Raw genomic sequence first — 121,896 nt, forward strand, 5'->3', positions numbered from 1 at the left:
ATGAGCAGCCAGTTAAAGCAGCTTTTGGCTTTCCTTTACCTTTTGTGTGAAGATATTTAAGAGCTTGCATGTCATTTAATATCTGGAACATTTCGAGAGAATAGTCAGTGTACATTCAGCAGGTGCATAAAGTGGGTAGTTTATGTGAGGTTTGTTGTTATTTTTCAAATTAGAGCTGAGTTTTTCATCACATTGTTCTTTTTTTTATATATTGAACTTTACAATATATAAACCTGTTTTCTTGGCAGCAAGAAGACTGTGAAAAGGCTTACTTCAAAATGGACAACGTGCTGATTGATGACCGACGGATCCATGTGGACTTCAGCCAGTCGGTTGCAAAGATCAAATGGAAAGGGAAAGGTAGCCATGCTGGTCCTGAGGCTGGACTTTTAATAACAATAGTAATAATAACGCATTTTTTCCACATAGTGCTTTTTTTAAGTACTCAAAGACGCTTCACAAGAGTGCAGCAAGACAAAATCAAACAATGTAACGTACTAAACGTACTAAAAGGTTAGATAATATTTTCCACTTAGTTTGTGGGAGTGACAGTAGTGTTGCTCTGTTTTCATTTTTTTGTTTCTTTCACTTTAAAGGGACAGTTCAGTGTTTTTGAAATGAATTTCTCTGAAGTTTACAAGCAGTTGGTATCGTATCTGCAGTAGATTGCTCTGCATTTCTTATAAATCTAGACTAGCTGGTCCCAGAGGCTAAAGCTAACAGCTAGTCAGAAAAGAAGCCAGTGTCAAAGCAAACCTCTGCTGACCTAAAACCACACCAATTTACAGGGTAACTGATCCCAGTGAAAACATTACCCCACCACTGACAAGCTTAGAAAGGTTAGCTTGTAAATCTTAGTAAACTTCCAATGAGACGAGACTAACTTAGAAGTAATTTGTAACAAGATATAGTAGCTTATTAGTTAGCTTGATTTGACAAAACAACAAGCTAACTACAATTTGTTAGATTGTTGTTAACTAACAAGATAACAGTTAACAAACAACTTGTTGTTAGCTAACAGACTAACAGCTTCTTGCATAGTAGCAGCTTGTTTTAAGTCAATAATTTATATATATATATATATATATATATATATATATATGCAAAATTTTGACAAAAATTTTGAAATTTGTGCAGAAACATAAAGATGGAACCCTACTTACCCTTTAAGGAACATGACTAAATTGTGTGAATGCTATTTAAAGAACATCCAATCCAAACCATCATCAGGGTCACATGGTCTGCTTACGCTCACACAGGTCCATGATTGTTTACACAGGAAGTGGAGGTAGGAGGCGTGCACCTCCATAGATCTTCCTGTGTGAAGCACATGCTGAAGATCCGACATGTGAATGTGAAGCATTTCCAGTTAAGAAGGAAACAAAAAGTTAAGAAAAATAAGAATAGGGGGGAAAAAAATTCATGAAATGCATACTGACTGTAAATGCTCAGGTACTCTGTTGTCAGTGTGACAGAGTGTTCATTAGTGGTGCACAGGACACTCCTATGTCTGTGTCCTAGAGATGTAATCACAGGCTTCCCTGTTGATAAACAGCCAATAAACAATAAGGATAAATTCTGCATTCATAAATAGTGTTTCCATAAGCTGTGTGGCACCTTGGAGGCTTTTTATTTTAGTAGAAGTCTCCTCTAGGTCAGACTAGCCATTACTAGTCTGGATTTATGCTAACATAAAGATCAACTCAGATCAGATTTTAGCTGTTTCTAAACCTTTAACAGAACCTCACATCTAAAAGTCTGACTGCTCCTTTAAGTGAACAGCTCTGTGTGTGTCCTAGGTGGGAAATACACTAAAGATGACTTCAAGGCCTACGAGAAGGACTTGGAGAGCCGTTCTAAGCTGGCTCTGAAGGATCAAGTGAAGCAAAAACAAGAGTATCCTTCTGTATTCACATGCCTGGGAATGTTTTATTTCCTGTTGATATTCTTCTGATTCGTGTCCGTCTCCACTGCCTTTCTTTTTCTGAGATTTCCGTAACCTTCCTAACAGCTCCAAGTATGACCTGCTAATCGAGGATGAGGAGGCGGCGATGAGCCACCGGCACCCTGAAAAGAAACACAAGAAGCACCATCATCATTCAGATGATGAGGACAGCAGGAAATCCAAAAAGCACAAGGTCAGTTCTTTAACCTGGAAGCTGTGAGCTCACAGGTCGTATTGTATCCTGTGAGTCTGGAAGTGTTGCTGCCAGGCAGGTGCCCAGATTGGTGGTGATTCTGTTTATTCCTGAACATCCAGACATCATCAGTTAGACTAAATAATCTATTTCAACTTCGTAATGACCCAATCAGTCTCCACCTCACTGGACTTGACGTTGTTTACTCAGATGCAGCGGCGAGGACTCATTGTAGGTTTTTTACTCCATCCCTACAACATCTTCATCATTCTCTCTTCTGTTTTCCTTCAGCCTTTAGTGTGGGTGAGCCTAATCAGTGCCTCTGATACTGATCATGTTATTTTCACAAACAGTTCTGAAATACAGAAAATGCTGACTGGAAATAACTTTTCCTCTAGCTTTGTTTGGCGCCCGCTCTAGTGGAGCACCCACATAGATCAGACCTGTTCTTTTCACCACTGTTCAAATGATCAGCTGGGTGAATGACAGCTATATGGACTTAGAATTCAATATTATTTTGTGGTACTACTGTGATGAGGATAAAAATGTAAAAAAAAAAAAAAGATAACTCCTTTTTTTCCCCTGTAACAGTACAGTGTTCAAAACGCCACAAACAAATACTGCTGTTGGAAAACATTCCCATCTGAAATGGGCGTCATCAGGACACCTGACTTACAGCTGTGTGATTTACGTCACTAAGCTGCACACAGTAACTGCATTTAATCATATTTTCAAATTTATTGATAACATGCAGTTTTGTTTTTTATTCAACCTCATTAGTTGAAATTTACTGAGACAATGAATCAAAATGTTTATCTTCAGAACCCTAAAGCCTCATGTTGGTGGCCAGTCCGTCACAGATCATTTTAAGACCTGATAAGAAGCAGATATTGTTTATTATGAGCTGGTATGTGTAGTTTGAGGTGAAGGATGTATTTTTTTATTATTTAGCAGGGTTACATAGCGATGTTATGATCCCAGGATTTTATTGTTACACTGATTTTATTATCATGTAGATAAATGACCGTATTGTTTGTTTTAGCTGCTTTCGGGCCCCAAGGGACCCAGCGGTGCAGTCAGCAGAATGAGATGCCACATGTTAGTTTTATTTTTCAGCAGTCCAGATAGTTTTACATGGAGCGACTGAGAATCACCAGCGTGTAGACTGTTCCTCCAGTCTGAACAAGCAGTTCTGGAGTTATTGTTGACCTTTGACATTGAGAACTTGAGAACTTCCTGGTCAGCACCATGTTGTGGTAAATGGCCACACAGACTGTTCTACAGTCTGGTAGGAAGAGGTGTTGCAGAAAATGTTTGTGTCATATCGCGGTGATCTGCAGGAATGCAGAAGGTGTCTGACAGGATCGCTGATGGGTTTTTGGAATGAAGGCTGACGGACGAAGAAGCCGACCTCAGGCTCGTTACCTGTCAGGAAAGCCACCTCACCTTTGCCAGGAAAAATATCAGCAGGCAGATAATGCTAAAGTTCTCCTGTGGAATACTTCCTTGTTCCTTTAATAACTTTCTTATCACTGTTCACTTTGTTTCATTCCTCTTCCAAGAAGCTTGAGCGCTCTCTCTATTTCTCTCTCTCTCTTTCCTGTCAGCTCATCTTCTGGCTTTAAAACTAGAGATGCACCAATCTGATACTAATATCTGTTGAATTGAACTAAAACTCTAGTTTTGGTGTCTGACAATGTTCCAGATCCATAATCTGTTCAGTCTAATTCTATATTTTAATTGTTTTACATTGTATTTAGAATTCTTATTCCACTTTCTGAACCATTTCAGTATCGGCCGATACTAAACCTCAGATATCGGTATCAGAAGTGAAAAAAGTGGACCAGTTCATCTCTAACTGGGCAGAAAAGTCTTTCCTAGAAGTTCAAACTTGATCAAAGGAGTAAATGTCCTCCTTGTTCCTTCTAACTGGACATTTTGATGTCCAGTTCTCACCGTCTTCACTCTGCTCTCGTTTCCAGGACAACGAGGAGAGCAGACGCGATCGAAAGTCTGGCCGCCAGCGCTCGGGCTCACGCTCACGCTCCAGAGACAGAGACAGAGAGCACAAACACAGCAAGTCCCGGCTCAAACACGGGAAGGAGAGCCGGGACAAAGGTCACAGAGAGTGCAGCCGCAGCCGCAGCCGCAGCCGCAGCCGCTCGCCCAGGAAGTCCAAGGATAAAGACAGGAGCAGGTTCAGATGAGGGAACTGGCTGGTATTATTTTAACTCTGACCTTTGTTTAAAAATCACCCAACTAAAAGTGAAAATGACATCAGTTGTACAATTTCTAGATAAATAAACCTAACTAAACCAAAAGAAGTGCTTAGAAAGACTCACTATGACGTGGAAATTGTCTTATCAGTTCTACTTTTTTTGTTGTTATTTTGTAACCATGACGGACTTCCTCATCGCCGTGTTGTTTACTTCTTCTGCATCTTCCTCTTGTGACCGACGCATTTAGAACAAAGGCTGCACAAGGTCCCACCTGCCGCTGACTGCTGGGGGGACGGGTTGCCTTTTAGAAATGTCTGTATGGAAAGTTGGTGGGCGGGTTCCCTCTGCCCCCACGCTGCTGAGGGAAACCACTGGTGTCTCCCTCCACCCACCTGTCAGAGCTCATGCCTCTGTCTGCAGGGTCACGCTGAATCTCAGCTGCACTTCTTTATCTGGAAGTTTGACAAACTTCCAGTTACAAAGATTGAACTTTAGCAAATGAATCTGAAATCAGCTGAAAATTTACATTTTTAATTTGATGCCAAGGATAATAAAATATTTTTCTAACCAGCACACTTTCCACTTGTCCTTTTTAGTTCATAATCTTTCTAACTATTGATTGAGGTGATTAGCCACTGATTTGTTGGCATTTTGTTGTGTAATTGTAAATAAGCTCAATTTCTCCCTTTTTTGACTGTAGTGCTGTGAAAACTCTTTCACACTTTAATCTTTCAGATGATCTAACAAAGGTTAACTTTAGTCTGGGAAAATACAAATAATTTTACTTATTGAAGATACAAAGTTATTCAAACCAAATCGGCCATTGTTGAAAACAATAAATCATGACTAAGCAGTGATTCACCATATTGTTTGGTGAACTCGTCACCCTCACCAGGTGTTTTCCTCCAGGCTTTTATTATACCACTGATAAAAGAACAATGTGGATAAATCACTGCTGCAGAGTTTCAGGCCAACCTTCAGCTTCTTAAAGATGTCCAACTGCTTCAATGTCCGGTTTTAGTCTGGGTTCCATGGTTACCACGTACTGAGACTACCCACGTCAAAGTGTTCAGTGACATCCACATAAGCTGTGGAAGAACCACAGTGTTGGTTCTGTTGGACTTTGGTCCTTTCAGTAAAATGTCAACAGTACTGAATGCTGTGCTGAAGAGTTGGTCGGACTCTCCGGTCCAATACTCAGCTGGTTATAATCTGTTATAAAGAACAGGATGACTGTCTAGCAGACAGAGGTCACATGTGGGGTTCCCCAAGGTTCAATCCTGGGGCCCCTCCTAATTAATATCTACAGGCTTCCACTGGCTCAGATTATAACAAGAAATAAGATTAGTTACCATAACTACACATGTGATACACAGCTCTAAATTATGATGTCACCTGGTGACTGAACCCATCCAATCACTGAACAGATGCTCTAACACTGATTTTATACAACTCTTACATGCATGTCTTGTAAAATAAACATGTTTCACCACATCTTACTGCTGCTAATGCAAGGAGCGGCCATATTGAAATGCAAAGTCAGTTTTACAAGTCCTAACTGAAGGTAGTCGGAGTTGCTCCCCATTTCAAAGTGGGAAATCGGACTTTGGACGGCGTCCCAGTTAATTTTTCTGGCTGGGAAGTCAGAATTTCCCAGTTCCAAGAAAACTGGAAAGTAGGATTACTCTCAGATCTGAACCTCTACAGACTGAGAACCTGAACAGGTGGAGAAACAGAAGCCAACAAACTGATCAAGGTAAGAATGGCTCTTCATCATCAGTCAGGGTTTAATCAGCAACTGGAATCCAGCTTGAGTCTTTAACTTTGTACACGTTGACTGTTTACATAAATATGATTGGCTAATAAAAACCTTTCAAATATATGAAATCTTTGCATCCTAAAATGTAGAAGACTCCACATATCTGTTTACTTCCTTATATTTCATCCTTGAACATAAAAGCTGTAAGAAAACAATTTAACCAGCAGAATTTGGGTCTTTATCCTTAAACTACCTCTTTTATCTGCCAGTTGCCAGAGTTGAACTTGCTTCTCCTGTTTGGTTTGCATCTTTCTCAGAAGTCACCACACAGTGTTTTCAGTTTCCCCAAAATAAGATCTAGTCCTGTAGGCGGAGAGGAGTAGTGGAAACAGATCTGCAGGGGAGAACCAAAATAAGCTGCACTGAGGGTTAACCCAGAAAAGCAAAAGGTTCTGGTACCGAGCAGAGTGGAAAAAAAGGGTTGCACTGCTTTACACCCCCGGGTGGAACCACTGCCAGAGTCATCCCCAGCTGCCTACTGTGCCTGTAGCCTGCAGGCTGTCTGCACGGTTTATTTTTATGTCTGAAACTTCTGCGAAGATCCAAATACACACACACACACACAGAGATTGAGCCTAATGGTACTCATGTAAAACAAGCAGGATCCGAATCTGAATATTCAGGACTGAACAAACCCTCAGTCACATTCATATGTAAAGATTTGTCCTGACATCTTTCATCTTACTGCTGTATTTTTATGAGGAGGAATGGAAACAAAACGTTCCTGTTTCTGAGTGATAAACTGTCTCACACCTCAGTTAATCCAGATTCCTCATATAAGATTACATATGTTTAAGTTATTTATTAACCCACTGGAGAGAGATAAGATGAACTTTTCTTCTCTTCCTCTGAAAAGGATTTGGTTCTGTTGTGGAAAAACTTTATTTAAAACATCTCTGAAACTCCCAGATACATTTTTTAGCTTTGTTTTTGCCACTTGAAGATAGATAACAGACAAAATTAAATATTATTTTGTATGAATGCAGATCAATTTCAGACTTTCCACAGATTGTCAGTTTGATTTAGATGTAGACTTTGACTAGGTCACTCTAACACATCAATATGCTTTATTCTAAATCATTTTATTGTCTGCTCTTTTTTGCATGCAGATTAAAAGCTTAGTTTCACTTGAGACTAAAACAGAATATCTTGTTTTTTTCATCACTTTAAAGGGACACTATCATGTAGAATAAACTTTTTCTAAACTTTACATTATGTTATATTTCCTCATCAAGATCATACCTGGAGTGTTGCTTTGATTCTTTCGCGCATGTTTGAGGAATCCCTTGATCTCCATGGCAACAATTCAATTGTGCAAAAGCCTGGGTGGATCTAGCTCCGCCTTCGAGACGCAGCTCCTCCTCAGAGCTGCTGTTTACGTTTCCACCTCACAGAGAAACCCTCCCTGTCAGCTCTCCTACCCAGCTCCTTCAGACTAGCCAGCTACAATTAGCAAACACCCGGTGGGCTCATAATAGGAGCTACTTCTCAGTGCAACGCTGATATAAACATTGTTAAAGGGTTAATAGAGAATCCATGTTGTGATCACTTTCTAAAGGCAGAGTTTTGGAAGCTCAGGAGTTTTTAAAGAGACAGAGGCCCAATTTTAAGCTGTTAAATTACAAGGTCAATATTCTTTTAAGTTGTAGTTCATAAATATAGCATTTTCACAACAACTGAATATAACATAGTTACTTGATTGTATAAAATAAATTACGTGCCTGGAAAATACATAATTCTGCCCCTTTAAGCATCAAATCTTCTTGCTCTCTTTCAGCCATCTGCTCACTGCTCTTCTCCCTTTCAGATCCAACGGCTCCTTATGGACAAGAACCACAAGATGCATCCAACCATCCGAATCAAGAACCAAAATTCCCTGGCTACTAAAAAACACAATATGGTAGCAGCAGCTAACAGTTAGCAGTTAAAGTTAGAGCTTGACAATGTGATGATGCCAATCATTACATTTAGGCTAAGTCCAAAATAGCCTAAATGTAATGATTTAGGCTATTTAAATCATTACAAACTATTAAAAAAAAGAAAACTATTAAAAAACACCTTTGAGTATTTTTATCTGCCTGAATGAATGAGAACAGAGGTTTCTAACAACAGCATTGTGATGACTCAAGGTGAATTGCAAAACTTGAAGGCCAAGTTTAAAGATGTATCCCAATTCCTAAGTATGTACAATGAGGTAATAAAGGTATAATGATACAATGAATTCACTGGAACCAGTTTGTGTGCTCTTGTGCCTAGAAGATCATTTTCTAATATTCTTTTGTATAGTTTGCTTATTATCAAAAGCTTCTCTTGTGAGACGCTCCAGCCACACTGAAGACCTGAGAGTCGATCAGCAGCAGCAGCAACACATTGAGCTGTGCATGTCCTCCTGCTCCACAGCAGTGTGTGTTTCCTGTGAAATAAAAGCAGGTTTTGCCTGGAAACACACCCAGGCCAAGGTGCTGCAGGCCTGAACAAAACAAGGTGGAAATCTGTGACTAAACATGTGGGGAAATCACCTGCATTACACACTCTGTACACACAGACAATCCCTCACAACTTCAAGCCCCCCCCACTCACCACAGATGTAATGTAAAACCTCTAGAAGCAGAATTGCTGAAATATTCTGATGGAGATGAGTTTGGATATTTATTTAAATGTGCAGTATGCTATTGTGTAGTATGTTTAATATCATCTGCAACCAGTTTGAAACCTAACTGAGGTTAATCTGAGCAGGACAGAACTCAGCTCTGTTACTGCTTCAACAGATACTGCAGTGCTTAAAGTGATGTAAGACACCAGAAAATGTATTTATTTACCCCATAAAACCTTTTACAGATGCACATTACAGTGTATTTTAATGGGATTCTTTGTGATATTATAATACAGAATTCTATCTGCCTCCCTGGACCGATGAAGTTTTGTAAAAGGGACAGTATTATGTTTTCTAGGCACATAGTTAAATTTTATAGCACAATCAAGTAAAAATGTGAAGTCAATATGTTACCTTCTGTTGTTCTAAAAATGCTATAAAATGCTGTACATATCAAACATAACTCAAAGAAATTTGACTTTGCAATTTGTCTCCTTGAAATTGGGCTACTGTCTCTTTAAAAACTCCTGCTCTTTTGAACACTCCGCTCATCATCACAACATCACAACACATCATCACAACAATACTCCTCCATAATGCTGTTTACAACCATTCTTAGGAGCGTTGAACTGAGACGTAGTTCATAGACAGACTGGCTATTTTTGTCATATTGCTAAAATTAGATGACTCATGTCCCCACAAGATTCTGTTTGCTTTTATTTTTAGTAGACTTGATTATTGCAACGCCATTTTTACTAGATTATCTAAAAAATCTATAAGACAACTCCAGCTTCTCCAGAGTGCTGCTGCAAGAGTCCTTTCTAAAACAGAGAGCGATCAGCATCAGTCCAGTTCTGAGATCCCTGCACTGGTTCAAAGAACAGAATTTAAAATCTTCTTAATGCAAAGCACTACTTTAACAAAAACCAAGGCTACATTTGTGATCTTCTTCAACCACTCAGACCTTTAAGATCATCAGAATCAAACCTAATTATTCTGGTGAATCAGCTTTCAGTTTTTATGCTTCAACACTCTGGAATAATCTTCTCACTACTTCCTTGAGTTTACGTAAAACAAGAATAAAAACCTTTTTATTTGTAGTTGCCTATTCTTAAAATTTTTAATTCTATTCACTTATTATATTTACATTTTTTAAATATTTAATGTGTTTATTTTTAATCTGCTGGATGGTTTTCTTTTATCTTCCTGTTACATGTTGTCTGCAACTCTTTTGTACAAGCTCTTTGAATTGTCTGAAAGACGCTACATAAATAAACTTGCCTTGCCTAATGATTTACCAGGTGTTAGCTAAATGTTGCTGCCACTAGTCTGGAGGAGCTGAGTGGGGGAATAGGTTGCTCTGTGAGGCAGCATACGGGAGGCGCTTTGTGGCAGTAAATATTTATTCATCCTGAATGGTTTCCACAAGAAACTCAAAGGTTTTTCCAACATTCATGAAGTTCAATGGACGATCTGTAAAAAGCACAGAGACAGTTTCTCCCCCAGGCTCTGTCTGATGAACACAACAAACTCCTCATAGCCACAATAGTCAAGGAAATAATTTAAACATATTGGCATTTCCACAACCTGCCGTTACTTTTTATTTTCTCTACATTACACATACATGTTCATTAGTCTGATTCACTGAATTAGAGGAGAAGTCCAGGTGAGTCTCATTTGTCAGGTTTAAAAGCACCTTTTGAAGACCTTTGAAACTACTTTCAAAGGTCTTCAAAAGGTGCTTTTAAAGGAATTAAACAATTCTCTGTCATTAGCCAGTTCATTTGAATTTCACAGTGGTCCAGTAGATCATGCAGCGTGGGACTGATTTGTTCTTTACTCTTGAGGATCATTAGTGTTGTAGTGAGGTCCTGCTCATTTGTCTTGTTGCACTGTTTTCCTTTCATCCCTGTTCATTGCAGATGTGTTGGCCTGCAGCCACACAAAGACACGTGTTGCTTCACTAACACCCAGCAAGACAAGTAACCCTGAACTCCCTCCACAGGTCTGGAGGATTTTCCGGACCAGGTCCCTCAGGAATATCTCAGAGTCATCAGTAAAGCTCAGTAACGTTACAGGTCAAAGAATATAACCTTTGAAGTAGAGGAGGAAACTACTTTCAGCTGATAGAATTTGGGATCTTGTCACAATAGGTGAAGGTTTGGATGTAGACAGATGAGTGAACTGAGTTTTTTTGGCTCAGGTTTCTTTACCTCAGAGACTAGAGAGATGCTGTCATCACAGTAGACCAGGTGCAGAAGGCTGCTGTCAACGGCTTCTGTCCGCTAAAGGTCACGTCTCTAAGGATGCAGTCAAACCAGCCGGTTAGTCCGACTCTAGTTCGCTTGAATAGACAGTCTGGTTTGTTTGGTGAGGTGTGAATGTGTAATCGGACCAAACAAGCAAACGCTGGTCCACCTTCAAACCTCGGTCTGTGTTCAGCTAAGAGAAACTCTGGCGCAGTTCAAATGCATACATGGACGCCAAAGAGACTGAAGACCACTCCAAAAGCAGGAAGTGGACTATAAAGCATTGCATTCTGGGTAGATACAACCAAAACAAACACCTGTGTCTAGGAATGGTGGGAGAATTGGCTCATTCAGACTAAAGTTTATTATTATTTTTATTATTACTATTATTTATTATCATTCAGACCAACGTAAAATCCTACAACTGCAAAATCTCATGCGACTGTTTTCGTTTACATTTTGTGAAGAAGAAAATTGATGTCTTCTTCTGAGGTTTCCATGTCGTTTCCTGCAGTAGGTCTTGGTGCAGCACCACCACACATTTTTCAATTAGTTTGACAATTCAGTTGTGTGACACAGTTCAGTGTGAAATCGAACTGCAGCAGCTGAAAATGTAACAAATATTGCAATTTTGTTCCCCAGTCCAACCGGATCTGCCAGACTACCAGGTGTGAAAACGCCCTAAAGGGCCAAAACAACCAGATCATCTATGCAAAATAGAGACCCTGATGTTCCCGACCCAGACAGCCTCGTCTGCACAACCACACTGTTTGTTACTGACACACCTGAAGTCCAGTGATCACTCCCTGACTAAACTTTAGTGCCAATATTACCACTAAAGTTCTTCAACAGAACTAAATTAAGGACTATGACCTCTATTTTTATCCTCCTAAAATGCTGTTTGGCCTTCTGTCATTTTCCCGTTTCTTGTCAGCCAGCCAAATGCCTGCTGTTGCAAGCAGAGCAGTGAAGCATCCACTCTGACATTCAAGAACAACTTCAGGTTTTATCAGGTCAACCAGACAGAAAGTAGATCAGTTCAAGTGATTCAAAGCTCCATGACGCAGCATAATAAGAACCCTTAAAAGTAAAGTCATCATATAAGAAGACTAGAATGTCAACACAGTCAGTTTTACTTCAGCGCTGTGCTGTTTTTCCTGTGTGTGCCATGATGCACACACACATTAATCTTTCTCATCGAAAATTCCCATAACTTCCTGGTTTGAGCAGTTTGCCATAAAAACAAACATTGACAAGGATGATTAAAAACATCCCAGTCAAGAGGTTCACTCCGGCTGTCCTCTACATCAGACAGCCTCCATCTTCAGCTCTTTCACCATCATAAAGACTAAGCATGAATTTATCTAGCAAAAGAAAATGAGCGTCCTATTGGTTGATTTTCTCCATCCAACACAGGCCTGCCTTATTAGTCAGTTCCCAACTTTCCCAACTTACACAACTTTCTGCTTGGGAGCATCAACATGCTGTGTCACACTGAGAAAGCACGGCTGGTCGGGTTTCTTAGTATCAGATTCATTGCAATGTTGTCATTCTGGCATTAGAATGCTAGCAGATTCTCTAACTATGTAACGTACACATGCTAAGCTGTGAGTAGGTGTGCAGGTCAGAAATAGCTTTGTGTGTCACACTGATACTGAGGAACAACAATAGCGCACGTTGAGCTTTTTGAAAGCTGTAGTTCCTGGAAGTAGAAGCAGTTCAGGTAAACCATCCCATCCCATTCCAACACGTCTGTGCTGAATTCCCAGTAATCTAAAAAAAATCTCACTGATTTAAACAAACACCTTTAGTTGAATTAAAAGCTGTGACTTTAAAGTGTTAAATGAAAGTCAACTCTTATCTCTTTCCTGGAATTGGTCAGCTTGCTTGAAATGCGTTGTCAGTCTATAATTAGCCCTGAGCCTGCTCAGGCAAACAGTCTGGCTGGCTCTATTAAAGTCTGACTATAGTTAGAGAGTACCTGGAAAAAACCTGATGAAAAAACCTTGTTGAAAAAAAAATACTAATTAAAAATATGATATGCTACTTTGTACAGAATTAATCTCTTGTGCTTTTGCAACGTGTCTGATAATGAAACTGATTCCTATGGGAAGCTGCAGTCAGGGTCAGGTTCATGGTATTCATAACACAACCAGCAACTTATCTCCAAAAATCCGACATAGAGCTGCTGTTCTTTTGAGGCCTATGACTGGAAGTTTTCTTTTCCTCTTCCTGATCGGCAAAAAAGTTTTCAGTTTTTTTTAACAAGGAAATTGACCAAACAATGAAGCCGTTGGGAACAGCACCGATGAAGTAGGAGAAAAACAAGGAGAGTGAAGCGTATATAATTCACATTTAGTGTCACAAAATTATACTAAAGAAATTAGCAGCATTAAAATGAGCAAACATTTATAGCTTTTCTTTCCACACACGCAAATTCATCCATAAAACAGCACAATCTGCTCCAGTTTGTTCTCTGTGCTTCACAGCAAACTGGAGCTTCAATTCTGTGCTTGGGATCATCTGACAAACAAAAGAGCAATACTTTTATGGGGACTTTTTGTGGAGGTTTCTTCTATGATCATCTATTCAGGTTGTAGTTTTTGGTTTTCTTCCTTGTCTTAGCAGGACAGCCTAGCCTCCTTCTCCAGCCCACTGGTTAGACAAGCTTCCTCTCAACAATGCTTGGAACCCATTTTACTCTGAACTGGCTGAATGCATTAAAACCAGTAAGTACATCTGTTGCCTTCCTCCTTAGTGAAGGGTTGACCTTTTTTTTTTTTTTTTTTTTTTTTACAGAATGAATAGCTTCAGTTACTGATATTATTTTAAACATGATACTTTCAATAATAATGTAATAACACATAATTAACAGCAAAGGTGGATTTTAATTAGTGTACCTCCTAGCAATTAAACTAGCATGTAGAAATATAATTCCAAAAAGCAGTGATGCTGGTTTTCTATCGTGTTAAAACAATTGTATGTACTGTATCTAAAGCAAAACAAACAAACAAACAAACAAACAAAAAATACAGTTTAAACTGGACATGGCCACAAACAGGGCTGAGGGATAACTTTTGCAAATCCTTTTCAGAAATCCTTTTTAAATCGTAAATGTCAGGCTGATGAGGAAGCAATGAAGGCTATGAATGTACCATAAAAAAAACATTCAAAACTAATGACAGGGTATGACTTGTCATTTTTATATTACATCTCACTACATAACAAGACATTTTAACCCTCCAAAAATCTACATTTGTTTTTGTTTGTCTTTGGAACCCCAGCCTGTGTGATCCTCTTTAGAAACCAACACAAAAAAATAGATGTTATGACTGTACTGTAGTGTGTTATAGCTGAATACTATTCAGATTTAACAACATAAAAAATAATTGTTAACCAGAAGAAAGGCAGAACTACTTTACTAACCGAGAAAGACGCTAGCTTTTAGCTTTGTTAGCTTCCTACTGAGCTAAGCTAGCCGGCTGCTTCAGATAAGAAACGATTTCTTAATATTCTCTGTGTTGAAACCATTGTGGGAATATTTTTTCTGTTGGCATTGTTGCCTTCATCCTGGAACTTTACTTACCAATTCTTGATTGGTTATTTTGCAGTAGCCTGTAACAGAGATGATAAAATATGAATGGAATAGATTATAAATGAGTAATTTCTATAAGCTGTATAAATATAGTGTTGCTGCTTCAGTGCTGAGTTCTTGAAGAAATGGTTGACATTTTTCCTTTTCTCACCAAAACTCTGATCAATGTGACTTATTGTCTAAATATAGTTATCTAAGGAAGGGTTCACAGTCTGCACTGTGCACAGCAAATGTGACCTGAGTTGACATGGCTTCTGATAAAGACCCTTATATAAGGCCGGCCCTGAGTAAATAATAAATTCATTTGACTTTTTAGCATTTCTATGGTAAGTTTTCACAACTCAACAGATTTCTGAATGAATTTAAATGGACTTAATTCTATTTATTTACATAGCACTGACTAGGCACTTCAAAATATAAACAGTTCTGATTAATATCCAGACTATACAATCTACTTCAATCCACTTACACAGGCAGTTTCCAATCCAACTGGACCATTTCAATGATCAATGAAACACAACTCCTCCATCCTGAGCCCAGCAAGGCTCAGGATGGAGGAGACAACAGAAACACTTGTCAACAAACACTTTGTGTTAACGAAGAATTAGAAGCAGCAGTCGCTCCATTAGTGGCTTCATTTAGGAGAAAACCAGCAGATAAACTCTGAGCTAATGTTACAATCTCTGAAAATCAGAGTGCATATTCTCTGGTTAGTGACAGCAACAGCTGCTTCAGTGACTTTGTCCAGGAAACTGACAATTTAAAAACAGGAAAACTAGGTCAAGTGTATCATCTGTGGAGAACGTGAAGTTATTGGAACTGATAGCGCGGCGATGGTCACATCCAGGCAGATGACACAGCGAAACACGGCAGACCAAAATAAATATTGACTCAGTTTTTCTCTCTGTCCTACAGTAAAATTACCTGCAACTTAATGAACCCCTGGCTTCATCATCATCTTCATCATCATCATCCCATCTCTGTTTTCAGAGTCACATTATACTACTGACTGTTGGGGCATCCTGGTCCGATGGGGTTAGTACATTTCATCAACCACATTGGAACATCAATAGGTGAGTTTGACATATTTTCCACTTTTCAACCGCATTTTCAGATTAGTCAGACAGAATGTAATGCTATCTTTTCCACGGCTATTCAAATAAAAAAGGTCCAAATATCTCAGAGGCACCAAATCTTCAAGTCAGTGGTTGATCAGTGCAGTGATTCTAGGTCACAGCTTCAGTTGTCTAACATGTGTATGCATGTCCAATGCTATAAAGCAAGATCTCCTTTGTACTAATTACTTTAATTTTCACTTTTTTGGTCCCATAAATGTATCAAATTAACAAAAGACCTGAGTAAATACAAAAATCTGTTTCAGAAAGCAGAATTTAATTTAATCAATTACAAGTCGTTCAGATCCTGCAGCATCAAAGCAGCCCCAGATCATCATGCTGCCACCGCCATGTTTACCTGCTGGTGTTATGTTCTCTTTCTGAAACACTGCATTCGCTCTCTTGTCTCATCAGTCAGAATATTTTCCCAGAAGTCTTCATCAAGACCTTTGAGTTCTGTTTGAGGTCATCTTAGCCTGTCTGCTCCATTTTGTTTAATCATGAACTTTGACCTTACCTGAGGCCTGCAGTGCTTTGGATTGTATTCGTTGTTCTTTGTGACTTCCTGGATGGGTTCTCATTAAGCTCTTGGAGTAACTTGGTTAGGCCTGGGAAGTTTCTCCACTGTTCCATGTTTTCTCCATTTATGGATATCTGCTCTCTCTGAGTCTCTCTGAAGTACCAAAGCTTCGAAATTTGTTTCCACCTTTAATTCCTCCAGACTGAGGCATGATGTGTGGCTTCGGAGATGTTCCACCTATTTAATTTTGTCTAACAGGTTCTGTTTCGCTGATGTTTTGACTGCAGGTCTGGTGTGGAGGGTGAAATGTGTCTAAGAAGAGGTCATTCATGATGTACAGGGGATGTACTTACTTTTCTCATTGGGCCTGGCTTGGTTTGGGCAGATTTTTATGTCATTGTTTGAAAACCGCTTTTTGTTTTGAATCTGATTATCTCTGTGGGACGGTAAAATCAATCGGATGATCTGAAACATTCAACTGTGGCAAAAAAATAGTATGATAAAAAAATAAAATGGTAAAGAGGAGCCATTGGCACTTCATAAATTTGCTTTGTTCATGAATTTCTCTGTTAGCTCTCATGAATTTTGTTGTGATCGGGACAAATTTGAATGAATTAATTAATTTGAATTGAACTGATTGTCACACTTTGGCTGCCAAATCAGTTACAGAGAGCTGAAGATACCATGTTGTTTCTCTCTAAGCCATTCACAGATATGAAGGTAAAAATATTTTTAAAAAAACTGAAATAAGACACCAAGATGGTTTTTTTTAATCTCCTGCCAAGGAATAACTCTGGCACGCTTCCAGGAGCTGCACACATTTATCCAGCATTTATTACACCACACAAGGAAGTGTTCGTTCACATAAAATCCCTTAGGCTTGTCAGGAACTGATCCCAGATCAGGAAGTACAGGTAATTTTTTTCTCTTCCTCCTGTGAGTAATAAGGGCAGCTTCACACACACCGGCAGTGTTTGTCAGAACGGCTGGCAGGCAGGAGCAGCTCACACACACACACAGCAGCCGGGACACAGGAGGGATCCACCTGGAGTGTGTAAGTCCACTAACAGACCCGGTTCAGCTGGGTGACAGCGTTGCTCTGCTGGAGACGTTTCTCTGCTTTTTCTGTGAAGAATCTCGACTGGTTAGAGCATGTCATGTCACGTCTCAGACGAACACAGGGAGGGAGGTAGGTGTTAGGGGTCAGACTGTGGTCTGAGCTGAAAGCTGCCTCATAAAGGGCACACACACTGTTGGACGAGTGAGACAAACAGGAGTTAAACAGACAGAGTGTGATGCGAAGGCAAAGGATGTGGTTAGGTGCACTTTGTAGCAACATTGTGCAAGCACAGAGAAGGAAACGGCAGATAAAAACAGAGAACTGGTCTTTTGAAACAGCCGTCTGTAGCGTCTGACTGGAGCTTTTTCCTCATTCTTTAGACGTCAGGCTACCTTGTTTATCGACGAGGCTGGACAATGATTGAAAGCTCTAAAGAATGACTGTCATCTGTTGTTCTCTGGCTGTTTCTCTTAAAGGCACACCCTGCAGGTCCGACTTCAGCTGTGACATACGGGTTTGTGTTTTCAGGTGAGGCCGTGTCTTCTCAGGGTCAGGAAAGCTGAAGGCTGCGGGTTGAGTCACCCAGCAGTGTGGTGCCGCTCTGGGTGGGAGCCTTAGGGAGTTCCCGGGGTGTGATGAAAACACTGGGGGCTTGAAAGCCTCGACGTCCATTCACGCTGTTTCCATTCATTCATGTTTTTGGTGGCTGTTTTCAGTGAGTCAGGAGGTAAAATTAGACCAGAGATCACAGTGGACCCCTTTGCTTCCTCTCTCCGGCCGCGAGGGGCTTTCTTCACTCAGCATGACGTCAGCCGGTTTTGGCGCTTGCGTTCAGAGTCATGAGGCTGCGGCAACCAGAGCAGATTCTATCGCCGCGCATGCAACCACAATCTGATTGTCTGAAAACCCCGTAGAAACCACAGATGTGCTTCCTGTGTTTTCAGTGACAGAGCTCCTCTGTCTGCACCCACAATCTTTGACACCTGTCAACTGTTCCAAAACACAGGCTGTTACCTTGGAGACCGGCGTCAGCCAGAATAAGGAGGCGAGACGAGGGATTCCCAAAGACAGACAGACCTGAGAAAGACAGCAGCTAGGAGCGATGGACCGCCAGCAGCAGCACGCCAAAGTGGAACGCTTTCTCAAGTTGGGATACGCTCACACCGACATTCTCAGGGTGCTGGAGAGCCTGCACCATGACGCCCAGACCAACGACATCCTGGAGGAGCTCATCAAGACCTGCCACACTCGCAGCACCAGCGTACCCAACAGTCCCAAGCTGGTGCCCAGAGGCTGCAGCCCCAGCCCCAGCCCCAACAAGGCCAGGACCGGCCCTGACAGAGAGTCGAACACAGGCTTCAGACCCGTGGTTATAGACGGCAGCAACGTGGCCATGAGGTGAGTCAGCAGCACTTATCTGTCACTAGAAACACTTATCTTAAGTTTCACTGAGTGTGGAGGAAGACACAGCAGCAGTTGGACTATTAAACTCACTTTGCTGAGAAAGTTTAACTTTATAGCTCAAAAACTATTTGTTTACTCTGCAACATTGATATAGAGAAGTTCTCCGTGAAACTAAAGAGGTTCTAGGTATTTACTGTAGAAAATGCAGATGCTTTATTGCCCATCTACTGCTGTATTACCTAATCTACATGGTTGCGTCACATTGATGATGATCATGAAGGACTGATTAAATGTAGGATCTCTAAGATAAATCATGTTGACCAGACTGTGCAGTAAATGTGCTCTGAACATTAAAGTGATTCTAACAGAACAGGAAGCAGGATCATTCCCAAAACTCACTTATTTTCACATAAATAGTTCCATCTTATTCTCAAGCCAAGCAAAGGATTTTTTGGTATTTTCAGCGCCAGAAAGCATGTTTTTCTTCCTTTACTTCCTGGAAAAATTCACATATACAGAGCAGCAGTTTGTGTCTATTAGTTTCAGTAGACATTATCCGACATTATCACTCAGAAACATTAGCTTGAAACTATATTTTGGTGAATTTTCTTTTTGTCACCTTTAACTTTGCTTGGTGTGGTTTTAGTTCAGGCTTGTGATCAGAGAACACTTCCTCTTTGCAGATGATGTGTCACTCTGGGTTGTGCTTGAGAAGCAGTTAATGCTCTGTAAATAGAAATATGTGGATGAACACTACAAATTACTCAGCTTTAAATTTAATCTTTAAATCTGATCAGCTCCTGTTCTAATAAATGATTCTAGACTCAAAACAGATTCTGTGAAATCGCACACACATACGCACACAAAAACAATTATTGTTTTTTGACACTACAAGCATTTTAGCATGAAAGATGCAATTTTCTGTTAATCCTTCTGTTTCCCAGAAATACTGCCAAAATGTATTCTGGTCTCCTCCTAATTGTGTGAACAAAGTGTTGTACATGAGGCCAAGAAGGAGGGAGTCGCCCATTCGTGCTGGAACAAACATTACAGAATGTGTAACACAATGAGAATTGCTTAGTGACCTGATTGCATGGCTGGTATATTGTTACGATCTACATTAATGGATCAAGAAGTTCTAAATTAAAACAGACGGCTAAGTGAGAAGATGGCGGAAACGTTATGAATTTAAATTAGAAGATAAAGGAGGGATGTTTTTACAACACATGTTCCTGTAAGGACATGGAGTGAGTCCAAAGAGGAAGAAAACCAAACTATTTACTCTGACGTTTTTCCCAGGTAAAGCAGAGAGAGGTTTATGCCACCTCACGGATGTTAGATACTCGTTCAGTTATTCCAAATAGCTGAGTCGTTACCTGACGAATGGCAGGAAGAATTCCTTTAAATTGGGTAACTTATCAGAAACTAAAAAAGGTTTTTGGCTCAAACTTAAAAGAAAGGTCACATCTTCCAGTACCCGTGATGCAACATGGTTCAAATCGCAGTTGAGTCTTACTTGGTAAACGCCAACTTGTTTTCAGTCTCAGTCCCACCCTCAGTAGTAACTTACATCTGACTTTCTAACACTTTTGTCATATCCACCCACAAAGCTGCAGAAGCAATCAGCACAACTCACTTGTACCTCACAGACACATCTGTAATTAAAACGATGTGAATGTTTGTAGGTAAAGGCTTCCCCACTGGAAAAGAATGCTTTGAGCTAATGCTCATAAAACATACATTTTATTGTTTACTCTTTTGAAAAACAATATACATACAGGAAAATGTAGATTTCAATAAGATGCTTTACAACTGTTCACTGCTGAATCGGACTTGTCATTAAAATAACAGTATGAGAATTGAAAATTAAAAGGCAAACCTGAGCTAACTGTAATGAAGCTAGCACCTCACACTGTTGCACTAAAAGCTTTCTAAAAGTTTTAAGCTAACTTGAAAGCTTTTAAGTTCCATATTTAGAACTGCCCTAATAATCGTAGCTAATCAAATTACTGTAGCTTTCCTGCTGGGAACCAATGAGGAAAAGATGCGAACAATAGCATGTTTGTCAATGAAGCATTTAAAACAAGAATTTCCCAAAGCTCTGAGAATGCCACGCTAGAACTAAATTTATAAATAGTACAGGAAGTAATTTGAAACAAAAACCAAAAACACAGGAGGTGGAACAAGTTACGTTTTAGCTAGCATCTTTGCTAGGTTAAGTTCATTCTTTCTAAAGAATGAGCCTTTTTTCTTCCTAAAAAAAAGGCTCCAAACACTCACAAACACACACGTGTGTGCGTGTGTTTGTGAGTGTCTCCTTCGCTATACTTGAAATTCCAAGTATAACGAAGGAGAAAGTTAGTTTAGCCACAGTAACTTAGCTAAAGGATGTCATAAATGTGACATTGGCTACCAAAATCCAGTTCTTTATAAAGACAAAAGTTACTGAATTTGGATCGATACTGTTTGAATCATGACTGGACCTCTATCATACATTCATCTGACACAAACCTGTTGGAATCAAAGGAGGGAAGAGCAATGAGACATTGTAATAGCCACAGGAAGCAGAAGTAAGAAACTATTGGGATTTTTAATAAAGTGCTAGAAGCCATAATGGTTTAAAGAAACAGACTATCAGGTAACCCATCTGGGTGAGCCACAAGTAGCTCGTGTCAGTCATTATCTTTTTACCTGTTGTATGGAAAGCAGTTCACCACTTCCTGCTTATGGAAAAAAAGGGAAACTCCCACACGCACACACATGTGAACAGATACCCACGAACATGTTTGCAGAGACAATGTCTCCTGTAAGCAAAATGATCTTGTTTACCTGCTCAGTAGTCGGCGCTTGGTAACACTTCTGCAACTGAGGTTCAAGAGTCAAGATGTTAAATTGCTAAAAACTGAACGACTCCCCCTGTGTTGTTGCAAACCTGTGCAAAGATTTTAGGAGTTTCACTAGGACTAAATAAAGTGCATATGTGTTACTGTTCTGGGTAAATATTATCAGGTAACAATAATATATACAACTACAACATTAATCAATATGAATAATTTATTTCCCCTTTAAAAATACCCTTCAGAATTTGTTTTCTCAAATGTCAAGAACTTCAAATCAATAAATCTAAGACAAGACAAATTCCATCCATTTATCATGAGTTTGTATCCGACATGATTGTTACGAAATGTCTTATTCACAGTTACACCAGTATAGGGAAGTAAATGTCTTTTAAAAAAACAGGCATGTTGTCAGTTATAAAAGGCACCACCATTGGATCAGCCAACAGTTTTAGTTCTCATAGGTCAGCAGCACCCAGTTAAAGACAGAACATATGAAAAGTTTCAGTTCTGCATCTGGTGACCCAGCTATGAGCGTGGACAGAACTCTGAAGCACATGTCTTACAACACCATCAGTTTCCTGAAAGTGGGAGAGGAGGTGTGTGTGTGTGTGTGTGTGTGTGCGTGTGTTTGTGAGTGTGACTAACGTACAAGGAAATGCAAAAGCAGAAGTAGATTTTTTTTTTGTTGACACTGACTTTTGTCTCCGTAGCCATGGTGACAAGAAGGTGTTTTCATGCCAAGGCCTCCAGCTGGCGGTGAACTGGTTTTGGGACAAAGGGCTGCGTCACATCACTGTGTTTGTGCCCCTGTGGAGGAAGGAGCAGGCACGGCCTGAGGCGCCCATCACAGGTAAGATCACCTGAATGGAAATACCACTGTTCATTCTAGAAATCCCTGCAAGGTGACTGGAGGGTTTAGTATTGTGGCTCTGCTGCGCAGGATGAAACACTTTGATTTGTGTGAACTCAGCAGGCTTAGGGCTGCAGATGGGCCTCATAGAACACATCTGCAGTGAAGGTCTTCATAAGAACCAGTGGGTTGCATTAGTGGCCCTTGCTGACATCCCCTGGCTTTCTGAATCAAGCTGAGTGACCAATGCTTGACTACAGAGTGACCTTTTAGTTTGCACGCAGACCTCAGAGCTCAGTCAGGCAGGGTTGTGTTCCTTTTCGACTGATGCATGGATCTCAGAGATTTTGTTGTTTCCTTTCTGAAAAGACAAATTACACTTAGAACCAATCTCTGATGTTACAGTCAAAAGAGAGACTTCTACCTACCTAGAGTAGAACAATTCAAGAACCTTGGTGACTTGATTTATGAGTGGGGGCACAATAAACCTTCCAGTCATCTTCAGATAAGTGGAAGACAATGAATGGATGAAAGTATGGATGGACTTCTACAAATACTTCTGATAAGACTTAATGATCTAATGAGAAAAATGTACTTTTTAACTCCTAGTCCTTTCTGCCTGTAAACATCCACATTGTCTATACCCATTGGTTCTCACGGGGCCACAGGGGTCCATCTTTAGCAGCCATTGGGCAAGAGGTGGGGTACACACTGGACAGGTCACCAGTCCATCATAGGGAAACACAGGACACACACAATCACATCTAAGGTCAATTTAGAGAAAGCAGTTAACCTGACAGTCATGTCTTTGGACATGACTTTGAAAGAAGTTGCAAACTCATTACCCGTCTAGAGTGGCACTTACCATCCTGATGGGGATTAATTCATGTATGCAGATGTCTGAACCTCTAGATGAGAACCAAGCTAAAGGTCTCAAGATATCAACCTGAAACTCTGACGCACATGACTCGAAACTCAAAACTTGTGAAATTAGAAAAACAACTTGTTTTGTACAGTTTTCTTTTTTTGGTATTATTGTTCGACACAAGTGGAAACCAATGCACTTTCATGGTGAACTGCCACATCAAAGCAAATGATGAAGCTTACTGGAAAGGAGGCAAACCAAGGTGATTCATTTGCATAGTACAACAGTCGAAGTCTTTTTGCTCATTTAGCATGTTGAGGCAGCAGCAACTTTAGCAAGAAATTGAAGTTAGACAAATCAAGGAAGTAAGTTGTACAATCTTTGGAACTGTCAAGACATGCAATATGCCACTGAGGCAAATAACTGATTAGTGCAGGTAAATTCCCATCCTGACATCCTTTCTGTTGCATTCATCCCGTTTGGCAGCTCTCAGCGACTTCCACTGAACGTTAGTGACCGAAGTGAAGCAGGATCCAAACTCCATGCAGAACGAGGAAGTGGGTGCACTTAAATGATATCCAGTATGTTGATTGTGTTGGATCAGCCCTACAAACCTTAACTTGTTCCAGGAAAGTGCTCATCAGGAGCTTATAAAGAAGTAGTGCAGGAGGTAACTCTACACCTTTGATATTTCCTGCTCTTACTGTCGCTGTCTAAACAAGTAGTGAAGGCCTGTGTGAACAGCGAGGTTTAGGTCTCCTGCTTTAGAGAGTCTAATGTACAGCAGGTGCTTAAACATGTTAACAATAGCTCGGATCTAGCAACCAAATATGATAGCTGCAACATGAAGAAACAGCAATATTACCAAATATTGTGTGAAGGCCAAAATACCAAACTTTAACCATTTACACAGGCAGCTCCAGAAATAGCTTGTTGCTAATGTTTTCAAGGTAGCCTCTGCTTCATGCCAGAACAAATCCTGTAGAAACCTCCCAGTGATCTTGTCGATATGTGGGAAATGCTGATGTTTATCTTCCTGTATGGATACGCGATAAGCCTGTCTTCACTCCACTCCACTACAATTGTGGTTCTGTACCATTAGGATTTTTAAAATCTACTTTTGAAAAAGTTGGAATAACTGACTTCGAGGGACCATTTGTAATTGTCAAGATCACAAAGGCAAGGAAAATCTTTCAAATACATCTCAGCTGCTTTATGAGATGACATAAAACATCTTTCAAACACTACGAAGGGTCTAAGCCTAAAACATCTGGAGCAGAAAGAACAGCCAGAGCGCTCATCCAAACCTGGTCTGATCATCAACCAGGTTATGGTTACAGTAGCTGCTTTGCCACTTAAATATGAAGACAACATATAAGAGGTTCTTTACCAAAGAGAAGATTTGTAAACAGCTCTATCATTGTACTAAATTGCATTGTCTTGTGTCCCATAGATCAACATATTCTCCATGAACTGGAGAGGAGAAAGATCCTGGTGTACACACCGTCCCGCTGCGTCAACGGCAAGAGGGTGGTGTGTTATGATGACCGCTACATCATCAAGCTGGCAGTTGAATATGATGGAATCATCGTGTCCAACGACAACTACCGTGACCTGCAGACAGAGAATCCCCAGTGGAAAAAATTTATTGAGGAGAGGCTCCTAATGTACACATTTGCCAATGACAAGTAAGGCTTCCTCAGTTTCCCCAACTGTCTGCCTTGGGTCTGGGTTCTTCTTCCCCAACAGCCACTAATCTAATTTATCCGTGTGCTGCTGTGCAGGTTCATGCCTCCAGATGATCCCCTGGGTAGAAACGGTCCCACCATTGATGACTTTCTCAGGAAGAAGCCATGGACACAGGACAACAAGCAGCAGCACTGTCCATACGGTGAGTTCGCATCACTTTATTAATAATCACTCGTTCTGCCCCATGGCACAGGAGCAAAGTAGAAACCAATACTGTAACAAGCAGCAAAAATAAATGATACGTGTGATCAACATCTTAGAAGTTAATCATTCATGTAGAAAGATGTTAGTTTCATCAATGTTAGATGGAACATTTCTGATGAGCAAAAATGTTCACTCTCCACGGATGCATGCAGACAAAACGCCTCCACGTATTTCCACTCAGACTTCATCATTAACTTTTCGCAGCAAAAGGGACAAAAACCAAACATTCAGCTAAAGCAGCAACTTTCATTTAGCTTCAGGTTAAATTGTATCACAGGTTAGACCTGCAGAGATTGACAACCGCCTGAAAGCTAGTAGCAAACTGCATTCCGGAGATAGATTATCATCTGTTAACATGCAGAAGGAGTTTATCCTACCTAGACATAAGTACTACCAAGTGGGCAAATAAAAGCTCATACTTTTTTTTCTGCCTAACAGATCATACTGTCAAATTAAGGTTGTGGAGATGTGCTCCTCTAAACTAAAAATAGAAAATATTGAGGCTAAACCTGGAGGGTCTTCATAGTAAATAGAAAACATTTTCTAGCTTTTTACCAAACGCCTCATTTAAGAAACATATTTTTAAGTACACCATCTGGACAATTTGAAACAGAGCTGTTAGAAAACATGAGCCTTTTTGATTTGTGCAATGAACATAAAAACAAAACAGAAAAGAAAAGAAAAATGTACTTTGTAATCTAACAGAAATTACCTCGTTATTTAAAAGTTGAAATTTTTATACAACAATTAACAGAAAGGTCTATAGACCCTTCAGAGGTTGGAATTCCAAGTGGGACAAATAGGGGTTAATGAACCTTGAACTCAAAATCCAATATGGCTGTTGTACACAGAAAACAGTCAAAAACTGTTAATTTGCACTGTTGATGGTCAGGAATTCATTTATTTTTTCATACAGTCCTTCAGTGAACATGGTGCTGTTGTGCTTGAAAATCTAAAATGCATTGTTAGCTTGTAACGCTAATAATAGAGTTGTTTTCCTGTTCAATGACGTTCGAACTTGTAACTGGAAAACAACTAACTTTGGCTTGAAGTGTCTGAAAATTCAAGTTTTGAATTCTGAGTAATAGAACCCTGGAACTGAAGGATGAGGACGAGTTTGAGATTTTTTTTGTTTATCAGAGACAGTAACGACGGTGGCACGCTGTGTATTTTCTCTGTGGAACTCAAAATGAATAGATTTCCCTGTTTGTTTGGTTTTTTCAGGAAAGAAATGTACTTATGGGATAAAGTGCAAGTTCTACCATCCAGAGAGGGCGAATCAGTCACAGCTGGCTGTAGCAGATGAACTGAGGGCTCTGGCACATCAACCTGAACACAGATACACTCCACCCACCCCTCCCTACGGAAGCAGAGACGACCTGACTCACAGCGACCCCTCCATCTGTTACAGGGAGAGCAACAACCTGAGAAGCCAGCTAAACAAGAGTCCTCTTTTTTACCAGTACTCAAGCTCCGATGCAGACGAGGCCTTCAGCTCCATGGGTAGCTCCATGTCCAGGCTCAGCATCCAGGACATGCCGTTCAGCCAGGAGCCCCCTCTGACCAGCTACAGCAGCGGCAGAGGCAGCTACCAAATGTCCGGCTCGTACGCCGGGAACAGCCTGAGGCTTTCACCCAATGGACACAGTTACTACCCTCCCCAAAATGGCTCTTTGCCCTGTGAGAGTCACATGTACAGCCAGTGTAGGTGCGGCCACCAGAACCCGGCCAACCATCATCACCACCACCACCAGCAGCAGCACCACCAGCAGCGCCAGCCGGTGTGGAGCTCCTGCCCCACTGTGCCTGCACACAGCGGGGAGCAGACTTCTCATTTCTCAGACATGCAGTACCAGCATAGCCACAGCCTGCCCCGGGACCCCTGGGGGCAGCAGCCCAGCGCCTCCATCAACCAGAGCAGAAGCGTGTCCAGTGAGCAGAGGAACGACCTGCGGAGCCAGCTGAGCACGCTCTTCCCTCAGAGCATGGTGGAGCAGGTCCTGAACGCCAACCCCCACGTCTCAGACATGCTGGAACTGATCGGACTCATCCAGAACTACAGGACCAGCAACATGTCCTTCTAGACTGCCAAACCTCTATTGGTGCTTTCAAACTGAGCCCACACTGGAGTTCTCATCCCGGAAATAGTGAAACCAAAGTGAACATTTCCTTAAGAGAAATTTTATTTGTTATGAAATGTGTCAAACGCATTATATTAAGCATTAAGAAGGAAGTTGGTCTGATAAAACTACAATGTCGGCTATTCCTTTATCCTATTACAGAAGTGCAATGCACTTAGCTCCATTCCAGCTACTTATTGTAGCGTTGACAAATGTTCATTAAAGCAACATGTGTTGTTTTTTCATGTTGCCTCAAAATGAGGAACACTATAGACTGTACTTTTGTGAAGACTGTCCCGATATTAACTGTGAAACATTGTGGTTTTGTTGCACATTTTGAATAAACTTTGTAAAGAAGTCGGGGTTTGGTTTTTGTGTTGAGTATGCCAATTAGTTTATGACGAAGAGTGGCGCCTCCTGGTGGCCGCAGCGGCATAGCCCTTTAAAAGGGGCAGTAGAAAGTAAAGTCGACTTAATTAAGCTTTACATCATGTCGAAACGTCATTCTCTCATAAAATAAATACCCGGGGGTTGCTTTGATTCTTTCATACATGTTCGAGATATCTCCATGGCAATCATTGAGCCATGCAAAACGCCTGGGTGGATCCAGCACCATCTCGCAGTTTCCAAACGTCTGCCTCACAGAGCAGCACCCCCCTCAGCTCCTTCAGACTAACCAGCAGCAATTAGCAAACACCTGGTTTAATTGTATGTCTGCTGAGCTCATTATAGGAGCTACTTCTCAGATCAACGCTGGTTAAAACATTGCTGTAGGGTAAATAGAGGAGTGTTGTGATGACTTCTTGAAGCCGGAGTTTCAGAAAGAGCAGGAGTTTTTAAAGAGACAGCTATATTTGATATATACAGTATTTTTTAAATAACTGAAATTAACAGTTCTTCGTGCGTTAAAATGGCACTGTGTGGCTGGCAAACACATAATACTGTCCCTTTAAAAGATTAAGTGTTCCAATAAACCCATAAGACAACATTGCATGATAACTTGAAAGCCTAACAAAGCTGTTCAGTGGTTATTGTGACTTCAGGTTTCTCATTGAACTTACTCAACATGTGGTAAAGTGCCCATCAGCATGTACAGGAGTCAGTGAAGACTTTCCCACTGAGCCACAGTTGCACAACAGGAAATCTTGATGTGATACAGAATGTTTCATTAATTCACTCCAGAGAATTTAATATAGATACGCTATATATAAATTGATATATTTCTAATTATTACTCAGAATATTAGATAAAAACATATTTATACAGAATTGCTGTGGCCCACACTGTCATCACTTCTGCCAAGGGAACAAGCCAACAAAGATCACTAAAAAAGCCGATTGTTCAAATGTTACATCTTTCTGCCGACAAGCTTTATGAATCTGAATTCGTTTTCATGTCATTGTGCACGAAAGATGCACAACAAAACTGTGAAAGCTGCTGATGTCATTTTACCTGCTTTAGTGACGCTGCCTTTAAAGCAAGCCAGGCTTCTCCAACGACAGCAGGTCAACAGAACAGAGTACACCAACTCACCAGCTTATGAATGCCATATGGGGAAAATTAATGTACAGTATATGTTTTTGGTTTATTATTTCTCCGTCTGTCCAAATCAGAAAAAAAAAAATAAAAATTTATTCCATCCTGTTGCAAACTTTGTAACCTGGGAACTCTCCGATCTTTAACATGGTTTGGACTCAAAATAATAATAAAAGCCACAGAAATTAAATCTTTCCATTTTATGCAAGTACATCTCTATGGAAATATTATAAGCACATCATTGAATGTACTACAGAAATCATTTCTTATGTAGCCATCAGATTATACAATGCCCAACTCTGACTGCCCTTAATCCAAGTTTTCTCTGGACTCATGTATTTATCATTTATATAATTTATTTATATGGAAATATATTTCCATGTGCATTCTTATTTTATTAATGCATCTATTTTATATGTTTATTATAAATTTAGTTACTGGATGGATGGATGGATTTTATATTGCTTATGGTTGTGTAATTTGTGTTTACCAATATTTAACACTTTGGATGGAGTAGCTGTCAGCACATGAGCAGTTTCCTCTTGGGGATCAATACAGCATTTTCTATTTTAATAAAGAACCAGTGGAGGATGAAGGCTTACTGCTATAATACTTAGAAACTGGAAGAAACAGAAAGAGATCATAATATGACATTGCTGGAGTAGGGATGGGCTCAAATAAGTTTATACATCTACCCACTCCTTTATCATTTTAGTATTACTGTTATTCTTATTTCTACTGTATGACAGTCAATAAGCACTGAAATACAAATGTTAATTAAATTTATTCCACCAATTCCTTTTTATTTTTCAAATTGGACTTATACGATTTTCTAATTTCCTGAAAAACAGAACTTTTGGTTTTCATTAGCTGGAACCACAGTCAAAAAGTGACTCCAATTACTCAACAGTAATTGAGCTCTACTGCCATCTAGTGGGAAGAGCATTCTGAAGGCACACCAACAACATTCAGAATAGATTTTTTTTTTATTTTTACAAATAACTTATCTGTTACAAAGACAGTTTTCCCAGCTAAAATCCAAAAAAACAAAAAACAAAAAAAAAAAACCTTTAGATATCCAAAAATGACTTTTTCCTCCATTTAATAAAACATGAATGAACTGCCTCTTCACACCAAGGTGCAGGTAATGCTGAAAACTGGGTTCTTTGGGTTGGAAAAAGGAAGAACAAAGATGTAAGTGCTAAAGAGACAATAAATCATCTTCTACTTCTAAATGGGATTACATAATACTAAGAATTTGGTTTTAAAAAATGGCACTTGAAATTTGACTGAGGAGATTGTCAATATAAATTCATAAGGCACTAATGCAAGGCACCAGCTCACAAATAAGGAAAAACTCAAAAGTAACTAGTTCAAGGTTACGATATCTTAAATCACATTGAGTAAACTTTAGACGCTCCCTCTTAGGTAAAAAGATTAAGAGGATAAAATGAGCCAATAAAAATAAGGGAATACACAGTGGACAATCATGTGCTTACATTGTGTGTGTGTGTGTGTGTGTGTGTGTGGTAGGTTCTGTCTGTGTAACAATTCTAACATGTGTATAAGGCACAAGGGTCACAGAGGGGTCATTGAAACAGAGGAAAGACATTTTAATTCATCACCAGTTGGTTGAAACCAGAAGCTCCGCTCAGACTCGTGTCTGCTTGGGAACATCAGATTCTGGAACTTCTTTTCCAGGAGCTCCTCCAAATCAATCCTGGTGTGTTACAAAATGAGTCTCTTCGCACTGAGGTGTATTTTATCCCCAAACATCAATCCTACATTCCAGTTGTCAGATAGGATGGCAGTTTGTCATTTTTTCCTTTTTTTTTTTTTTTTTTTTTAAACCCAGCTTTTCTACCCCAACCCCAGAAAGTCTCCAATATGTCCTGAAGAACAAAAACAAAAATAATAACAACAAGAACTCCTCCTCCATCGCCTTATGTCAACAGATCGTACACGGGAAACTCAGCAAATACACAAGCGATGAACGGACCAACCGACACGTGTAGCTTCGTGATGACTGTGAGGGTTTTGACCGGCTCTGCTCGTCTCCTTCTGCAAAGCTTCCGCTCCCACACAAATCAAGTAAAAAGCTTAAAAATGGAGCATGGTGCTTGTCTGTTTAAGGAAAACAGAAATAAAATAGTTGATAAAGTCTATAAAGCTATAATTACAGGAAATACATGTGATTCATAGTGTGAGGAGAAAAGGTTTAAAAACACATTCTAAAAATTATGTACAGCAAGGAGCTCGAGGAGAGCTTCTGCTTCAATGTACTGTACATAAAGCATGCAACTTGTTTTTCATCGAGTTGTGACTACGTAGACAGAAAGGGGGTGCTGGAGAGACATTAATAAGCATGGAAACATGGCAGCAACAGTGGCTGTTTGCCCTTTGGCATCCTCTAGAAACGGCAAATGAACGTTCAAGTCCACAAGTGGATTTCCTTCGGCGGCTGAGCTCAGTTCCATTACCAGGTCAGGCCATCACGGAGGAAGAAACAACTCAGATATATGATCAGGAAAAGGCACAGCGGCACCTGGAGTGTTTGTGCGAGCGTGTGCCGTCACTGCGGGGTCACGCTCATAATACTGTGAGTGGAAGCAGCGAAGCGTCGCCCAGCGAGACGGTCCCGGTCTCTAAGGCGAGGTATCATCTCACTGTTGGGAACCAACAGGAGCTGTATACGCTGTCCAGTCAGGCCTTCGGTGGACAGCTTTACACCTCCCTCAGAAAAAAGGAAAGACGATTAATAGCCGAGAAGAAGAGGTTGCACGGTTTTCACCGCCGCAGCCCGCTGTCCGTTTTTCTCTTTCGCCGCACAAAAGCAAAAGGAAAACTCAAAAAGTCTGGTCTACTGTAGCCTGCAAGACATCAGGGTGTGCGGAGGCAGGGCGCGGCGCGGCGCCCCGTTGGCTCAGAAGTGCCGCGGGAAGTCGCACTGTTCACAGCGGTTGAGGGCGGGATGGTTGAGGAAGGTGCAGGCTGTGCAGTTCCAATGGGTGCCCTCATCCTCCTCTGGATCTGTGCTGGGCTTCACAATCTTACTTCCTGGGTCTGAGAGCAAAGGGAAAGGAAAGGTGGTCAACACAACACCGCTGAAAATCCAATAGTGAATTTGAGCCAAACTGCCACTTGAGAACTTTTGGGTTGAACATATTTACAGACTAAGCTTTTTCTTTTGTATGTATGTGTATTTTGTACCGTTTTAGCTTAATTACCACTCCAAATATGTTTTTCAGCAAATTACCTATTTAAAGTCTGTGTACTCCAGTTAATAATTAGTCTATTACTAAATTAGTTAATATTTATTTCAATAATCTATTAATCATGAAATTCGATTAATTGTTGCAGTCCTAGTCCAGTTGGGGTCTCATTTTTCCAGCGCACTTCCTGCTACATGTCTGCTGTGTCTCAGTGGCAAACTGCAAACTAGAATTCTTCTGCTTTTCTTTCAGCCTATCTTCTATAAAAGTTCAGTTTTGGTAGGTTTGATACAAACAGTGGTCCTGTCAACAGTTTTCAGAAAGCGGTATATATGGAAAACTCAAGGTAAGTTCAAGGTAGATATGTGGATATCCTGAGTTTTCGGTTTCAGAAATCCAGGTAGGCATTATCATGAGTCAGCTTACTCTGTGTACAAATCCTGAGTCTGTCTGACTGTTCTGCTGAGACGTGACAAGTTGAACGTGTCAGAAATAGCGTAGTAGACTTTGGAACACTAATCCTCAGCAGAATTATCCACCAGGAGAGATAGATCGGACCACGACTGGATGTCTGTCATCTCTGGAGTAAGATGTTTTGACGTGTTACCGCCATTTATCTCAGTGAAATTACACCATGACGTTTTTGTTGGAAATTAAACAATAGTGTCGAGAATAAAATCGGAGATCTCTGTCAAATCACACTCACGCATTGACTTGGTCTCTACCAAGAGACCAAGTTTTTATAGCAGCAATAGTATCACTTTTTTTCTTAAATATGTTTTGACATTCTCCTTATGCAATTACTAGCATTTCTAATTCCCTCTCTGAGAAATGTGCACTTTGAGGCCTTTTATTTACTCCTGTTGCCATGGTGAATGGCAGTACCCCATCAATTCAGCCTGACATTCACAGCACCAAAGGTGAGAAGTGAGCTCAGGAAGATAAAGACCAGGAAGGCTGCAGATCAGCTGTGTGATGTGACCGGGTACATCTTAATCTCAGCTTGAGGTTGGGGAAAGTTCCACAGCTGTGGAAGACATCCTGCGTGGTACCAGTGCCAAAGACCCCACACCCAAAAGACCTCAACAGCAACAGGCTGGTGGCATTGACATCTCACCTGATGAAGACCTTGGAGAGACTGCTTCTTGCACACCTCCACCCCCTGGAGCCCATCTATGGACTCACTTCAGTTTGCCTACCAAAATGGCATTGGAGTGGAGGATGCCATCATCCACCTTCTACACAGCTCTATTTCTCACCTGGAGAATACTGGGAGCACAGTGAGAATCATGTTCTTTGATTTCTCAAGTGCTTTCAATACCATCCAAACCATGACACTGAAGGATGTCTGTTACTACCCAATAGTAAGTCCCGCCCACTCCTCACAACTCTTTGGACTCACTACTGCCCAGTTCTCTGTCTAACAGGTCCGGAAAACCCCCAGAAACTCGGGTCTTACCCTAGCGATAGTTTGTGGAGAATTATCTGTTTAAACTGGGGTCGGAAAGGACTCGTCTAGCTCTGACTACCTTCGATCCAGAAGTTATGACCTTTTACAGTTGAGGGGCAATCCGCTGAGTAGCCCTCACAGTGACATAACCCCTACAACCACTCCTGTTAACGGTAGCTCCTTTCCTAAAATAACGGCACTTGTTAACGGCTAGATTAAATTTAGTGACTTAGAGTTAAGTCCCAAGGTCATTATTTTAACACTCACCAGAGGAAAACACAAAGCCACCCTGTCTCTAGCATCATGTATGTTGTTTTACTATATTTAGGAGAACCAACAATAATTAAGACTGACACAATTAAACTCACTGTTCACAATCCTCATTAGAATTTTAGAATTACAAGTTTATTAAGCAAGCTTTAGCAGGGGCATATAACAACAAATTAATTTCCAAGAGTTATAAAAGAAGCAAAAATATAATGAAATCAAATAGGATTTATCACCTCTTTTCCTTGTTCTCATTCCTAACCTGTTTCACTAAATTCACTGAGCGAGGCTTTGGGAGAAGCTGGTTAACTCATACCCGATGGTCATTGGTCTCGGCAGCTGTAATCTTTTGAGGTCCTTGGTCAGAGTCTTTGTCCAGCCGGAGCAAAGTCCTCTTTACGGAAGAGAAGCGGAGAGAAGGCTCACGCTTTCCATTGAACATGCAGACTCCTTGTCTTTAAAGGACCTCCGTCTCTTCTCCAAGTCAGCCGCGCCGGGGTTGAGAACGTTGGGTAGAGGCAGAAGATTCGGTCGGATCTGGAACCAGGGGTGTTGGCTGGTGGAACTCGTCCCTTCTAGGCAGCGTGAAGTCGTGGAATAAGTTTCCCTTGGTCCCTCGGTGTAATCCTCTGCCGGTCTTTAGTCAGCTCCCTCTGATGATTCCGCTTCTGCGCTGCCGACGAAGAACGCTCGTTCTGTCCCGTACATTAGTATTTATGCCCTGTGTTTCCATGGAACCCGCCCATCGCATTATGTCATTGCCTGAGATCATGCAAGGCAGGGCTGCCGGTGGAAAGCACCGGGCTCTTTCTCAAGTTTCCAATGACTCATCCCTACCTACTCGCTTCATCGGGGCAGTTCCCTTTTTCCGTCGACCATCTGTTTCCAATTCTGCCGCACCCTTGCTTTCCTTCCCCATTTGGTGACTCACCCCTCGCCTTTTGCTCAGTGAGAAGTATTCTTTTCCCTTACCACAGTATCCATGGTTTTAATAATACATGCTGATTTTATATAATCATGTTATTTGTTAGTTGACTCAAAAGTATAACCTCCAGCCTTTCATAATATAAACTATTATCATTCACTTGATTATAAGTACAGAACATCAACTGATTAGGAGTACAGAGTATACATTATTATAACATTTACTTAATCAGAAATACAGAATACATGTTTTGACCATACATTACAGACACTTCTTCATTGGCCTGTGTATTGTCACTTTATAATCACTTATCACTTATAATCATCATTTAATCATTATTCGATATACTGTTATTTCTCAGGCCTTTATTCCATTTTTCTGCGTATACCTGGACAGATCTCACATACCCATACCAGATTCCTCGACACCCCCTCCGTGAGATCGGACGGGGCTTCGCAGAAAATCTAAATTCCGACTACCAAAAGTCCAATTCATCACCACCATGGAGAGTCAAAATGTCTCTCTCGTAGCAGGTCGTAGGAGAAGATGAAGGCGTCCAAGTGTCCACGATCTCGTATTCCGTTAGGTGGAAGGTGGAGAAGACCAGATCTCAGCCTCTAGTCCCACGTCTACAGTAGACTTAGACGGCCCAAAGGGGTCTTGGCGCTCCAACTGAGGTGGTGAGGTTGGAAAAAGCACTTCAGCCGCCAAATCCTGTGGCGGGGCCGCTGGAAAACTACAACTTTCCTCGAGTTCCTTCAGCAGGTTCTCGAAGTCAATAGCAAACGAAGGAGACTGTGCCCGGCAGATGCAGGCGACAGAGGAGCTGACATTGCTACTTTGGTCTTGGGGTGATGGGACAGGTATATCGTCGGTCTGGCATGCTTGCTGAGATGAACTGAGGGACTCAGTTTGAGTACTCTGTACGTGAGTTGCAATGCTGGTTTGGCACCCGACGTCGATGTACATGTCAGGAGACGCCGGACAAACAGATGGACGGGGGTCACCCACCGCCAACACTCGGCCATCCAAAAGGTGTAGAGTGGGTAGGCATTGACGAGTGATCTGATTCTCCCATAGCTTCTGGACTATGGGTAATATCCGGTCGTTTCCCAAGTACGATGTTCGGAGAGTGTCGTCGTCTTGGTTCAACGCAGAGGTCCACACGACTTTATGTACTTGTTCCAGGGATCGAGATGCAGAGGCCGAGACGTACGGCAGGTCCCGTTGCTCATTGAGGCAGAGGATCGCTGTAACGTTATCAAGGTGCACGCAAGCGTTACACCATCGGGTAGACGATGCTACCCACATGAATCCCAAGGATTCTACGGACGCTCCGCATCCCACACAGCAAGTTGGAGCCTAGGAGAAACAGCAACTCAGGTAATTTTCATGATTAGTAGGTATCGATCGATCAACATACATAAATTGATAAAAAGAAGCTAAATGCGCATAAGCAGGAGCAGGGACCAAGGCTGGTTCTTATGCCGATGTGCCGCGTTGAGCCGCGAGCCAAGGGGAATTAATAATGGGGGGTGGATCTTCATATTCCGGGGACCCGGGAGTAGACATCGGGGTCGGGTCGTGAAATATGGCCCCGTGGGTCATGAGCCATACAGCAATGGGCAGCGGGGACGACTTCCCTAACCAATACAAAAGCACAAAAACTCCCCATCCTGCCGCCCAAAGGGTTAGGGCGGCCCACTTACGAAGCCAGCGGAGCCTACCCTTGCCTTTGATGGATAGGGCTTGGTAGGCTAGGTAAATGAGGATGGATACGGCCAGAATGCCCTCGACGATGGCGGCCAGGATCTTGAGTGGTGCCGCTCGGGTAGCATGGGTTCCTCCGAGGAGTAATTCCATCAGGAAGGCCGCGGTGTCAATGGAAAGCCAAAGGCATGCCACCGCGCCTCGTCGCCAGTTGATGCGGGTCCTACCCATTAGGTAGCAGGCGAAGAGGGAAGGGGCAAGATCCCAGCGCCCCAAAAAGATTGGGCGTAGGATGATCTTTATGAGCCCTTGAACCGAGACAAGCACCCTCAGGAGCTGTCCGGTGGACCAGGACCCGGTATGGCAGTAGACAACCCAGGCCAGGATGAACCCGAGCTGCTCAGTGGTACTCACTTGGATGGGTGCGAAAAGTGTAGAGGGAAGAGAGAAGTTGGTTGAAGAATTGGATGCCATGTCGTCCCTTCTTATCCCTTGGTTAAGGTCCAGTCTTGATTGCAGCAGTGAAGATCCGCGAATGGCTCGCTGGCTCCCGGCGGCCTGCCTTTATGCTGAAACAGGCTCCTCCTCTGGGGGGAGGGGCCGGTAGTCCTTCCTCTCGCGATGGCAAATCATTTTTAGCCACTCCTTCACTACAACCACTCCCAGGATTAGGGCAATGGCTCCGCCCAGGAAGCCCAGCAAATATGGCCATAACATGCTCAAAGCATTTAGCAACCAATGTTCGATAATACTGAGGCCTCCACCAACCACATTTCCAACCTCCTCAACTACATCCATAACGGTAGTAGTCAGGGTAGAGCCCAAAGTCTCGTACCAGTAGCAGGCATGCTGTTGCTCACCCGTTCCACATTTCTGCCACACTTCCTTGGAACTGTTGCAGGTGAGGTTAGAATAGAGAAGGTTAGGGCCTACCCAGTCAAACCCAGGGTCCACTTCTCCGTCGCAAAGACTTTTCCGGAATGCATGGCCTTCTGCGATGGCTATGAGAGTGTCGGGGATGGCAGGGACAGGGAGACCTACAATCTTCTTGCGCTTTTGTAGCTGGTATCCCAAAATCGCATCAGTGCAGGTTTTTGCCCTTACGATCGCTCTTCGCCATGTCCCTGCAATCTTTCGCCAAACTACATCAGATGCATGGGTGTCATATTCATCCGCATAATGTTCCTTGCAGTAATCTTCCCAACCCGGGATTGTCTGACATGGTTTCCTTGCCAGCCCAATGGTACATTGGGTCTTGTTGTCATTGCAAGTCATGCGCCAGGGCCTTGGTAGGACGTAGGTGTCGGGTCTCCAAAAAATACCTGGCCAAATCATCCGATCTTTGGAGTAGACAGTGGCGATGTATTGGTATTTAATCCAATAATTGTGGGACGCATTGAGGCAAGGCAGAACCCAAGCCTGCAGTTCTTCCTGTTGAAGTCCCCACCACTCCCAATCCCAGGCACGATGGTAGTCCTCGTACCAGGCACGGAGGACGAGTTTCGCTGTTTTGAAGGTGTCAGGACTCGGGCAGTGATATTCCATGCAGCGTGGAAGGTGTTGCTGGTTTGCCAAAGGTCACATCGCGGGGAGGACATCGTCTTCACCCATTCTGTGTCGTTAAGGCTATCAAAAATGCGTTGGGCTACACACTCATCAATTTGTGCAAACTGGTCCTTAGGGGCATTTAGGAGGTCATCTGGAGTTGGAAGCGGTTGTGTGCGCATGTCAGCAAAGTGCGGTCCTTTCAACCCGGCAGGGGAGCGAACTGCCCCCTCCGGGAAGTCTCCTATGAAGAATACCTGATCCTTTGCTATACCAGTCCAGGGAAACGAGTCATTCAACCAAGGTTCTATTTCTGTTTGCACGGTTCGGGCTCGGGTCCACGAGAATGACCAATCTTCCTTCAGAGCCAAAACTATGTGATTTTGTCCGGTGCAACTAACATATTTGTTCCATAGGCATGCATTTAGGATACCAAATTTAGTCTTATAACATTCTTGCTGGTCACTCTGAAACATGAACCGTCTGGATCCTTGTTTAATCAGGAAGGCTGTGATGTTCTCCCAGACGTGCCGTTCTGGTTGCCCCGTCGGTCGTATCCTAGTGCTGTTACTAGCAGTGCGGTTTTGATACAGGGTCTCGGTGTCAATTTCGTCTTCTTCACAATTCAGATGATAATCTCCCCAAAACTCCCTACGTGGGAGCCAAGTCCTGCAGCCTGAGGACCTATGTGGGGCTGAATAAATCACCTCGGTGTCCCAGTATCCTTGGGACGGTGCCAGCGCTAGGGGTCGGCAGGCTCTGTTGCAATGCCATTCTGGCATGCCGTGGTCTGGATGGATCCAGTTGCATCGGGCCGTCTGTCGCTCTTTCTGATGCATGATCCTCACCCAGCAAATTACTCCTTCTTTGAGGAAACTGTAGCTGTAAACCTCCCAGGTACGGTTTAGGAGGTCATCAATCATGGAGTCATTTAGATTATAAGCTCTGCTTTCCACATATTTCTTTCCGTTTTCCTTCTTGAATAATTGACTTTGGTTCTGAACAGAAGACTCGTTGTCCCATGGCACAAAAATAGAGGTGGTACTGGTATTCCAACAATTGAAAGTGAAGTACTTGGAGCGACCATAGGTAACCTTTGTATGCGTAAGGTGCCATGGCCCAACTCCTATGAAGTACAGGATGGCGATGAGAATAGTAGCAGTAACTAGTAGAGCCAAAAGCGTAAGCAAAGCTTTAATACAAAGTGGTATTTTCTTTCTCGTAGTCGTTTTCCGTAGCAAGGGTCGTTCAGGGGTGTCTGGTTCGTCGTCTGTGGTGGTATCCGAATCCGTAAGGTCATCCAGTAAACTCGCTCTTGTCCCACTCGTCTTAAGCGGGTGTCTTCCATTTTGGGTTCTTCAAAGCGTAGGTCAGTGGTAGTCTGGGATCTGTCGTATCATGTGCGGTACCGATCTTTGTTAAGGCTCTAGGGCGTCGCTGACGTCTTGCGGTTGTAGCTGCACGTCTGGTGGCTCGTCCTTGTAGCAGCGAGTTATATATTGGAGAGGGGTAGGGCAATTTAGGTTCCAACCCCCTCCACACCCACCTCCACAGAAATACTCTCCAACTATCTGGCCGGGGAAATGGGCCTTGGATCGTGCCTCTCTTAGTGCCTGATCCTGCCAGGCCTCATGCTTGTAGCCTAGCGGGACTGGCATTGTAACATACGTACACAACGATTGCCCACGTAATGTCATTCGTGTGCGGTATCCCCATGGTGGTGGAGTATAAATCTTCAGGTGTGGCGGGTTGGGATAAACTCGGTCTAGCTCCAATTTTAGTGGGAGTCGGGTATTATTGAAAATGAAATCTTCTGGGTTTGCTTCCATTTTCACCGCAGTTCTGGCCATACCTGGTGACGTAGTCCAAATGATCACGCCATTCACTGATATCTCGCAGTACAGACCTTGCAGTGGTTCCAGATAATGGGGTCCCCATCGCACCTGTATTTCTTTTCCCCCCAATGGCAGATTTACTGTATTAAAATCCACGGGAGTCGTCGTTGGTAGGTCGGCGTACTCCCTGTGTGATCGATGGCCTCTGGAGACATTTTTCCTTTCCAAATCGGGAACTCTGCAGGGAGGGAGAAATATGAGACATCCCACGGCCGTGGCGCTGCCTGCTCACTGCCCCGTACTTCCTTTACCTCTCGTAGCTTTGTGGGGCGAATATAGACGAGGTGGTTAAGAAATAGGCCTCCGAGAGCGGGTAGGACTCGGTAAAGTCCTCTCGAGGTGTGTCCAACAAGATGGAACCATTCGGGAGTTTCAAAAAGGGTCCTTTGTCCGAGAGTCCGGACCAGACTTCTGTTCCACTTTAAATAATTTGCTTATAAAATACTTCTTCCCATTTTGATATTTATCTTTCCGCTGATTTGTAGACTTGACGACCTGACCCCCTTCTGCCGGTGTATCCATCAGTTTTAATTTTTCTTCCTTCGTGCAAAAGTGGAGGAGAGCGACCGCCAAGCGCCGCCTCCGAGTCTTCTTCTTGGCTTCTCTGGCTCAGCACAGGACACAGTGGGGTAGACTTGGTCGTCCGAGACCACGGTGATCGTTGCTCCCACTGAATAGACTCCTTTATATGGGATGGTGAGCATTTGCACTGACAGTTGAACCGAACGGGTAGTGTCAGGATCAGAGGGCGTCTTCACTCTATGAGCCACGCCTCCTGGGACCTGCAGGACTCCGTCCCGAAAGTTGTATTCTGCTGTTACACGGAACAGGGTCGACTTCTCCTTGGGTCTTGCTGCGTTGCTGCCCCACCCATCCAGCTCAGTGGTGCAATAGTACAGATCCGACGTGCGTATCTCACCCTCTCTTGGCACGTCCGGCAAATCCACTATCGGGATGGTGCAGTCATTGATGGTTTCCAAAATCAGATGTGCCCAGGTAGTCAGTTCCCAGGGGCCCGTCCAGCCTCCGTTCACTGCTTGTGCTAAGGTGTCATCCGGGAGCCAACTTAATTCTTCTACAGAATTGGGGCCTGTCTGAGGCCGCAGCACTCGGAAAATGACTGGGGAATATGAGGTGTTCACTGGCGGGAAGGACAGGCCTGCTCGCGCAGGATCATAGGGCCATGCGGCGTGGACAGACTCCCAAAGAAAGTCATGCGGCCCTTCTGCTTTTCTCCAGATCCAGTCTTCTCTGACCGAGGGTCCCTCTGGGGTGTTAGGGGGAGCTGAAGGTCCTGGAGGCCAATATACTGAGGGTATGGGGCTCCCATAAGTGGGTTGGGCCCCCACGCAAGGTTGGAAGAATCTTAGGGAGCTGTAGTATCTTCTCACCTGCCAGCCATCAGCCTGTCCCGCTGCTGTCACCTCGTCCCTGCGGATTTGTTCCTCGCAGGTCGCACAGTAGATCAGTTTTTCTCCGTCCCACTGGCAGAGGCATCTTTTTGGTTCTTCTTCTCGCCATCCCCATTGATTTATCACCAGGGTTCGTGGCAGGTATCCTATTCGGCAATTTCCGCAAAACGTAATGCTTATAACCGAAACCGGGGAGACGGGGAGGCTTCGCAGCCCGTCCGCCGTTGACTCCTGCCGCCAGGGTTTTTCGCGGCCCGGTCCTTCCCAGGTGAGGGGGAGCTGGAGGACTGTTAGACATACTGGGCAACGGTCTTTGGTGCTACTCCACTTCAGCATTTCAGGTTCGTTTGACAGGACTCCATTTTTGGCCCAATCCAATTTCTTCAGGGCTCGTCCTGCCCAGATCCCTGAAGTTGTTCTCCTAATTACAACCACCCCTTCACGGTGGCCAGTCCGAGATAGGGTGGAACGATACATGATGCACTGGCCATTTCACCGGCTTCTATTTCTCTCTAGTCAGGAACTGGCTTGAGCTGTTCAACTCCTTGGATCCCCCGTTTCTCTAGCAGTACCGTATTCCTGTCCAGTACTTGCTTGACGGTGTCTGTTGTTTCAAACTTAGGTTTCACTGCTGCGTTCACAGGTTGTTCTCTTGCTTTGATCCACACCCGCTGTCCCACTCTGAATGGCACTTTGGGCGTCAGCTTCTCCTTTTTATCGCCGGAGCCCCGCCCCGTTTCCTTCGTGGCAAACGGTCGTTGGTTGAGTTCCATGGATGGGGCGGGCCTGTCGACTCTGTTCCTGTCATTCAGGGCCCGCCCTATTTCCACAGCCACGGTGCTCCAGCTGCTGTCGTTAGCATTCTTAGCTATCCAGCCTTTGACTAATCCAATGGTCCGTTCTACCACCCCGTTGGCTTGAGGGGTGTAAGGGGGTGAATAAACTCTTATCACGCCAAACTTCTGGCACCATTGGTCAACCTGCGCGTTACGGAAATGAGTCCCATTGTCCGTACGTAGCTCCTTTGGGATTCCCAGGACGCTGCACACTTGCTCCAGCATGCCGACAACACTGTTGCCATTAGCCTTCCTGGCTGCTTTTACAGTTACAAATCCCGACATTGAGTCCACCAGCACTAAAAGGTACTTCTCACCTTTTCTTCCCGTTATTCCCAGGGGGCCTGCTACATCCATGCAGACTGAGCCCCAGGGGATCGTGCTCTTGATGGTCAATCCTTCCAACCGCTGCCCTCGGCGGCCTGCGTTGTATTGTCCACATACTTCACAGCCCCGTAGCACGCGTTGGACTTGTTTCACTGGGATCCAAAGCTCATACTCATCCAGCTCCTTACGGGTAGGCCGTACGCCTGCATGTCCAAGGGCTTCATGCACGCTCCGCACGACCTCATCCACGTATTCTTCTGGGACCTCCCGTCCTCTGGGAGTAGTGTCCCACTTCTCGGCTCCGACAAAGACAATTTTTCTCTGTTGGACATAACAGTCCACTTCATCATTTCCACGCCAATGAGCTCCCTCATGCGTGTGGGCTCGTTGGTGCTCCACTTGGAGCTCCAGTTGCATCTTTAACTCGGCAATCTTCTTCCATAAGTCTCTATGGGCCACCGGCTTGCCCTTAGCTGTTTCAAAACCATTTTCTTCCCAAATGGCTAGGTCCTCTCTCAGGGCCTGAGCACAGTAGTAACTGTCCGTCACTAACCTGGCGCTCTTGATTTTTCTTTTGGCCAACTCCAGTAATCCTTCCAACACTGCTGTGACTTCTCCGACTTGGGCGCTGCCGGGGGCTTTCCCTTTCTGTCTGTACCTCTCTGTACCGTCTTGTTTCAGGATGAACCCCCAGTAGGCCACGTGGTCCGACCCTTTCTTTGATCCATCGGTGTAGAGTGTCCACTCTGGCTGCTCCGATGTCTCAGGCGCCTCTTGCGGTCGTCTCTTGTTTGGGGGCTGTGCTGGCCCGATTTCAAGCTCTGGGTCCAGCAAGATGTCTTCCCATCTTCCCCATCGTGTGTTTGTTGCTTTAGTACTTTCGACGGTGCCTTTGCGTAGGTACTTGTGGACCTGGCTCTGTGTGATGACTTTGATCGGTTGCCCTTGTGCCAGGTCTTTTAGCACACTCCAGTATCGAGCCAGTACCGCTAGTTCTTTCTCTTCTTGTGGGTACTTTTTCTCAACAGAAGTCAGGGTATAGCTCCACAGAGTAACCAGGCCTCCGTTCTCGTTACTCACTTTGATCATAGCGTCGTCGTTTTCACAGCTGATTTCTGCCACCATTCGTGCTGACAAACTCCTCGGTTCCAGTCTCACGGCAGCTTGGATTGCTTTTCTTAATTCCTCCAGATCTTGTTGGTTTGCTGCCGTCCAAACCCATTGCTTCTGCCCTGCGTCTTCGTCCTCCTCCTTCTTCCTCAGGCAGTTGTACAATGGTCTGGCATACTTCTGGTAGTTGGGTACGTGGTCCCTGACATAGTTACATAGTCCCAATATCTTCTGCAGATCGTTCTCTGACTGTGGGGGCCGAATGTCCATCAACTTGTCCCTGTACCCGTCCGAGAGTCCCAAGTCTGACGTGACTTGGAACCCCAAGTAATTCACTTGGAATTGTCCGAACTGGCACTTCTTGAGGTTCAGTTTTAGGCCTGCCTTGGTGAGGTTCTCGATTACAGTCCGTAACCTCACCAAGTGTTCTTCTTCGGTGTCATCGGCAATAAAAACATCATCTATGTACACAGTTGCCCCCACGTCTCCCAGTACTTCCATCACGGCTGACTGAAAAACGTTCGGTGAATTTTTATAGCCTTGGGGTAATCTCTGCCAAACATAGCTCTTGCCTTTGTGGGTAAATGCTGTCTTACCCTGGGACTGTCTCGCGAGGCGGAGAGAGAAAAATCCATTAGCCAGATCGATGCAGGACTTGAATTTCTTGACCCGTAGCGTCTTAAGGGTGCCTTGTGGGTTGATTAGGCTGGCTCTGTTCGCCACTGTCCTCCGATTCAGAGCCTTAAAGTTGATCACTGGCCTCCTGCCCCCTCCTTCCCACTCCGGTTTCTTCACCGCCTGAATGGGGCTATTTGTGATTGGGTTGAGTTCCTCTCTGATGATTCCCAGGGAACTCAGCTACTTCACTATTTTGTCCATTTCCTCGACTGCTCCTGGATTCAGGGGTATTGCCGCACAGGGGGGTGCACCCCACCTTCAATCTGGTGCACGAACCTCTGGCCCAAATCTCCGCAGTCGTTCTTGAATCTGGCCACCTCTGCCGAGGCGATGATTTTAAGCAACTTCTCTCTCCCAGCCGGGGAGAAGTCGCTCTCTTCGATTTTCTGCTCCGTTACTGCTGGTATATCCACTGGTTTGTACCAGCCTTGCGCTTCTGGTCCCGTCTGTGTCGGGCCGACTTTCACCAGTCTGGCTTTTAGACTTGTCAACCGTCGTTCGAGAGCACGATAATTGCACTTTTTCTTACTTATTTCTTCCAAGTCTCTGACGGTGAGGAGGTTGTATGGACCTTTGATCCATACCACTCCTTTCCAGGTTCCATACGGCATTTTTTCTATTTTCCGTTGGCAAATTGAACTTTTAGGTGTCCTGTTGTTTTTAGGTCTTTGCGGGTCATCGACACCTCTGCTCCGGTGTCCACTAGGTAGGGTACTCCTTCCACTCTCGCGTAGATCTCGTCCCCTCCCAGTAGGCATTCTCTAGCGTGACCCGCGACCTGGACGTCATTACTGTGGCGGCCCTCCGGTCCCATTCTCACGGGCAACGCGGAGAGCCGTTTTCTGCTCAGGGCTTAATTTTCTGTATTCCTCATCCGAGAGGTAGGGGCCTCCTCTCGGCTGGCGTGGGGTGCTGGCTGGCCGCTTGGTCTCCCTTGCGGTCCTTGTGGTCTTGGCTGAAACGTCCTGTTATGGAAGTTGGGCGGTGGCCTGCCTTGGTAACTGGGTGATGGTCCTCCTTGGAAGCTGGGTGATGGTCCTCCTTGGAAGCTGGGTGATGGTCTTCCTTGGGAGTTGGATGGTGGCCTTACATTGGTTTTGTTGGCCGGTTTCACTGGCTGACTCGCCTCCTTTTTCCTTTTTTCCTCGTAGTACTGCTGCTCCAGGTCGAATCCTTTCACGGCCACATCCATCTGGGCGATTGTGGTGCCTCTAATCGGCATCTTTACAAACGCTATTTCTCCCCTTCGGCCTCTTGTCACGTCACGCAGCACTTTCACATACTTTGCTGGGGGGATGGTGTGCTTGAGTGTGTGCCAGAGGGGTTCCAACCGACTCCCTTTGTCGAGCCGCCCCCTGGCTCTTTTCACTTGAGATTCTTCGTCATCCGCATCCTCCAGCACCAACCGCTCGTAGTTACTCTGGGCGGATTCTGATCCAACCATCGGATCCGCAGTCACACTAGTCAGCCATAGCTTCTTGGCCCCCTCATGGGTGGTGGTAGACAATACTGTTGGCCAGACGTCCTTCAAATATTCCTCATTACTTTCGTTCCCATTCTTTCTTCTGATCACCAGTCTGAGGTTCTTGAGCTCAGCATAGGCATCCTGGCCGGCACCAGTGGCAACCGGTGGAGTAGGCTCCCTCCCGGGAGCCACAGGGCTCCGTGGCGATGGCCCTGCTGAGGCTTCTGGTGAATCTTCCTCGTCGGCGGACACCTCGTCCAGCCTTTGCTGAGTCTCTCGGGAATGTTTGAAGGCGGCTTTCTTTAGACGCCTCAGCATTACATCGTGCATGATTCCAATGTAGTTCATCCTGAAGTTGGAAGTCAGGGAATTGTACGCCGCCAGCGTGGGACGGGAGGGCGCCATCAGAATATTGGCCCACTCTCCCACGGTCGCCTCGACCCCGAGGGTAACTCGGTCTTCCAGGCGGCTGGACCATTCTGGTGGTACCTGATAGTCGGTTTGGCCGACCTCCGGTACATACGCCCGTCTCCCATCTTTGGCTTGAACCGGGCCCCAGGTTACGTCTCTCGCCAGTCTTTCGGAGGTTCTTTCGATGTCATACACCTCTACTTCATTCTTCTTTCCTCGATGCTGGCCCGTTCGGAGTGGTTTGTAGTTAACCAGGGGGAGTCTTGGGTCGGAAAAAGCGCTCTCATGCTCGCTTTCTTCCCCCTCCTCCGCACGGTCCTCGCCCTCCTGCTGCCCTTGCTCCTCTTCTGGGTCGCTGATGTCGCTAAACTGCGACTGTCGAAGGGGTGTATTCCAGGGGGCATTCAACGGCTGGATCTTTGCCGGTTTTGTAAATCCGTCTTCAACGTCCACCTGCGGTCCCTTCTTTAGCTTGTCCACATCATGGTTTTGTTGTCCTTCGTCTTCCGGTTCAATCGAGAGCCTCCGGATGTATTCTGCTGCCCTGTCTGCCGGTTCGACTGGATATGCTCTCAATCTCACTTTCGCCGTCTTGATGACTTTAGCTGGTCCAACCGGAGTATCATCCGGGGGGTCGCTCCTCGGGATCCCCTGGGGATGGTCGTTGGTTTCTGGAGGTTGGCGTTCGGCGCGGTACTGCCTCTCCGTCTCTGCAGCCTTCCGCACGCCTTGCTCGGTCTGAAGTTGGTGTAGGTAGGGGTCAACTACTACCACCACCTCACGAATAGTGAAGAAGTGGCCATTAGCTGAAGCTATGGACACCACCCCTCTCTCCGCGACCGATTGAGCGGTGTCTCCCCGCAGATCCGGTGACCTTAGTCCTTGCACGCTCACTACAACCCTTTTCATCCGTCGGTTGTGGGCGGTTATAAGGCCTCGCTCCAGGCCGTGCCACATCTTTTTCCGATAATCTTCGAGGTTATCTCCCTTCTTGTAAGCGTCGATAGGGACCAGGATAATCTCCCCATAGGTCAGGTTGTAGCCATTCAATGTGACTACTTCCCTATCCGTCATTTTACTGTCCGCAGTTCTCAGCCGGTGTAGATCCTTCCTGTACCCGTCCCCCGCCTGGAGGTTGAGTTCCGACCTGAACTTTCGGTTGTGGACTTTGTACTTCTTATCCGTGAATACGATCAACCCGTCGCCTTCAATCTCCCAAGGTTCTCCGATGAGTTGATACACCTTGAGCCCAGACTGTACTCTGATGTTGATTGTGTCAGCTGGCAGCGGAGGCAGTTCTCGAGGCCTCCTCCGGGTGTTTGATTTCTGAGTCCTTTTCTTGGGGCTATAAGTCCCTTTTTTGTCCTTGTCGCTTTCCTCGTCGTCCGAGCTGTTTCCCGATGGCGGCGGCGGAGAAGCTGGTGCCTTTCTCTCCGTGCTGTGGGCCTTAGGCAGGGGCTTGTTCCCCGGTTCACTCCAGAGGGACCATTCCTTTATCACTTTATCCCACTGCTCCTTGGCCGGAGTCCAGACCTGTGATCCACTAGGGGCTCCCTGGTCTGACGGCCCAGGGTGTGTGTCCTGAAGTTCTTCGTCGTCGTCCTTTGTTAGGTCTATCAGGGGCCGTTCCGGCTGGGGCGACGGGTTTCGGCTATCCTGCCGAGACGGAGGTTCGGCCACCTCCGAGTCCACAAGGTCCCGGTTTTGGTACTCTTTTCTCTTTTTTTTGTATAATCCAATTTTCTCCAAGACTTCTGTGCACTCGGTGTAGCGGGGCGTTTGTCGGGCCAAATAGTCCACCAGGATCCCATCCACACCGGCAGCCAACGTCGCCAGCTTTACTATGCCGTCGTACCTTTTTGACGGGCTGTCCAGTATCCGTAGTTGGCCGTCAGGCCACTCTTCCAGGAGGTCGGCGAACCACTCCAGCCATTCTTTAACTTCCGTCCTTTTGACGATTTTCACCGGGCACCGGGCGATCATCAGCCGGTGATTGTCCTGGAGCTTGGGGCATAAGTAGATCTGTTGATTCTCCAATGTCACTTCCATCAGGATTCGTGATCCATTTGGGTTTCCAGCAAGATGGGCCTCGCAGAGCATCTGCTGATTTGGTGTCGTCCAGGTGTTGTACCCGTCGCCCAGCAGTATCAGCCTCACTGGAAGTTGCCGTAACCCACTTTGGGAGAGGCGAAGTCGTTCTTCCCTCTCGGTTCTGTCGGGGCTGGTTTCCAGCTCCATGTCCGATGTTGGTGGGAGCCCTGATGCTTCGGTTGCAGCATCCATGGTTGTCTTTGTCTCCGAGTCGCCTATCCCCCAAAGCCTCTCAGGGTACCTCAGAGCAGGGATGGGTCTAGGCTAGGTTGGCTACTGGCTTCCCTTCCAGATGCAATTGTTCATCCTCAGTGGAAGCTTTTCCCTCGCCTGCACGCTGTACAGTTACTGCAAGGGTCGCGACTGATAAGCCTCATCAGTCGCTCCCAACTCTATTTCCTAAGAGCTGGTCTCCCAAGTGAGCTATTCAGACCCTCTCGTCTGTTTTTACCGACTTGGTTAAAGTAGGGCCCTCCTACTCATTAGGGTGGGGCCCACCCAGGGACGCCATGTCTGTTACTACCCAATAGTAAGTCCCGCCCACTCCTCACAACTCTTTGGACTCACTACTGCCCAGTTCTCTGTCTAACAGGTCCGGAAAACCCCCAGAAACTCGGGTCTTACCCTAGCGATAGTTTGTGGAGAATTATCTGTTTAAACTGGGGTCGGAAAGGACTCGTCTAGCTCTGACTACCTTCGATCCAGAAGTTATGACCTTTTACAGTTGAGGGGCAATCCGCTGAGTAGCCCTCACAGTGACATAACCCCTACAACCACTCCTGTTAACGGTAGCTCCTTTCCTAAAATAACGGCACTTGTTAACGGCTAGATTAAATTTAGTGACTTAGAGTTAAGTCCCAAGGTCATTATTTTAACACTCACCAGAGGAAAACACAAAGCCACCCTGTCTCTAGCATCATGTATGTTGTTTTACTATATTTAGGAGAACCAACAATAATTAAGACTGACACAATTAAACTCACTGTTCACAATCCTCATTAGAATTTTAGAATTACAAGTTTATTAAGCAAGCTTCAGCAGGGGCATATAACAACAAATTAATTTCCAAGAGTTATAAAAGAAGCAAAAATATAATGAAATCAAATAGGATTTATCACCTCTTTCCTTGTTCTCATTCCTAACCTGTTTCACTAAATTCACTGAGCGAGGCTTTGGGAGAAGCTGGTTAACTCATACCCGATGGTCATTGGTCTCGGCAGCTGTAATCTTTTGAGGTCCTTGGTCAGAGTCTTTGTCCAGCCGGAGCAAAGTCCTCTTTACGGAAGAGAAGCGGAGAGAAGGCTCACGCTTTCCATTGAACATGCAGACTCCTTGTCTTTAAAGGACCTCCGTCTCTTCTCCAAGTCAGCCGCGCCGGGGTTGAGAACGTTGGGTAGAGGCAGAAGATTCGGTCGGATCTGGAACCAGGGGTGTTGGCTGGTGGAACTCGTCCCTTCTAGGCAGCGTGAAGTCGTGGAATAAGTTTCCCTTGGTCCCTCGGTGTAATCCTCTGCCGGTCTTTAGTCAGCTCCCTCTGATGATTCCGCTTCTGCGCTGCCGACGAAGAACGCTCGTTCTGTCCCGTACATTAGTATTTATGCCCTGTGTTTCCATGGAACCCGCCCATCGCATTATGTCATTGCCTGAGATCATGCAAGGCAGGGCTGCCGGTGGAAAGCACCGGGCTCTTTCTCAAGTTTCCAATGACTCATCCCTACCTACTCGCTTCATCGGGGCAGTTCCCTTTTTCCGTCGACCATCTGTTTCCAATTCTGCCGCACCCTTGCTTTCCTTCCCCATTTGGTGACTCACCCCTCGCCTTTTGCTCAGTGAGAAGTATTCTTTTCCCCTACCACAGTATCCATGGTTTTAATAATACATGCTGATTTTATATAATCATGTTATTTGTTAGTTGACTCAAAAGTATAACCTCCAGCCTTTCATAATATAAACTATTATCATTCACTTGATTATAAGTACAGAACATCAACTGATTAGGAGTACAGAGTATACATTATTATAACATTTACTTAATCAGAAATACAGAATACATGTTTTGACCATACATTACAGACACTTCTTCATTGGCCTGTGTATTGTCACTTTATAATCACTTATCACTTATAATCATCATTTAATCATTATTCGATATACTGTTATTTCTCAGGCCTTTATTCCATTTTTCTGCGTATACCTGGACAGATCTCACATACCCATACCAGATTCCTCGACAAGGACAAGCTGGACTACACGGGTCTGGACCATCACCTCATCACCTGGATACTGGACTACCTCACAAAACGACCACAGTATGTGAAGACCCAGGGCTGTCGGTTAGACATGGTTGTCTGCAGCATGGGGGCTCCACAAGGAACAGTCCTTGCCCCCTTCCTCTTCACCCTCTACACTGCTGACGTCCAGTACAGCTCTGCCAGCTGTCACCTGCAGAAGCTCTCTGCTGTCGTCGGCCTCATCAAGGATGGAGATGATGGGGAGTACAGAGAACTGAACTTTGTGGAATGGTGCCAGATGAACTGTCTGCAGATCAACAAAGGAAAAACAAAAGAACTCGTGGTGGACTTCTGCAGGTCCAAACACTCTCCTTCTGTGCCAGTGAACATTCAGGGAATGGACATTGAGATCATGAGGTCCTACAAGTACCTGGGTGTTCACCTTAACAACAAGTTCGACTGGACTGACCACACAGCTGCCCTCTACAAGAAAGGACTGAGCAGACTACATCTCCTGAGGAGACTCAGGTCCTTCGACGTGCGGGACCTGAGTCCTGCACTTCTCAGGATCTTCTTCGATGGCATCAGCCATCTTTTACGGAGTTGGTTTGTTGGGGCTGCAGCATCTCCACTGCTGACAGGAAGAGACTGAACAAGATCCTCAGGAAATCCAACTCTGTCCTGGGATGTCATGTCGACCCGGTGGAGGTGGTGGCAGACAGGAGAATGAGGACTGAGCTTGCTGGAGTACCTGTCCCACCCCATGCACCACTCTCTGACAGCACTAAGCAGCTCCTCTAGTGCCCAGCTGCGGCACCCAAAGTATGTGAAGGAAAGATACCGCAGGTCTTTCCTTCCGGCCGCTGTCCGACTGTACAACACTGCCTTCTATTCAGGGTTTGTTATGCCGTTAGTCCGTCTGTCTCCATGTTCAGAAGAAGGTTGTGTTCCAACTCAGTTGCTTTAATCTTCTTGTGTGCCGTCTTCTTGGTCTTTATGTTACTTTTTGTTCTCTAATTATGTCACTTCCTAAGAAAAATGGTTGCACCAAATTTATTTTTATTCAACCTTAAATAAAGCTTAAATTTATTTTATGAAATAAAAAATGGGGGTATTAAAATACAGGGGTCTGAATAAGATACAGCTCTAAGATTTTTTATTAGTAAATGATGCTGAAAACTATGGACAATGTTCATCCTACTTCAGAGTCCTGAGCTTATTAGTTAGTCTATCACATAAGATGTCAATAACAAAACATAAGGGGTGCAAATTCTTCAGTAAAGCACTGTACAAGCAAATAATGAATGATAAAAAACAGATATTAGTAGGCCTGTCACAATAAGCAATAAAGCAATTAATTGCATGATAAATTAAAACGAGCTCAATAATTTCTATTTGCATGATTTATTGTTTTTCTAATTTCTTTCTATCAAAAACTGGATCATAAAAGTTCAGTCAGGTGCTTTGGTCTCAGGTAGGGGTGCACCGATTTATTGGTGGCGATTTCCTTAATTTTGAGAGATTGGTGATCGACCGATACTTGCGTGTGAAGCCGATCTTATCCCCTGACTTTATCTACCTCAGCCAACGTCTAAAAATCAACTGCTGTCCTCTTCTGCTCTGCCTTTAGAGAGGTTTGACTAACTGGCCCACCAGGTCATGTCTGCATGTTTGTAGTTAACAATAGTCACCCCATTGTTGCCAACGCAGCAACTTTCTTACAAAATTTAGCAACATTTCAGGCAAACAAATTGGTATTGGCCATCATCGGAAACTGTAGATCACGGTTTTTTTTATAGATTTTTTTGGACGATTGCCAATTACCAAACTGCAATCAGTGCGGTCTTATTCTCAACCAAGCCTTTTTATGGACAATTTTGTTTAAAGAGACTTCATAATTCATTTTGTTTATTTAAAATGTGTTCCAGTTTCAGTGTTAAATGTTCATTAGAATTTAAAGTTTATTGATCTTTGAGAATGTGTTCTTGCATTATTACACCATCAGCATTATACGGTCTCAAAACAGCAATAATACTGTTTATCGCAATAACGTCTGGGACAATTTTTCGTCCAGAAAAATTTGTTATTTATGACAGGCCTAGATATGAGCACACATAAATATGACTTTTGCTGAAAAATCGAGGGAGTTCATGCAAACAGAAGCAGTTGCAGCAAGATGCCAGCAATGAAGAGAATGCATCCAGGAATGGCCTTACCGACAGATGAAGTACCTTTGGGTTTGGGTGGGACAGGACCAAGGAATCCAATGTTGTCATAAAAATTATGGATTACACTTGGATTTAAGTGTGGTCCTGCACACAGATGGAGACAGAATGGAAGCAACAACGTTGGCGTATCAGTGCCGTATCAAAACTTTAAGATCAGTTTTGATTTGCTTTGTATTGGAGGCTCTTTGTGTTCAAACAGACGTCATCAATAAAACATTTATGAGAGAGCGAGACTCAACATCCTTCCTTGACATGTGGAAGCTACTGGCCCTGCAGCGGCTCAGCCTGAGGGGGGGCTGTAAATCTCTCGTTACCCAGCAGCAGCAGGATGCAATTCAGGAAGAGCTGGTAGCTAATAGTGCTGAGTGCAAAGAACACACGAGCCGGCTGCTGCTGCATTGCTATCTCTAATAACTTACTGTTTTATGAACAACAAACAGGCCAAAAACTCACTTTAAAGACAAAAATGTATATTTATATTCATTGAGCAGAACATCCGGAGTGTTATGCAGCAGACAGAAGTGGATACATACCATTTGTTTGAAGGAGATCAATTTCTTTGCTGAGGCAGTCGATGTCAATCTGCAGCGTTCTGTTTTTGCATCGCAGATTCTTCATTTCATCGATCTGAAGGAACACAGAGAAAGAATCTCAAACCTAAACCAATATCTCAACGTCCCAGGCAAACTCAAACTACCCAGAGCTTTCTATAACTCCAACAACTCAGCTAAGATTTTATTCGCTTAATCTAAAGATGGAGCATAAAGTGATAAATAATGCCTGTGCTTAGATGTGTCGCACGTGAACTGTGAAGTTCATGTGTTACCTGATGTAAATTGTGTGGCCTATCAAGTCTATCAGTACTATTTTATATGGACCTAAACAGATGCTGTCATCACCATGGATACAGAGATGTCATATAAAAACTGACCTATGTGGTTTCATATGTTCTGACAGAGAAATTTGTTTGAGAATGTAAACTAGTATTTTATCTCTACTGTTTAAACAGCATGTGGTGGAGGGTTGCATAACAGGAACACGATAATATTGGTAAACGTAAAGATAGAGATGTGACTTGTGATAAACCTAGTTGTTGCATCTCCAGTGTTCTGTTGGAGGGATAAACCGTATAAAAATTTTGAGTCAGCCCACGCTTTTCTACTTAGCTGAGAAAATGTCTGAATCACTTATTCAAACTTGAGGAGTTCTAGGTTGAACATATTTACAAAGCTTATTTTTTATTATTATTTTAAATCCTAAATATATATCTTTTGAATATCTGCACATTAAAAAATATTAGAAGTCTATAACTTTTATGAATGATATTTCTAATAAAGGGAAGAATTTTAAAGAAGGATTTCTACAAAATCCAACAATTGAATGGATGGACAGGAGTTAGGATACAAGGAACGTGGACATGGAAGGAGGGAAACGATATATGTAGGGAGGAAGGAAGAAAAGATATGAGGTAGGAAGAAGAGAAAGAAGAAATGACAGAATATTCCAACATATTTATCCAGATAATACTGGAATAAAACTTCACACAAAGAAATCTGGCTTAGTGCCATCTAAACGTGAAGAGGTCAAACCAAAGCAAAGTAGTAAACACCATCTCTGTCATCTTACAGAAGGAATTTGGGAGGCAGAGTTGGATCTCTGCAGCCTTCTTCTGGTCAGGTCATTCTCCATTTCATTCACTTCTTCTTTTAGCTTCTCCAACTTCTTCTTCTTCAATTCCAACTCATGCCACAGTCTCTCCATTCGAGCTTTCTGATGAACCAACAGAGCTGAAAGAAGAGAGAAGAACAACATGTTTTATCAGAGGCAGCAACTGCAGCAACTGTCCTGCTTTCTCAAACATGAAGAAACAAAACAGAAACATGTGGATAAAGCCTCATTAAGAGTGTTTTGTTAAAAGAACTCTGTGGTAAGAAGATGTCGGCCTTGAACATGAACCATCGTAGTTAAATAGTTCTGTAGTGATTGTTCTAAAAACCACAGCTGTACCAGTATCTATTCAGGGTTCTTCTACACCTCCCAAATTTCAAAGGAATTGCTGTGTCTGTTCATAGATACAGCGATCCCACAGTCTCCTTAAGGATGAGAAACCAGGTGTAAAATGTGGGGTTGTATTGAGTGGTTAGAATCAGTAAGCATCTTACCAGCAGTACAAAGCAGTCAGTCAAACTAAGAGCTCCATAACACTTTTGGCTTGGAGTGAATTTGGTCTTTAAAATGACTCAAAGTTAATATCTTTGATCCAGTGGTAACAGTGTTTATGACTGTCTGAATTAAAGGGACAGACACGTCTGCATGGAGGTGACTCCCTACAAACAGCAGGAAGGAAACTGTGGGAACTTCTGTAACCTCCCCCAAAAAACAAACAAAACTAAAACAAATGAAAGTATAAAAAGCATCGACAATGAATTTTGACATTGATGACATTAATTGTTAACATCAACAGTCCAGTCTAGTCAGGAGTTTGTTGTTATCTCAGATTAAGCTAATTTTGAACGCTATATTTAAGGATCTTTTAACTCCTGCTGTAAGAAAGAATTTTGCTGTTAAAAGTGGGAGGGGGTAGGGGTGAGGTTCTTTGCAGACTCAAAGTGGGCATTTCTACAGCGCAAACACTGATTGGCAAGATCCAGCAGCAGAAATCTTACAAAAAACAGACAGAAATCAGTGCCCACTTCAAAAAGTTGAACAAATTATAGAACAAGGACCCTTCATCTCTGGGACAGTCTAACATTATGTTTTACTTCATTATTTGTTGAAACCACTGATGTCAGTTTCACATTATTTCAGGAACCAAAATGATTTTGTTTTGAGGAGAAGCAGGTTTGGATATGGCGCTAATGTCAGACCAGCTAACACAATCTGCCTCCTGTTATTATACCTAAGAGCTCAAAAGTCTTCTGATACCCTCGGTTACAACAGCTAGGTCGTGAAACCAAATAAATAAATTAAAGTCTGATACCAGAGAAGTAAGCTAGCCATATTATGGGGGCAGAAAAAGTCAAACGATGGCATTAATTTTGTCCAATCAGGTGTGATCCTTGAGAAAACCCTATGATGATCGTGTTGCACTTCAGTTTGTTCGTCCAATCAGCTGTGCCTCCTGAGAAATGCCTCCCTTTGGAAATGGCTACTTCATCTGTAGATGTACGTACTTGTTAAAAATCTGATGCAGCTTTAGATTTGAATTGTTGCTATGATGATTTTAGGAGTTTGTGGTGGTGGGTTGTTACAATATTAGCCTACAGAATATTTATCCTAACAAGTTAATCAAATTCTAGCAATTTCCAACTCTGTCAGCTTGATTTAATGTCAAGCTATGTTCAGAAAATAGATTTAGAAACCTCCCCTCCCCCATAAAAAACTCCAAAAGATGTTCAAAGAAAAAGCAGAAAAGGCAATCGGAACAATTTGTTTTTCCAAACTGAACCAGTTTAACAGGGAGGTTACATTTCAAACAGGTTTTCACTTGCATATCAGGAAAAAGCGTTGCGCAACACCAAAAATGATATTCTGCTGCCAAACAAAGAGCGATATGATCTTGGTAACTGGTGGTAAAAACATTAGTGTTTAATTAACCGTTATGTGGTGACAGGTGTGTCCGTATCAGGTGGCTTTAAATGGGACTCAGCCAGGCGTAACGCCACCAATCAATATTCCAGGTTTTGATACAAACGCACATGAAGTGTTAAGTGTGGTAGTCGCCATAGAGCAAAAGCCAAAGCCAGTGACTCACACATGATACAGTCAAAAGTCCAAAAAAGGAAAGAGCAGTGTGCTGCCACATGTTTGACTCACTCCAGGATCTGTAGTTAGGGGCTGATGGGGGCAAACAGAGCATTTACTGTGGAGGATTCATACTACAGTCATCAGGTCTTACTTAGAGAGCCACCTTGGCTTTCATCTGCTGTGTGGAAACGGCCATGGAGAACATGTCTCCACCACAGAATTGACAGCAAGTATACACTGTACCACTCAAGAAATACTTTTAAAGTCTATGTTTTCATAAGACACTTTTCTGATTATACACTATATACCTTTTAGCAACTTAAGCTTCGGGGCAGGCATTTAAGGAGAGTTGGAAAGCACTTAGGGAGCATTAAAAAAAAAGTACAAGCAATGGCAATATAATTAAAATCTTTAAAAAAAAACAAAAAAAACTTTCAACCTCAACAGTAAAAGATCGTTTAAACCAGTGTTTTTCAACCCTGATCCTCACTGCCCCCCTGTCCTGCATGTTTTAGGTATTTCCCTTCTGCCACACACCTGAATTGTATCTCTGGGTGATTAACAGGCTTCTGCAGTACTTGATGGTCATGCAATCATTTGAATCAGCTGTTCTGGAATAGAGGCACATCTAAAACATGAAGAGCAGGGGGGCGATGAGGACCAAAGTTGATAAATACTGGTTTAAACCAACAGTACCATAGGGTAGTTTGAGAACTACCCTAACAGTACCCTAACAGGTTGGTAAACCAATACAGACAGTGTGGTCTGCTGTTGCTGGTGGTCATGTTTTACACTCGTTTTATTCTGGATGTTTAAATTAGTGCACACTTAAATAAAACATACATAGTAATCTATTAAACTATACGGGAGGAGCCAGCTGTTATCGTATGGTCTGCTGCTGCAGAGTGAGCGCTCTGCTGAGCTGCATCATCTCCTTCAGAGATGATTTAATGTTGAAAATAAAAAAAAACTGTGGTGGAAGTTGGTTATTAAGTATTTTCCAGGAATATAGTGGCATTCTACGGCACAGTAAAGGAACCATGTTACCCTCAGCTGTTATAAAAATGGCAAATATACAAATAGGTCTTAAAAGAAATTTGACTTCATAATGTAAGGCTTTGAAATTGGCCCTCTGTCTCTAAAAACGCCAGCTCTTTCTGAAACTTCGTCTTCAGGACGTCATCACAAGGTGGCTCCTCTATTAACGTTTTTACCAGCGTTGCACTGCGAAGTAGCTCCTTTTATGAGCTTAGTGGTTCCACCAGGTGTTTGCCAATTGATGCTGGCTAGTCTGAAGGAGCTGAGAGGGGGAGTCGAAGCGGTGGGGTGTTCTGTGAGGCAAAAGCTTGGAAACAACAGCTCTGAGGAGGAGCTGCCCCTCAAAGGTGGAGCCAAGTTCACCCACGTGTTTTTGCAAAGCTGATTGGTTGCCATGGGAAACTAAGATTTCTCAAACATGCAAAAACGGTATGTTTTTGATGAGGGAATTACATTATAACAGTGGTTCTTAACCTGGGTTCGATCGAACCCCAGGGGTTTGATGAGTCAGTCTCAGGGGTTCGGCGGAGCCTCTGCCGCGGAGGTAAAGACACAGTTGTGTAAAGTCGTGATGACACCCCGTTTTGCCATCACTTGCTGCAGAGGATCATGTTACATTGATTAGCCAATCAAAGCTGCGGAGGAGGAGCACTGATTGAAGGAGTTCCACTCTTTTTACCAAATTCTATAGTCTAAATCTGCTCCTTAGTCGCATCTTTTCGGGGTTGCTACTGCCTCTAGTGGCGTGGGGGTGGTAAAATAGCTAATATAATTACATTACTAAATCAGAATACCACAAAGTATGTTGTGTGTCGGGGTGGGGAGGGTTGGAGTGGAGAAGGAGGAATAAGAAGGGTTCGGTGAACGCACATATGAAACTGGGGGGTTCGGTACCTCAAAAAAGGTTAAGAACCACTGCATTATAACATGACGTAAAGGTAAAAAAATTTCATTTTTACATAATACTACCCCTTTAAAATCTTGCCATGTGTACCAGGCACAACAAAAAAAAAAACTCATGGAAAGGAAGCAGCTCAAACATTGAAGGACAATCTGAAAAAGGAAGTTAATGTTGGAAAAATTTGCTCCTCAGTTCTAACATATTATTTTGAACACTTATGAGGGTTATTTAGCTAGGAACTGAGCCAGGGCACAAACATTTTTCTGCAGTGAGACTAAAAAGCCACCTCAGCGCCAGAGCGTTGCTCACCTTGTGTGTACGCTGCATCATCAGAACCCATGCTGAGTCTGCGCGGCTCACTTGGCCGCTCTCTGTGCGGTGACAGCGGATCGGACAGATGCAGGGGCTCCGGCTCCACAAAGTGGTGGTCCGACGGCAGGCTGAGGAGGTTGTTGGGCTCAAAGGTCGGGGACACGACCCCGGGGGACACGGCTGGAGGTTTGTTAGGAGACACAGTGATTTTAAAGGTATATTTGGTGTTGGGCTGAGTCACTACCACGCGAGGCGAAGACGCTGTGCCTCCGCCTCCCACAGAGGGCCGACTCTTAGGCGGATGGTGGTGAATGTAGGCGGGGCCCATGCTCACTTGGCCCCCCATGGTCCTGGCCACCGAGGGTCCCTGAATCTGAGGGTTAGCTGAGATGTAGACTGTAGGAGGGTTTCTGCTGCCGCTGTCGTCGCTGGCAGAGATGTAAAACTTGGGCTGGGAGCGGGACCCCAGCGAGGCCACCATGGCCTCCTCGGAGAGGGCACTAGCAGCAGTGGGTGGGCTGGTTGAGAAGTAAACAGTGGGCTGGTTGCGGCTGGAGCCAGGCCCTCCGATGGACTGAGGGGTGCTGGCGACAGTAGAAGAGGAGGAAGAGGATGGGCAGCCAGAGGAGGAAGAAGAGGAGGACCAGGGCCCGCCGCTCGCCCGCAGCACTGTTGTGGCGGTGGTGGAGCTACTCCGCTGAGGAGATTCAAGTTTGATCTCAATCTGGTTCTTCCGGGGGCCGGTGGAGATGTTCTGGATGTTGTACTGGCTGACGGCAGACAGGGAGGAGGGCAGTGCGGAGGAGGAGGAGGATGGGGGGCAGGAGGACACGCTGGAGGATGCTGCCACGCCGCTGCTGGGGGGAATGGCAGGTGCCTGTGGGTTGGTGGGGGAACTGATGGGCATGTAGACGTGAGAGGTCCTTGAGGCGTGCGAAGAGGGGTGCTGGGGGGCAGGGCGCGGGCTGGGGGAGGGTGATGGGTGGATCTGGAAGATCTGCTGCTGGGGCTGGGAAGTGGGACTGTACTGGGCCCGGCCACCCGGCTGCTGGCTCTGCCGACCTGAACCGGACTGGCTGACGTACGGTCGAATGAAGATGGAGTTGCCCTGAGGGCTGCCCAGGCCCTGCTGGGGCACGCTGTGTATGTGCAAAGAGGCGGGGGTGTTGCGGCCCGTTTGAACATTCGGGGCGAGCGTTACTGTGATGGGGTTGAAACGGGGGGCCTGGTGTGGCCCCACGCTCGGCCCTTTGGCTCCCAGTGTGTAGAGCCCCAGGTTCTGCGGGGGCTGCACCTTACGCGTGGGCTCCATCACGCTGAAGACGTTGAGGGTGGAGGGGACCTGTACCGGGGCGGACTGCGGCTCGTGCTGGAAAAAGTCACTGCTGTGGGCCTGGCCTGTCTGGAGGGGCCCGTCGCTCATGCTGTGGGCCAGGGTCCGGCTGCCATTCATTCTCAGGCCGTCCCGGTCTGGGGCCACATGCACATTCTGAGACTGCAGGCCCAGGTTCAGCTGGGTCATGTGCTTCAAGTTGGGGTCCTCAGAGAAGCTGGGGCTGCTGGCGTCACTGTAAAGGTAGCCTGGACTGACCTGGGACAAGTATTTACAACAGGCGTCCAGATTGTTGTTGCACTGCAGGAAGGAGAGAAGAAGTGAGAAATATGATGTTAAGTAACGGGCCGATTGTAACTGAAAATATTTATTTCCATCTCATCGCTTGTTTCTGGAAGAGGAGAGGAGGTTGGTCATGTGACAATGATAGTGATGCAGCAAAGGATTGTGGGGAGTTTAACTGAAGCAGAGAAAATCAGCAGGGTGGTTGTTCTTTTCATGTCTCAAAAGAGTGGAGAAATAACCATAATATCAGTGAATATCGGTCATAACAGCAATATTAATATCAGCGCACCTCTAAATAACTGGCATGTTGTTATATTTCAGGCGTCATGTATTGACTCTGCATAAAGATTATATGTCAGGTCAATTTGTGGACCAACAGCCACTGTAACTCTGATGGATGTTTTTAGTTACAGATGCTAGAGTTCATTATGTAGAACTCCTTGAGGCGTGCGAAGAGGCCACATTCATAGAGTGGGGACATAATGTGATAATGCAGACAAGAAATAGTCATTAAAATATAGGTAATCTTTTACACAACTCTAAGCAAGTATTGCAATTACAAGTATCGGTGGGATATTGTGCAGCTTTATTCTAAATCCAAACAAAACAAAAATCGAGGCACCAAGTGGAGATCAATCCTGATATGGAAAAAAAAACAAAAAACATGATTATATCTGTAGCTTTGGCCCGTCCATTTCCCCCCAGGAGTCCATCCTGCCTTCCCTCTACGTGACATTCAGCAGTAAAGATATGTATGGTTTAGTGATGTAATTTACAACTGACCTGCAACACACCACTTGATTTACTGGAATCCATAATGACTGAAAAATAATTCAGCATAATCTGTGTCCTTTGATATATTGTGCTCTCCGGCCTGTTGGCTTATATGGCATCAATATGAGCCAATATGAGCCAACAGGCATACACACACAAAAACGAGCAGACAGGAACATCAGTTAAAGGCAGAAGTGTAAAAAGTGTGGCCCGGGGGACATTTTTGAACCTCAGAATGGTTCTGTGTGACCTACAACTAGGGCTGAAACGATTCCTCGAGTGATTCGAGTACCTCGATTATTAAAATTCCTCGAGGAAAATTGACCTGCCTCGAAGCTTCGTTAATTTATGTTTTATCATTTAGCGCACCGTGTTTCAGCCGGAACATTATTTGTGTTGCGCGGAGCTCTGACTTCCACCTCTGAGTTGTTGACGGAAGCTACGTGTTAGCGGCATAACGTCCAATCTTCAAGTTCGGCCCGCAGGGATTTTACTGATTGGTGATAATTCTGGGTTTTCATCGTTTTTGTGGGACCAATAAACATCCTTAAAATGACCGGTGCGATGCCGGGAGTCCGGCAGCCTTTCTGCTCCGGAGCTGCTGGTTGAACGGCGGGAAGAAGCTGAGGAGGATTTATACAGGTGAGCGGAGAGACTGAACACGGCGGGCGGCTAAGGGTTGATGCTTACAGGGTAAGAGCAGCTTTACGGACGAACCGCACAATAAACTTATATCATCCCGGTCTGAACAAACGGGAGGCGGAACATGGCTGGTAGACGAGTTTCTGAACGGAGGAGCCGTAAATATCCCGTATTGCTCCCCCGGGTCTACAAAAAAGTAACTGGTAGGGAAGCTCAAATGTGGAAAAAAATAGACTGATGTTGATATCCGATAGTAACACTGGTGTTATGGAAGATTTACCAATATTTTATTTCATAATTGTTTTTATCCGATTACTCGATTAATCGTAAGAAAAATCTATAGATTACTCGATTACTAAAATAATCGTTTACAACAGCCCTACCTACAACCATAACTCATAAATGGTAGAAGTGGTTGATACAGATATGAGATATTTTTATTTTAAAAATGCGTGAAATTTTCAGACAAATTTAAGTTGAAATTAAACATCTTAGGCACAACGGGGAATATCTGTCTCATCAAATATATTTCTTGCTTTTTCAGAATCTTTTTACAAAAATAAATTTAAAAAAAGAAACTTTCCCTGTCTTAAAATGATCAACTTGATCATTTTGAACGATATGATGACAAGATAACTATCAAAGTTTAATATTTGGATACTGTTATTTTTTCTAAACAACTTTCCAATCAAACATCAGTTTTTACCATCCAATAAATATCTAAGTAAATAAAATTCAATATGTTTAATTAGTATTTTGTAATACATTATTAACTTCAATACATTTTGTAACTTCATCAATTTCTTTTGTGTTTTATTTTATTTTTTTAATTATGTGTAATTTCAAGCCTCTTTACCTCCAAAACACACTGAGAGACGACACCTTCAGGGACTTCAGGGAACTTCTGGCGCAGGTCGTGCAAAACCTGAATATCAATCTGCTGGTTTCCCTGGGCCATTCGTATGTTGCCAGGTCAGGACCGCTTGTTCAGGTCAGCAGACTGGAGCATCAGCTGTGGCAGAATCCCACCCTCATCCTGGACATCTCAACTACAAGACAGAGAGAAGAAAAAAAAACAAATGGTACTTAAAATGTAAGAAAAAAAAATATATATATGTGCGTGCCCACACACACACACACACACACACACACACACACACACACACACACACACACACACACACACACACGGCTGCAGTATGTTTACAGTTGGAGTTGAAGAAACATTTGCATGAACAAACTGCTGAAGAGTTTTTACATGAGTCTGTCCAAGAGGCCATCCATCCATTTTATTAAGTCTTGGAGTTTATAAGAGAAGATTTCAGAGAGTCTTGATGAGAAGAGGCTGCATTCATGTCAGAGGGCCTCCTCCCCACAAAGCTCTTTAAAAAAGGAGAAGCAGAGGGAGGAAACCACCTCTGACTGACTGTACAGGAAACCAGCCGCTCCAACTCCTCTTAACATCATCATTTACTTATTAAAGGAACTAGAAGGACGAACAGTAGTCTGGTACGGACATATTTTTTTGATTTCAAGTTCAACAATAAAGCTGCTCTGCAAAACAATTGGTTTCCATCAAGGTCAGGGCAGGAAAATCTGAAGCAGGCAGCGCGCACGATATATGAGCGAGTCGGAAAAGGAGCAAACTCAGCAGAAAACCAGGAATGAGGAGGACCATGCTGCTGTGGCTGTGCAGGCAGGGAAAGGGTGAAATGTGCGACACTAAAGTCTCCTATCTCCAGAGGAAGCTTAGTAGTGAGCCGATCCGTGTGCTGCTGGTCAGCAGCGGCTCAGAAAGCAACGCCGTCTGACCAGCGGCAAAGAGAAAGAAGCTGATGATTCAGCCAGCTCATGTCAGTCTGCCACAGATGTGTAAAAACAAATAGCATGTACGCGAAATACATGGAGTACATGTATTTACATCATATTTCAATCATTTAATCTCTGGGGAGGAATCAGAGCTACAGCCATAATCACTACATTGATCCTTTTTCTAGGCCTAAATCCAGAAGCAATAACTAGAAAGGATTTTCAGAGACACAAAGGAAACAATTGTTAGTGATGCACCAGGAGATTGTTGTGGAGAACGAGACTGGGCCATTTTCACCTCGACCTGCTCTAGACTGTGACTAGTGAGGAAAAAATTAAAAAAAAAAAAAAATAGATTTGGAAGAGAGAAAAAAACAATCGGTAAAAATACAATTTCTAATTAGGGATGCACCGATCCACTTTTTTCATTTCCAATACCAATATCTGAGGTTTAGTATTGGCTAATACAGAAAAACAGGCAAGTCAATTTAAAATGTTTATTTATTTATTTTTTTTAAACACAGACAGAAATGTTCTGAAATACAATTTTTTGATAACTCTGCACCAGTACAGCACACTTAAATACACCAAAGACTTCACCAACCTGGTCAAACACCTAAAAACAACAGTAATTTGTTCAGTTAGTGTAACAAATTATACTGTGTAAATTATTTTCCAAAGTTAATGAAAAATAAATAGTAAAGAAACTGACTAAAACAATAGGTTGACTACCTTAGTCAAACATGTAAAAATAAACTGAAACAAACCTTTCAAATGGTTCCAAAAGTGGAATTAGGAAATCTAAATATAATTTAAAATAAATGATAAAGCTCAGAGCACAAAGCATAGAATTAGACAAAATAGATATTTCCGTATGGATTGGGCACATTGTCACGATACCCGAATTTTTTAATATTTGGACTGCTCCAGATATTAATATCAGATCGATGCATCACTATACTCAAGTGCTGCCATGCCATTCTTCTTTAAATCTTCTTCCAATAGCAACAACTTACACAAAGTTATTTTCAGTATCAACTTGTACCAATATTTCTTACATTGGTAATGGAGCAACTTGACCCAGAGCTCACTTGTGCAGATAACATGAAGGCGTTGCTACAACGTTTCTAGTTTGATCATTTTAAGATGTCAAATTCTGCGTTTGTTTGATGGAACATGCTAGCTAGAAGTCTCCAAGTGAAGGTAATGGTCTAAATTATCTAGAAGACTACTTTGAGACTAATGTTTATAGTCAGTTCTGATCACATTAGTTGCGGATATAAAATCCAGCTCCAAATCTTTTTGTCTTCATTTCAAATGGATCAAATTTAAAGCTTCAAAGTTAAAGAAGAGTTGGTGAAAACCAAAGTTCAGCAATGTAACCTTCATGGAAACAGAGCAGAGTGAGCTTTGCTGCTCTCAGGAAATAAAATGTACGCATATCTGGAAGCCAGCCCAAAAAACCACAACTTTTTAAGACTGTACACTTTATGCCTGTACACCAGTTAAGCCTCAATTTCTTCACAGATCCTATTAGAAAATCCCAACTCAGGGGGAAATGATCTGGCTGCATGACACAGAATTAAATTAACTTCTTCAACCACCACAGGGTTAAGCGATGAGAACCACAGAAGCCTGAAATGCTGCAGAGCTATCTCCAAGCGCTTCAAGTGCATGATGGCCATGTTTTCCGTCTTGTCACACTTTTTTTCCTAACCGTACGCTTTCAAAACAGCCTCCTGTGGGAGGTTCAAACATGCCAATCAAAACATTGAGACACAAGAAGCTCTTCCTGTTTCAGTTGTATTCTGATTGGCGCTACATGAAGCAGAGAGAAAAACCACAATAGACTCCAGCACCGACTTCAGCTGCGGAACGTCTAGGAATTTTACTGAGAGAAAATCCAGGAGGATATTAAAACTTAAGATTAAATCGAAGGGAAAGTCAGAAGTGTGCCTCCAATCACACCTGCTTCCAGTTTTTGTCTAAGCATCCGTTTTATCTGCGAGGAAGTGTCACAACTGAAAAGTTGTGAATCGGCTCCGAAAAACATCCGCCTGCAGCCGACAGTGGGAGGAGCCACAGCTCAGCTGCTGTCAAAGAAGAAGAGCAGGAAGGAGGCGGCTGAAGGCTGGGCCGACATTCATGTTTCAGCTAGGAAAAAACAACAGGAGCTGAATGTTTCATTCAGCGGGACGGAAAAGAAAACACACTCATACCCAGTCCCTGTACCTAACTGTAATGAGAACCTAAGTGGGCCATAAAGCCATGCCCTCCACAGGGATTACACTGTTTATGAGAGTTTCTCCGGCTTGTTACTTCTGAATGAATTTCCAGACGATTCAAAGTGAAATAAATTCTGCAATAATAACAATAATAATAATTATCAAGTGCTCCGAGTTAAAAGTTTCATATTGAGTTTAAATAGGAACAGGCTCCTTTTAGAAAAAAAAATCCCAACAAAAAATACATGTGCCAAGCTGTTATTTACAAATGTTCTGTCACTACAGTCACGTTACGCCTAGTTCACACAGCAAGACTTTTATGCCAATTCTTCCCCCTTCAGACAATCTTAATGACGCCCGATTGTCACGAAGGCTCTTAAGTTAATCGCAGGAGATCTTTCTGCTGTGTGCGCGGTGTGTTAAGAGTCTGCTCCCATCTAAAATAAGGAATATTCATGTTGGATTATCTTGGCCCCGATATCACAGAGTAATGGATGCCCCTCGAGGAGAAACGGGAGCACAACCTGTGGAATGGGATGTTCAGCCAATAAGAAAGTGAAGTGAGGGAAACGCTGAGAGGAATCTCAAAAACACAAGAATGAACGACTGTCATGGCGCATCAGAAAGGAGGATATCAGAAACATCGCTTTAAATTGGTTTTTTTTTTTTTTCTCTTAAATATAGTCCACAAAATATCACCAAAGCTTCTTCCCAGTCGGCCATGATTGTTTACTCTGAACTGTTTGGGAAATCTCACCAATCCTATCGAAACCATTCAAACATCTGAATGTTTGAATGAAATCTGTGTGTGGTGTGTTTCTCCTGCTGTATGTCTCAACACCACCCACTGTGAGATCAAACCTGTTCATCTTCAGGTGTGTGGTCTCACAGGTTTTGGGAAATCTTGCCATGTGAATCATGCAAAACTCGTTTTATCAGGCTACACAGCAACCAGGCTAATACAAGATTATACTCACTCATTCAAAGAGAGCAGCTGATATGTTAGTATCACAGCGGTGCTGCTTACATAACCATTAGGACAATCGTAGAGATATTGGCCAGAATTAAAGGATTTTTAGACCATTCATTCATTCATTAAGAATGTTCTTTTAAGAGAGTTTGACTCTAGCAGATAACAGGAACATGTCACAGTAAAGTTGCTCTGTTTCCTTTTGAATGTTCAACCTCCAAGAATTATGGGACATGTTGACAATCTGGGATTTAGATTCTGTCGGAAATACATGGAGACTGATGTTTATAGTTGCTAATGCTAGCTATGTCAATCTGAAATGTAAGATGCTTCAAACTCCACAGTTCTGTCATTTGATTTTGAAATAATAGTTGTTCAAAACACCTTGTGTGATTTGAATGTTGTTCTCACATTTTTAGTGGATTATTAAATTCAGCAAAATAAATTAGTCTTCATTCACACAGCAGGTGAATGTGACCCATAGACAATCTGACTGATCCAATTCAGATTTTTTTTCACCCCCTGAAAATCCACTCTGTGCCACTTCCATATGTAAAAATAATTGAGATAAGTATACTAAGTGTCTGCAGTCTGAGCGGTCAGGTCGCATTTCATCTAACTTTCATGCGAGACATGCATCAGAATCCTGCACCAGAGCCAAACATGGTGAATCCAGACGTAAGCAATGGTTGAAAATGTTTAATTATGAACTTATGAAAGAAGTCTGTATTACTGAAGCACATCACATCACAATCCCACCACTCTTAGCTTAAACTCCACTTCCAAACAGGCTTCTCTACAGAAGTTGCAGTCCAGGCTCAACAAAAGCCCGTAATTACTTGTGCTTTCTTTTCATTAACTTCCTTTGAGTTATGATTTTGTGAGGATACCGTCAATTGTCATTGCTGACAATACGTTCTTCTTTTGTCGCATTGGGTTTGTAAGTCTTATTGGGGTCACACTTCATTAGGAGTATGAACAACTACGCAAAAATAATAAGTAAAACAAAATGGACCTGAGCATCATGACCTGCTGTGTGAATGTAACCTTAATATTTGCAGGTCACAACTTTACAAAAACCAGAGAACAGGAATCCTGAGTGCATCTCTAGTTTATATTTTTTTTATTCTTCGCTTTTATTGAAATCAGAAAAAGTCCCATTGAGATCAAAAACCAATTTTTCAAAAGAGCCCTGACTGGCTGTGAAGCCCCCCTATATCCATCCATCCATCCATCCATTTTCTTGTACCCTTGTCCCTCAGTGGGGTCGGGAGGGTTGCTGGTGCCTATCTCCAGCTAGCGTACCGGGCAAGAGGCGGGGTACACCCTGGACAGGTTGCCAGTCTGTCGCAGGGCAACACAGAGACACACAGGACACACAACCATGCACACACACACTCACACCTAGGGGCAATTTGGAGAGGCCAATTAACCTGACAGTCATGTTTTTGGACTGTGGGAGGAAGCTGGAGTACCCGGAGAAAACCCACCATGCACAGGGAGAACATGCAAACTCCATGCAGAAAGACTGGGGCCGGGAATCGAACCCAGAACTGTCTTGCTGCAAGGCAACAGCTCTACCAACTGCTCCACTGTGCAGCCCCGCCCCTGTATATCTTAAACAGCAAATGAAAATAGGAAGTTGACCGCTCCAAGATCAAATAAGATTTAGAATTTGCCAGAAACAGAGTCCAAGATGGAAACCAACATCTTCTGTCAGAAAATATAAGTCAACATGTTAAAAGTGACCCTTTGTTTCAACAGCAAATCTTTCAACTTTCAACTGTCCAACCTTCTGTTGTCCATCTTTGTGCACCCTCCACTAATGGAGGTTTCATTGTTTGTTTACAGGCCGCAGTGGGGATCCCCACTCTGCTTTCCTTTGTTAATCATACAGCAGTGATCTGGTCTTAAGAGTCCATTCAGATGGCCTGGCAACTGCAGAGCAGTGGGAAAGATTTGCTCGTTGACAACTGACCCAATTACAGGTCAAAAATGTGGATAGATTGTTTCCCAACCTCACAAACAAAACAAAACAAAACAAAAAACTCTCATATACTCACACACCTCTTCACTGCAAGTAATTATAGGCTTGCCTGGTGCTGAAATGAAGGAGCCGACTGAAGCTGGCAGATTAGGCCCTGCTGTCCCTGAGGGCTGAGGTAGAGCTGGGCCTGAGGAGGCGCTGCACCGCCAGCTCTGATAGAGACAAAGCTTCCTTTTGCTCAGACTTTATTCACACAGCCAAGGCGCTGACCCCAGCTCCACTCACAACGCCTGCCATCCACCATCAATCAACTCATTGACTCCTGAGTGAACACTTCTGAGGACAACCAGAGGAATTAAAACCTAAAATCAATCTTTAATAGGTAGAGAACACAAACCTTTGGAAAGGAATATTGACTTTAAACCTGGTATTAGACTTGTGAGCTGTCTTCTACAGAACATACTGATGTAAACAAAGAAGTTACTCATCAATGGAAAAGAAAAAATAAATAAATGTCATGGAAAAGAAAAAATAAATGTCACACCACTGTGCAGACTGGAATAGTTGACTGTTTGGGACCGAATTATAGGCAAAAAAAAAAAACTTTCCTAAATGCTGCATGTCAAGCAGAAAAAGTACCAACTTCAATTAAAACATTACCTACAGTGTAAACAGTGAGCATCTCGTCTGATTTCCCTGCAGCAACCCAGCAGCTATGACCTGCTGACTAAGTGTTGTGGTTTAGTCCAGGAAAGTTTGAAACAAACAAAGAGACAAATTGGCAGAGGAAGCAGCTGGGCTTGCAGCCACTCGTGTATTGTTAGGAATCAGAGTGCTCGTCTGGGTCTGATGCTTCAACAAAGCGTGAGTGTAGAAATCAACATCAACGCAACTGCAATGTACAGAGCTAGCTACTGCATGAGCCTGGAAATAAGATTTCACACAATTTTTAATGCACCTTTCACAAGAATATAGAAAGTGTGGAAGAAACGTTCAGGAAGTCATCACAACATGGCTCCTCTATTAACCCTTTAATAACGTTTTTACCAGCGTTTTATTGAGACGAAGCTCCTATAATGAGCAGATACACCAAGTGTTTGCCAATTGCTGCTGCTAGTCTGAAGGAGCCGAGTGGGGAAGTTAAGTGAGGGCTGCTCTGACGGGAAGAAGTTTGGAAACTGTAGGTAGGTTTTATGTCCACCCAGGCGTTTTACATAGAAATTAGAGGATTCATAAAACATGCATGAATCAAAGCAACACTCCATGTACGTTTTTGATAAGGGAATAATGTTATAACCTGATGTAAAGCTCAAATAATACTGCCCCTTTAAAATCTATTTTGCTACATTTTAAATCGATTCTGAATCGTAACAGATGGTTTTTGGGATTCTTATACAAATCAATTTTTTGGCATACCCCGACTGAATGTAGATGCAAATCTTTAAAATCGATGTATCCTTTTCCTCCCACCAATAATGCAATATAAATGCACTGATGTTGGTCATCATATGTGAAAATATGTGGAATAGATTCAGGGAGTGTGAATTTGTTTGTCTCCAGTAAATAACAGCCTCAGTGACAGTAAGAGAGAAGCCAGCACAACTCAGTCCAAGGATCAAAGCCCCAAGTTTGTCATGCTCGCGGTTTGAGTTGTGCAAACATGCTTCACGTATAATGGTCCCTTCACTGACAAACAGAAAATTACTCCAATCCCTTTTCATTCCACCAAGCAGTTTGTTTCTAGTAAGAAAGTCTCTCTTAAAAGATGAAACTATATAAAAAAAGTAGATTCACTCAGATTTTAATTTAAAAATTCTGCATCAAAAACCAATTTATATAGTTTTCAATGTTTAATTAATCAAACCCTATATAATTGCTAACCAGTTTGATTTTGTAGACTTCCTCTGGTGTTGACCCTTTTTTCGCTGATGAACTTCAGGCATTTGAGTGGAAGACCTCACTGCCATCACCCTAATCTTTAGCTCTCTCTGCCGATTATCAGATTGAAGTCAGGACTCTAACTGGGATCCTCCTAAACATTAATATTACTTCCAGAAGAAACATGTTGGTAAAACTAAAAGACTACTTTAAACTGAAATCTGCCAGGGTGAATAATTTGGAGCTTAGCTGTAAGTGTACTTTTTTTTTCTTTTTAAGAATGCAGCCAGAGGAAACCTTTTTGCTACATTTAGTTCTGACTGAATGACTGAGGAAGCACAGACAATAGCTTGTCCCTTAGAACACAGGAATGCTTGGAAAACTCACTGAGCAGACTAGTCTTAACAAAAGCACTTCTAATCCCCCGAAAGATGTGAGCCACAGAATCAAAGTGATTTCCCACCATATTAATGTCAGATGTCTCAAACAGCAGGATAAAACTCAACTTCCTTCAATGAACATGTTGTGGCTCTTTAAAATAAAGTCTTAATCAGAATCTTTAGGGTAACTAGAAGACCTATTTTTAACATCATAGAGGAATATAAATGATTTGATCTTCAGTGAACGACTCCTCTCCGATTTGTTTGAGAAGACATTCCCCAAGCAGTCAGAGCTTACCGAGCAGCTGAGGCTGTTTTGTTCAAAGGCAATGCTGGCAGAAAAGCAACAAACAAAACATTATGTGCAGAGCCCTAACTGTGCTAAACTCTGGGCCTCCCACAACCCGCAGAGCCGACTGCCTGCTATGCTTTTAGCTGCCCACCATTTAAACACAGGGGGACCAGAGCGATTGTGTGGAAACGTGTGTATGCTTGGTGGGGGAGTGTGTGTGTGTGTGTGCGTGTGTGTGTGTGTGTGCAGGAAATCAAAAATTCTTCAGCGCCGCAGCCAGCAGATGGTGGTTGATTGGAAGCAGGCAAAAGCAGCAGCTCTCCAGGTTGACCAGCCCCTCCCACGGCACTATGGGAAAACTGGCAGGTTTTTGGAAACACGGCTCACTCCAGGCCTCTCTGCATCATGGGCGCAGTTTATCCAACACTTTGTTTTTCTGTGTAAATTGTTTCCTACTAACGGGGTCAGAAATGATCTGCCGTGGCTGCGGCGGGAAGGTCGTTCCTTTGAGAAAAAGAGGTTGAAGTTGTGGGACACTTGCTGCAGTGTGAACATGTTCCCGGCTCAGTTCACCGTGACCTCCCTCCGGCTTGCTCTGCCCTCCTCCTCTATACTTTATTCTTTCCTCCTTTTGAAAACAGATCTTGAGGGCGCAACACAAAACAGGATTGTTCAGTTCATCCGGCAGCTCAACGATGGAGTCCATCAGCTGCAGGTCAAAATTCCCATCTCAGCCAAGAGGAAAATATTTGCATGTTTTCTATGCATTTAGTGGATAAAACGATAAACTTGTTGATAGCGATGCACTGATTGCAGTTTTTGGGCCAATATCTTTAAAAAGCCTGGCTGGCCGAATGATCCTGGGCGACACAGATTATTTTTTCTGAAACAGCATTAAATAAAACGCACTGTGGTCTTCATCCCTGCTGGCAGCTCAAATAATGCTTTGAAACAGAGCTTCAGAGGGAAAAAAAAAAAAGTAAACTCCAACCTCTAACCTCTAATGAAAGATTCGCAAAATTCAACACATCAGACTTTATCACTATCCCTTGAAAAGTTTAAATAACTGAATACACATTAAGATATAACATAATGTTACAAATTCACATATCTGACTAAATAAAATAGATTAAAAAAAATTTATGTTTATGGATTTTTAAGGCAAACGGACTGGAGTTAAATTAAAGTAGACCTTAATTATCTTCAAGTTTTCTCATCTATTTTTAATCATAACTTCAAGACAAAATATCCATCCATCCTTATCCGTTTGTCCTTGTGAAACAGATAAGGACAATGTCAACTAAGCAGGGCTGGTGAGAATGCAGCCTTACATTTAAGTTCATATGACACTTCAAATCTCTGCTGGACAACCTGTAGTGCTGCTGATGGACCGTCGGCCAAACGAACAGGAAAGAAACGGAGGAATGGATCTGCTACTGGCTCAGGAACAGACAACCAAAAACGGTAAAACCTTAATTATCTTCAAGTTTTCTCATCTATTTTTAATCATAACTTCAAGACAAAATATCCATCCATCCTTATCCGTTTGTCCTTGTGAAACAGATAAGGACAATGTCAACGTCCATGTCTGCATAAACAGGCTTATCTTCACAGCTGTTTCTCACAGTAAAGAAGAGCTACAGATATTGCACACAGCTGAAACCAAATGAAATGAGAAAGCCTAGTTTGCATTTGAGCAAATCAAGGCCGCTTCAAAGGAGTGTGTGATTTAAACTGACAGGCATAAAGAGCAAGATTCAGCTAAAAATAGATTCTAATGAGATGAAATATCTGCTAAATTCCACTCAAATCAAATATCAATCTGGATAAATACAGTAATAACTTTGGAATACTGTTATGTGTATAAGATGGGACGCCCAGATTAGGATTTTTACCTCATAGGTACTGATCCAAAATATTTAAGAATATACATTTGCTGATGCCAAATCCCCATCCAGAGCTTAATCAAAATGAATGCCATATGTATTCAGTAAAATGCAACACTGCATTTCATCAGTATAACATGGTCTACGTTAGTATTCTGATTGCATTCCACTCAACTTTCTCAGCAACATTCTTAGTTTTTCCTGACAGTGTTGGATATTTGTCCCAACTGGGGTTTCTGCAGAGCAGCTTTAATATGCAGCTCCATCACAGGTTGATGAAGAAGCCTCAAGTGTTGTCAGGTTTTCACCTGGATGTGAATGATCTATTCATTTGTTTCTAAAGGCTCACCCAATCCCAAAATTCATGTGTTTGGAACTTCAGATGTGGTAAGTGCATCTTCAATAGAACATGATGCAGTTATTGCGCAATTGTGTCCGTGAAGTAAATATTTAAACAAATAGCGCTAGCTCATGTCATCTGGGAGGTTTACTACTTCACTGTTGCAGATACAGGAGTTTTACTGACCGTCTAAAGTTGATGTTAGACATTAGCATCGTAGCGTTAGCATTCTGCGTTAGTGCAGCAAGCATGTGTCATTCTTTGGGATTTCTTGCCCATCTGCCTTAAAAAAAAAAAACAATGGACACTTTCTTTTCTGTGTATGACCTTGTATTTGTTCCACCAACCTGACTTTGCAGTGATATCAATGTGAGCACATATATCTCCCACATGCTCACTAAATACATGTTCTGGCCCGCGCTAGGAAGTTGACGTAAATAAGTCACACCACCAGCCAATCACAGACGGGTCTTCATCCAAAGTATTCCTCAAAAGAACAGCATTCACTTGGATAAAATCAACCACAACCAGCAAATCAAAATACTTCAATATTGCAGACATCAAACAATAATCGACAACAGTTGGAAGAAAACTTAATACAACAAATGGTTGAATTTTGAACCATAAAAAAATACCTAGTATTTAAATAGCATGCAAATACGCTTATTCATTATCGTCAATTTTATTTCCTATTTCTTTAAATTTGTTTTAATTATAAATTTATATAGCATTAAATCACTTGTAGATTAATTAATTTTACTTATCTGAAGCTTTACAGACATTTTTAAATCCCTCTCAGGTATTTAAGCATCAGAGTTTAAAATGATTTGCCAGGCTTCAGCCAGTTGTTCCCATTAGTCTGCATCATGGGCAAAATGCCTCATACAGTGCAAATAAATTAAACTGCAATTAGCTAAATTAGTACTAGGTATTCAGGTTTTGTATGGTAGAAGCATAATTGATGACATTTCTTGATTAAAGCAGTATGAAATGTGTTAGAAGGTAAAGTGGTGGAAAGAAGATGAAACCATTAAGCAACATGTTGTATTTGTTTGCAAAGAGCCCAAAGCAGAAAGGTATTTTCGATAAACTACATGTATTACCACTTTAACAACGTCTAATTGTTGTACTTACTTTTACTTCCCTTTACTTTCAAAGACTGAGGCTTTAAACTGGGAGTTTGTCCTGAAAAATATTTTCATTAGAAGTGTTTTGATAAATAATCAGGCTAAAGAAACCCATTTAGCAAAAGGTGTAGCAGTCTAGCTAGACTGTACAATCCACCTTCTGCACAAACAAACAAACAAAAAAAAAAAACTTCTGGGCACCCCCCACCCCTCCACATTTTATTTTCCTTAGACATTTTATGTCAGGAGCAAAGCTTGAGTTTAAAATAGAAAGATCTCAGCATCAAACATTTTATTCAAAACCACTAATCGTCTGCTTTGCTGCCTGCAAAAAAATCCTGACTGAAAAAACACGGAGCGAGGATTTTACAAAGTCAGAAATTAATAAGTTAAAAGTGCGTAGCGGTGGCGTTTTCAGCAGAGTCCTGTGCAGTGTTTTTCCTTACATTGTGGAAACATTAACTGCCGGGCGACAAGCCCCGACAGAGACTCATTGAGCATGCACCATATAATCTATAAACTCCATTTTCCAAATCAAATTTCAGGAAACATTTGCTACATGTAGGGGTTGCTTTCCATTCTGACGGCTTTCAGCCACCATTTCCAGAACACGCACTTTGTGCAATGTTTTTATACATAAAGAGGATCGTTTGCTTAGAGGAAAACAAAACTTTTACACACCGCTGGGCGGCCATCATTACAGTAATGCAGATTCTACCTAAATAAATCACAAGGTAGGTAAAGGTTAGAGCTGACAAATCCCTGCAGAGAACGTGGGAGAGTAGAGCTGCTTGAGAACGCTTCTATAGCAAACATCCCAAAAAGGCACGAGTCAGCAACAGTTCCCTCACACTCTGGTGTCAGCTCACGCTGGGCTGTCCAGCTGTGTTAGAAACAGCTGTATGGTAAAGGGAACACATTCCAGAGAAAAACAACAACAATAATGATGTACATCATGTTTGCTTTGGGTGCTTAAATTTACTACAAAGTCAAAAAAAAAAAAAAAAAATCTGACAAAACAACCTTACCTTGGCATTCTGTCTGGGCCAAATAGGTTTGCTCTTTCAGAGCAGTTTTAAGTTAATAGGAAAAGTATGTTAAAGATGGTTGGTTAAGAGGAGGCTAAACCAGATGAAATGAGTCAAAGTATTATTGTAGTTTAGCAGGGAAATAAAACCACTTCTGCTCTCATCTTATTCAACAAAACTATGTATGCTTTTACATAGTTATCTTTAGAGCATAAATATTCACATTAATCATGATGAATCATTACTGAAATAATAATTGTTAAAAAAAAAAGGTCATTTATAGAAAAAGCACTCGGAGTGATAGTTAAGTCAAAACTGTACAAAACATACATTATGCCTCTGAGATAAAAACACCCTTCATTGTCTGTAAATACATTCTACACAGAACTCCTCCATTGGTATTTTTTAGCCACACACATGGAATAAGTAAAGTAATGTTGTTGCTGTAGCTCAGAAATTAAAATGTTTTTTTTTTTAACTTAAATTGTTTATTTGCATCTTTTGAAGAATTACTAATGTATATAAGAGGCTTAAGTGATTAGAAAAAATCTGCAGAATGTGCCAAGTTTTTGTCCAATTAATCCTCAGAATAATTGATTACTAAATTAATCATTAGCTGCAGCCCTAGTTAGCTTACATCACAAAGAAATTCAAAAACAAACAGTATGTTAGCTTTTTTTTATCCTGACAAATATAAAATAAATCATTTGGCTGTGTTTTTACTTCTCCTCCCTCCACTCCTGCCATTTTAAATGCCTCCCATCACTGAATGCAGAAAAAGCTGCCAGAATGGAAACAAACTGGGAGAACCGATTAGCAGGAGGGCTGCGCACAACACAGTCATATCAAGTCAAGATGAACCAACCAACAAAAACAAAAGACAATTTAGCAGCCTTTAAAGGTGGAAAACAACAGATGGGTTGCTTTTTGTTTGGTAAAATGGTACTGAAAATAACATTAGCTGTTAATGACCAATATGGAAGTATGTAGTTTCAATCCAGTAAAATAATTAATTGGAAAATATATCATTTTACAGTGTAAACAGCTTTCCAGTTCATATAAATACATTAAGCAGCAGACAAGTTCAGTTTTTGGTAATTTTCCCCATCAACCCAAGTCAGCAGGGCAGGCTTTTATGGGTTCTGACTAATTCTGCTCTAATTCTCAGCCTTGTTCTGGACCCTCCATTTAGTAACCTTTGCTCGTTCTATTATTAGCCACAGTAGCCACTAATTATTTACTAATAAACCGAGTGGAGTAACAGAGAGGGGGTGCAGTGGTCATAGTTTCAGTGTTTCATGCTAGGGTTGCACCGATTGCAGTTTTCTGGCCGATCACAGTTCTTTGAAAAACCTGACTTGCCTTTGCAGAGGTAGATAAGATCGTTGGACACGGTCGATTTATTGGTACACCACCTATTTCACACCAGTCTTTAGCCAACTGCCAGCCATCATAAGTTGCTAATATGTTAGCTTATGCTGTCCTGCATGTTTGCACTACAGGAGAATTACTGACCTTTTCATATCCAGGGTTACTCTGCTTTGTAACCTTGGCGTTAAACTCCCAGAAGCAGTGTATATCTGTTATATGTAACAGTTTACATCCACCACCGCCAGGAATTTTATTGACTTATCGCGTGAACAACCTTATTGACGTGCAGCTTTAAATTAATATCTTATTTAATGAAAACAGCTATTGCAAAATTGTGTGTTTTTCTTTTTTTACATTAGAAGAATACCACCAAAGATTTGGCACATTTTCGAAAAGTTTCATCTGGCTACATTTGATGGTAAAATAGTTGTACATTTTAATAGGTTTTAATACATTCTACATGAATGAATGCTACGTGCATAACATGTTCGTTTAAGTTCACGAACAAGTCAAAGTAGTAGTTTCAGTGACAAAGTGTAGCCAGTCAGTGCAATAATAATAAAGCGACAAAAAAAATTTGCAAAACTAATTAGCATTAGTCTGTATAACCAACTGCTTTTAATAATTTAGCCACTTGAAATCACACTTTTTGATGTGTGTAACTAGTGTAACAACTGGTCAGACTGCACTGCAGTATTTCCATATCGGCTCTTCCTCTGGCAGGCAGAATAATGTGAAGCATGCGGCTGAGCACTAAAAAGAGATGAAGATGCAGGTAAAGGTGTGATGTGTTAGCTAAGAAGGCTGACGCTAAGATCACCAATAGCCCTGGAGGTTGTTTGATAAAAATAGTTAAATCTGCAGTTTGCTTTTCCATTTTTCTTAGCTCAGCAGAATAAAGATGTGCAACAAACTCATCTTATCTGGTAGAATAATCTTACACTGACAATTTTAGAAAATCAACTGAGTAATTTAAGGTGCTTTTAATGAAATCCTTGATGGCACCTTTATTTTCTTTACATCATTAATTCAAAAACAAAACATAACCATCAAGTTTACTTTAGTTGATCTGAATGTCTACAAACATCTCAATGGTATTCTATGACTTCCTGTTTCTCTTGAGTGCACATGTAGCTTCTTTCGGATCATGATTTTAATCTGCATTTTATGTATGTTCTTTACGCCTTGCAGTTAAGTCAAAGGACCCGACACAGAATGAGAGAGTTAAAGTCTGCGTACCCCTGTTACACCACAGTATGCAGGTCCAGAGCAGTAATGGCCATAATAATGCAGAGTCATGGAACAAGGCGATGTTTCGATTGAACATAAAGCAAACAGAGGAGCAACAGCATGAGCCTATAAAGTTAGGAACAGCCAACATGCAGAGTGAGCAGGATGGCAATGGAGGCGATACAATCTTTGAAGCTCTATGTTGAAAAACCGCAGCAATTTACATTCTGGGTGTAACAATTTATTGGCGCAGATTTTCTTAATTATGAGAGATCAGTGATTGACCGATACTTGCATGTGAAACCAATCTTATCCACTGATCTTATCTGCCTCAGCAAAGGTCAGAGCTCTTCTTCTGCTATCCTAGGACAGGTTTGACTGACAGACTGGCCCACCAGGTCATGTCTGTGCATTCACAGTTAACAATAGTCACCCCATCGTTGCCAACTCAGCAGCTTTCTTATTATTATATCTAGCAACATTTCAGACACAAAAAAATTGGTATGGCCAAAATCAGAATTGACAGCTCAGGTTTTTTAAAGATTGGTAATCGGCGATTGACCAGAAAACCGCAATCAGTGAACTCCTACGTTGCATCTTGAGATCTACAAGTCTCCATATAAATCAGTCATCTACATGCCAGCCAGTTTTCTTGGGGGGCACAAAAGCAAACAGCTAGCGCTCGATAGGGCTTCAACTAGGACCATGTGCTGTGCCTGTTAAGTGTGGTTGAGGACTTGTGATACAAAAAGCCCCAAAAGCCTTGTTACAGTGTATGGCATCAATCAATAACTCTTTGGAATACAAAGACATTTTGAATAAAAATGTGCTTTATGGGTTTTTCAATAGGATAGTGATTCAAAACACAAGTAAATCCCACAATAACTTGTTTACTAGAGTCGGATCCAGGTTTTGTGAACATCTCAGTCCTAAATCTGACAGAAAACACCTGGAGTTGACTTTGGGGTGTATTCGTATCTGACACAGTTTGTTTCCCCTGTTGGTCCGGATCTTTTGTGCAGGTGTGAATGCACTCTAGTGAGTCCTGGTGCAGACCAAACAGGCGCTGAACTAGAGAGATTGCCCAGTAGGAATCCTTAAAATGTCCTAAAGAGAACATAATGAAGCAGGTAAAAAGGAAAGACATAAAGCTTATATAATACAAGGACGGTTTAACAATATGATCATGAGAATACCCGAACTGTGTTGTCCTTAAGATTAAGTAACATTTTCAACTTTATGTTTTAAAATAAAGAATAAAGTTGAACAATATCCACTAAAAAGAGGACCAAATATCAGTTCATTATCAAAATAATAACCACCTTACATAAATAAGCTCCAACTTAAGGACAGCTGATTTGAAAAACCAGCATGATGGCTAATTACTGAAAACAGTCATTCATTGACAGATCCACCTGAAGCCTGCATGTGAAGGACAAAAAGTCACCCTGCTGCTTCTAATCAAAGGTAAAAGACCATCAATCAGACTGTAGGATCGGTGGGAAATACTGAACAGGAAGGGTAAATTTAAAGTCAGTTAAAGGTTGACTGACTCAGAGTCTGGCAATGCTCCTACTCCAGACAACTCATTCTTGTCATAGATCTGAATTGAGGGATGTTTGTAAGGATTGCAGACTGGGACTGTGGGCGGTAAACCTGCATGCTCCTTCTGTACACAGGTCACATCTTAAGACCATTTTTACAACAGTAAACCTCCATGTCTACTTAAGAGCTCAGATTCTGGCTCATTAATTTGGATATTGAAGGTAAACAAACAAACAAACAAACAAAACTGGGAAAAGTGAAATACATTTACTTTTCATACAATTCCCAACCCCACTGCAGCTAATTATCATGAGATCAGTCTGCACTCTGACTAATACCTGGTGTGCTGTCTGCTGATTTAACTACACCCTGTCCTTGATACACACTCATAAATACCAGACATAACTTCCCTGTCAATCCCAATTCACAGCCCCACCTTCACCAGGAAGTCGTTCACACATTCATCAACCGACACATAGCTCTGAGGTTCACCACTGCCTGCATCTCACACTAATACTTCCTAATTCAAGAAATATTTAGGGTTGAAACGATTAATCAGATTAATCGATTGTATCACTGGCTAACTTAGTAATCAATTAATTGTTAACTGGAGTGTAAAACTCAAAAAAGGCACTTTGCTGAAAAAGTACCATTGACAAAGCAGTAATTATGACTAATTGGTAAGAAATATACATTCTGCTTAAGATATATTAGATAAAAATAATTAGCTGTCTGCAAATCTATTCTACCAAGAACTCCTCAAGTGGCAGTTTCACCTGCTTCAAATTCTGTAAAATAAAACAGAACTTTTTGCTATCCAATTATTAACCAATTAATTCAAAAATGAATCAACAGATCAGCCCTACACTGTACTGATGTTAAGACCAGCAGAAAGGTCCGAGTCTTTCACATGTTGATAAGATTTTTTAGTTGCATTCTTTGCTATAAATAATCAAGTGTTCACTAAAGGAATGCTGTTATTGGATTTTAGTCAATAAAATGTGTATTCAAAAGGGGATAGAATTGTTTGCCAACATGCATCCTTTAATTTCTTTTTAATATTATATAAAATACTTAAATGGTTAACTAAAAAATTTTCAGAATCCACCAAGTTTTTTTGTCTTTCCATCTTATCTTAAAATAACCAATTATTAAAAATAACTGTTAGTAACGGTCATAAAATATAATTTGTTATTTTTGAGTCCATTTTTAATGTAACAATTATATTTTCTCTAGTCACCATTCACCAACTATTGCCTGCGTAGTTCACAGCCTCATTTGCTACCAAAGAAGTAGAAAACATTAATCATCCACATTCAGGGGAGCCCGGATTTAAACGGTGATCTCCTGGAGGAGGGGCAGCGCCTGGCAGTCACCTCTCAACTCGAAGCACTGTTCATCACACATAGTAACAAAATCTGACCCATACAGCATTCAGGTATGCCATCAATTCAAGAACACTGCTTTGATAAAAGAAAAAGCAGAGCTGTGATCAAAGTGGGGCTTCCAGATTATTACCAGGGCGATATTACACTTTGAAAATCTGCATGCATACGGGGTATACTGTAGTGAATATGGAGTTACTGATAGATGCATCGCTGCTGGATCTCCTTCTGTCTGGCTGAGCAGAAAAGCCTCCACCGGAAATGCTTCTCGCAGCTGTTAGGAGTATCATTCTCCACTTTGAGGCCAACCAAAAGACACATAGCAGCGACGTCACGTGACTCCTCCACTCAACAAATGCTTTTCAGTCTTAATCCAGCCATCCCAAAACATTCAAGTCATGCTCTGCTACTCGACTTGGATGGTCTTACCAACAGCAGTAAGTGGTCCCAGCCTTCTGCTGCTGTGGTGGGGGCAATATTTCACAAGGACCAAGGGCCATAGTCACTCTATGCCATGAAACATTGGGACAGAGGAGTTACACACAGTGCTGCTGTTGTACCAGTATTAACAAAAAAAAGGTCATAAGTCTGTCATAGCAATAGCTCCACAAAACTGATTAATGAAAAGCCTGCATATTCATAGCTATCAACATGCAGATGCTGGATTCATTTTAAAGACACAGTGTTAGGATTAGGAAGCTGACATCGGCAGAACTCCTCAGCAGATAAGAGTCAGTAACAGACAGCATTTCACAAAACTGTGGTCATGTGATAAGATAAAAAGGAAACAAAACTTGCAGCTAGAACAAGGTGCACACCCAAAATTTCTTGAGAAATTCTACAAATTTAGGTCACCGTCCTTTTCTTTGACCACAAGAGACTAACATCAGGTTTTTCGTTTTCTTTGCTGCAACAACAGGTTTTAATGCTGACCAGATTCTGTTATTTAAAGCTTATTTGGAAAAATGCACATCAAAACTCTGGGTTTATTAAAATGCCAAAAAGAAACTTGAAATCAGTCAAGTTTATTTGTGCAGCATAGTTCAACAACAAGGCAGCTCAAAGTGCTTTCCGCCTTAAAAACATCATACAGTGACCAATTATAAAACAGCTATTAACACTGCAGTTTCTCAAATACCACCATCAAGCAGACATCAAATACATCAATCAATGTTCCAGTCATGAATCAGACGGAGCTAAACCGGTGGATGTTTTTAGCCTCAATTTAAAGAAACTCAGTGTTTCGGCTTTTTTTTTTTTCTTCCCTTTTTTCATTTTTCTGGACTTTTGTTCCAGATTAGAGGAGCATAAGGTCAAATACTGAGAGTATGGTAAGGTTAATCCTAACCCCATTGTTATTTTTATCAAATACATCTCAAATTTGATACAAATAAGAAAAATCCTCTAAACCGCCAATAATACTGTGGAAATTTTTAAAGATATGTTCTTTCCAATAGATATCAGAAAGAACCAATAAATGATTCACCGGTTTATTGCTATAAACCAGTAAATCATGAGTAATTCAGAAATTATTTAGTTTAGAAAATAAACCGAGTCACTTTCCTGCATAGAAAACTGTAGACATCACTTGCCAAGTGTGTTAATATTTCTAATGAAAGGGTTGTACACCTTGGATTCAATGTAATTAAATGTTACATTATAAATGCGACATTTACTGATTGTCATTATGATGATCTGTTCTTTTCTATCATAATGTCCTTACCAGCCCATATGAGCTTTAATATCTCAAGCACTAAAAATATACATGAAATGTGTGCATGAAAGGCAGCGAACGCTCACCCAGCAGGTCAGATATATTACTGGCATGCAGAACCTGCATGCATGGCGCTGGAAATCTAATATACGGCCAAAGCTTGCATCCCAGCAGTCTTACAATCGCCATATTTCAGATATTGATATTGCAGCAATGTCGACTGCGATTTAAAATACTGTGCAACCTCAGTTGCCGTGTTGGCCATGTGAAATGAGTTAGAAACTGTTGGTCATCAGGTAAGCAACGGTAAGACAAGGGTAGAGGTCGAGCACCTGAATCTGAGGTTCTGCTGTGATGTACACATTTGGGTAAACAGCTCACTTCATAATCGCTTGTGACGCAGATGAGTAGCTTAAAAAAATGTCTGCATTGATTATATTGAAATATAGATTTTTTTTGTACATTACATGCATCGAAAACAACTGATTTGTACGTGCAACTGAACAGCATGTACTTTACAGGCGCAGTATTATGCATTTTCCAGACAGTGTAATTTTGTAGCACAATCAAGAAACGATGTTACCTTCAGTTATAAATGTGATATTTATATCAAATACCTCTTAAAAGAAATTTGACTTTGTAATTTAATGCCTTTAAATTGGGATCTGATCTCTTTAAAAACTCCTGCTCCTTCAGAAACATGGCGTTTAGGAAGTTGTTACGTCACTCTTCTTTCAAGCCTTTAACATCGTTCTTAGGAGTGTATGATGAGGTTTCCTAGTTCCAAACGGTATTTGCCAATTGCTGCTGGCTAGTCTGAAGGAGTCACAGGGGAGGGCTGCTCTGTGATAGAAGGTGCTTTGTCCTCAAAGACGTTTTGCACAGCCGAATGGTTGCCACAAGGTAAACCTAGATATGCATTTGATGAGGGAATAACATTATACCATGATGAAAAGCTCATAAAAGTAGATTTTTCAGAATACTGCCCCTTTACAACAGGATTTTACTAAATTTGTGAGTTTAGTAACATCTAAATAAAGGACATAACTGTTGAGCAGTAAATGGGAATAATCATGGAAACTTTTTTTTTCTGATGGCCTATAAATTACTATCCTGATCAAAACTACTGCTATACATTTTCCATTTGTGGTTCATGTTAACCGCAAATAACTGCTGAAATATAACAAAGGTTGCACAAACCTCATAATCTTTATTTGTCTATATTCTCTTAATGTTGAGAAAACACAATTCTGCAGTTGCAGTGTTATCGTAACATAAGAAATGCAACTAAAATCACACATGAATACATTTGTTCATGTTTTAAGTCATTAAAAATTATGCGACATGATGAAAACATGTAAACAAAGTTGTTTTAACCTTTTCTGTTTTCCATTAAACATGCAGGAATTGAAAATGAAAATGTTTATAGCCTTTTTAAAATGTTGGTTATGGTAAGTCTACATTCCCACAGAACCCAAGACACTGGCGATGCTATCCATCCATCCATTTTCTTCCGCTTATCCGGGGTTGGGTCGCGGGGGCAGCAGCTTCAGAAGGGAGGCCCAGACTTCCCTCTCCCCAGCCACTTCTTCCAGCTCCTCCGGGGGAATCCCAAGGCGTTCCCAGGCCAGCCGAGAGACATAGTCCCTCCAGCGTGTCCTGGGTCTTCCCCGAGGCCTCCTCCCGGTAGGACGTGGGCGGAACACTTCACAGGGAGGTATCCTGACCAGATGCCCGAGCCACCTCAACTGGCTCCTCTCGACGTGGAGGAGCAGCGGCTCTACTCTGAGTCCCTCGCGGATCACCGAGCTTCTCACCCTATCTCTAAGGGAGAGCCCAGCCACCCTGAGGAGGAAACCCATTTCGCCCGCTTGTATCCGTGATCTCGTTCTTTCGGTCATGACCCACAGCTCATGATCATAGATGAGGGTGGGAACGTAGATCGACCAGAAAATCGAGAGCTTCGCTTTTTGACTCAGCTCTCTTTTCACCACGACAGACCGGTACAGAGCCCGCTTCCCGGCAGACACTGCCCCAATCCACCTGCCGATCTCCCGCTCCCTTCTTCCCTCATTCGTGAACAAAATCCCCAGATACTAAAACTCCTCCACTTAAGGCATGACGACCCCACTGACCCGGAGAAGGCACTCTACCCTTTTCCGGCTCAAGACCATGGCCTCGGATTTGGAGGCACTGAGCCTCATCCCGGCCGCTTCACACTCGGCTGCGAACCGCTCCAGTGAGAGCTGCAGATCACGATCTGATGAAGCCAACAAGACCACATCATCCGCAAAAAGCAGAGATGCGATCCTAAGGCCACCAAAACAGATCCCCTCAACACCTCGGCTGAGCCTAGAAATTCTGTCCATGAAGGTAATGAATAGAATCGGTGACAAAGGGCAGCCTTGGCAGAGCCCAACTCTAACTGGAAACGAGCCCGACTTACTGCCGGCAATGTGCACCAGACTCTGACAACGGGCATACAGGGACCTGACAGCCCGTATCAAAGGGCCTGGTACCCCATACTCCCGGAGAAACCCCACAGGGCCCCCCGAGGGACACGGTCGAATGCCTTCTCCAAGTCCGCAAAACACATGTAGACTGGTTGGGTGAACTCCCATGCACCCTCCAGGACCCTGCTGAGGGCGTAGAGCTGGTCCAGTGTTCCATGACCAGGACGAAAACCACACTGCTCTTCCTGAATCCGAGGTTCAACTATCCGACAGACCCTCCTCTCCAGGACCCCTGAATAGACTTTATCAGGGAGGCTTAAGAGTGTGACCCCCCTGTAATTGGAGCACACCCTCCGGTCCCCCTTTTTAAACAGAGGGACCACCACCCCAGTCTGCCAATCCAGGGGAACTGCCCCCGATGTCCATGTGATATTGCAGAGTCGCGTGAGCCAACACAACCCTACAACATCCAGAGCCTTAAGGAACTCCAGGCGGATCTCATCCACCCCCGGGGCCCTGCCACCGAGGAGCTTTTTGACCACCTCGGCGACCTCGTCCCCAGAGACTGGAGAGCCCATCCCAGAGTCCCCAGGCTGAGCTTCCTCAACAGAAGGCATGTTGATGGGATTGAGGATGTCTTCGAAGTATTCTGCCCACTGGCCCACAACGTCCCGAGTTGAGGTCAGCAGCACACCATCCCCACTATAAACAGTGTTGGTGCTGCACTGCTTCCCCCTCCTGAGACGCCGGATGGTGGACCAGAATCGCCTCGAAGCCGTACGGAAGTCTTTCTCCATGGCTTCTCCAAACTCCTCCCACGCCCGAGTTTTTCCTTCAGCAACCACCCGAGCCGCATGTCGCTTTGCCCGCCGGTACCCATCAGCTGCTTCTGGAGTCCCACAGACTAAAAACGCCTGATAGGACTCCTTCTTCAGCTTGACAGCATCCCTCACCAAAGGTGTCCACCAACGGGTTCGAGGGTTGCCGCCGCGACAGGCACCAACAACCTTGCGGCCGCAGCTCCGTTAAGCCACCTCGGCAATGGAGGCATGGAACATGGTCCACTCAGACTCAATATCCTCAACCTCTCCCGGAACGTGTTCAAAGTTCTGCTGGAGATGGGAGTTAAAGCTCCGTCTCACAGGGGACTCCGCCAGACGTTCCCAGCAGACCCTCACTACACGTTTTGGCCTGCCAGGTCTGACCGGCTTCCTCCCCCACCACCGGAGCCAACTCACCACCAGGTAGTGGTCAGTGGACAGCTCCGCACCTCTCTTCACCCGAGTGTCCAAGACATACGGCCGCAGATCGGATGAAACGATAACAAAATCGATCATCGAACTGCAGCCTAGGGTGTCCTGGTGCCAAGTGCACATATGGACACCCTTATGCTTGAACATGGTGTTTGTGATGGACAATTCGTGACGAGCGCAGAAGTCCAACAACAGAACACCACTCGAGTTCAGATCGGGGGGGGGGCGTTCCTCCCAACCACGCCCCTCCAGGGTCACTGTCATTGCCCACGTGAGCGTTGAAGTCCCCCAGTAGAACAAGGGAGTCCCCAGGAGGGGCACTCTCCAGTACCCCCTCTAAGGACTCCAAAAAGGGTGGGTAATCTGAACTGTTGTTCGGCCCGTAAGCACAGGCTACCCTCTCGTTCACCGGGGTAAACCCCACCGTACAGGCGCCGAGATGGGGGGCAACAAGTATGCCCACTCCTGCCCAGCGCCTATCACCGTGGGCAACTCCAGAGTGGAAGTACGTCCAGCCCCTCTCAAGGAGACTGGTTCCAGAACCAGAGCCATGCGTCGAGGTGAGGCCAACTATTTCTAGCCGGAACCTCTCAGCCTCGCACACTAGCTCCGGTTCCTTCCCCACCAGAGAGGTGACGTTCCACGTCCCAAGAGCCAGCTTCTGCAGCCAAGGATCAGACCGACAGGGTCCCCTCCCTCGGCTGCCGCCCGTTACACACTGCACCCGACCCCTTTGGCCCCTCCGACAGGTGGTGAGCCCATTGGAAGATGCTAATGGTGCTAATATCAAATGAAAAAAACAGCTCTAACTGTCAACACCATAAGCTTTTTTTTGTTTGTTTTGTTACAAAATACTAATAAAACCCAGTTTTACAGGGACTAATCTCTCTCACACAGTGGGGCATCACATCTGCTCCTATAAATAATGAATAACGGCAGGAAGGTTAGAGAAAAATTATTCTGCTAAAATCTGTAATTTCTTAAGTTCGCCCCAAAAACTGATTGGTGAAGCTCCAGCTAAACAGTTTCTACTTTATGATGGATTAGATGTTTGATCTGTAAACCCACACAGCTGGTGTGTTGTGCCCAGTCTGGCTTTGGAGCAAGGAACTGGCTGGGCTAGCTGCAGATTTATGCACAACTTAGTGACTTTGTTGGCAAAATCAAGTCATATCCCAGTGAGCACAAATACTTGCTTTCAACCCAACACACCTCTGTCTGCCCTGCTTGCTCAGGACAACACCTGGAACCCAGACCAGGCCGGATGTGCCACACTCAGGTTGTGCTCAAGCCTCAACATCTGCAGAAAGATGAAAAACATTTTCTACAAGTATTTTATGAAAAGTCTCGGTTTCTTTTGAGTCATTTGTTGGGCGAGAAGCATCAAGGCCATGGCTGATACAGAACTGAATGATAAAGTGGAGTGCAGTGTGAGGGGCTGCCCTGGAGTCCCCATGTCCATATGAAAGAAGAGAACAGTGGTGAGCTTTGCACAGCATCTTCAGAAGACAAGTAAATAGAGGGCATTCATAGATGACATTCTTTAAATGTTTAAAGGGGCAGTATCGTGGGTCTTCCGGGAACATATTGCCATTTTATAGCACAATAAAGTAACTGTTACCTTCAGTTTTGATAAAAAAAATTATGTGTATATCAAATATGACTTAATACGAGTTTGACTTTGTAATTGAATGCATTGAAATTGGGTCTCTGTCTCCAAGACAGTCCTGCTCTTTCCAACTCTGTCACTTCAGAAAGTCATCACAACGACGCTCCTCAATTAACCCTTTAAAAGCAAAGCACTGAGAAGTAGCTTGAATACGGAGATCAGCAGTTCCACCAGGTGTTTGCCAATTGCTGCTGACCAGTCTGAAGTAGCTGACTTTAAAATGTAAAGTTTATTGATCTTTGAGAATGCGTTCTTTCATTGTTTTGTCATTACCATTATATTACTGGAAAATAATGTCAAACCAACAATATTTATCACAATAACTTTTGGGACAATTTATCATCTAGCAAAATTTGTTATCAAGACAGGCCTAGTCCAACCAAGCATTTTGCACAGTTGAATGGTTGCCATGGGAGATTACAGGATTTCTCAAATGTGCATAAAATAATCAAAGCAGCACTTCAGGTATGTTTTTGATGAGGGAATAACATTTTATGTAATGCTGCTTTAAAATAAATTTTGGAACATTTTAAATCGATTCTGAATTGTAGTAGATGGGAATTGGAATTATTTTGCAAACTGATTTTTGCAGTAGCTAAAGACAATCAAATAGTAAGAAGCATCTTTTTATTCTTTACTGAAATACTGCAATAATTCAATGTCTCATTTAGTGCAATCACCTTTTACAAAAGAAATTGCATTTTACATTTAACACATGCACACATTCTGCAGCCTGCTTCTCAAATTAAGAGTCGAATGTGAGAATGAGCTGAAGATCAGTGTTGGTAAGAGCAGTACACACTGAGAGGAAGTGTTTGTGTCACACACATGTGTATCCTGCTGCACCGACTTCTGTCTGCACAGGGAGCGCAGAGGCCAAAGATAACTCTTGACCCTTCTTACTGTGAGCTGTCACAGCGTTGACATTCTAGCGGCAGCTCTTGCTGTAACAGCACTGCGGTTAGGTGCAAGAGGAAGGACGGGAAGATTTTTGAATGAAACCAAGTAAACAAGCAAATGAGCTGTTACAGTTAAAACGGCATTTTGCTTGTTTGTGATAAACACTAGACCATTTTTGAAAGATGAGATGCAAAGCTCATTTTGCATGAAAGTAAACACCCCACCAGACAGTTCTCCCCAACAACAGGAAGTAGGCTTTCTGAAGCTTGAACTCCTTTTATCCTACAAAGATTGTTGGAACACAACATGCTCTCCTCCTTCATTGCAAGAGGCAATGCAATCCTGCTGGTCTGCCACTTCCATTGACTTCCATTTTTATATCATAAAAAAGAAGCAGGGGTGGAAATGAAAGCTTGTAACAATGCTAAAGAGCTCCAATGCTGCCCGTTTCAGACACTAGCGGCTCTGTTTCCAATTAGTTTAAATGGTACAGTCAGTGAGCCAGCCTAGCAGCACCACTGTGTTCCTTTAATTGATGGCGCTGCTACTATCCTATTTCATAGCCATGTCTCTGCAGAGGCAATCTAAAAAAATTATAAACACAAAAAGCTGGTCTTTAACTATTTCGCAGTGTTAATATCTCAAGCAGGGTCACATTAAACGCCTATTATGAGTTTAACAGAATGACTGGGCAACGAGACTAACCCTACTTTTGTCTAAAAACTTTTGATGCACGGTTGGGATATTTGTGGCCAGTTTCCAGTTTTTGTAAAGTTTGGACCTGTTGATCCCGAGTTGTACCACAATATAAAATAGTTCATTTTTAGCCTTCCAGCCAAGAGCGGTCAGAAGGGTTGCTGTAAAACAGGCTTTTTGATAAAAAAAATTAACTAAATATTTACAGAGTTTAAATTTTAAACTGTCTTTAGCATCTTATTAGCCATTGTATGGTTGGCTTTAGTAACGTTATACAATATTCTTGGTTTGCTTACCCTTAAGAAATGGCAGTGAGACCAAAAAAAGGATCTTAGCATTTTATTGCAAACAACCACTGAACTGAAATAGGCCGTTCATCGGCTGATCAAAACCCAAAACCCTGAAAATAAAAATGAAAAGTTTCAAAAAAAGGACTCTGTAATGAATCATTGCGGCATTCGTTAGTCACCTCTAGCGCTGGATGATATGGCTGAAAAATGTATCTGTTGATGTTGATAATTATCGATTGGTTTTTTGCTTCAAATATCTGAAATACTGCTAAACTGGTGACGTGACCTTTCCCGTTTTACCCAGTTTCCTCTTGAGCTGTGCAACATCTCCATATAGCCACTTGCCGCTTGGTGCCTCTGTCCAACCTGAAGCTCCTCTGATCCATTGAAGGAAAAAACTCTCCAGATCATGATGTCGCCCTCTCCACTGCGCTGTGCAGAAAACATCTGAGATGGGAGCTCCTTGTAATGTCAGTAACATTGGAAGCAATCAGCATCGTCAAGGTTCCATTTTTATTCGTCATCAAATTTTCTTCCACTGGTCCCCATGTTTGGCGCTCTTGTGCAAACTCTAAACTAGCCATTTTTTGCCATTGAAGGAGACGAGACATTCTGAGACGTTTTCTTGTTCTTTAAACCCTTCACTTGCAGTTTCTGTCTGATGGTTATGGGACTGCAGTTGGCACAATGTTGTCTTAATTTTTGCTGGGGATCGTCCCGCGTCTTGACAGACAACCAAGGTTGTCAAACCACGGTTTGATCAGGTCACGCACTAAAGTCAAGCACAGTCCGACAGCCTGACTTTAGGATGTGGTTATTGCTACCTGCGTTTGACAGACAAACCTTGGTTATCTGTCAAACAAACTTGGGGTCTACCACTTGGCTGTTTTGTTCCCTAACCTTAATGATATTTTAAGAAGTTGTCTTTCTGCGTCCAACCTCAGCAGCAGTGGTAGGCTGCAAGAGGCCTTGCTTATGCAGTTCAACAATCGGATCACATTCAAAGAGCGATAGCTTTGTTCCTTTGCCATCAGGAGGTCATGGTGGTGTGGACACCTGACAGAAAATGACACTAAATCCACATTTTTGCAAAGATCTGAGCTTTTAAATGATTAATGACTTTTGATCACCTGATGAACAGCCTGTTTTAGTTTAATGGTTCTTTGCATAAATTGCCCACGCAATTTGAATTAGACCTGCAAAACAGGTCCAAAGTGTGGGTAACTTGTTTGAGAAGTTGTGCCATTTTAGAGAAGTCAAGACACTGCAAAAGAATAGGAAGGCATACAAACTAAACCCAAAACTCGGGTCAAGTGAAGCAGTATGGGGGAAGGGTAGCATGCACACCCTGACTTTAGGATGTGGTTATTGCTACCTTTATTAATTCACTTCGGAAAGGAAAGTAAAAGAAGGAGAAGGTAAACTACAACTCCTCCAGTATCCTAAAGTCACTGTAAGAAACAGAATGAACACAGTGGAAATGAATATGGATCTTTCATCAGAACAGCTATGTCTGGTATAATAAATTAGGATATATAATAATGTCTGTTGAAAATACTGCATATCCACTGAAATCTGTAGAGAGACTGAGGGTGTTTAGGGTATAATTTAAAAAGGGTCTGTCAAGGCAGGGACCCTTAAAAAGCAAAGTGGTTGAGAGTTTGAATTCTGCTTTAAAAATAGATGCTGTCTGAGGTCCCAATCCTTTTTGAAACAAGATAAAAGATAACTTAGTCCACACGTGCACCCTGATTCAGCTGACGTATAGAATGATGCTGCAGTAAGAAACACAAAGGTCCTCTCTCTGTGAAAGGGAAATTAGGGACAGAAAATAAGACAGAGAAAATTAGCTAGCCAGCATCTTAGCATGTTCATTATGCTGCTCACCTCTCAGAGAAATAACAGCTCCCATCTGCAGCAGTTGGCTCAGAATTAAGGCAGAATATTAGTGATTTATTTTGATAGCTTAATTCATAAATTCATCAGCCTCAATGGTTTTACCATTAACTTGACAACAAAATGTCAGAGTTCACAGTAATAGAACATTTTCAATTAGCCTTTTACTAGTGATCATTCTAGATAGAGCATTTTGATTCCTGCAGACACACAAGGACCAAAGAGGTAAGATTTATTTCATCTAATAAATTATAAATCAAATGATTTTTTTTTATAATACATGTGCTAAATATTTTTAACAACCTCTGCGCTCTGCAGCCCAAAGCTGGGGAATGCTGATTTATGACGTCAGCCAAATTAAGAGCCTTTGAAAAATTGTCACAAGACTCAAACATATGCAAAATATGTAAAATTCCATAAATGGCAAACAGTCATTTATGGAATGTGTCAGACAGAAACAATAATGTGGTAGGCAACATAAATGGAAACTAAGAGTGGCACTTATCTTTATTTTCCAGATCAGATGGAAACGCACTCTGCAGGAGTGGAAAGCTCCCTTCACAACAGCAATATGACTGCTGACTTTTACAACATGCCGCAACCTAATCTTACACATTTATCAAACACTTATAGTTTTTGTCAACCATTACCTAATCTGGATGCATCCTCATTTCCTTATCTAAACTGCTTCTTTAACATTTAAGCAGTTAGTCCAGTGGACAAGCAGAACTTGGCTGCTCACTGTGTGTGGTAAACAAACGTCTGATTTACAGATGGTACAGTGGGAATTGGTCTATGTTGTTAAAGTGCAACATAAGGAATGATCACAGCAAATCATTTCCACAGAGACATAATTATGTAGTTACCCAAATAATATGAGCTCTTAGTGTTTCTATATAAAGACTAGGACAGCAAAAAGCTATAATGTCTTGTACAGGTAGCACATTTACTTAATAAACAATTTAGTTTGTCTATATCCTATATTTTCATTTAAGTTCATGTTGTCAAAGGAAATGTTTCGAAAGGCAAGATCCACCCTGTACAGGTCGCCAATCCAACAGAGACACACAGATCAAATAACCACGCACGCACACCTAAGGGTGATTTATAGAGCCAGATTAAGTTAACAGTCATGTTTCTGGACTGTGGGAGGAAGCTGGAGAACCCAGAGAGAACATGCAAACTGCATGGAGAAAGACTCCAGGCCAAGATTCGAACCCAGAACCTTCCTGCTGCGAGGCAACGGAGCTTCAAACTACTTCATCATGCAGCTTATTTCAATAATCAATACGTTACCGTATTTTCCGCACTATAAGGCGCACCTTCAATGAATGGCCCATTTTAAAACTTTTTTCATATATAAGGCGCACCGCATTATAAGGCGCATAGAATAGACACCTCAGTTTGGGTTGCCAATTTGTTCCGTACTCTATTATTACACATCCAAATTTGTAAACAAGTGCACTGTCGGCTTTTGAGGAAATTGAAGGTTTTTAGGTGAGCCTTATAGTGCGGAAAATACGGCACTCTATTTCTGTTTTTTTCCTAATAGCAGGAATAAATATTATTTTTCATTTTAAATCAAAGTTATTGAAACATATTTTCTCTTATAGGGGCAACAATTCTATCAATCATGCTTATTTTTTAGTGTCTAAGATTGAATCAACTTACTTCAAGTACTCTATTCAATCACAGCAAATGTTTTAGCTTGCACATATTTTATGGATTGAAAAATTACATCGTAAACATCGTGTTAAGATGCAGAGCTGATTCACTACACTACAGACCCAGTCTAACAGAAATGAGGTCAACGTGATAAATTGTTGGGAATAATCTCATAATGGCCGCTGGCAGACAATGATATATTCCACTACGATGGGGGCCATAAATATTCTCTGAGACACACCTGTTCAATTGTTAACACACCTCAGCAAATCACATACTGGAAACTAAGTGCATTTACAAATTTAGATGTGTTGAAGATGACCTACCCATAGTCAAAGCAAGCATCAAAATGGGGAAGAAAAGGTACTAAAGTGACTTTGAATAAGGGCTGCAGCTAACAATTATTTTATTATAGAGGTAATGTATTTTCCAGTCACATTGAGCCATTTCATAGCACAATCAAGAAACTGTATATATCATATATAACTTCAAAAAAAATTGACTTTGTAATTTAATGCCCTGAAGTGTTCTCTTTAAATACTCCTACTCTTTCTGAAACTCAGGAAGTCATCACAACACTTTTCTATTAACCCTTTAATAATGTTTTTACCAGCGGTTCACTGAGAACTAGCTCCTATAATGAGCTCGGCAGATGTCCACCGGGTGTTTGCCAATTGCTGCTGACTAGTCTGAAGGAGCTGAGTGGGAGAGTTGGAGAGGAGAGCTGCTCTGTATTGCAGAAGCTCAGAAACTTTGAAACTGCAGCTCTGAGGAGGAGCTGCATCTCGAAGGCGGTGCTAGGTCCACCCAGGTGTTTTGCACAGCTGAATGGTTGCCATGGAGACAAAAAGGATTTTTCAAACATGCATGAAAGAAAAAAGGCAACACTGTGATGAGGGAAGTAGCAATACTGTCCCTTTAGGAATATTCTATTAATTATTCTGATTATTAATCTTTTAAGAAGTTCGTCACATTCTGCAGCTTTTTATTTAGCCACTTTATTATACAATATTAAAATTAAAAATGCAAATCAAGAATCAAATTCTTTTTTAAATGAAAAAATGGGGGGTTGGGGTTGAAGGTTGAAACTATACTAGTATACTAGTGTACATATACTAGTCAGTCTGTACATTATCATAACAGAATAAAGCGGCGGTATACTAGTCAGTCCCAGTCACCTGGGACTGACTAGTCACCTGGGACTGACTAGTATATATTTCCTTGAGGGAAACCTGGAATGCGGCGTTCATAACAAACACGTGTGTTCATCTGCCCCACCGCTAGCAAACAACTGTACTGATTAAATAACATAAAAGTCAAGCAGTTCCCTAAAAGTCCAACAGATGGCAGCAATGCGCCATGCAAAACAAAACACCCACAGTTTACAGGACACAGTTCCTGCTAAAGAGCCCCCTGGTGGTTGAAGAAAAATCCACCTATAAACCGTCCATCCATCCATCCACCTATAAACCGGAAAATACAATATAAAAAAATCTGAATGCTCTCTGGTATTGTTCAGGGGGCCGGACCAAATGTGGCGGGGGGCCGTATCTGGCCCGCGGGCCGTAGTTTGGGGACCACTGCTCTAAGGACTACGTCCAGCAGGCTAATCCACCATGTCACATAGAACATATCATCTTCAGCTGCTTTTTGGAACATGACAGTGAGTTCAATTAACTGCAGTCGTCTCCACAGACAACAGATCTCAATCCAATAGTGCAGCGTTGGGATGTGGCGCAGCTGGAGGTTTCCATTCGGATTAGCAGCTGACAAATCTGCAGCAACTGTGTGATGCATCAACACAGAGCAAAACCTCTGAGGAATGTTTCCAGCACCTTGTGGAATCTCAGCCACAAAGGATTAAGCCAGTTGTGAAGGCAGAAAAGGGTCATGTACCTAATTAAAGCTGCAGTAAGTAACTTTTATTTATTTTTTTTTAAGTATTTTTCTTTAAATATAGCTTAAAGTTATCACTATGTCACAACAGTATAATATGAAACAGATAATCTGTTTTAAATAAAGAGCTCCTTTTTCTGCCAGTATATTTCTGCCATCTGCACAAATAAGGGTGCGTTCCCACTGCAGCCTGAAGTGACCCAATTCCGATTTTTTGCCGGGGCCGTTCACACTGCCAGTAAATGCGGCCTGTATGCGTTCTGCAGTCTGAACGGGCAAACAACCAGAAAGTGTCCCGCATGCGCAGTAGAGGGCGCAATAGCATCAGCGTTCTCAGTGTTCTGCCAACCGCCATAAAAAGAAGAAGTGCTCAATGTTTGCGGAAGTAAACATGGAGGCTAATGGTGGAGCTTAGCTTACATATTTGAAGTTGTTGTCCCGCCGGAGTAACACCAACAACTTAATCCTCATATAGTCCGTCATGGTTGTTGTTTGTCTTCCCACTTGCACGCACCAGGACGTAGATTAGTGAGATTTGTTGAGAATCAGTGGCGTTCAGTTCGGATGAATGCGACCTGAACGTTAGGTCGCATTTGAATCGGATATGTATCGGATATGGGTCACATTCTAAAAGGAATCCGACTTGTGCTGTTCACACTGCCATGAAAAGATCGGATAGAGGTCACATTACGTCAAAAAAATCGGAATTGGGTCACTTCAGGCTGCAGTGTGAACTCACCCTAAATCACTCAAACAACCAATCAGAACCAAGAGGAGGGTCTCAGCATTGTCAACCAAGCTCATGTATGCACTGCTCTCATCCTCCCCGTTGCTCTCTGTTATAGCTGGTTCACCAAAGAGGAGCTTGTCATAAATGCCAAGGCAAGTTAGCATGGCCACCGATGACGACGGGTAAACAGTTCTCCTGGAACAGTAAGTTGTTTCTCCACGATTAGCACATTGTAGAGCAGGAACATGAGGTTCTACCAGAGTACACACACACAAAAAAGTAAGAGTTCTTCTGAGGGTTAATATGTAAATACAGGAATATTTTTTTCCCCAAAGTCAGTCTGCTTCCTCATTACATTTATTAATAAACTGAATACAATTTCAGATTTTTGTGTAATTATTGTCCAGGTTGACTTTAAAAAAATGACCTGATTATTGTTAGAGGTTAATTTTATAAGATACAGAAAAATAATTGCTCAGGATGTACAGACATGAAAGTTTGAGCCAATATTGATATCCAATGTTAATACAGTTATGTCGGAGTTTACCAATATTTTATTTTATCAATATTTTTTAATTAGATTACTCAGTCATCAGAATAATCAATAGATTATTCAATTACTAGAATAATCTTTTACAACAGCTATGCATACTTAAAGAAATATGTAAAAATATAAATAAATACTTATAAAAGTTCCATAGTGACATGATGGTATGAGACAGAAACTAAAAAAATAAAAAAAAATCAAGCTCCTCTGCCTTTTCGAGGTACTATCGAGGAACAACCAATCAGAGCCAGGAGGCAGGTCTTAACGCTGTCACTCATCCACCGTGTGGCATTGCTCGTCCTCCCCTTACCTCTTGTTCTCCGCTATGCTGCAGCTAGCAGACATTGTTTTGAATGCTCAGGCTAGTTAGCATAACCACAAATGACAGTGGATAAACGTTTTTCCTGCAAGTTGTTTCTCCAACATTAGCACATTGAGCAGTGAGTACATTAGGATGTTTGACAGCGCCAAGACCCTCCTCCTGGCTCTGATTGGTTGTTTCCGACTAGGAGTGATGCATTTCTTCAGACGGTAATAGTATCTCAGGGAGAATACGGAGGAGATTGGTCTTTTCACAGATGATCTGACTCATGCTGCCACGACATGGTGATCATTTATATATATATATATATATATATATATATATATATATATATATAAGTTTCATAGAGCAGCTTTAAGTGGCCAGTTCATCTGGTAAAAATGCAACAAGAAAACCATCTCTTAAATATTTGTCTTCCTGAAAAGTTTTCATAACGCTTAGATTTATTTGGCCCTATATTAACTGCTTAGTGAACACTGCACATACATCATATACATCACAGAATCCTACAGTGTCTGCACCAGCCAATGCATTTTCACCCTAGGACCAACCAGAAGCATGAGCAGCATGTAATGGAAGCCTCCTTTTAAAGAGAAGAAGTGGACAGGGGGAGGGGGCTCCAGCAGGAGCCTCTGTTCCTGACAGCCACACAGCCAGGAGGGGGGAGGGTTCCCAACACCCAGGCCCTCTTCCTGAATCTGCTGGAATGAGCATGATGGATCCTTCCTTCTGCCTACTGGACTAGGAGCTAGCTCCACAACTCTACCAAAAGAGACACTCAGCGGGAAATGCACCCTGTGTACTTACTTATGTGACAGAGAGTGCGAGCATGGAGCAGTCTGAGGGGTCAGGTGACGGGCCTTAGCTGGAAATACACTAAACCAGTATCTGCAGCCTTAAAAGAAACTGAAATGAGTCGGCAACAGAAAAATCATTTCCCAAGGTTAAACTGACATTGTGGATCGGAACGAGTTCTTCCTCCACTCCATGTTTCTACTCAGTCCAAGGACATAACCGTCCTCCCTGTTTAAAAGAGGCGAATAGAGAAATGGATGAAAACTGTAAATTTACCATTCATTTGTTTTCATGGAGATTTGTGCAAACTGTGATAAACATCTCTTCCCTCTAACGAAACCTGTTTTCCTGAGTGTTGGCGCAACAGAAAGCCACAAACCTGGTTTGTGCTCAAGAACAAGTCCTAGTTCAACACTTGTTTACTGCGCACAAGCATTCATACCCGCGTCAACAAGCACCGCGCAAACGCAGGACGCTCCTATTTTACTGATCTGCACATTTCTTTTACGTGTTCATTCAGGCCTTCTGCAGATACCTCCTGACATCCAAACAGGGCAATTAGCCCCTCGTGCTGCACAAAAATCCTGACTTGGCACTTACCACGAACGCTGTGAGCAGCTACTGCTGGGTCTCTGCAGAGTGGCAAATCAGCAAGGTCTCCTGGCAACACGTTTGCCCAGCTACAGGCACACATGGTTTCAGTTAGGGGTCTGCACCTATAAACAGTTGGCCATGGCAGTTCTCTGGTCAGGAAGTGCAGTGTTGACTGCAAGTCAAGGCAGGCACAAACTGCTAATGAATGACATATACTCTCACAGTTTAGCTGTTAACAGCAGGGTTGGACTGGAGGCATTCAGAGTTCTGCAGGAAAAAAAAAAGAAGTGAATCTGAATCTAGTCAAAGTAGTAAAAGTAAAAGGTCAGTCAACCTCTGCAGAGGAGAAAACCTGATTTAGTTCAGAGTGAGATATAGCTGCACCAAGTCTAAAGGTGTCTTAATAACATCATCCCATTATGTCAGAAAGTTCAGTAAGTTTCTTAACTGGCTCAAAAATAAAACAAAGAGGAATCATTTTAAATGCAATCACAGCTACAATCATAAAACAACAGCTATATAACAAAATTTTTTTTTTGTATATTTTCAAACAAATTGTGATGGTAAATATTGTATGTTTGGCTGCAACTACAGGTGGGTGATCAATTTCATCAGTTAATCAAATTTTCTGTTTTGAAAGTTCAGTTTTTAGAAAATCTGGTTTTGTTTTCCACAAAGCTCTTTGGGTTCCCTTAGTTCAAAGAGATGTCAGCCAACCATCATTTTTATTCACAAACCTGTTTTACAGCCATTTATTTCCACTTTCAATTAAGGTCAAGACACAAAAGGAATGGTTGAAATAAAAGACAGTTTTTTAAAGATATTTGTAATTTGTAAAATAAATAAATAGATAAAGTAGGGTAAAAATAACTTTGGATCTAAGCAGGTGAGAAGCAACAAATGTAAATGCAAGTTTTTGCAGTTCTTTATGTTATAATTGTTTTGAATTTTACATTTATTTTTCTCATCAACTGGTGGACTTTCTTTTTTTCCTTTTACATAATTTCAACCATATCCCACAGAAGAAGGGGATATGGTTAAAAACTTATTTTGCAAAGTTTTTACAGTTTTCTTTATCTCAAAACAAAAATAAAATGTTAAAAATGAAATTTTTTCTACTATAGATAGTCATAAAAAATGACCATACAAGTTGCCTTTTTTCAAATGGTTAGGTAACCTCAGCAGATCTAAAGATGGTTTATTTAGCTGGACTGAGATTAAAAACATCCCTTTGGTTTTCAAAGGTGGCAGAACTCTGTAGCCCACCATCCAGCCAGACGTTTTTAGAGGCCACACATGTAGAAATAATATATGACAAGGAAGTCAACATTCTCCTGTAGGGTTATCTCAGGCCAAACACATCATTCTAACAACACAAAGCGCACCAGCTGAGCGTTCGTATCAGCGGCTTGCAAAAGGTCGAGACCAACTCATCCTGCATCAGTTTAAATACGGTCACCCGGACAACCAGGAGGACTTTCGTTATAAACTGTCACTGAATATTTCATTACCTGGGCCAAAGTTGTGCAACACAAACAACTTCTGAAAGCACATGTAACCTAGAGGTCAGAAGATTAAACAGTGGCAGTACAGTGTTCTCTTAAGGCCTTTATTGATTTATTTAAACCCCGCTTTGCTTTAACATCACTTTTTTTTTTAAGAACAAAAATTGTATGCTCCATTTTTAGTTTGTTGTAGGGTTTTGCTAACCACTAATGAGTCAACATCAGTTAAGATCTTAAGTGATGCTAAAGGTTCCAGGTTATCTTTTAAATGTAACGATCTTGGGACATACAGACTTCTCTTCTGTTTGATCTTTGAATAAAAATCGGTTTGTACAGTGAGAACAATGAGAACGTCTAGTAAACGCTCAGTGAAAACTGAGCGCTTTTTGAGCCATTTCTAAACACCTCCACAGTGATTCTTGAGAATAGGGACAAAATGGGTTCTAATTTTCCCAGAATTTTTTTTTTCTCAACCTTATGTATGCAAATATGACAATGTTTTGGAAATGTAAAGATGCTAAGGTGCAGGCTCCCAGTTGCAACATTTTTTTTTTTTAAATTACATTTTTAATCGACCTGACCCAGAACGTTGTCATCACCATCTGACAAAAATAAATAAAAAATAATTTTTAATGACCCTATTAGTGATATTTTTACTCATTTTACAGACAAATGCTTTTCAAGAAACAAAATAAATATTATTTAAAACAGAAAACAACAAAAAGTCCATCTGACGGAGTTGACACTGCATGACGGAGTTGACACAGAACTGAAGGTGGTGACAAACTGGCGAGTAAAATGAAAAACTTCATACATGTGAAGTAATGCAATTTATGTAAAATACATTAAAATGAATTAATTGCACATTTAATGAGATTTGACAACAATTTCACTGAAAGAGTCAGAAAAACTGATGGAGTTGACATCTGACGGAGTTGACGAAATGCCAAACTACCTCAATTTATATGATGTTATTCTGAAGGAGGCCATATTGTAGCTCATCAGGCCATGAAATCTTTACATTAGGCTATACCAAAATTAAGCTTTTATTTCACAAAATTTCATAAAAGTTTTGTAAATTGTCAGTTATGGTGTTGACACATCATGGTTGTGACAAACAACTTAGGAATAAAAAGAAGAAAAAACTAAAGAATAACATAAGCTAACCAGAGCCAACAAGCCCTCTTAGCAAAGGAAGAGAAGGGAAGTGGTCATGGGGTCCTCAGAAGTTCTGGTGCCCCCCAATAATGCCTGATTTTTTTTTTACATTCTTTTCATTTCTGACGGTGTTGACAAAAACTAGGGACAAATTTCAATGGAGTTGGAAAATAAATAAAAAATGATTTTTAATTCAATTTACCTTTATAATTATTTATATGACTACTTATACTTAATTGTCATAATATATAATTTTAGTATTTCTTTAATTGTTTTAAACTATTATAATGTATTGAGTTCTGCTCCTGAACAAGGGCTTTTACAGGCATCATCCACCGACTACAATGTTTAAAATAAAAAAATATTCAGCAAATACCTGGAAAATATACATTGTTGTGCTCACATGACCCAGGTTAGTTTAGTCAGATATTTGAAAAAATAATATTTTGTGTATATTTTATTCAAATTCTGTGCTTTATCCATAGGACCTGTTTTGTCCCTGTTCTCAAGAATCACTGCTTCATATTCCAAGATCAGCTTAAACGACAGCAACCGGGTGCAATTTCACAAATAAAAAGTCTGGGAGAAAACACTAAATGTCCTGCTGGGGAAGAAAACAAATTAAAATGTTCCATAACAACCCAGGAGGCAGTAAAGCTCAAATCTGCCATGGACTGGATGCACTGGTGTTACTATCTGTTGTAAAACAAGTTTTACACGATCAAGAACTGGGAGGATGCTTCTGGAGACGGACGGTTCTCCTTCACTGATGCCACGCTGATAAATTCTGTGTGTGTTTAAGTCAAATACACTGTATGTAATATGGCAGTGGAGGCAGCATGCTGTGGGGTTGTTTCACTGCCAACTGTACTAGTTTACTGTAACTACATGGAATAATGAAAATGGAAAACTACATATTAATTCATTATTTAAAAAACTGTTTTAGTAGGGACAGTTTAGGCAAACAAACTACAGTGCTAGAATATTCTCAAAGCTTACATGTTGTACTGGGAAAATAATCATTTTAATTATTAGCACTCAAGAACACAAAAATATCCATGTCAAAACATTGCTACTAAAATATAACCTTGTGCACTAAATTATTTGTTGCATTATCATTCCATCACAGAAAAACAAAGGTTTCGATAAATCAAAACACGTCCGAAATCAATGTCCCAGACCTGAACCGTATCTATCAGCAAAAATGAAAAATAATGTGTGGAGACACTAAACTGTACTCGTATTTATCTCATTGTTCAAAATAACTTCGGTTTATTAGATACGAGAAAAACTTGATTTTAAATTAACCAACCCGGGTGAAGGAGCTTAGTCAATTTACAGTTTAATAATTGAACTTTTACATCTAGACTAATTTTTTGCGAGGTTTCAACAGAGAGCTCAATGGAAAAAGTAGCCTGGGCTAACATGAGCTACAAAACATTTAGCGTCTGGCAGTGTAAACTCTAAGGAGGCGGCTAATAATTACCACATTTAGCCATTAACACATACGTTAAACTTTCAGAAAATGTTTCGAAAGTTTTTAATTCTTTCTTCACTCGGCCAGGAAGGCGACGGTCTATAAACCCTTAAGCTTAGCTGACTTTGCTAGCTGCTTGCTGCAGACAAAAAGTTTTTCCACACATCAAACTTTTCTTCTGTGGCTGTGTGACTCGTACGTAACAACACTTGCCGTGGAAGACGCTCAATTTGTTTTTCTACTCCAGAAAAGCGAGACTAAATCCTTCCCTGCTGGTTGTCGCTAAATGGCAAAGTCTCGTTAATTAAATGGAACTTACCTTCCAGTCTACGCCGCTGCCGCCGCTCCCCGGGCCGCCTTCAACACCCGAGACCGCCGCCGGACCTCCGAAGGGCCGCGGAGCTGGGAGAGAAGCCGTAAGGGGTCCGGGCGCTCACTGGGAGAAGAGCTAACAACACCGAGGCCCCGGGCCTGTGTCCTCGGAAAAGCAAGAAGTGGAGGCAAACCGAGCCACAGCCCTCCGCTGTTTGACAGAGACTCCGGGAGAACTTTTTGACAGCTCCTCGTCTTCGCCCCCCCCTCCCCTCTGCAGCCCTTCACTTTTCTCTTTTTCCTCACTTCCAGCAGATACGAATCAAAATACTGTCACAGAATATGGCGGCTGCTTCAGCGAGCTGCTATCGCGAGATGAAGAAATTGTTTTCCTTCCCCCCCCCCTCAGTTTCCAAAGTGGTGCTGAAGAAGGAGGAGAACGTTCACCGTCTGAAAATTAGGTTGAGCTGCTTGCAGTTCCACAATGTGCAAGCAGAAGACAAACTAGAGGAAGACTTTGGGTTTCGGCTGGAGGGATGAAAACTGGTTTTTCTAAGGAAGCTTTATCACCAGCATTCATCTCATTTTAATTTTATCCTAAGGTCAGCTGATGGGTAACTTTTCCAAAACCTTGAGCTGGAATGTTGAGATTTTCTGAAGCCATTTTGAATGCCTTCAGACAGCAAAGACAGAAAAACAAGCAACAATTTACAGCAGCTTATTTGACACATAGATTTCAGATAGTTGTGCTTTGTTCTTAACAAAAACTCTAACTCAAAAGCTAATTCAATAAACATTGCCCAAGAGTGCTTGACACATGAGAGATATCCGTAAAAAAGACTTGTTTGAAACAACAGAGTTCTCAGCTTGAGAAGTTGTGCTGCATGATTACAACCTAAGTCACTCTAACATTTGTACCATACCGTGCCTTAAACCTTTTCACTATTTGTCACTTTCACTTCCAGTCTTGAATGTGTTGTATCTGGATCAAATGTGAGAAACTATTAAAAAGTAATGCATGTTTGAGTTAAATAGAAAATAACCAGATTTTTAAGTTTAAGTCATAGAGAATATTGCTGCTGTAAGTCTACTTGAGTGTGATACTGCTAGATTTGCATATCTTTGCATTGAGAATTTTTCCAAGCACCCCCACAGTGTTTTCGCCTTTTTTGATGATGTGTGTAGGTTGATGTGTAGTAATGATTTCCCATTGCACATTGCATTTTATATGTAGCCCAAAAGGTTGGATTTGGTCTGACTACATCGCATCGATTGGGATACTTCATGGCTTTTCTTTCTTTTTTGTCAAATTGTGCTTAGAGTTAGAAATCACGCCCATTCTCCAAGAAAATTGGATTCATTTTTTTTTTACAATGGTGAAGTCATAACGTTATAAACTCCCACTGGTTGAAAATAATAATAATAATAATAATAATAATAATAATAATAATAATAATAATAATAACGATATCCAAAGATCTGGACTGAACCACTCCAGCAACACAAACATCCAAACAGAGCTGAACCTGAAAAGCTCTTTCTGGCTCACCGACTCTGTAGGGAGAGGAAGACCAAACATGATGAGCTCCCTCATCAGGGGACTGTAAACACACTTTGCTCAGCCACTCGAGCAGCTGAAGAGCTGCCAGGTAGCAGAAGAAAGCTCACTGTGAAGAGATGTTCACCTTTACATCTTGAGGATCTTTTATACTCGCATTAGTAATCATTTAGGGAGGGTTTTTTTTTTTCAGGCCAAATATTCTAAAGAAACCTTCTGATATTCACTTTTTAGGAAAACATAATTGAAAATAACAGATTGGCATGGGAATTTGTGTAACTACACCAGGAACATTAACATGGATTTCCTTTTAGGAGTTCTGGAGACTTCTTTTAGCATCTTGCTGTCTGCTGCTAGGGTAAACTTGCCTCCTCGACAGCCTAACCTCAGCAGCAGCCAGAGCACCAAGGCTTAAACAGATCAAACCTTTAGAATGATGAGTGATGATGTATTAAACATGACCTGATGTGATACAGCTGTTTGTCATTTTTATGTCGGGGTGTCCTAATATTCTCCTGAACCAAAAACTGCTTGTTTTAAAGGCAGTGGATTGTGCAAAATTGCTCTCACAAAGGTCCCTCCCCCTCTCAGTTCCTTCAGACTAGTGGCAGCAGTAATTAGCAAACAGCTGGTGTAACTGCATGTTCCTTATGCATATGAGTTCATCATACGAATGACTTCTCAGTCCAGCGCTCCTAAGAACTGTTGTAAATGGCATGAGGAAGCATTGTTGTGATGATATACTGAAGACAGCGTGCAAGAAAGAAGAGGAGCTACTTAAAGAGACAGAGACGCATTTCAAAGCATCAAATTGCTAAGGCAAATTTCTTTTAAGTCATATATATATATATATATATAAAGCATTTTCATATCAACTGAAGGTAACATTTTCCTGATTGTGCAATGAAATTACATTTTGTGCCTGGAAAATATGTAAAACTGCCCCTTTGTTGCAGAGTCTTGGTAAAATTACTTAAATTTTCTGTGTTGTGAAGATTGATATTAAAATGTCCAAATATTTAAACAAAAGAGTCTTGTGACTGTCTATGACTTAAAATGAGTCTTTTTTTGTAGAGTATATTTGGAATGATTTTCACTGGATCCAGACGGCCGGTTGTTAGGAGCCCAGCAGTCAGAGAAGCCAAATGTAGTTTTTAATTCCAGGATCTTGGAGCTGACCAGTTTTAAAACATTCTAAAAATATAGTGTTGGATATTAAAATGCTCCAGTATCACCTCATTACTTTACAGAATTTCATTTGTTTCCAGCAACAGCTTTTTTTTTTTTTTTATGTCAAACAAACAAAGCTCTACTTCAAAGGGCTCCTCTGCTCACCACGAAACCATTGTGTCCTCCAGTTTTCTTCTGTAATGTTGCAGCCAGTTATTTCCAACAAAAAACCGTTGTTGTTTTTCCTTCCACATGGACATCATAAACAGGTGGCCCACTTAACTCGCCTTTTTCACAAGATAATTGACGTGAACCACATCTCCTGCTCGCCGCTTCGCGCTGCATGAACCCGCAGCTCGCGGAGCTGAGCGAGAAAACAGAGGCTTGTGGGAACCTTGATGAAAAATCGACGGCACATTTGCTCTCAAGTGAACTCGGTGGAAACATGTGGCGTCTCGTGTGTCGGCATAATGTGGTGACTCACGCACAGAAAGGATTGGGCCGCAGCTATCTCACACGGACTGTGACCCTTGACTCTGGAGCTGAAAACCCAGGGAGCAGAATTCCCCGTCTCTTGTGAGCGCCGCGCTGAGGGGGACAGAGCAGCCTCTCTTGCTCCCTGAACACTGCTCTCCTTGCTTTGCACAATGCCTTCCACACTCTGTGACAAGCTTGTGGCATGCGGGGCTCAGTGTCAGCTCACTGAATCAGCAGGAAAACAAAACAGAATCAGAATTCTTAAGAATTTCCAACGACTTCACTTTGTGACTGTGGATGCAGGGTGTTGTTCACTTGCTCACTTTCTTTGTGTGAATACACAACACGACAAGTGAAAACAATGTTTTTTTGTCGTTTGCAAAAAGTGCATATGAAAGTAAAGCGATAAATGTGTTTTAATGAAGTTAACAAATAAAAATCTGACAAGCATGCACTCATAATCAGTCAGAACCAGATTTGCACATCTGGAGACCAAATTTATTGCTTGTTTTTTTTTCTTTTTTCTTTTTTTATACACAGCAGCTCCAGTGCAGTCCAGTTAAAAGTCTTGCCACAGATTCCCAATTGAATTCCAGATGCAGTCAGACTGTTTTAACTCATCCATCTGCTGTGGTCGTATCTGGGTCTGTGCATTGGGTTGCTGTCCAGCCGGAAGGTGAAGCTTCGCTCCAGTCTCCGGTCTGCTGCTTCCAGGACTGATCTGGTTTTAGCTCCAGCTATTTTTCCATCATCTATATCCAGCTTTATTTTCCCTCCTCAAAAAAAAAAAAAATTAAATTAAAATTAAAAATCTAACATTCCTCAGTATGGTGCTGCCATCACTGTTTCACTCTGGGTATGGTAACATACAATATTTTGTATGTTTTTGGTCAAGTAGAATTTTGTTCCTTTCTGACCAGAGATTATCTTGAATAATTTTTAGGCATGCACCCATTTGAAAATTTGGGCCAATATTAATATCCAAAATATAAATATCAGACATCAATATATCAGAATGTATTGACACATAAACTTTATTAAGCCTTCTTTTCCCTCCTAAAAAACACTTCGTCAGAATGATGCTACCACCATTGCAATTTTACTGTGAGTATGGTAACATATAATATTTAGCATGTTTTTGGTCAGAAAGTTATTCTGACCAGCAATAATCTTGAATATTTTTTAGGGATGCACCAATTTCAAAATGTGGTCCAATATCAAAATCCAATATAAATTTTACTGCTACTGCAGATAACCAATATTTACCAATATTGTACCATAGTGCATATATTTCACTACTTCACAATCCTTTGCTGCATCACCATCAGTGACCAGCCTCCTTCACTCCCGCTCCAGAAAAACGGCAACAAGATGGAAATAAATATCTGTTAACATCGACCCGGCTCTATTTGTCGGACCAATATTTATATGTAAAAAATGGACTAATATCTGCTGATATGTTGCACAACTCTAATATTTTTGCAAGGCACTGCACTCATACAAAGCATGCTGTGCTAGCTTAACCAAAGGGGGAGCATGTGCATTTAACACAAGCAGCCTGGTAGAAAAAAACTCTCCAGGCCTGAAACCGAGCACGCTCCTGTGATGAGCTGTTCTGGAGGAAGAGGACTGGCCACCCACATTCTTGGCATGGAAAGAGGCCCGTTTCTCACGGTCTGAGGACAGCATGTCGTGGGTCAGCAGTTTAGATTCAGCTCTGCAGTGGTCCTCCAGTCATTACTCCCGTCTTAAGCAAACCTCTTTGCCTGTCTGCTGGCCGCTGGGAGAGGGTCATGCAGGCGTCCTGCACAAACAAGCTCCATGCAGAGATACAGGGGACAGAGGAAATGAGGGCAGCACAAAGTTGTCCTGCTCTTATGCAGGACTGACATATCAAGCTGCAACTTCAAACCTTCACACATGCGAAATTATGCACACTGTCGCAGAGATAAGGAAGAGAACTGTTTTCTTCATTTTAAATCTTGCGTTAAAATTAATAAATGTTGACGGTTTCTCATAGAGAACAGATCCTCACCAATTTTTTAAAACTCCAATTTAATTTTGCTTTGCATTGCTTTAAAGGGCAAGATGGAATTAGATGATGCAGCAAAAGATATAGTTAAGAGCCGGTTAATCAGAAAAGCGATCTTCACTAATGTCATTAGTAGATATTAGCAATGCTAGTAAAGAAAAAACTATTGATGCTGTTCATTATAATGTACCCAAACTGCAGTGACTGGCTAAAGTTTTCTTATTCCGTTCCATTATTTGACAATTATACAATTTATTGTATTTTATTGGGATTAAGTGTTTAGTTAAAATGTGGAACCAACATCATTTTCAACATTTTCTACCAATTATCTATATTCATTTTGCTGTAATTTGCATGTTTACCTTTAATCCAGCCAAATAAAACTTGCAAGTGCCTTTTTTAAAAAAACACAACTTATAATTTTTTGATAAGTATCTACTGTACTAGAAATGTTGTCATTTTTAAAGAACTTCCTTCATGTTTTTAAATTTTAAAATTAAGAAAAATAGAAAAGTTTTGCAAAAAGAGGACAGGAAATTTTTCCTCCATCAGATAATGATATTTGTTGAAAGTGACGTTGGAAACAAAAAGAAAAACTCCCGCTGACAGGTGGAAACACTGAGAACACCTGCAGGAGCAGAGCTGCAGGGACAAATGCTGTTGAAATTAGGCAAGAAGTGCTGCAGCCAGCAGGAAGCCCACAGCAAACCACACAGGAAGCTGCTACTGTGGCATCTGGAGGTCAGCATTCAAGATACTACATCCCTCTGAAATGTCCCCGAGGTCAGACTGTGCATAGCTCAGTTAGCTCTGTAGATGTTAAAGTTTGTGACAGACCCTGAGTGAATGTGGGAGGGTTGTCTGGGGAAATCCTCCACCACGCTGTCCACGACCAGTGATGGCTTTACTTTCAGCCAGACTGCATGGTATTAATGTAAACTTCACACAGTCCTGCCTATGATCTTCCTGCGTCCTCATTGCACTTCACATGTGCTCTACATGCATGTGTCACACTTCCGTTTTCTATCCCAGCATTTAACCCGTACAGTCTTTCAGAGGTGACGTTGTAAAGTCCTTGTTATCCAGTGAGAGAAAGCAGAAACATGAAGGGGCTGAATCTCACATATCATAGTGATGCCTCAGCAGAGCAGGTAGGAGCATTGCTAGGTGCCTGAGTTTCTTAGTTTTTCCATCGTAAACAGCTTTTTTTCCCAGTTTTTGCAGGAGAGGCCGCATTCAGCTTCTATGCGCCGCACATCTGGAACAAACTTCCAGAATATTGCAAAATTTCTGAATCACTAAGTTCCTTTGAAAGTTGACTAAAAGCCACTTGTTTGGAGTTACTTTCGCAACATAACGGATTAAGAATTTAACGATGACACTTGACGAAATGTAATGTTTCGGTTGTTGGTTCTACCAGGGGGTACCCACAAGTTTCCAGAATGACGCTGCTGCACACGCAGTTTTCGTAGTACACGATTCTGCCGCTAGGTGTTTGTTCCACCACGCCTTCTCAATCAGTGTGCCACGCGGCGTTGATGTGGAAGGTTTCATCTACCCGCAGTGAATTTTCTTGTAAGAGCTGTTTTGTTTTGTCCAGCCGTCGTTTTTCTTCATGGAGATGTTCTATGAGCGACGCGGCTGAAGCTTTGCTTCCTGCTCGGGAAAAAAAGCATCGGAAACCGTTCAAATGTTGAAGACCGCTTACAAGGATGACGCTATGTGTCAAGATCAAGTTTACTCGTGGTTCACCCGCTTTAAAAATGGTGAAATGTCAATTGATGATCAACCGCTTTTTTCCGGAGCAGGAAGCAAAAAGCCGGAAAAAAGCCACTGATTGAGAAGGCGTGGTGGAACAAACACCTAGCGGCAGAATCGTGTACTACGAAAACTGCGCGTGCAGCAGCGTCATTCTGGAAACTTTTGGGTACCCAGAAGTAGTTTTGGGTACATGACGTCATGTTGCATGACTTTGCGTTTTTATGATGTAAAGCACTTTGGAATGCCTTGTTCCTGAAATGTGCTATTCAAATAAAATTTGACTGACTGACTGATAAACCAGTTGACTATGCAGCCATTGACAGTAAGAGTTAAATTATCTGGTGATAAAGTAAAGGACATTTTTCCTAGAACCAACTGCTACCTGCATGGCAACGACCTGAATGCAGCATTGAAGTTACGTCACTGAACAGGGAAGTGATTTGTTCTGCAGCATTATGTGATGATGATCCAGGCTATGATGTTATTCCCTCCTCAAAAACATACCTACAGTGTTGCTTTGATGTTTGAGAAATTCTTCAGTTTCCATGGCAACCATTCAGCTGTGCAAAACGCCTCGGGGATCCGCCTTCAAAACGTACATCATTCTCGGATCTTCAATTTTTTAAAGAGACAGAGGTCCAATTTCACAATGTTAAATTACATTACCAAATTTCCTTTAAGTCATATTTGATATATTCAGCATTTTTATAACAACTGAAGGTAACATAGGTACTTTATTGTACTATAAAATGGCACTATGTTCCTAGAAAAGACATAATACTGCCCCTTTAAGGACACATTTGGAGCCAAACAGTCCACTTCCCTCCTCCTGACAGTTATCTGCTGCCTTATGAAACCTTTGACTTTTGTGACCCTGAAGCCATTATGGATGTTTTTCTAATAAAGTCCTTGAAATTAATAATCTCCTTTTGCTGCTTTAGAACATGATAAGCAGTTGATATAAATGCAGATTGGATGTCAGGAAACCTTGAATTAGACTGCTGCTTTCAGATGGAGAGATACCTCACCCAGCGTTGCTTTGGAAACATTTCTGTCTGAGAATGTAAACAATATAGTTTTTTAAAAAATGTGTGGATTTTGAACCTCATTGTTCAATGTGTCACAAGCAGAGGCCCGATCATGAAAGGGGGATTGAATCCAGACCCAAGGAAGAGTCTGGACTGACTGACTGACACACAGAACCAAGAAGAAGAGAGTCCAAACAGACACACTGAAACAAGCCTCAACACCATGTTTGGGTTTTGGTTGTCAACAAATAAAAAACAAACAAAAAAAAACAAAACATTTGTATGCTGAACGTTTCCATTCCTGATGTGTAGAGATTTCCCTCTCCACTGAGCTGAGGGATGAACAGTTGGCTGGATGAGCGGTGACTCCGGTCAACAGTGTGTTGGTAGAACACATGCTCCATGTGCAGAGACTAGATTGTCCTGGTTCAGTTCCTCTTCTGGAACCATTTCCTGCATGTCTTCCACTTCCTTCTCCTCCCTATTTCTTGTTCAATAAATTCCACTAGTGCCTGAATTACAGTAGAGTGATTCCTTATCACCTCCCATGATGGCTGCAGCCTCAGGCTCCTGTTTGCCATGTCTCATGCTGTCTGCCTGTCATTGTTTTGGATGGACTTTACTGAAATCAATAAAGGCTGATTCTGATTCTGATCATCTGATCTGTTTTCCTTGATCTCAACTATCTGATAGACATTGTTAGTTGTTAACATATTTCAAACTGCAGATGCAAACAAGTCAAGTTTATTTGACTTACTGTGGAACAGTTCATTCAGGAACTTTTCATTGCCTGAAGTCAAATCTTTAGACCTCCAAGTTTGTATGAAAATCATAAGTTTGAGTTTCAGAGAGAAAGAGGCATACGCTAATAATACATATATTGTTAATAAAATTAAACATTTAACTGATAATACTCTGACTGCTTATTCCTCGTTCCTTTTAGAAAATCCTTTTGGTTAGAACAGTTAGGTTATTTATCTGTTGTTTTCTGCTGCTGATATTTGACTATAATAATGTTATCACTATTGGTTTAATATCTGAGCTTATTTAAATATGATTCATTCCTCAGTATGCAAGGACAAAATGTACAACTGCAAGTTGATTTTTGATTAGAGCCTAGGTCTGTCACGGTAACAAATTTTGCTGAACGATTGTCTAAAAAATTATTGCGATAAACGATAATGTTGTTTCAATACCTTTTCACACTGATTTAATGCAAATGACTAATATTGTACGCTATTTCCTGCCATAGATAGATACACTTTATTTTCAAAAGAACACATAACACTGAAACTGATAAACTAAACACCCAAAAACAAAAATAAAATTGATTCTCAGACTCCATTAACAAAAAACGTAGTTGGATAAAAAGTAAACAAGATAAAGCCAAAGTGGAAATAAATACTGCATTCAACCAAAAGAGTGCAGATTATGAAGTCTGTATACTATATTGCCCTCCAGTAATCACTAGATTTAAATAGAGAAGATGGGCACATCCCACTACCTAATGCAATAGTTCACACTACCAGTGGCGGAGCGACATACGTTTTATGAAAATAAAATAATTTAACACCTCTACAAATTTAAGAAGCTTTTTCAATTGCTATTATTATGATATATAGTTATGCAACCTATGCTTGTGATGCGTTCTAAGCAAACGTTATTGCATGTGTATCAATGAGCGAAAACTGAATGCAGAAAAATCAAATCTCAACGGCGAAACACCCACATTCAGAAAGTCTCTGGCAAGTTGAGAGGAGAGAGGAGAGTTTATTACCAATTGAAATGTCAAGGTCTGTGGAGTGTAAGCATGAAGTGGTTGGACCCTCCTCTGAAAGCAGACAGGGAGTGAGTGGTGCGATGGCCGAGCTCCAGACACCAATCTCCTACCCATAAGGTCAAACTGACTCTCTGCACATGGGCCGAGTGTTCTCCACCCAGAACTAGAGCAGATAGAGCATACTGAGGCGAAACTTAAACAGCTCCTGTAAGATTCTGGAAGATTCTGTAAGTTTCTGAACCTTCAGTGATGACAAGCGGCCGTCACTGAAATGTTGCTAACACTTGTTAAAAAATGGTAAAGGTTAGTTCAAATTTTCATCTGTTTAGAGCCAATCTGCAGTGAATGTTTTATCTGCGGTAGATAACTATAGGATCTTGATTTAGATGAAGCAGACAAGTTTTAGATCTAATAGTTTTATCTAATGTTTTATCAAAGCAGGTCTCTCTTGCAAATGAGATCTTATATCTTAAGAAGACAGCCTGGATAAATACAGATCTAATAGCTGGTCTGTGAGCTAAGTTGAAGCTGCTAAGTTGAATCAACTTAAAGGTGCAGTGTGTAACTTTTACAAAAATATTTTTTTCATATATCTGTTAAAACTGTCACTTTGCCATAACAGCAAATCATGAGACAGATAAACTGAGAAAAAAAAATGTGGCCAACCAATCAGATCTAGGAGAGGAGGGTCTTAGTGCTGTCAATCAAGCTCATGTATGAGCTGTCAAATGTGCGAGGGACAGAGATAAATGGTTTTCCTGTAATAGTGAGTTGTTTCTTCACCATATTTAGTGGCACATAAACAATGCTCATTGAAACGCTCCTCCTGCCTCTGATTGGTTATTTTTGGTCGGGAGCGGTGCTTTAATAGTTCAGAGAGGAGGATGAGATAGATTTTTTCAAAGATTATCTGTCTCATATAGACAGTTGCAGCTTCCCTTTAATGAGAACTGAGATGAAAATCATGAAATAGTGACAGTTTCAGCAAAATATGTAAAAAAAACCAAAAACATATTTTGTAAAGTTGCATACTGTAGTTTTAATGTACCACTAATTGAAAGAAAAATGCGTGAAGCGCTTTACATGGGAATAAATGAAATATACCTAGATGAACATTAAAACTTTGAACATCAGCAAATGACAGTGAGTCATTGTCCAGAAATGGAGAAAACATGGAACAGTGGTGAACAATCCCAGGAGTGGTCAGCCTGGCAAATTACTCCAACAGCTAATTGATGAGTCATCCAGGAAGTCCCAAAACCAAGCAGAACATCTGAGGAACTCCAGGCAGCACTTGCTCCAGTTAGTCTGTGCAAACAGCGTTCCACTACAAATTTGCTGAAAAGGTTTTCGATATTTTGCTCATGTTGAACCCCCCCCCCCACAATTTTGCAAATGTGGTGTTTCCATATATTCACGCAATTAATCAGTAAAAATCAGGACAGCAACAAATGTAAAAACTTAAAGGAGATCATGTTCATATTTCAGCTGTGGCAGACGCACTTAGACACCAGTGGAGACGTCGGCGTCTTAGTCAGGTGTTGGGATGACAGAAGATACATTTGCGCCATTTTGGGAAATTGAACGGAAGAGCTACCTATGAACTCAACACGTTCAAATTAAGCTCAACTTCTGATGGAGGACATGATGCTGTGAGAGCTCCGGTGGAGGCCAGTGTCTACAAATAAACTGTTTCCTATTGAAAAAGTCTTTCCATTGTATTTGGAAGAAATACACAATTTTTGATGCTGCTGAAAAAAAGATAAAAATCTTTTATGAAAAATTGCGCTTTTTGTTTTTTTCCCCTCCAAATTCACGTGTTTCCGCTGAAAAAAAACATGACCTTTGGGACTTGCATGGACCTTTGGAAAACCACGCAGGAAACAGTTCTCAGAAGAAGTATTTACAATTTCTGACTTCAGAACTCTCACAGTTGGTTGTGGATTCATGTTTCATCCGGAGGATTAAAGGAGAAACGTTGGAGGTGCTTGAGGACAGGTGAGTCTAATGAAAGTAATGAACGTGTGAGGAGTTGAAGCGAGAGGTCCGGATGGTTCTGGAGTTGAGCGGTTTAGGTGCGACTCTGGAAGACAGGGCAGTGTGGCTCATCGTGGTTTCTAAAGCAGGAAACTGTCAGCTGAAAGAGTTGGAGCTTTGATTACTGTGAAGCAGGAAGTGGCTCAAGGGATCCAACATCTCAGGAGGACACTAGATCCAAAGAGGTGATCTGGTATCACAGATGCGGTAAAAGAAGGCATGGAACAGGTTTGAACCAGCTGCAGCTTTAACTCTACCATCATAGATGTGTGCTCTTCCAACAGCTCCTTACGTCAGCAGCCCAATCAGGAGGTTCTAGTCAGCTGTGAATGCTGTAGCTTGCCGGGCCACGCCCAGAATTGAAGACCTGCAGCTGAGTGGAGGTGAGCAAATTCTCACACATCAGGACTAAGAAAAAAACAACAACAACATAATAGCAGCAGTAGCTGTGTTTCAATTTCAAACCTCCTGTCAATAAAACATTTTGGCACGGGGATGAAGTGTGTGTTTTTTTAATTTTTTTAGCTGTGTTGAAATTGATTTATCTCGCATAACTGCAATGGAAGCTCTGTTCGCATCCCACGAGTCACATGATCAACAACCAGATGTTGCCACTGGCATAAACCACGAAGAAGAAGACGACAGGAAGTAGTAGGAGGACGATGGTGCGGCTTGTTTTTTAAAGACTTATCGCATGAACAAACTTGTTCAGGTGTGACTTTAACTGTGTTAACTATTTAATGGAAACGCTGCATTTACAAAATTCTATTTTTTTTTCCAACATTAGCAGAATATTAAAGTTTTGCGTACATGTGTAATGGAAACTCAGCTGGTGAAAGACGGTGGTGGCAGTGTGATGATCTGCCACCACCTTTGAGCTGACCAAAAGCACAAAGGTAATGCCTTTGTGCTTTTGGTCAGCTCTGTGTTTGCATTAGGCATTGTTGACATTCAGATCCTCTGGATCCGGAATAAAATTAAAAGCAGAAACGTGATAAATATTATTGTAAGTATTGTGGGAATGGAGGATTAGTTCAGTTTATTTATATAACACTAATTCACATACTGTTTCCAATCAGCTCAAATCAGCCATTAAGACAGATTCCAAGTCAATTAATAAATACATTCCTAATTAATCCTAATTTTCAAACAATGCAATGTTCAGTTTATTATTTATAACACTATGAAGTTCCAGAAGCTTCCAGATCCTTTTTTTTTCTTTCTGGAATGTGTTGCAGGTCTTAAATGCAGAATCGGGCAGACAAGATGAAACATGAAACATTTCTAGATTATATTACCTGCAATAAAAGTTGAAATAAATGCCACAGTGGTTTATTTTTTTATTCCAATTTTCATTCCTGTTGATTTTGGGCTGTAAAATAAAACTCAAGCTTTAAATATGGTCTTACTCATTATCAAACCCATTAAGCACATTAAATCTCACACTGTAATTCATTAGCAACACACAGATTCATCAACCGTAAAAACCAAACGAGTTAGCACCCAGCAGAAACATTCCTCCTCGCAGCACCTGCACATCCTCACAGCCACCTCGTGGACTTGGCCTGAAGTCTGTCGGTGTGCAGGCAGCTTGTGTTGCTGCAGCAGCAACATAAGTAGGACACAGGATCTATTTTATAAGCACATTCTGCTGAGCTCTCTACATGTCAGTCATAAATTTTTAGGGGCTGGCAGGAACACCGGAGGCTCATCCGTCGACGCAAAGCTACGCCAGAAGTCGTGGGGGTATTGCCAAGTTTCAGCTTGCCTGCACTGGTTGCTCTCTTCCCACCAGCAGGCCGTAATGAGTCCTGAACAAATCCCGATACCTGGTGCATGATCAATGGATCAGGGATCACTGAATCAACGTCGCCTCAGACTCCTCACCCTCAGTTGAAGCAGAAACACACCTAACAGTCTCATCGGCCCCAGAGGTCTTAGTATCATCTTAGATTGAGACAAATGTGAAAATGAAAACATGGATCCTTTCTGTCTCGTATTAACAGTTCAGCTGGTGTTCAGGACCTTTATTGGGACCTTAAGCAGATCTTCATTTGGGCCCTCCTTTACCAACATGTTAACACCAGATGCTTCATCATTCCTAAGCTACTCTATGTGTGTAACATACTATCATTAGCATATTTTGTAACTAGCTTACTTTCATACCGGTGTTATTGCTTTTGATTTTAAAAGCGAACTAAAAATTTATATTTTTGGATTTGGAAATGCAGAATTTTCATTGAAGAATCCCATATCATACATGATTTTAACTATTTGAAAGTAACACCAGCTCATGTACAATAAATTTACATTAAACAAGTTAACAAGCTTGATACTGTATGTTTCCCCAGCAGTGGCAGCAGTCAACATGAGGAAGAAAGTAATTCATTTGTGTAACAACTGTAAAAAAAAACAAAAAAAAAACATATAGAAGTCGTTCTTAGTTTGTACATCAAAGGTATTTTCAAATATATAATATTTAGTAAGTAAGTTTGGCATTTTTGGGCCCTCTATTGGTGGAAATTCTTAAGCACCTCAACTCGCATATGCCTCTGGCCGGCTCTGTTGGTGGTGATATGCGGCTATGTGGGGCTGCTTTGTGTCAGTTGATCATTGTGTGCTCTTCACAGCCTACCTGAGAATTGTTGCTGACCATGTCCGTCACTTTAAGGTCACAGTGTTCTCATCTTCTGATGGAAACTCTTTCAGAATCTGTGAGTTGGTTCTATGTCAAAAAGAATGAAGGCAGCTTTGAACTGGTCCGAAAATGGTTTGTGAAAAACGGTTAAAAAAAATCTCTTCTTTTACCCCTTTTCTGAGTCCAGACAGCGAAGAGTTGCTATAGGGCGCCATCATGTGGTAAAAATATTTCACTAAAAATATTTATGGTGTCTGTTGGTAGCAAGGGCGTAGAAACAAGTTCATCATTGGGGGGGACACATATCGGAAACTTGAAAGATCAGTAAATAGCTTGAGCAAAAATGTCAATTGAGTGATCAAATTACTCTTTCAAAGTAACTATGCCATCCATGGCAATAAACTAACTACACTATATATCATATGTGTGTAGACCTGTCACAACAAATTTAGATTTTTGATAAACAATATTGTTGCTTTTAGACAATTTTTTAGTAATGTTATGTAATTTAGTAATGGCAAAATTACAATGCAAGAACACAATCTGAAAGATCAGTAAACTTTAAATTATAATGAACATTTAACATTGCAACGGGAACGCATTTCAAATATCCAAAATAAATAAACAAAAACGACAAATAAAATTAATTTTGAAGTCTTTGTAAATAAAATTTTCCTTCAAAAAAAGGTTTAGCTGAGACCAAAGCACCAACCTAAAAGCTTTTATCATACAGTTTTTTGTAGAAAGAAAGATGAATAAAAAGAGAAGTGATAAATCATGCTGCACAGTGGCGCAGTTGGTAGAGCTGCTGCCTCGCAGCAAGAAGGTTCTGGGTTCGATTCCCGGCCCCGGTCTTTCTGCATGGAGTCTCCATGTTCTCCCTGTGCATGGTGGGTTTTCTCCAGGTACTCCGGCTTCCTCCCACAGTCCAAAAACATGACTGTCAGGTTAATTGGCGTCTCCAGGCGGACACGAGCTGACGCCGCCGCATGCGCAGCGTGTCGCAGCGCCTCGTGCATCTCTGGATCTTTGCAACTCGGTGCGGATCACGCGCGCCGCTCTCCCAATGGAAACCTTAACTATAAACGCCATACCGCTGTCTTGGCTCAAAAACGCGAACTGTTACAACCGCGACTATAACTCAGCCTTCAGGAGAGTCAAAAAGTGGTATTTCAAGAGAGTAGAAGAAATTAAATGCTTTTTGAACAATAACAATTTTTGTTGCTAAGAGATGAGTGTGTTTACTGGTAACCAAGAGCCACGAAATGAACTTCAGATTTTCACTTTTGCGAAATTTGCCAACGGTAAATGTCTTGTTTCTAATCAGGTAAGCTTTATTTCGAAAGAGCTTTTGTTTTATAAACTACTTGTTATTAATTTAGTTTTAAGAGATAAGCGGGGTTTTTTCTGGTAACGAACTGCCACGAAGTATAAATCAACATTTTTACTTTTGTGTTGAATGTATGTTAAAATATTTGCCACTAATGAAAAAAAAAAAATTCTGCAAAATTCACCAACTGCACAATTCATGTTAGTGTAAAATAAGTGGCATTTCAAAAGAGCGGGAGAAACATTATATTTTTTATCAATAGGAATTTTTATTGCTACCATGTTAATCTGTTGCTTAGCGATGATCGCGTTTTCTGGTAACCAAGGTCCACAAAGTTCTATAAAGTAAACATCTGAGAGAGAGCAGAACAAATCCTATGTTTTTTGAACAATAACAATTTTTGTTGCTAATCTGTTGCTAAGAGATGAGTGTGTTTACTGGTAACCAAGTGCCACAAAGTGAACTTCAGATTTTCACTTTTGCGAAATTTGCCAACGGTAAATGTCTTGTATCTAATCAGGTAAGCGTTATTTCAAAAGAGCTTTTGTTTTATAAACTACTTGTTATTAATTTGGTTTTAAGAGATAGGTGTTTTTTCTGGTAACGAACTGCCACGAAGTATAAATCGAGATTTTTACTTTTGTGTTGAATGTGTGTTTAGTATATATGCCACTAATGACAAAAAAAATTAACTTTTCTGCAAAATTCACCAACTGCACAATTATTGTTAGTGTAAAATAAGTGGCATTTCAAAAGAGCGGGAGAAACATTATATTTTTATCAATAAGAATTTGTGTTGCTACGCTGTTAATCTGTTGCTAAGAGATGATCGCGTTTTCTGGTAACCAAGTTCCACAAAGTAAACATCTGATTTTCACTTTTGCAAAATATACCAACGATAAATTTCTTGTATCTAAGCTGATAAGCAGTATTTTGAAAGAGCTTCTGTTTTATAAACTATTATTATTAATTTGGTGTTAAGAGATAAGTAGGTTTTTTTCTGGTAACGAAGTGCCACGAAGTCTAAATCGAGATTTTTTACTTTTGTGTTGAATTTGTGTTTTATAATATATCTACCACTAATGACAAAAATAACTAAATTTTCTGCAAAATTCACCAACTACACAATTGTTAACAAGTATAGGCTACAGAACAAAGACAGAAATATTTACAGAAAGAGATGTTTAAGTAGAATCATTGCAAAGGCAAAAATGAGAAAAAAACACCATTTATCTTAAACTCTTAGAACTGGCTTTAAAGGAATTCTATTAAAAAACAGAAACACCTGCTTTAAAAGCAGACTTGAAATGTCCCTTTCTGTGAGCACCCTATGTATCATCTGATATTGTTCAGATCTGATGTCACTTGCCTTGTTAAATTTCCTGTTCCCAAGTTCTCTGACGAGGCCCAGAAATTTGATAACGAGTCAGATTTCTTAAGTTTTAAAATGTTATCAGAAAGGTAGAAAGTTTGCAAATTATTTTCCTTACACTTTACAGTTATACAGCACTTTGTGTTGATCTGAAGTAATCATCTTTGTTGTAAAATATCTTGGAATTTGTGGCTGCAGCATTGCAAATGCTAGAAATAGTTATGGGATGTGAGCACTTCTTCACATCATGATGCTTGTTAGAGAGCCCTAAATATTGTATGTTTATGTTATTTCCCTCAGCTGCTCAACATATGCTGTTACAGAAACTCACAGTTTCAGTGTTGGGGTCACATTGTATTTGGGAAACGTTTGACAGTTGTGCACATAAGAAAAAAAGTAGTTTACTGCTAGGTGAAACGCTAGTTAAAATCAAACCTACTTGGAGATACTCAGACAATGTGTATATTTTATTCATATTTATATAAATTCCCTTCTCACCCTTCCGCAGGTGGACTCTCTCATCCTCTGAGCTCGGGTCCTCTACCAGAGGCCTGGGAGCTTGAGGGTTCTGCGCAGTATCTTGGCTGTGCCTAGAACCTGACATTTCCGGACTGAGATGTCTGATGCTGTTCCTGGGATCTGTTTTAGCCACTGCTCCAGTTTGGGGGTGACTGCCCCGAGGGCCCCGATGACCACAGGCACTACCACAGGTCCCCGCGCACCTCGGCCCTGTAGACGCAGGGTGAATCCTAGCAACCTGCGGCCTCTTTGCCGGGAGCACCAGACGCCACTTGATGGTGTAAACTCGCTGATTTATGCCAGGATCGGTTTGGTAAATGCCAGGTTGCTGACAAATAAAACTTTCGTCATTAGGGATTTTTTTTCCTCTTATTGATTGGATGTAACAGAATCGTGGACAAGTGGTTTGGTGACTTCAGCATTTTTAATGAACTTGTGCCGCGGAACTGCGGCTATTTTAATGCTCCAAGGATGTCGGGGTCCGGTGGAGGATTAGTGACTGTTTTTAAAAGCAGTTTTACTTGTAAACAGTTGCCTCTGGCCTCGTTTAGTAGCTTTGAGATCAGCCTATTTGAACTCGGCAGCTCTCACACTGTGCTGTGTGCAGCGGTCTATCGGCCACTGAAGTACAACAAAACCTTTATAAATGACTTTTCTGATTTCCTGGCTGATATCATGCCAAGGTATGACCGAGTTCTCATTGTTGGTGATTTTAATATTCATGTCTGTCGTCCTACTTTACCTATGGCTCAGTCATTTCTTAATGTTACCGATTCTTTTAATTCTGTGCAGTCTGGGACTGGTGCTACCCATGAGCATGGTCACAGTCTTGATCTGTTATCTTATGGTCTACCAGTTTGTAATTTAGTGATTGGTGACTCATTATTTTCAGACCATATGCCTGTTTTATTTGAGATAACGCTGTCCTGTGCTAAAGCTAAAGCATGCACTGCAGCTCGGTTCTATCGTGTTCTTAACCCTTCTACTGCTGGTCAGTTTTCTTCTGTTTTTAAGTAAGAATAGGTATTGCCTTTTAGAGTGTTCTAGGCAAGGGCGTAGGAACGAGTCTGTCATTGGAGGCGACGCATATCGGAAACCTGACAGATCAGTAAATATTTTGAGCAGAAATGTCAAACAATTATGCCATCAACACATCAGTAATGCGTTA

At 41.9% G+C, this 121,896-nt stretch overlaps 3 protein-coding genes and 2 long non-coding RNA genes across 9 annotated transcripts in view; 3 read left to right on the forward strand and 2 right to left on the reverse strand.

Moving 5' to 3' along the window:
• Window positions 1-4,927, forward strand: part of ppil4 (peptidylprolyl isomerase (cyclophilin)-like 4) — a 9,553-nt gene extending 4,626 nt beyond the window's left edge. Inside the window, exons 10-13 of the mRNA XM_008398556.3 lie at window positions 249-360; window positions 1,800-1,896; window positions 2,012-2,138; window positions 4,121-4,927. Of these exons, the coding sequence (XP_008396778.2) occupies window positions 249-360; window positions 1,800-1,896; window positions 2,012-2,138; window positions 4,121-4,345 (561 nt within the window). The 3' untranslated portion in view covers window positions 4,346-4,927. The remainder of the gene's footprint in view (window positions 1-248; window positions 361-1,799; window positions 1,897-2,011; window positions 2,139-4,120) is intronic.
• Window positions 4,928-17,195: 12,268 nt separating this feature from the next.
• Window positions 17,196-27,697, forward strand: LOC103458019 (putative ribonuclease ZC3H12D). Of its 2 annotated transcripts, none has more exons than XM_008398552.2 (6): window positions 17,196-17,302; window positions 18,315-18,706; window positions 22,263-22,402; window positions 24,721-24,955; window positions 25,052-25,158; window positions 26,445-27,697. In XM_008398552.2, the coding sequence occupies exons 2-6, from the start codon at window positions 18,411-18,413 to the stop codon at window positions 27,302-27,304; spliced, it is 1,638 nt and encodes a 545-aa protein (XP_008396774.2). In that variant the 5' UTR covers window positions 17,196-17,302; window positions 18,315-18,410; the 3' UTR covers window positions 27,305-27,697. The 2 variants fall into 2 exon arrangements, with proteins under 2 accessions (XP_008396774.2, XP_008396775.2); XM_008398553.3 differs by lacking the exon at window positions 17,196-17,302 and adding an exon at window positions 17,342-17,836.
• A 2,146-nt stretch (window positions 27,698-29,843) lies between these two features.
• Window positions 29,844-103,448, reverse strand: tab2 (TGF-beta activated kinase 1 (MAP3K7) binding protein 2). Of its 4 annotated transcripts, none has more exons than XM_008398547.3 (7): window positions 103,034-103,447; window positions 62,558-62,750; window positions 58,665-60,300; window positions 54,296-54,456; window positions 53,203-53,296; window positions 52,673-52,753; window positions 29,844-31,939 (listed from the first exon to the last, which is right to left on the reverse strand). In XM_008398547.3, the coding sequence occupies exons 2-7, from the start codon at window positions 62,657-62,659 to the stop codon at window positions 31,800-31,802; spliced, it is 2,214 nt and encodes a 737-aa protein (XP_008396769.1). In that variant the 5' UTR covers window positions 62,660-62,750; window positions 103,034-103,447; the 3' UTR covers window positions 29,844-31,799. The 4 variants fall into 4 exon arrangements, with proteins under 4 accessions (XP_008396769.1, XP_008396768.1, XP_008396772.1 ...); XM_008398546.3 differs by having other exon boundaries at window positions 52,658-52,753; window positions 103,034-103,445; XM_008398548.3 differs by lacking the exon at window positions 29,844-31,939 and adding an exon at window positions 50,449-50,748 and having other exon boundaries at window positions 52,658-52,753; window positions 103,034-103,448.
• Window positions 103,449-105,503: 2,055 nt separating this feature from the next.
• LOC145549660 (uncharacterized) lies at window positions 105,504-117,707 on the reverse strand. The gene is made up of 3 exons (XR_014085501.1): window positions 117,505-117,707; window positions 110,529-110,636; window positions 105,504-108,048 (listed from the first exon to the last, which is right to left on the reverse strand). It is a non-coding gene; the product is annotated as an uncharacterized LOC145549660 (long non-coding RNA).
• Window positions 117,708-118,840: 1,133 nt separating this feature from the next.
• On the forward strand, window positions 118,841-121,085 carry LOC145549652 (uncharacterized). The gene is made up of 2 exons (XR_014085493.1): window positions 118,841-119,357; window positions 120,718-121,085. It is a non-coding gene; the product is annotated as an uncharacterized LOC145549652 (long non-coding RNA).
• Window positions 121,086-121,896: the final 811 nt, after the last annotated feature.

Source organism: Poecilia reticulata, chromosome 21, assembly GCF_904066995.2.
Source record: "Poecilia reticulata chromosome 21, P_reticulata-male-v2, whole genome shotgun sequence".
In the NCBI taxonomy this organism is placed as follows: Eukaryota; Metazoa; Chordata; class Actinopteri; order Cyprinodontiformes; family Poeciliidae; genus Poecilia; species Poecilia reticulata.

Coding starts and splice junctions, on each gene's coding strand:
- LOC103458019 (XM_008398552.2), top strand. CDS start 18,411: ATGGACCGCCAGCAGCAGCACGCCAAAGTGGAACGCTTTCTCAAGTTG. Junction 18,707..22,262: donor GGCAGCAACGTGGCCATGAG/GTGAGTCAGCAG, acceptor TTGTCTCCGTAG/CCATGGTGACAAGAAGGTGT. Junction 24,956..25,051: donor TACACATTTGCCAATGACAA/GTAAGGCTTCCT, acceptor GCTGCTGTGCAG/GTTCATGCCTCCAGATGATC.
- tab2 (XM_008398546.3), bottom strand. CDS start 62,659: ATGGCCCAGGGAAACCAGCAGATTGATATTCAGGTTTTGCACGACCTG. Junction 53,297..54,295: donor CTGCCTCCCAAATTCCTTCT/GTAAGATGACAG, acceptor GTGTTCCTTCAG/ATCGATGAAATGAAGAATCT. Junction 52,754..53,202: donor TGATCTCCTTCAAACAAATG/GTATGTATCCAC, acceptor ATCTGTGTGCAG/GACCACACTTAAATCCAAGT.